General features: G+C 37.3%; 9 protein-coding genes and 1 long non-coding RNA gene across 17 annotated transcripts; 6 read left to right on the top strand and 4 right to left on the bottom strand.

Moving 5' to 3' along the window:
• Positions 1-260: 260 nt before the first annotated feature.
• Positions 261-1894, top strand: LOC127796899 (putative mannan endo-1,4-beta-mannosidase 9). The gene is made up of 5 exons (XM_052329306.1): positions 261-566; positions 672-866; positions 962-1084; positions 1231-1433; positions 1534-1894. The coding sequence occupies exons 1-5, from the start codon at positions 261-263 to the stop codon at positions 1892-1894; spliced, it is 1188 nt and encodes a 395-aa protein (XP_052185266.1).
• Positions 1895-7168: 5274 nt separating this feature from the next.
• On the top strand, positions 7169-9222 carry LOC127797848 (putative mannan endo-1,4-beta-mannosidase 9). The gene is made up of 5 exons (XM_052331010.1): positions 7169-7533; positions 7684-7878; positions 8109-8231; positions 8361-8563; positions 8681-9222. The coding sequence occupies exons 1-5, from the start codon at positions 7246-7248 to the stop codon at positions 9036-9038; spliced, it is 1167 nt and encodes a 388-aa protein (XP_052186970.1). The 5' UTR covers positions 7169-7245; the 3' UTR covers positions 9039-9222.
• LOC127797849 (uncharacterized) lies at positions 8932-11312 on the bottom strand. Of its 2 annotated transcripts, XR_008022294.1 has the most exons (5): positions 10361-11312; positions 10122-10216; positions 9708-9868; positions 9499-9612; positions 8932-9070 (listed from the first exon to the last, which is right to left on the bottom strand). It is a non-coding gene; the product is annotated as an uncharacterized LOC127797849 (long non-coding RNA). The 2 variants fall into 2 exon arrangements; XR_008022293.1 differs by having other exon boundaries at positions 9708-10216.
• Positions 11313-12734: 1422 nt separating this feature from the next.
• On the bottom strand, positions 12735-19368 carry LOC127797144 (T-complex protein 1 subunit eta). Of its 2 annotated transcripts, none has more exons than XM_052329737.1 (14): positions 19166-19368; positions 18659-18916; positions 17267-17392; positions 16974-17177; positions 16256-16425; positions 16039-16174; positions 15479-15595; positions 15206-15325; positions 15011-15109; positions 14829-14918; positions 14168-14255; positions 13500-13588; positions 13344-13418; positions 12735-13156 (listed from the first exon to the last, which is right to left on the bottom strand). In XM_052329737.1, the coding sequence occupies exons 1-14, from the start codon at positions 19178-19180 to the stop codon at positions 13058-13060; spliced, it is 1686 nt and encodes a 561-aa protein (XP_052185697.1). In that variant the 5' UTR covers positions 19181-19368; the 3' UTR covers positions 12735-13057. The 2 variants fall into 2 exon arrangements, with proteins under 2 accessions (XP_052185697.1, XP_052185696.1); XM_052329736.1 differs by having other exon boundaries at positions 18659-18919; positions 19166-19367.
• Positions 19369-20548: 1180 nt separating this feature from the next.
• Positions 20549-26779, top strand: LOC127797145 (mitochondrial outer membrane import complex protein METAXIN). Of its 2 annotated transcripts, none has more exons than XM_052329739.1 (6): positions 20549-20820; positions 23382-23716; positions 23913-23989; positions 24112-24172; positions 24829-24973; positions 26376-26779. In XM_052329739.1, the coding sequence occupies exons 1-6, from the start codon at positions 20658-20660 to the stop codon at positions 26429-26431; spliced, it is 837 nt and encodes a 278-aa protein (XP_052185699.1). In that variant the 5' UTR covers positions 20549-20657; the 3' UTR covers positions 26432-26779. The 2 variants fall into 2 exon arrangements, with proteins under 2 accessions (XP_052185699.1, XP_052185698.1); XM_052329738.1 differs by having other exon boundaries at positions 20555-20820; positions 26244-26779.
• Positions 26780-34158: 7379 nt separating this feature from the next.
• LOC127796690 (probable apyrase 6) lies at positions 34159-91624 on the top strand. 2 transcript variants are annotated; one of them, XM_052328977.1, is made up of 8 exons: positions 34159-34892; positions 45672-45784; positions 57578-57685; positions 70861-70915; positions 87606-87764; positions 88285-88382; positions 89858-90054; positions 91256-91624. In XM_052328977.1, exons 1-8 carry the CDS (start codon positions 34313-34315, stop codon positions 91527-91529), a joined length of 1584 nt encoding a protein of 527 aa, XP_052184937.1. In that variant the 5' UTR covers positions 34159-34312; the 3' UTR covers positions 91530-91624. The 2 variants fall into 2 exon arrangements, with proteins under 2 accessions (XP_052184937.1, XP_052184939.1); XM_052328979.1 differs by lacking the exon at positions 87606-87764.
• On the bottom strand, positions 62600-65673 carry LOC127796689 (uncharacterized). Its single transcript, XM_052328976.1, has 4 exons — positions 65124-65673; positions 64234-65040; positions 64012-64130; positions 62600-63918 (listed from the first exon to the last, which is right to left on the bottom strand). Exons 1-4 carry the CDS (start codon positions 65668-65670, stop codon positions 63454-63456), a joined length of 1938 nt encoding a protein of 645 aa, XP_052184936.1. The 5' UTR covers positions 65671-65673; the 3' UTR covers positions 62600-63453.
• A 4484-nt stretch (positions 91625-96108) lies between the features above and the next one.
• Positions 96109-97527, top strand: LOC127796898 (uncharacterized). Its single transcript, XM_052329305.1, has 2 exons — positions 96109-96573; positions 96787-97527. Exons 1-2 carry the CDS (start codon positions 96109-96111, stop codon positions 97450-97452), a joined length of 1131 nt encoding a protein of 376 aa, XP_052185265.1. The 3' UTR covers positions 97453-97527.
• A 4727-nt stretch (positions 97528-102254) lies between these two features.
• Positions 102255-103024, bottom strand: LOC127796376 (non-specific lipid transfer protein GPI-anchored 11-like). The gene is made up of 2 exons (XM_052328474.1): positions 102661-103024; positions 102255-102574 (listed from the first exon to the last, which is right to left on the bottom strand). The coding sequence occupies exons 1-2, from the start codon at positions 103022-103024 to the stop codon at positions 102384-102386; spliced, it is 555 nt and encodes a 184-aa protein (XP_052184434.1). The 3' UTR covers positions 102255-102383.
• A 653-nt stretch (positions 103025-103677) lies between these two features.
• LOC127798473 ((+)-neomenthol dehydrogenase-like) lies at positions 103678-113493 on the top strand. 4 transcript variants are annotated; one of them, XM_052332055.1, is made up of 7 exons: positions 103678-103886; positions 110461-110556; positions 110653-110896; positions 111564-111641; positions 111722-111907; positions 112700-113084; positions 113175-113493. In XM_052332055.1, the coding sequence occupies exons 1-6, from the start codon at positions 103720-103722 to the stop codon at positions 113075-113077; spliced, it is 1149 nt and encodes a 382-aa protein (XP_052188015.1). In that variant the 5' UTR covers positions 103678-103719; the 3' UTR covers positions 113078-113084; positions 113175-113493. The 4 variants fall into 4 exon arrangements, with proteins under 4 accessions (XP_052188015.1, XP_052188018.1, XP_052188017.1 ...); XM_052332057.1 differs by having other exon boundaries at positions 103740-103886; positions 110430-110527; XM_052332056.1 differs by having other exon boundaries at positions 103746-103886; positions 110430-110556.
• Positions 113494-117451: the final 3958 nt, after the last annotated feature.

The following is a 117451-nucleotide window of genomic DNA, read 5'->3' as shown; positions in this document are numbered from 1 at the left end:
TATCCCAATTTGGGAATTAAAAAGCTGATCATATATACGTGTATACGTACGCTGAGGGAGAAGGCGGCTAGCTAGGCCAAGAATATAACTCTGATCGCCCATAATCTGTCATCTATATAAACCCATGAGATCTACAGCCATCTCCCACACCACTCCAACCCCCAGCACTATTTATCTAGCTAGCTATATATCCATCTCTTCCACCTTATAACATATATATTTCACATCTCATTCACTCATTCATTCATTAGCTAGCTAGGATGTCGACGGGGAAGACTGCTACTCCAGAGATCTGCAACTCTGCCGCCGCAAACCGAGGCGGCTTTGTGAAGACAAGTGGAGCACACTTTGTGCTGAATGGGAGGAAATTCTACTTCAATGGGTTCAATGCCTACTGGATGATGTCCATGGCTTCCGATGCCGGCAACAAGGACAAGGTCACCACTGCTTTCCAACAAGCTTCCAACCTTGGCTTGAATGCCGTTCGAACCTGGGCTTTCAGTGATGGCTCTCGCTATAAGGCCCTCCAGCCCTCTCCCGGCTACTACGACGAGGAAGTTTTCAGGGTATATCTATATATATATATATAATTACCCTAAACCCATAATAATTTAATTAATTGTGTCAATTATATATCTTAATTAACCATATCCATATATATATATATGCAGGCATTGGACTTTGTGGTGTCGGAAGCCGGCAAGCACGGGATTTATCTGATTCTGAGCTTGGTGAACAACTGGGATGACTACGGCGGCAAGAAACAGTATGTGCAGTGGGCCAAAGACAAAGGCCATTACTTGAACAACGACGATGATTTCTTTTCTGATCCTTTAGTCAAAGGATTCTACAAGGATCATATCAAGGCATGATGTTTAATATACACTAATTAGTACCTCACTGTTACTTCTACCATTGATTTTCGAAATTCTTTTAATAAATTAAATTAAATTTTGAGCAGGCTGTACTGACGAGAGTGAACTCCATTACTGGAGTGGCATATAAGAACGATCCCACCATTTTTGCATGGGAGCTCATGAACGAACCTCGCTGCCAAAGCGACCTATCTGGGAGACCTTTCCAGGTTAATTGATCTCTCTCTCTCTCTCTCTAATTAATTCTGGCCGGGCAAGAACAAGAATTGAGCTATATATACGAACTTAATTAAGAAGTTCTCTTCTGATGAATTAATCTCTCTCTCTCTCTCTCTCTCTCTATATATATATATAGTATTGGGTTGAAGAAATGGCAGGCTATGTGAAGTCTATCGACGAAAACCATCTTGTTGAAATTGGACAAGAAGGATTCTACGGCGAATCAGCGCCGGAAAGGAAAGAGTTCAACCCCGGCTACGAGGTCGGCACCGACTTCATCGCCAACAACCGGGTTCCGGCTGTCGACTTCGGCACCATTCATCTCTATCCTGAACAATGGTTCGTGTGTGTGGATATATATATATATATATCCTCCTTTTATTTAATTTAATTATCATTACCAGTACGTAAAACCGACGACCTGTTGATCAAAATGCAGGGTATACGGATCGAGTGAAGAAGCTCAAGATAAATTTGCGGAAAGATGGATAGAATCCCACATCCAAGACTCGGACAGTGCGATCAGGAAGCCATTGCTGGTGACTGAATTTGGCAAATCTTCGAGGGTAACGCCATACTACAATGACAGCAAGAGGGACGCCTACTTCCAGATCATATTCGACACCGTGTACGGCAGCGCTCGGAGCGGCGGGTCTTGCGGCGGCGAGCTGTTTTGGCAGCTCATGGTGTCCGGAATGGACGGCTGGCATGATGGGTACGAAGTTGTGCTGGAAGATAGCCCCTCCACGGCGTCCCTCATTTCTCAAGAGTCTCAGAAACTTTCGGGCCTCGACTGGTGATGAGAAAGATAATTCAGCTTCTTGAAGAGAGAGATTACTAATGGTTCAAGCAAGCAAGCAAGCAAGAAATAAATAAATTAATTAGCGTTAGTGCATGCATCTAGCCATCTATGCTGCAAAATGCACTTAATAAGAATAATTAATAATGGCAATGGCGATGATAATTATAAATTATTAATGTATTCCTTTATAAACTGGCCTGTTATAATAGGTCTTGTCTTGTCTTTGTTGTTTACTAATAAAATTATCGCAAATTATTGCCAATAAGAAATTTGATTGGTGTTTTTATTTCAATTAATCTATGTGATGATGATGTTTAATTGGCTCCTTTGAAATGAAATATTATGTTCATTCAATGACTATTGCAATAACAGTCTTTGCGTGATCTCCGTCGTTTGTGTTTTTTATTTTGACAAATAAAATAAATCATAAGTGTGAAACTTTATTTTACTGCGTAAGACGAGAATCAAACTCATGATCCACCAATACGAATATTAGATATTGCTTGACTGACCGCTTGACCTATGCCCTCGTCTAGTGACTCTAAAATATATCTTCAAGTATGCATATATGGTATATATCATCACATCACTGTTGTAGCTATAACAAATTAATAATATATATTATATATAATTATATTAAGATCCTATATATCACCCAAGATTAAAAATGATTTAACTCTTTTAATCTTCCTTTTTTTGTTTTTGGATTTGTGGGTTTTGTACTTGATCCACAGTACTGTTGATTGTGTCTTCACTTGAAATCTTAACTCTTTTGTTCCATGGCCCAATTAGTGAGTTCCATATATAATAATGTTTGAGGGACTTGATTTACAGAGTATTGATAAATTTGTGAAAATGAGAGGCCAATTATGGTTTGTTTTTAAGTAATAATTCATTGAAAAAATCTTTAAGCATCTATAGTTTTAGGTAGATTGTATCTCGAGCACCATAAAAAAAAAATGAAATCAAAGTAAAACATTTAGATCTAAACTATCAATTTGAGAAGATATATTCCTCACAAAATAATGAATATATATAAGACATAATAGCGAAAATCTTCAATAAAGCCGCACTTGCAATCTTGATATCACGATCTACACTTTTTTCTCATCTCTTTTAGCATTATTATTCTTTTGATACAAATGTCAATATTTTATGATGAAGACTCACGTTTACTCTCCTAAAAAAAATGTTTTGAAAGCACAACAACCACATTTTGATCTTGTTTACTTTTTTCTTTTCACCTTTCCAAGCATTATTTAGTTTTTAACGTGAATATTATCATTTTTTTACAAAGACATTTAGTTACTCTCCAAATAATTATTTAGAGTGAATAAGTATACTCATATTTCAAACTAGTGTTTTATTTGAAAATTGACATTTTATTATGCTAACTCTCAATTACTAAATATTAATATTCAAAACAGATGATTAGTAAGCAGGGGCGGATCTAGAAATCTATGTAAGGGGAGGCTAAAAATTTTTTTTGAAATATAAAATTACACATCACAAATTTTGGGGTGGGCTAGAATTTTTTTTGACTGAATTATTAGTAAAATTTATTATTTTTTATATTAAAAAATATATTTTTAATTGTGAGCTCACACATGCATCCACCCTGTCTGTAAGCCACCAATAATGCTGCAAGGCCAAGATCTACAAAGACTGAGGGAAAGATAAGGTAAATAATCATGTCTAGACATCATAATACTAAATCAGATGTTCCAATGGGGATACAAAACGTTCTTGATTATGAAAGCATAGATTATTTTGCTCCTCCCATATGAACAGTGGCGGAGCCACGTTTTGGCCAGCTGAGACCTTGGTCTCAGTTGATTTTTTTATTTTTTATATATTACTATAAATAATTATAATTTTTATAATTTAGACAAAATTAAAATTATTATTTGGGTCGGACTCAAATTCTTTCTTGCTCCGCCGCCGGTGCATATGAAGTACATTATTATCACCTGTAAAACTAGTTGATTAGCCACCTGCCAAGGATTTTTCCATGCCACATAATACTTGTCTCTTATTTACCCTAAACCCATCCAAATTTCTTAAAACAATGAAAAAATAATGGCACCTGACTAGAATATGAATACTGAAAAAAATAGAAAACTATGGCGCTTCTCTACCTCCTTGCAAATACATCTATTTGAAAAAGGAAAATAAAATTATGGTTTATGGTTTAAACTTCAATATAACAATAAAATGGTCAATTTAATTAAGCGATTAAAATTGGTAAACGAATCATCACCGGCCCCAATTTAATATGATAAGATAATCAGGCCCAGCTAAAGGCATAGGCCATAGCCTGTGGCCTAGGGCCCCTAAGGAGAAGGGGCTTCAAGATTAATAATTAATTATGTTTTTTTATGTTTTGAATAGTAAAATTACTAATTTTATTTTATGATAATTTTTTTTAATTTATACTCTATTTATTTTGTTATTTTATTTGAACAAGTACGCTCCTTAACTCTCCAAATCTATGAATTATTTTATAATATTAGACAATATATAGTGAGATATTATTTAGATGAGGAGGCCCTCAACTGTCTAAATTTATATATCATTTTTCAATATTAGATACTAAATAATGTGATGTAACTAGTACCGCAATAAAAAAAAAAAAAGACAAGAATTGGTATTATTTTGGGAAGATAATTTGTTAAAATAATTCTTTGAATAATAAAAATTTCGTCTAGAGAATCCGCATCGATCTGGGCATTAAAGAAAAAAAAAAGTAGATTAATGAATTTTTAATTTGCGTAAATTCTTCACATTTTTTGCTTATTTAATTTTTATATTATTTTCTTTTGTCTATATTATTAATTAAAAAATATTTACTTTCTAAACTAGAATACAAAATTTTAATTAATGATTTTACATCTCAAAAAATAAGAAAAATAAAATTTCAAAACAAAATATTATTTTTAAAAGACCGTTAACTAATTATCGCTTGAGGTCCCATCAAGTTTCGAGCCGGCCCTCAAGAAGAGTAAAAGACTTAAGAGAAGAAGTTATATCGTAATTGAAATTTTTATGTTTGGACAGAATAATTATTTTATCTCATGGAATTCGATCTCTAATCATTTATCATTATTCTTTATATAAAATGGTAATTGAATTTTCGTCCTAATTCAGGTAACATACCAAATTTATTTACCCCTTTGGTTCAGGCCTCAACCCACCAATAGATCCATGAAATTGAGATCAAAAGCCATTTTCCTATTTCATTGAGATCAATAAAGAGATTCTTTGGTAACAGTAACACTTTGCATTCAAAATGAGCTTTAGAGTAACTTGTAATATTATATTCTTGTTTTATTATGATTTAGACGTCGTAACTTTTATTTAACAAAAAAACAAAAAACAAATAGAAAATATAGAATCTATTCTTACTGCATATGCTATATATAATCATAAATATTATACCCACAAATAATTTTCACAAATTCACGCTATATATATAAAATTCATAATAATTTTACTCAAAATTAATAATAATTAATTAATTTTAGATAAGAGTATTATAAAATATTATTAATTTTGGATATAACTATTATATATAATTTAAAATATATAACCGTGGACGTGTTTAGTAAACCATTCACCCAATTTAAATTCTGAAAAAAGTGAGATATTTATTTATTTATTTATTTTATTACGCTCCATTATTGACGTCCTCAACCATCCCACCCCTAGAATTACATTAAGGAGGTAAATCAAAAGATATGCCTGAATGAGCAGGATAGTAGACCTTGCACTACTAAAATGGGGTATTTATTTATATATATATATATATATAGAAGGTTAGCCAACGTTCTTTAAAATTGCAACCGGTAAAATAAGGCCTTGTTTGGACCAGCTGCTTTTTCCGTTGGGAAAGGTGTCTTGATTGATTCTATATTTGGATGAGAAAAGGAGCGGCAAGAAAAGCTGTGCCTGATGATCCTATTTATCGGTTTTGTTTGTATTTTGCGGCTCAGCTTCGGAAGACTGAATGAAAATGGCTGCTTGTATTTGGTTGAGGCTGTTGTATGAATCTAGTTGTTTACCACATAGGATTATGGACTTACAAATAAAATTATGAGTTAACCCTAATTAGTATAATGTTTAACTAAAAGTTAATTCTTGTTGATTTTTCATCTTCTTTTTAAAAAAAAAATGTCACATGTATTAATTTTATTCATAAATTCATAATCTTGTGGGAAGTTTGGCCTTTAAAAGGGTGGTAGTTGGGGGTAGACATGGCCACGGTTCATGAATCGTCGGTTCCGGTTCATGAACCGTCGGTTCCGGTTCAAGAAATCTTTGAACCTAAACCGAATCGCCCAAGGGCGGTTTGGGACGGTTCGGTTCCGGTTCCGGTTCGTGCCGGTTCGGTCAACGGTTTGGACCGGTTCGGTCAACGGTTTGAGCCGGTTCGGTCAACGGTTCCGGTTCCGGTTCAAACCGAATTTTTTTAATTTTTTTTAAATATTGTTGTATTCAATTTTGGATATGGTAACAAGTAATAAATAATTAACAATATAATTGAATAAATTGATAAATAACAAAATGAGAAGATTGAAGAAATTGAAATTGAAATATTAAATGAGAGACAAAATTGAGAAAATAATAGCTTGAGACTTGAGAGAGAGAGAGAGAGAGAGAGTGTGTGAAAAATGAGTGGGGGAGGGAGGGGTATATATAGATAGGAATTATAAAATTAAAAAAAATAATAATAAAATTGGAATTGGACCGTTGGGGGGGGTGCTGCAGGGGGGAGGGGGGTTGTTCCGGTTCCGCGGAACCGGAACCGGCGGTTCCGGTTCCCCGAAACCTTGAACCGGAATCGGACCGAATTTCGCCGATTCAGTCCGATTCCAGTTCCGGTTTCAATTCAATTTTGGCCTGTCTAGTTGGGGGTAGGTTATGTATGGGCAGGGACATTGAGGAGGTTATTAAAGTTAAAGGGTGATGTCAAATCAAAATAGGCATTTGAACCAACTTTATCATCATCCAACCGTTATGTGATGACTGATGACATAATAAAGCCTTCTTCCATCTCAACAGCTTCTTTCTCTTTCTTTCTCAGCTCTTTGTTTGTTTCTATTCTCTGTTCCTTCACGTAGCTAGGTTTTGTGAATTAAGAAGCTTATCCCATCTTGGGAAAAGCTGACGCATTTATTTATGGGTAACTTGAATGCTCATTCTTCCCAATTTTCTCATCTATATATACATAATAAACCCCCATGATATCAACAGCCAGCCATCTCCACCCCAACCCTTCCAAAGCTCTCTCTCTCTCCCTCGCTTGTACCTTACTAATAATTTTACATATTTTGAGATTAGCTAGGCAGGATGTCGACAGGAAAGAGTCTCTTCTGCTATGCTGGAAGGCAAGGCTTTGTTAGGACAAGAGGTGCCCACTTTGTGAAGCATGGGAGGAGACTCTACTTCAATGGCTTCAATGCTTACTGGTTGATGTACATGGCATCTGATGATAGCACAAAGGACAAGGTCACAACGACATTCCAACAAGCTTCCAAGCTTGGCATGAATGCTGCAAGAACTTGGGCTTTCAGTGATGGCGCTCTCTATAAGGCCCTGCAGCCCTCTCCTGGCTGCTACGACGAGCAAGTTTTCAAGGTACGTATATATTTCTTATTACTGTCGACTGATCTCAATCTCATGTTTCTTATAGCTTTGAATTGGAAATATATATATATATTTCAATCGTATTTTGTGTATATATAATTAATTAATTTGGCTATTAATTGTTTCTTCCCGCATGTGCAGGGACTGGACTTTGTGGTGTCGGAAGCCGGCAAGTACGGGATTTATCTTATTCTGAGCTTGGTGAACAACTGGACTGACTATGGCGGCAAGAGACAGTACGTGCAGTGGGCCAAAGACCAAGGCCATTACTTGAACAACGACGATGATTTCTTTTCCGATCCTGTCGTCAAAGGATTCTACAAGAATCATATCAAGGCACGGACACAGCTCTGCCCTTGATCTCTTTCTCTGATGAACTTAAAAACTCCTCTTGTATCTATCTAACTCAGTTTCAGTTCACACATCTTCACTAAGAACAACCAAACTACTTAATTATATATTAAATGCCTTTCTGCGATGACATTTGGATATGTTTTAATCTGAAAAAATGTTAATTTATAAAAAAACATTAATTCATTGGCCATGCATCTTAAAAATCTGTGCAGGCTGTACTGACAAGAGTGAACTCCATAACTGGGGTGGCTTATAAAGATGATCCCACCATCTTTGCATGGGAACTCATGAACGAGCCTCGCTGCGAAAGCGACTTATCTGGGAAGCCTGTTCAGGTTAATTATCTCTTTTCTAATTTACACCTCTCTGCATATATAATTCTCTGAATACAGACTAATAATTTTAGGCAAGAACAAATTGAGCTGATCAACTTAATTAAGAAGTTCTTGGATTAATTTATACAGGATTGGGTTGAAGAAATGGCAGCCTACGTCAAGTCCATTGACGCAAACCATCTGCTTGAAGTTGGACTTGAAGGATACTATGGTGAATCGATGCCGGACAAGAAACAGTTCAATCCTGGTTACCAAGTCGGCACCGATTTCATAGCCAATACCCGAGTTCCTGGAATAGATTTCGGCACAATTCATATCTATCCTGAACAATGGTATCTCTGCCTTTTAATTAATTTCTTACCAATGATACACACACACACATACATATATATATATATAATAAACATTGAAAAACTGACTTGTTAATTTGAATTAATATACATATATAGGTTATCGGGTTCCAGTGAAGAAGTTCAAGCTGAATTTGTAGGGAGATGGATAGAATCCCACATCCAAGACTCCAACACAGTGCTTGTGAAACCATTGCTGGTGACTGAATTTGGCAAGTCTTCCAGGGTGACACCAGACTACAGTGAAAGCAAGAGGGATGCCTACTTTCAGAGCGTCTTCAACACCGTCAATGGCAGCGCTAAGAGCGGCGGGTCTTGTGGAGGCGAGCTGTTTTGGCAAGTCATGGCCTCTGGAATGGAGGGTTGGCATGATGGGTATGAAGTTGTGCTGGAAGAATGCCCTTCCACTGCCTCTGTGATTGCTCAAGAATCTCAGAAGCTTTCAACTCTCTACTGAGAGAAGGTCCCTCCTCTTGACGAGATTAGACCCTATATCAAGAATAATATATAAGTGTCGTTATTGGTACAAATGCACTTAATAAGAATTAGTGATGATGATAATAATGTACCCACAAGCTGGCCTTCCTGCAGTTTGACTACTTATCATGGGCATGTCTTCTCCTTTGTTGTCTAATAAAATGAAAATCAATACAATAATAAAAATGATTTGACACTTTTTTTATTTAAATACATGCAGTTCGACCCATTATATATTTTACTGAGTATATGGACCTGTTTCTGGATTACTATTGCTCATAGGATCTTAATTTATGTAGGCTACGGACATTGGATAACAAGCTGCAAAGGGTCAAGCTTTCTAGAGAAACTAGCCCTATATCTCAATCACCTACTATTTGCATTTGAATGACAAGTAGTTATCTATTTATGGAAGACTTTCATAACTAGAACTAACTCACATAAGTTGGTCAGTTTTTCTGATATGATTCCCCATAGTATCCTTCCAGTCCAATCTCGAACAGATGGTTTTCGTCAATGGACTTCACATGGGCTGCCATTTCCTCAACCCAATCCTATTAGAGAAATTAGTTCAATTACTTCTTTAAGTTTACATATATAGCTCAACCAGTTCTTGCCCAAAAATTAAATATTATTTAGAGAATTATACCTACAGGTCCAGTCTGAATTATTAAAGAGGAAACCTGAATAGATATCCCAGATAGGTCACTTTGGCAACCAGGCTCATTCATTAGCTCCCATGCAAGGATGGTGGGATCATCTTTATAAGCAGCCACCCCAATTATGGGGGTTCACTCCTGTCAATATAGCCTGCTCAAAATTTAATTAATTAATTTCTTCATGATTCTAAAATGTAATTAATTAATGTTGTAAAAATAAATTCTTTTCCAAAATTAATCAAAAATCCAAAAATCATTGCAAAAATGCCACTGATATTTATATTTATCATGCCATGCATACATAATGTGATTCTTGAAGAATCCTTTGATGGCAGGATTGGTAATTAAAGAAATCATCATCATTGTTCAAGTAATGGCCTAGGTCTCTTGCCCATTGCACATACTGTCTCTTGCCGCCATAGTCGTCCCAGTTGTTCACTAAGCTCAAAATCAGATAAATTCCATATTTGTCGGCTCCTGAGACCACAAAGTCCAAAGCCTGCCCAAATATATATTGATACAATGTATAAAGAACCACACATGCTGATGCTGGAAGAAATCATAACCAAATTAATATTTATTTTGTGACACGTTATAAATTGTCTCTAAATGTACAATTAGAGTTTGCGGGCCATATGATTACCTCTAAAAGACAATTTTCTTGTAGGGTACCTTGAAAACGTCCTCCTCGTAGGAGCCGGAAAAGGGCTGTGCGTAGGGCCTTGTAAATAGCACAATCACTGAAAGCCCAAGTTCTTGCAGCATTCATGCGAAGCTTGGAAGCTTGTTGGAATGTAGTTGTGACCTGACCTTGTCCTTTGTGCTAGCATCAGATGCCATGGACTTCAACCAGTAGGCATTGAATTAGCCATTGAAGTAGAGCTTTCCCCTATTCAACACAAAAGTCTGCTCCACTTGTCTTTGGCTTTCGTGGCTTTGTGTTTGTTGGAAGGGAACTAGAAAGTCTATCAAAATGTCCTGCAAGCTGAGAAGCCTCCTCCCCTTCATCCTGGCTAGCTAACCCTAGTCTCACAAACAAGTTCCTCTGTTTTTTCTTTCCTCTTCCTTTTTTTTTTTTTTTTTTTTGGCTGGATTGGTTCACCAAGCTATTCAAGAACGATTATTCATGATGTGGAATGTTAAAGAGAGAGAGCTTTGGAAGTGTTGGGGTGGAGTGGAGATGCCCATTCTTGAGTGCTTACAAGCTGCCCATAAATGATATAATTGGAGTTATAATTTCTGATATGTGGTAGCACTAGTGAGCTTGATATCTCAAGCTTGAGTCTCGTGAATCTCATTTGTTCTCCCACTAAATTTTGATTGCTCTCCAAGCCTTGGTAAATGTGATTCCAAGTTCTCATAATGCTTTCTTTTTTTTTGTTGAAAAACTCGATTTACATATTCAAAACAGTTCTCTTGTAAAGCAAACAGAAAAGTGATTGAGGATGCCCCTAAAAATACAGCTGGTTTGACGACAATATTTCCAAGTAAAATAAGCTCCTAAATTAAGTTTGCCTAAAACGGAGAAAAATAACCAAACAGTACTAATCAAACAGGATTCTTTAAAGTTGAACAAAGACATTAAAGGTGATATACTTTTAAGAGTTACATGTGTGTCAAAGATTCTTGAGATGGAAGAAGGCTTCATGTCATCACATAAAGCAGCCGGCCGGATGATAAGTTGGTTTAATTCTATGCATATTTTGAGATATCATTAATGGCATAAAACTGTTAGATCTAATAACCTCCTCTCCACATGTAACATGCCGCCCATCCCAGTCTTCAACCGCGTTTACAGATAATTTAGAATTATATATAGTAGTCTAGATAGTCATTACGTACAAAAAACTGACCTCAAAAATGATTATCCTAGACACAGTAGAGGACATAGAGTTTGGGCGAGGTTCTTCCCTGTTACTGCACGCGTGTCCTTTAACTCTGATTTATCCCATTTTGTAGAGGAAAAAGAAGAAAAAAAAAAAAAAAATCCCTTGTTGGTAGCTATCTTTTCCAATTCAGATGATATAGTCAAATTATGTGCATATCCGCAATACTAGGTGACGATACTTGTAGGAAATAAAATCACGCACCATGTCACTTGTATATCAAGAGTTATAAGTTGAACTATACAAGTGTGCAAATGACTAAAATACCTTTGGCGTCTCACCATCTTAGATGAGGGATATTTTTATTATTTTACCTACATTGTATAATTCAAAAAGTATAAATAACATTTTTCGTGCATCACCTTTAGACATGAACTAGCATGCTCTGTAGAATCCCTGTCGCCGCAAGGAACCACCCATACATCAAGGCTGGCGTTCCCTCCATGCACAAAATCCCTTCCTTCACATCACAGTTGATTTCCTAATCCATTAATGTCACTAGGGCTAATTAGCAGCCACTAACTTCGTTAAAATCACCTGGAATTAATGCACCATTGGCTTTGATTAATGTCAATCATTGGATGCCACCCCCAAATCCAGAACTAGCTCAAGTTAGTTCGTGCCCTGTGTTTTTTGCTATGTCCCTCGCAAATTATTTTACAGGCTTAGCTTTTGCTCTTGAGAAAGCCTGGTGACCTGGTCCCCAATTTTTATACAAATAACAAAAAAGAAGAAAGAAAAACCCACCATTATTCAGGAATAATATTGCGGCAACCATGATGCCTCTGACATGATTGGCTTGGCTTATCTCTCATTGCTCCGTTCGCCAAAGGGGGGTAGAACAATCTCGAAGTAGCACACTTACTAATTAATCAATCCACATTGCCCACTGGCAGAAATAACCCAGGACTGTCAACCTAGCAATTCAAAATCAACGTACAACATTAATGACTTCATCCAAGAGTTACAACCATGCCCAGAATATTCTTTGTTCAACCTATTGGAGTACTAGTTTCCATGCTTCTTATATAGATTCTCCAATAAGATGTGGCCACAATCCAAGAAATTCTAAGCTTCAATAAATGCGGGCGGGAGGGAAAGAGAGAGAGAGTTGCAAGAGACGGACTAAAGTTACTGCAAACTTCCTGTCAATGCCAAAAATCAGAATTCATACAAGAGCCAAAGATTACCAAACACTTCGAGACACAAAAATAACGTGGGCAGCGGCAGCCACATTCCCCAAACAAACCAGATATAACAGTAAAATTGTCACATCGGCCTGAGGTTCCATTAGTCAAACAATGATTGGCTATTGAAGGAGGAGATGAAATACAACTTAACCCTCACAACATGAGCTTAAGTTGGTTAACAAAGTAGGTTTTGAAGCCCAGTCTCACTGATACTTTTACTACCAGAACCAATGATTCTTCACCGTATTAAGATGGGGAAGGCCACTACCGCCTCCTCATTCCACGTCCACGGCCACGGAAAGCAGCTCCACCTCGACCCCTACCCATGGCACTTGCAGCAGCCTCTCCCTGTGCACTCTCAGACTGCATATCAACAAAACACAGAACCATAGAAACGGCTCAAGTTCAGTGCGCATTTGAAAATTCACAATCAAAGTACCTTCACAATTAAATCAACATATAACAATACCCAGCAACAGCCCGAGTAAAAAAGCTGAGAGAGCCGTGGCTTACAGCATGATATAAAACAAAATTGCCCAGTACATGTTACCTTTGGGTTTTTCACAGTCTCATCCACACTTAAGATGAGGCAAGCTGCCTCAGTAGCAGCATTTATGGCATTGATCTGCAAAAAAGTTCATCGTAGTTGTAAATATTCAAAACAAGATATTAGATTCCTTCAAGCAAGTAAATATGGAGAGATAACCTTGACAACTGCTGGCTCCCAAACAAAGTTAGCAAACGAATCAGCAATTCCACCAGTGTTAATATCTACCCCATACAGTGCACCCTCACCTGTTCATTATATTTTCAGCATCAGCTACAATATACTTCTACTACATGGACAAAGATAAACTACTTGATTTTTTGTAGCACCTACAAAATTTTCTGTTCACTAAAGGAACAAATTCTGAATCCAACCACTTATTTTACTACTTTTCATGCAATTTCCAACATTACTATTAATATTATAAATAATTTCTGCATTTATTTCAAAAGTTTCAAATTGCTCAACCAATTATGGATAGAGACTTGACATTTTTATGCTTTTGATAGATCACTCATCCTACCACACAAAGACAAATTTTTAAATTGCTAGCAATGTTTTCCCCAGTAGCAAGTTAATTCGATACCAAATTACCCTCAACCAAGAATCATGTAATTCAATACTAAATTACATGATTCAAGAAACCTACTAGACATAACCTACAAGTGATTCTATCCAAGTAAAACGTACCACTCCAAGACATTGATGAAAATAATAGAAACAGAATTTTTCAATATGCTGCAGTGACTGGATAAATAGCAACAATGCAGCAAGTGCACAAGTATGTGTTTGTCTGTATATATTTAGAGATAGAGCAAGAGATAGACCAGATTGTAGTGCATGCTTTTGTCTCAACTTGTTCAGTACATCGGTCGCATCAAAGCCAGCATTATCGCAAAGCTGTCGAGGGATAATCTGCAACACAAACAGTTGATGCATGATGAGATATCAACGAATGAAGCTTTTAAATATTCCTCAAACTTCGCTTCAGGGTATGGAAAACATTAAACTACTATACTAGAAACTCATTCTTCATTAGATAGGATAAAACCAAGTTGACAAATATTCCTAAAACTTCCTGAGCCAAAAACAATATTCCTAAAACTTCTTTTGGGGAAAAGTCCAAACTAAATGACTTACTAGAAACATAGTGTAGAAAATGAAAAGTGTGCATCATCCCAGATAATCAATAAGCAAATAAAATTTTGAATACATACCATGAGAAACAGTGAAAAATCCACCAGATATTCAAAAAGGTAAACACATTTCCAGGTACCAGAAGTTAGAAATGTAAGTTCTAAAGGAATGCAGGTGAAACACCTAAATGTTGATTCAAATCAATCCAGTAAAAGCTTGCTCCAGTAATTGAGTTAATGCTTCCTTAGTGGCATTAGCTAGGCTCACGTAGGGAGAAAAAGCTGAAACTACAGTAACTAAGTTTCAGCAAACCATCTCAATCAAAATTAAACATGGATGCTTTGTGGCTACCTCTAGAGCTTTGGCATAGGAGTTAATAAAAAGCTGAGATTTGCCAGCAATTGTCCGTGCATGCTGCCTCAAGTATCTGCTTATCTCCATCTGAAGCCAAGAATACCAATTTCAATCATTACAATACTATATGTAAAAAAATTTACAAGACCGTTTATCTCTCAGGTAGCAATTACTCATACATCTATTGCACCACCACCAGCAACAACAGTAGAATTTTTTAGAGCTCTTCTAACAATCATGATTGCATCATGTAAACTCCTTTCAGCTTCTTCAATGAACTGCAATCATTCAGGACAAAACATAACGTCTAAGGTATTACAAAAATGCACATGCACACTTCATCTATGAAAAAGGACATGAAGATAACGAAAAACCTGATCAGCTCCACCACGTAGAATAATGGTAGCTGTCAGAGCAGATGGGCACCCACTAAATATATTAAAGCGTTCATTTCCAACTTGCCTTTCCTCAAACAGATCACAAGACCCAAGAACCTTTACACAAATTAAAGCTCAAAAAATTCAGTTGGACTAAAGAGAAAAGGACATGCTGTCACAAATATATGGAAAAATTCTTAGCAGATAAAGCATCTACAATAGTGTCTTCATTTTGAGACAAAGAAAAAAGGAAATAATAAAGTTATAAACCTCATCAATAATGTTATTAACAGACGTCTGCACAGTTCCACCTGTGGCAGCTGCAACTCGCTGAAGATCCTCTTCTGTCACACGACCAGCACAAAATATATCCCGATCTGCAAAATACTGATCAAAACAAAATCATTAAGGAACCCAGTAACAATACTCATCAACTTACTGAAATAACCAAATCTACTTTCTACATTCAGAAGTCAGAACTACATAATAATAAATTAATAATTCAGATTGACCAGCATGAAAATTGTTAATGCAAAAGAAAATATGCAAACTGACAGCACTATGAACTTTGAATTCTTTTTTACACTCCACTAAATGTGTTCACTTTATATATACTAGCAGTATCATGGTTAAAACTGTACTTCCAAAATATTGCCACACGTTTCCAACACAATAACTTTTAAGTCATGTTTAAGAGCAAAACACCTATTGTAGAATTCTAAACAACAAAATGGGGAAGGAATAAATAATACAAGTGATATAATACTGACAGAGTTCAAGAAAAATGAGAATCAAGTTCTAGAGGCATTTAGAAAAGTAAAGCCGCAAACCTGTGTGGCTAGATCACCAATAGCTAGCCGTGATAGAACAATTTTGGCCCCACTCTTCACACATTTATCCAATTTGTCATAAATGATATTCCATTCCGCATCAACAATTGACTGATACTGTGAAGGATCGGAAAGTCTAACAGAAAAAGAAACCCAATCAGGTCTGCTCAGTAATCCACGAGAAATCAATGCCAAAAGCCAATTAGAGTAATCCTACCTTATCTCAGCATTTTCTTTCTCTGATTTCAATTCCAATTCAACGTTTAATAAGAGAATCTTGGGGTTTATGAACTTCTTTGGTTGCTGTTCAAACCCAGCATATGAGAATGTCTTCTTGAAGGCAACACCATTTACAAGAAAGGAATCCCGCATGGTACCTCCTGGAACCTACAAATCACACCAATTACCCCATTGCATTAGTATCGGCACTTCCACTAGGCAACTTCAAGTCTTCAAGCTTTCAGCCCAGTGACACATGCTCAAGGATAACATAGAAATACTAACTTAAAGCACAACTTAGAAACTTTTGGCAACATGGTTAAACATTTAATACCATCCAATCAAAAAATATGACATATCAGTACAGTGACTATTAGATTTTCAATTAGCCAATTGGAAAAGATAATCAACTACGAATAATTTCGTCCTAGATCAGATTTATCAGGTTTCTTACCTTCTTAATCACCTGCTGCACAACCAATACTTGAAACAGATATAAGCATATATTTCAAAATTAGCTCAAAGAAAGGGAGAAAAAATAGCTACGATTTTCCCAAAGCAACACATAGCAATTGGGTACGTGCAAATTTTCATGTTAAGAGTAAAATATAGCACATATTTCAAAAAAAGTTCATGCCTGTACAACTAGATCAAAGTTGAAAATGACACGTAGATCACTAGATCCAAATATATAATGCCCAATATAAATATAATACCTTCTTAATACCAATCAAATTTAGCCTGTCACCATGGCCAATTGCAAGGACAGCATCCACAACCATTGATGCAAAAAACTCCTTTTCTCCACCAATGAGCTTTGAAGAAAGAGTTGTAGCAGCACATTTTGCCAGTAAAGTTTTCTTTTCTTCTAGACTTTTTCCTTCTATACCAACAGCCACTTCTTTTATCTTCTCGAGTGCCTATTGTACAAAACATAACATGAAATATGCATAAAAACAAGGCCCTGCAACATATTACAAAAAGGAAAAGAACATCAAGAAACCAATACCAAATAGGAAGCAGTGCGGTAACTCCGGATCAGATTTTGAGGGTGGACTCCATCCTCGATAAATGGCTTTGCCTCCTTCAGAAACTCAGCTGCAAGTAGAACTACAGTAGTGGTTCCATCACCAACCTGCAGCACATCCAAGGGATGTGCTAAACTATGTGAAGTGTATAACAAATATGTTGATATTGCAATTTTGTAATACAAAATCAACCATGATGTGTCATACTAACAGAACTGGAGACCTTGTACTCCCAAACAGGGCAAAGACAACAAATCATGCCCATGAAAAGGTTTTAGATCATCCAGGGGCAAATACTCAGCACAACAGGATATAGGACTACTTCAAGCTGACTTAATCCAGACAGTTAGTCATGCTTATAGAACCATTTAAACAAGTAAATCCAAATAAGACATCAAAATTAGATTTAAAAAATCTCTTCCACATTTAAATTATCTTTCCAGTCATTTCTTCTTGTACACTTAATTTCAAGCACTATAGATTGGTAGTAAATTGTAAAATTAAGGAATACCAACATAATTATATACAAGGCGTGACATAGTCAACTTGGCTGCAGCCCAAATTTGTGGGATACAAATTATGAACCCTTCATTTTCACATAGGAAGAGCTGTAAATCTCAATTTAGGAGTTACAGGAACAAGCCTCCATCACCATGTGCCACCTTTTTTTTCTCCGTTTCCTTGTCTTATAAGGGAGTGCAATCAACTCTTTCTCCTATGACAATACTTGTTTGATTCTTTTTCATTTGCAAATATTTTAATTTTTCAGAAGAAAGACATAATCCAGTGAACAACAATGATTGATGGAGTCCAATTGTAGCAATAAGATCAATTTCTAGTCTTAAAATTCAAAAAGAAAGCGGGAAAATTCTGGAACCATAAGATTTTCATGAGCTAATTTAGTAAATCATTTCAAAAAATACATGCCATTTGCAAAATATCTTTGAAAGCCAACTCTACATTTTAAAAGAATTTTTAATATGTGAAAGTAACAATAAAGGTAAAAGATCATGAAATCATGTTAAATCTTGCAATTAATTAAAATATAATAAAATAAAATGTTCAATAAAAACTGTCCCAAATTAGAGAGGAATTGATTCTCACTCTTATCATTTCATCTTCAGTAAAACGAGTTTCAAATCCTATGTACAAAACATGGAATCAGCAATAACATAAAGATGAAGGATAACGGATATTAACCTATTAATTGTCATACTTGGCGACATTTATATATCTTAAAGAGAAATAAACACCATCTTCTTTGGTATGACCGGAGGTCTCCTAAACCCAGTGTGGGCATGTATAACCTGTGGTTAATTACTTAAAGTAACAGCAACAGCAGCAGCAAATAGAAGCAGTGAAGAGAGCATTACCTCAGAGTCCTGTGACTTGGCAATGTCAACAAGGATCTTGGCAGCTGGGTGAACGATGTCTAGAAGTTTCATGATGGTGGCACCATCGTTCGAAATGGTGGTGTTGCCTTTCTCGTCGTGGATCAGCTTGTCCATTCCCCTTGGGCCAAGCGTTGTGCGAACCACATCAGCCACGGCCATGCACGCATTTATGTTGCTGACCAGTTGTGCCTTCCCTTGGGACGTGTCCGTCCCCTCCTTCAGCAATATAATCTGCGGCTGCTGTTGTTTCCATCGAAAAACAAACAAGATGAGCAAACTCCAGAAATCAAGTTAATTCTTTCACAAATTCCTCTCCTGCAGTGCTGATAAAAACAGGGGAAATTTAAGAAAATGATATTTGAAAACATAGTTTTGAACCATGAAATTTTCTTACAAACCAACCGCATCATTCATCTAGGAGCATCAAAGTACATAAAGAGCTCTGCTTAGAGACGTATGCAGTAATACGGATAACAAAGATAGTACCAGCATGGCTGCCATTGGGAAAGGCGAGAGTTAGAAATGGAATGTAGGGAAGATTCCGGCAGCAATGGAACGACGGCTGCGTAGATCGGCTGCAGCGGCGTAGGGGCTAGGGTTTTGGTCTCGCTCGCGATTTTGCCTTTGCTGCTTCCAGTTGTTGTGATGGTGTCTGGTGTTTACTTGCCCTATTCTCGGCTTTTCTGGCCGCTTCTAGCCCTTCGATGCTTCTATTATTATTATTATTATATTATTATTATTATTAGGGGCGCTGCCTGCTGCGTGCAAAATAAATAGCATTTCTGTGTTAAATTTTTAAACGGCATGTTTAGTCCCTTTCCTGTCTAATGTTTGTTAATTAACGTATAGATTAAATAAAATAAAATATAAAAATTATTTTTTAAAAAAATATTTTATTTATTAAATTTATTTAACAATTCTTAAAAAATAAGTGATGTCACTTCTTGTATAAAATTTTTTAAATAAATTTATTTTAAAACTTATGTATAAGAAAAAATAATATATACATTTTTCAATACATTTCAACAAATTTAATAAACAGTTTGATTAAAATTTTATAATACTTCTCAATTTTATCTAAATCATTTCATATTTTGATTTAAAAAGTATTTTAATTTTATTCTGATACAATTTTATTTTACTTATTTTAACAAATGATACTTTACTAAAATGATCTATAGTCAAATTTTATCTATTAAAGTTTTGATTATCTAATTTATATATTTTTAAATATTAAAATAAATTTTATTATTTTTAATTTTAAAAAAATAATAATCACGACACTCTTGAGATGATCATAGGGTCTCAGCGCTTAGTCTCTTGAATTTATTAAAAGAGATAAATTATAAAATGTATCTTAAAGAGGTTAGGATTCAAACATGTAACCCACTAAAAATATATTAACATATCACAATCCACCTTTTACCATTCGAACTAATTATATTTCAGGAGACAATCATGACACTCTTTCTATTGTTAATGATATTAAATAAATTAATCACACATTTCTTAAACTTTGAGTATTGCCTCACACTCTCTAATTTTTTATTTTTTTTTGCCCAATTAATGGCCTACATTGATTTAACAAAAAAATAATAATTCGAACATTTTCAAAAAGCTAGTTAACAACTTAACGTAATGGAATTTAATAATTATGGTGTTAGTTGTGAGAGGGAGAAAGATAGAAAGAGAAAGACGGGTTCAGTATTGCTATTGCTAATAGCCTAATAGGAAATTAGAAAGAAGATCAGAGAGTTCAAAAATAAGAAATACAAAAGCTATTTTTGTAACTTTAACACCGTTAACACCGTAACTTTCATTACTATTTTTGTAACTTTAACACCGTCAACTCGCCGTGACAACTTCTCAGCGATAACGTCAAAACCCTAGGGTTTGCAAGGCATTTTAATTCTTCAGTTGAATCGTCGTCGCCGCTGGTTCTCAGAAGACCTCGTTCCCTGGTCGTTAATTCACTCATATGGATGAAGAAGTGAAGCAGAAAGAAGAAGTGACTCTAGTGGCTAGGAAAGCAAGTTTTGGTCTCCCCACAGCTTGCCCTTCATGCTTGCCCGTTTACATTTACCTAAAGTTTGGTCAAATCCCCTTCAATTTGGTCTTCAATCTAATTCACCCTGATTCAGGTCACTTACATCCCAATGTTTAAGCTTTTGTTCTCGTTTGTACAATTCGTGTAAGCTGAAATGATCGGAAATTCTATGAAAAGCAGGTTTGAAATGGACGTGTGCGCGTGGTCTGTGTTTCCATCGTGTTCTAATTAATTTTGGCAAATTATTTGCTAATATCTGTCATATTATTTCTAGTTTACGCTAATACTCTGTATTTTTGTATTTTTGTAACTGGGTTCAGTTCGATAGCAAATTGTTGCATGCTTTGGCAGCATATTATTGGCTCGGACTTGAATACAGTTTACCAAGAGACAGCTAGTGTTCACCTATTTCATTTACGCGTTTAGCATTCCAACATCGGTTTGCAAAGAAGCTGGGAAGGATGCAGAGAGATGTATTGTAGAGTGATACGGAATACGGGGATGAACTTAAGTATCATTTAATACAGCGATACAATTTTTACGGCATTAAGGTGATATGGGTTGGGAGTTGGAAATTGGAGGCATGCAAGTAGTCAAAATATGATTGTTATTTGAATTGTTGTGGATCCTTGGAGGTACGTTCTCTTACGGTGCCAAGTTATATTAAATTTGATACCAACAAATTGGTGGAACTTTACGAAGTCCTTTTGGTATGAGGTAGAGGATGGAAGGAAGGTTAGTTTCTGGAATCATCTATAGGACGCTGGTATGAGGTTGAAGAGGCTACTGGTGCCCTGGAATTGGAAGGCTAAGGCTGGTGAGATCTCAAGGTTGAAGGTTACCTAGTGGTTTGGGGCATTACCTTCAGGATGCAAGCGAGCAATTGGGAGTGTAAGAGGAGTTCTTCAAGTTGACTGGAGTTTTATATTACTCAAGCTCTGATTAGGTGCAGAAAATCTGGGATTTGTTTTAGGAGATTAAACTTATTGTGATGCATTAGCATGGTAGGAATTCATTCAACATGAAATAAGTTTGGGTGCCAAATCCCCTATCCAAATCGTCTTCTCTAGGATAGTGATGCATGGAAAGGTGTTGACCATTGAGAAATTGTTTAGGAGAAGATAACTTCAACTGGGGTCTTGTGTAGAATGTAGATTAGGTAGAGCGTTTGTTCCTCATCTATTCTGGTGAATTATGCTGTTGGTGGTTAGAGACAAAAATGAAAACAAAATAAAATTTTGAAAACACATCTTTCTTGTTTTCAAAAATTTCTGAAAATGAAAACAAATAACCAAATGTCATTTTCTGTTCTCATTCAAATTAAGAAAAATAAAAGCCCTGGCAAACAGACCCTAAGAAAGTGGACATTTTGGATGTTGTGTGCTCCTCACCCAAGTTAAGGGTCTGCAATGGCCTTTGTATGCAGAGGTCAATTTGCAGAATTGTGGAGCCACTGGTGTCTAGAGACTTCGTGGAGACTTATTTATTTTTGCATTTCAATTCTGTGTACTTCTCCTGAAGTTTGTTTAAAAAAAAAAGAAAACCTTTTCCCTTTTTTCCTATCTTGGTTCTTGGTTGTTTAGCTTCATTTTTCCATAGCAGCAGAGAATTTATGAATTCAATTCATTCACAAAGACCTACTAACTTAAAATCTTAGTGACTTTCCACTGCCACTTTCTCTCATTGCTGACTGCCCAGCTTTCTCCCTTCTCAATTTTCTCATTTCCAAACTTCCATAGTCCCAAACTTTGCTTTTCACCTATTGTGATCCCTAGAAGCAGTAGTTTTCACTAGCACACTTCTGACCACTCACATTATGCTCAATCTGGGAAGAACAACACATGCTGAGCACATCTCCTAGAACTTAGTTTATATCACATCTTCCCAGGCTTCCTCTTAAGTGCCTTACAAAAGATAAGGCCCTAGGTAGAAATGATCGACAAGCTAGAATTGATGTAGTTGACCCCATATACTAGGATTAAGGCTTGATATGTTGTTGTTCCCAGGCTTCCACTAGCCTCACTTATGCAAGGACCCTCAAGCAATAGGTATATCTTTCTATGTGCCTAGATTCACATACATCTGATAAATATATTTTAGAAATAGAATTTACTATAAAATTGAATATGAAAGTCTCATTATGGATGAAAAGCTTTACATTAGCTGTAAATATTTTTTTATACTGATAAACATCATGACCATCATCGCAAGGATTAATCCCCCTCTAGGCACCAGCTACAATCAGTTTGTCCTAAATAAAGAAAAATATTAAGAAATATGGAATTTATCTGTCTCCTAGAGTCATTTAGCATGAAAACCAGATGAATCTGACATAAACAATATATACCACCAATACCTGTAACCAAATCAATGTACTTGTAGGCCATAGGGAATGATGCTTGTTTGTGCATAACTATGTTGTTTGGTGTCATCAATATTGTGAGTGAGTTGTTCTTGAACAAGTATCATTGTAAGTGGGTGGTCAGAATTGTTTTAATTGTTAATGAGTTTGAAGACAGTAAAGATGTTTATTTATTTCCATTGCTTTTTGTAGATCTCATCTCATAATTTTTTTGCTGACTTCTAATAAGTAAAGAGTTAGAAACACTATTGCTGCAGTTATCATAATGTGATATTTGACTTCTATTTTTCTAGATGAAATCCCTTATGTTGAGTCTGGTACTTATGTTGCCTATAACAATGAGAAGGGTGGGGTTATTGAGAGCTTAAAAGAAGACGAAATTATTGATTTGGACTGTGAAGTTCATTCTATCCCTGAATGGGTATCCACCAAGGCAATGGTTGATTCATGGCTTGCAGATGCCCTAATGTATGAACTCTGGGTGGGGTCTGATGGAAGTTCTGCACACAAGATATATTATTCTGATCTGCCCTGGCCAATTGGAAAGATTCTGCATTTCAAGCAAATTCACGTTGTAAAGCAACTACTTGGAATAAAGAAGGACAATGCAGAGCAAAGAGAAGATGAGGTATCCCCTCTCTCTCTCTCTCTCTCACACACGCACACGTGCACACACACACTCTTCCTTCCAGTTAAAACAGCAGAGGGTTGTGGGCTGGTCTTCTCTTTGTTTCTTCTCTATTTTCTTTATATTTACTTATGAAACTGTGCATAGATAGACACATTTCTTAGCCTATGCTTGTTGATAATTTTTGGTTGGACAGATCTACAGGAAAGCAACAGCTGCTTATGGAGCCCTGTCAATTAGGTTGGGGGATCAGACTTTTTTCTTTGAGAACAGGTGATTGCAAAATATGTATGCTTGCAATACTTCCTTGAAGCAACTTTAGATGACATGTTTTAGAGAGATCAAAATGAAACTGGTGCACCAACATTTACCCACCTCATTGATTGGTAATGCAGGCCAACAAGTTTGGATGCAGTTTTCCTTGGGCATGCACTTTTTGCACTTCAAGCATTGCCTGTGAGTACCTCTATTGCTGTGCCATAGTTGTGATTTGTGATAAAGGTGAATCTGTTCCTCTAGTACATACTCATGTTAAATAAATGAGCGATAGTGATTGACAACTACCTCTCTGTTGATTCTGGTTAACCATTTTTGGTCGCCAAAAATGTTGCTTATTTAGAAAGTGGAATGGTAATTCTGTCTGAAGATATTTATGTTTGGTAAGAGGTAAAGGGGAGTGCAGAAGAATAAAACTTTTATCTGAGCATTATTTTTCCCCAACATTAATCTTAATTGAATGGAGAAGATATGTGTATTAATTATTTGGTAAGAGTTAACAGCTGTTAGGAAAAAAAATGTCGATCTTGGAGTATGCCTGCTTTGTGTTTTATCTAATGCTTCGTTGCTGTCTGTTGCTGTTAAGCTGAATTGACTAAATATAACTGTGATTGCATGCATGTTTGAAGACTTAACTCTGTAGTAATCATTTCCTTATGTGTCTTTTATTCCAACTCTGCAGAAATCATTTTCTTACATTTTAAAAATGATGTTCATTCAAGCATTCTAATTTTCACCAAACTTTTAATGCCTTCAAAGTTCTTTTACCTGGATAAAAGTTTTGAAGCATGTTTCTGTTCAAGCTCAAACTTATTTTACTTACTGTCCAATAACAGGAAACATCAGTACTACGGAGCAAGCTCTTGGAGCATTCTAATCTTGTACAATATGCTGATAAACTTAAGATGGAGTTCATAGAAGCAAGTCCATCCTCTTCAATTCCACCTTCCCATGCAGGCCCATCTTTTCCAAGGCAAAAAGGTACTTGAAGTTGGTATTTTAAAGGGATTTTACGATTGCATAAAAGGTGTTTAAAAGGAATTTCTTAAAATTTTATTGTTTTGTAGTAGATTATTTAAGTTTAAAAGGAGAAATTTTGGTATTCCATGATTGTTAGTGTGTGTTTATGTGGGTAACTGGTGCTTTTGCCTTTTTATTATGCTTCTTCCCTTACTTTTTCCTATTCTTTTCTTCAACCTGCTCCGCTGGCCTCCTGGGGGGGCGGTGGGGGGTGGCGTCACGGGAAGTTAGTGTTGGCTGTCTGCTATAGACATCCATGGTTAGTTTAATGTACCCGAGTGCAATTTTCCAATCCATAAAGCAGTTACCTCTCTGACAGGCAGATTTTGTTTGAATCTGGAGTGTGGAGCCGGTGGTCAATTCTTTCGTGCTTGATTGCAGAACTGTTGCAAGGTGTTCAGTTGTGGAAAACAGCCCTGTTTTTTGGGAAAATAAATTTCTTAGAACACAGAAAATTGGAAAATGTGTTCAAACGATAAAATTTTCTATTTAGAAAGCCGAAAACTCAAATTTCTAATTTTCTTAATTTACACTATTAACTTATAACCACTAAAAAGATGTTTACTGTAATTTTCTTCACTAAATTTAACCATGTTTTCCATTTCTTTTATCACCAAACCCACCTTGGAAAACAAAGTTCTCGTTCTTTTATTACTGAATAAGCCCCTCACTCAAAAAGCCATTTCCTTCAAACTAATTTCTCTCTCCCTGCTACCATTCCCTCTCCTGGTTAGGCCCTCATCTCCTACGCCCAGCTCCCTTCCCTTTCATCTCACTCTATCACCTCCCTGCTCCTCATCGTCATTTCAGCAATGGAGATCTGCTTTTTGTCTCCTTTTACTGTGTTGTAGATCTAATTCAAAACATATCTCAGTTCACAATGCTTCAGATCTCCTCATCATGTATGATCTGCTTTTGTCACACAGGAGCCTCTAATGGTTTTCTTCTCACATAACCTAATGGTCATAATTGTGTCACACGCATCTTATCTCAATAGGAGCCTCTCCAAGTTTATTTCTATTAATTCCATTTATAATTTTATCTTGTCTTACACGAGTGTATGTGTGTATGTGATTTTGGACCATTGATTCTCTCCAATTTCTGGTCATAGAATCCTGGTTCCAAGCATATGCCTTCTTCTGATGCTTTTTTTTTTTTTTTTTTTTTTTTTTGGGGGGGGGGGGGTCCCTTTGTGCATAACTGGAGAGAGTAACTTAGCTTCATGGTGTAGGATCCAAAGCCAGGAGCAAACCTAAGAAGGAAAAGACAGAGGAAGAGAAAAAATTTAGAAAAAGGGCCAAGTATTTCTTGGCTACACAGCTTGTAGCAGTTCTAATTTTCCTGTCCCTCCTTGGTGGATCAGATGATTCTGAGATAGAGCTTGATGACGACGATGAGGGTTTGGATTTCCATGACTAAAGAAAAACACTTTCAGTCGCGGTTTAGGTCCGGGTCTTACATGCTACTGGATCTGATGACGCTTGAGTTCCGGTGACCAAACAAGAATTACCACCACACAGAATTCATTCACTTCACTTCACTTCAGTTTCATTTCTGTATTCCATTTTCTCATATCCTGCAGAAATTTTGGAACGTAGGTACAGTTGAATTGATGTGTTTTGCCATATGGATGATGCTACATTTTAGGAATAAAACTAGTTTTTTATTTTTTTATATATTGGAAGCAGATGCTTTTAGATAGTTCGGTTCTGTAATTTGTCCCTTGGAGGCTGTCAAGAATAATAAATTGTTGAAGTTTTTGAGTTTTGAGGCTTTTGTCTTCTATAGCCTTCTCAATTATGATTTGTTATTTACCATCCATGTGAATCTTATTTTGCCTATGTTAGTATAGTATTCTTCATACAAAAAAAAAACTATAAATTTGCACTTAAGACATTGAAATGGATGAGAAATTACATTATTTTTTATGTTGGTTATATAAAGCAAACCAAAATGTACAACTAGTTCCATTTTGAGAGATGGAAAAGAATTGGAAAACAAGGAGGATTTTGATTCAAACCTATTTGACTAAGAGTAAGGGGTTGTTTATTTATGGAGAATATTTTTGTTCTTCATCTTTAGTTTTTATCTTTATTTTCATGTTTGTTTTCATAAAAAAAATTAGAAAAAAATAAAATGCATGTTCATTTTTATTAAATATAAAACTAATTTTAAGATGATCGTCCTTGTACGACTCTTGTCGCTCGTACCCTCGACTTTGACAAATAAGTGAAGACTTTATTTTATTGTGCAGGGCAAATAATCGAACTCACGACCTATTGATGCGAATATTAACAAATTATGATTCAAGCACTTAATTTATGTCCTAGGAACAAATGTGAAATTAGTTTTAGACTTTGAAACATGAGAGAATGTTTAAAATTATGCAGAAGAAAGATGTAAAAATTGGCAAAAATTTAATTAGAACGACACAATGAGAGGAAAATGGTGACAAGGAAAAGTGCGTTGGTGTTGGTGGTACTTATCGTCGCAGTGGCAAGGACAACAGAAAAAAAAAAAAAAAAAGAGAGGAAAGTGTAGTGAATGGCTGAGTGAATGCAAATGAAACACTCAGAAAAAGATATACAAAAGAGAAAAAATTGTTTATGATAGGATTTCACGTGGGGCTCAAATTAAAAAAAAAAAAAACGTGTTAAAGATGTTTTATAAAGTTTAATATAGTTTTAAAAAACTAAATTTTGTTTTATATTCTCCAATTTAGGAAAAAAAAACATTTTGAACATAGTTTTCAACTTTTTTATCTTTGTAGAGATATTTTTTAAAAAACTACTCTTATTTTACACAAGTAAATAGCTCTTAAGCTTTGCAAAGCTATTTCCCATTGAATTTCTTGTGTTGTGTGTAGAAATTATTGGAACTTAAAACAATATTCATGGACCATAATTATATCCAAATATAATGTCTTAAACATGGTTTTTGATTACTTTCTTGGTTTAAAGAGAAGAAGAAGAATGAAGATAGCGAAAATGTACCTGAATTTATTATTGTGATTGTTCGAAAGAATTATGATTTTCTAATTAATACGTAATTCTTGATAATTCTTTTTCAATGTTGATGGAAATGCAGAGAGATATGAAAAATTCTCGTTCAATTAAGAATCATGACCCATTACGTATAATTGAATCAAACAGTTAACTTTTTTTAGTATTTTTAAATTAACCCCTCATCAATTTAAAAATATAAATTCTGTCTCTACACATTAATTCTATGACAATTTAATACCCAATAGTCCAAAATTAAATTGTATATATCACTTTAATCGATTAAACTTTAAGATAACATTGCACATTTAAAATATATTCGTATTCTTGTGCAATTAATATATTTGTTATTAATTTTTAGTAATATATAATATCACAAACCTTTTTAAAATAAGTTTCCAAATATAAATAGTATCTTGATGATTTGAAATATTGCACATGAGATCTATGGTATCACGAAACACTCATTTGATTTTTCTACCATTTTCATGCTTACAAATTTGTTGAGGTTAGTTTAGTTGTGGGAAATAATTTTTCATAATTTTTTAGTTTTCATTTTTATTAAAACTTGAAAAACGTGTTCTCATGTTAAAAAAGAAAAAGCTAATTTTTAATTTAAAAAATTAAAACATTTGTTAAAAAACCAAATGCGATATTCTTTAATTTTTTTAATGTGATTTGAGTTAAAAAATGATATGGAGATGATTTGTAAAATTTGTTGAAAAATCGCGTTTTGCAAATCTTCAATTCATTTAAGTAATTTTCAAGGTTTACCTTAAATTTGGAAAATTGCATTTCCAAATCTCTAATTTTCATTTGAAAATATTTTGTATTTGGACTATTTTTTGTTGAGCAATTTTTTAGAAAATTGAAACAATTTTTCACAACTAGATATATCTCCAAGTATCTATATTTGGAAATTAAAAAAATATCATGAGTTTGTGGAGATCGTACAAAAAAGAAAGAGAAGACAAATAGAAAGAAAGAGAAAAACAAATTAGACATTATAAAATCTATTTTCAATAACTAACTGTAATTATAAAAATTAAGTTTAATTTCTAACACCCCTTTTAAACTTGATTTATTTGAATCACTCTCAGTGGACTTCAAAATTTGAAAAACATATTATATTTGAGAGGCTTTGTGAACATATTAGTAATTTGATCAAGTGTTATTGTACAACTAAGTTTCACCTGCACTTAGTAATGTATTCACGAATAAAATGATATATTGTGAGGGGTAAATCACACCAAGGATCACTAAATTTTGGTCACTAAACTTTAATTATTTACAATGTAATCAAATAAGTTTAACAAATTTTACAATGTGGTCGTATATAAGATTTTCTAGCCACTCTATAGCCGAAGTGGCGCTCACATAGCGCTAATATGGCAAACAATAAAAATATGGTGCAATAACAACTAATTAGAACATGCCACGTGGCGCTGATGGGTTTGACACGTGGCACATTCTGATTGGTTGTCATTGCACAATAATTTTTATTATTTACAACATTAGCGCCACGTCACCTACTCCGCCTGTAGAGTAACCAGAAAATCTTATATGTGATCACATTATAAAATTTTTTAAATTTCTATGATCACATTGCAAAGAATTAAAGTTTAGTGATGAAAATAAAAAACACACTAAAATTTAGTGATCTATAGTGTGATTTACCCATATCTTGTGTCTATGTAATTACTGCAATCATAAAAAATTGGACTCTTTGCAAGGAGCGTGAACAAAATTGTTGTCAATGAAAATATTTGTAGCTTTTTCTTGTGGTAGATGAATTTCTTTCAACAATCTTTGAAGTCAAATAACATGACAGGCACTAGATGTTGCAACAACGTACTATGACTCACAACTTGAGAGTGTTACCCACAAAGAAAATAAAGCCATTAGTACTCTTCCTATCATCAGTATTTTCAGCAAAATTGCTATTACAATAACCAAATAGCTTAAATATCTTGGATGATGAATATAACAACCCAAAATTAAGTATACCTATGAGAGATAATGCATTTTTTTTTAATTGCCTTTATGTGAGTAAAACAGGGGTTTTCCATGTAACAGCTCACAACCCAATAACAAAGAAAGAGTATATCTAAAATTGTACAAGTTAAATACATTAGGCTTCCACAAGACTTCTAAAAAGTGTTGGATCAACTCTCTTACTTTCTTCAAATTTCAGTAGTTTTATTCCAAGATTCATAGGTGTGTTGATAGGTTTGCACCCAAACTATTATATTTCTTCACTACCTCGCTTGTATAGCTTTTTGGGAAACAAAAAATCCCTCTTTCAATTGATTCACCTCAAGGGCCAGATAGTAGGACACAAGCCCTATATCAATCATTTCAAATTCTCTTACCATAGCACTTCTGAATTCTTCAAATGTACTTGGATTGTTGCTTGTAAATGTGAGACCATCCACATACAGACAAACAAACCAAATATTATTTTTATAGACTTTAACATAGGGAACGTATATATGAGTACACCTAGTAAACCCATGATGTTGAAAATAATTTTCAGTTTTGCTATTTCATGCCCTTGGGGCTTGTTTCAAGCTATACAATGTTTTCTTTAGCTTTAAAACCTTATCTTATTTGCTTTTGATTTCATATACTGGGGTTGCTCGACATAAATCTCATCTTCAAGAAACCCATTGAGGAAGGCAGATTAGAAACCCATTGAGGAAGGCAAATTTGACATCCAACTGAGGAATTTTCCATCCTCTTTGAGCAACAATATAAATCAATAATATGATTGTTTCCATATGAGCAAATGGAGTAAATACTTTTTCATAATCAATTCCATGTTTTTGAATGTAGCATTTTGTGACAAGCCTTACCTTGCATTTTTTAACTTTCCTTTCCCATTAGCATTATTCTTTATCCTATAAATCCACTTGACTCCAACTAGTTTTTGATCTTTGGGTCAAGTGGACAATTCCCATGTCTCATTATTTTCTATGGCATTGATTTTTTTGTTCATAGCTTGTCTTTATTTTTCTTCTTTTGCAGCCTTTTAAGGGTCAACGATTCAATATCTGCAAAGAAACAGAAAAAACAAAAAAATTATTATTCTCTAAATAATAATCCTTATATTTTTTCTCACATTCTTTGTTCTTTAGTTGATCTTCTTAGTATTAGAGTCGCAAGCTTCTCTTGTTCTCTAATTCCTTCTTAAATAATAGGCATTACTAGTGGGTTGGTGCACTTAGGTAAAATCTCATAATTGTCCTATTCATCATGGAAGTAAGGAAAGATGCCACAAGAGTCTTCCTTTTCACTTTCCCAATTCCAAGTCACTTCTTCATCGAACTCTACATCTCTACTAATATATATTTTTCCATTATTTGGGTCGTACAACTTTTAACTTTTGGAGTTTGTTTCATAGCCAATAAAAACATACTATTGGCTCCTATTATCAAGCTTTGATGTCTCTTATTCGAGTACATGAGCATAAGCAAGACTTCCAAAAACATGCAAGTGAAAAACATTTGGCTTCTTACCCCTCAAAGCTTATTGGGGTGTCATATTTTTCAATCTTTTAGTGAAAAAACAACTATATACAACACATGAAACTGCTTTTACCCAAAATTCCTTAAGCATTCATTTCATTCTCAACATGTTCTAGAACATGTTAAGAATTGTCTTGTTTTTTCTTTCAACTACACCATTCTGTTATGATAACTTAGGTACTGTCAAAGATCATGTTTCTCACAAAAAATATTAAATTCAGTTAAAATAAATTCTCTCTCACTATCAATTATTAAAGCTTTAATCTCATATTCGGACACTTTCTCAACAAGAACTTTAAGATTTTTAAGCACCCCATAAGTTTTAGATTTTATTTTTAGAAAATACTCTCAAGACTTCTTACTAAAGTCATCACAAAAAGCAATAAATAACTGCTTTTACCAAGTGAAGGTGAATTGATGTGCCCACAAATATTAGCATGCACAAGTTAGAGTGGTTCGATTGATCTTGAAAACAATTTCTAGGGAAAACTCTTTTTAGCTTGTTTGCCAACAAGACATGCTTCACCTAGTTACTCTAGATGATTAGTGAAGGGTAGACCTATTAGTGTATTCTTGTCTCTCAATTCTTCAAGTCTTCCAAAATTTAGATGGCCAAATCTCATGCACCAAAGCCAATATGAAATTTTCACAAAAATATTGAAACATCTTAGTGAATCAATCTAGTGTGTCAATAGGAACATTATATTTCTTGTCATATTCACCTTAGCAAACAAATTAGCATTATGATCTATTACCTAAAGGTTATGATTTTTTTGTGTGGATTTTATTGTCTTTTTCTATGAATTATCCCAAACTAAAAATATCATTATTTAATTTTGACAAATAATAGACATCAAGAATAAGTTTATGATCGCCATTTCTCAAGTGAACTAGTATGGTACCTTTACCTTTAATTTGCATTTTGAAAGAATCTCTAAAAAGTATATCTCCTCCTGCATATTCATAAAGTATCACAAATATTTCTCTTTTCTCTACACATGTGATTGCTAGCTCTATTGTTCAAGTACTAGGTGTTGTTGTCTTCTTTCTTGAGTAATAATAATAAGGTAGACTCAACTGTCTCTTCCTTTTTCTTTATTATAACATTCCATTTGCGACGTGCCTTTTTTTTTAGGGTAGCCTCTTTCCCTTCCACGTCCATGGACTTCAAAAAAACTTTGGCCATTTTCTTCATTTTTGTATAGATCACTGCCTCTACGTGGTCCTTATGGCTTTTCTACGACCTCATCCACAACTTCTATGAACTCCTACTTTTATTGTGCTTCTTCCTTGTGTTTAAGATAGAATTTTGCTTGCAATACATGCTCCATAAACTCTTGTTTCCCATTATTTAATCTTCATTCATGGGCTTGTAAAGATCTACTTGTTCAATAGTCATAGTGTCAAAATCTTTGTACTATTCAATTATCACGACAACATGCTTAAACTTAGGATCTAGAGAGTGAAGAATTTTCTCCACGATTTGTATCTTTGACACTTATTCACCATTTCTTTTTATCTAGTTGACTATGACTTGTACTTTTGAAAAATAATCAGAAATGGATTCCAACTCTTTCAACTGAAGTGCTTCAAATTCACCGAAGTGTTTAAAGGTGAAATTTATTCATTCTATCCATTCCTTTATAAGACTTTTGAAGAATTTCCCATGCTTCATTTGAGATTGTGGCATTAGCCATCTTCTCAAACATAAAATCATCCAAACATTGATGGATGATAAAAAAAACACGTTGGTTCTTTTTCCTATTCTTCTTCAACTCATCATTTTGAGTTTGCTTCAACATTAATCGTCTCATCTTCAATCTCATTTATCTTCTATCAACAATCTCCCAAGTACTTTGAGATCTAAGAATTGTCTTCATTCGAATAGACCAATTATCAAAATTATCCTTATTAGAATAGGATATTGAAATGGAACATAATTTTTCATTGAAGCCATCAAACCTACTTTGATAACACAATGTTAGAGATCGTACAACAAAGAATAAGAAAAAATAAATAGAGAAAACAAAAAATTTGATGAAACAATTGAGAACAAGTTTTACAATGTAAATAAATATTTTTCTCTTTTCATCCATTAACATAAGAGATACATCTTCTATATATATATATATATAGGCCTTCCTATATAACAATAACAAAAAAATTGACATAACTTTTCCATAACTTTATATAATTATAAAATTGATCGTATGTATAAAAATTAAGTTTAATTATAACATGTCTAATGTAATTTGATCCACTGCTCAAGCATTATTTTACACAATGTAACTTAACCCATCCATGTTGAGATGGATGAGTGAAGAAGGGAAGGGTCAATGATGTTATTGAAAAAATTTGATGAGATATTCTTAAATTTATAGGATGACATTCTTAAAACTCAAACTCAAATTATAGAAACCTAATTGCAAATTTTAAATATTGGATTTGAATAATAATAATAATAATAATAAATGGTTGAAATGTAATAAATGAATATTTTTTTCAATAATGTGTATTTTAGTGTATTTATAAATTTTAAAATAAATTTATTAATTAATAATAAAATGTACTTATTATTACGATTAGCATTACGCATAATAAAAGTACATAACCGAAACTTGTTTTGTTTGCGCCCCATCCCTTCCGGGTTCCGGCGAATCCGATCAGAGCCTTGTCGCTCCAAACACAGTGCGACAATGGCGGCCGATCGTCTCTCCGCCTGCTCATAGCTTTCATTTTTAACACAAAGCTTCGCAATAATCAATATAGCCATGGACCTATCCAACCTCCAATCTAGGGTTCCGCCCCACCCTCGTTCACTCCACCATCATCTCCTGCCCAAACCCTCGTCCTCCACCTACCACCGCGACAAGCGCCTCATCGTCGCTGCCTCCCTCCTCGCCATTCCCTTCCTCTTCTACCTCCTCTCCACCGCCTTCGGACTCTTCCGCTCCCCCAGATTCGTTCGACACCAACCCAAACCCAACCTCTTCGGAATCGTCATCGATGCTGCGTCCTCCGGCTCCCGAGTCCACGTCTACGAGTTCCTCAACGATGGCGCGGTTATTGGCCTCGATGGAACTGGCTCCAGCTCTCTCAAGGTCGAGCCAGGATTGCACCGGTTCGCCGACGATCCCGAGGCCGCCGGACGGTCGGTTTCGAAGTTGGTTCAGTTTGCTAAGAGTCGGGTTCCGAGGAGCGAGTGGAGGAATACCAAGGTGCAGTTGATGTGTACGACGGAGGTGGAAAGGTTGGAATTGAGGTCGAGGGAGGCTATATTGGAGAGCTGCAGACGGGTTTTGAGGTCGTCCGGGTTTCTGTTCAAGGACCAATGGGCTGCGATAATGGAAGGTTAGCTTTTTGGTTGTAGTTGACTATTTTTGTGTTTTAGGTCATGATTTTGCAAGTCAAATGACCTGTACGTATCGTATTCTAATGCTGGTTTTAACTTATGGTGGGTGAGGATTTATGACCTCATTTATATATTTAATTGTTCGCAAAATATGCCATCACGTTCTTACTGATCTTGCCTTTCGCTTTTGGATATGGTAGTCAAGAAAGCATACATAGGATAGGATTAACTTGTTTTGTCATTGACTTGGGAGCAGTAAGGCATAGCGGAGGAAGGAACTCACTCAGAAAGCGCAGAAGCAATCCAAGTTTTAGGATAATTCCCCTATATTTTACGAGTGATTGAAGATTAGTAGCTAGCGAGGCTGATTGCAATTTAGAACTGCATGGCATTTATCTCTTCTAAAATTTTGAAGTATCAGACAGTACTACATTTCAAATTCCTCTTTCTGCTGCCAAATGTTGAAATATAATTAGGTTTAAGCTAACTGGCTGCTGTTAATTACGAGTGAATGGTTGGCTAACAAACTGCTTAAAAGTGTGAGATCTGGAGAAGAAAGCCAGGTTGCAGAAGATTTGTCAGAAGGTGAGGGAACGTACGTCTCCCGAGTGATGGTAATGAGTAAAACAGAAATCAACATTAATATTTTATCTGTCTTTGTGAACATGATTAACGGTCTCTATGGCTGTGGGTGCCATGGTATAAAGGTATATTATGATGCATAACCCAAACCAAAAGAAACAAGAGTAATCCTCATTTCTCAAAGCTAAGCAATATTCAATGTTATTAATCAAAATCTGTCATTCAATACTTTATGAAGGATTATTTATAGACAATTAATAGATATTCTAACGAGAATTCCTTTATGACTAGGATTCCTTGGTAATTAAGCTAATAAAGGTAATCCTAATCTAATTAGGATTCTAGGACAAAAGAAATTAAAGGGAACTAGAAAACAAATTAAAACAAGGAAATGAATAAAACAATATTAATTTCTACTTTTTCTCCTAAATTATTGTTTCTTGAAATATTTGTCTCTATGATATTCATCATTCTCCCTCAGTTGAAAAGAACTCGGTTTCAACGAGTTGGATTGTAAATACCACTACAAGAGCTTAGGATATAGGACTTGAAAATCCTCTTCGGTAATCCAAGTGTTATCGAAATCTGGTCGATCTTTCCATTTGACAAGAAAACAACGATAACCACCACCACGAGAAGAAGCCACAATCTCATTGTCAAGCACAACATGAATCACATCCTTTTGCTGTTGTATGCGTGGGGTACAAGGAACTTGGTGACCTGTAGGATCACTAGAAGGCAAGAGCGAAGACTCAAATGTGCCTTTGTTGAGGAGTTATATCTTCCACATTGAAAACATGACTAATATTCATATTAGTAGGTAAGTTGAGTAAATAAGCATTAGGTCCAAGTTTTCGAATGATAGGAAAGGGGCCACTAGCTCAAGCATGTAGTTTCTTGAAGGAATATTTAGGGAAACGCTTAGGGTGAATATGAATCATGACATAGTAACCTTACTCATTGCAATTTTCCTACAATGTACATCAGCATCAAGTTTATAGTCAACATTACTCATTGCAATTTTCCTTCTAATCTCAACATGTAAGTCATGGATGTGTTGGGTAAAATTTTCAACATGCTTAGAAATTTTGGCATCTGGGGGTAAGAGTACAAGATCAATAGGGGTGCAAAGGGAGTAACTGCGAACAATCTCAAAGCATTTTTTTCTAGTGGACTTATTAATAGAGTTGTTATAGGCAAACTTAGCAGTTGGGAAAACCAAAGCCCAATTACCAGGCTTCTCACCTTCAAGGCACCTAAGCAAGTCTCCTAAACCACGATTCACAACTTCGATTTGTCTATCAATTTGGGGATAGAAGGCATAAGTGAATTTCAAACTTGTCCCAAATAGTTTTCATAGTGTCTTTCAAAAATAACTAACAAATTTGACATCTCTATCAAATACAATGGAGAAGGTAAACCATGCAATTTAACAACTTCTCTAAAGATCAATTTAGCAACATGGGACGCATCTGTTACCTTACTACAAGGAAGAAAATGTGCCATTTTAAAATTCCTATCCACTACTACAAGAATTAAGTCATGTCCCCTACCAGTCTTGGGTAGACCTAAAATGAAATCCATACTCACATATTGTCACGGGATATGTGGGATAGGAAGAGGAGTGTAGAACCCATGTTCATGTGCGACACTGTGAAACAATCCTAGAGATATACCTTTTCAAAGATGGTCAATAAAATCTATCCTCAACTAGTGCAATAGTCTTCTCTCTTTCAAAATGACCAGTTAATCCCCCTGCATGCATTTTGTTGAAGACACTAAGGCAGTCGATCAGTTGTAGTTGTCTTGATATTGTTTGTCACTCTATATGTTGTGTTTGTAATTGGTTGAGTGTATTATTAGGATGTGGTTTCGGTTGTAGAGGATTGCTAGCTTGATATGTTTATAGTTGCGGTAATCAAGGCTATATATAAGGTAGCCTTTCTATTGTAATTGTATTGAGATTTATTCTGATTTTCTCAATCAAAGATTGGACAAGGTTCTAGTTTTCTCTCTTGAGTTTTTCTCTCCCTCAATCTTCCATTTACGTTCTGTTACATGGTATCAGAGCCATCGTGACTTGCGTCCATGGCTTCTCGTGATTCAACCTCATCTGCTTCCTCCTTGTCATCGACCGCTTTATCGGATTTTGCTTCTATTGCTAAGGTTTTTAGTTTCATTCCCGCGAAACTAGATTCGAATAATTACCTATATTGGAAGGCGCAGATCCTAGCCACAGTTAGGGCTTTTGATTTGCAACCGTTCCTGAACAAGACATATCTGCCTTCGAAATATGTTCAATCGGAAGGAAATGAGCTGATTGTCAATCCTGAGTTTCTGAATTGGATGCAATGAGATCATCTTTTGCTAGGGTGGCTATTTTCGACTATAGACAAGGAGGTAATTGGTCAAGTTATACATTGTGAGTTTGCAGCAGAGGTATGGTCTACGCTTGATAGCTTGTTTCTCGTCAAATAGTTGCTTGTTCATTTCAATTAAAATAGCAACTTAGATCTATTAAGAAATGTGATATGACTGTGAATGACTATGTTTTACAAGTCAAAACAATTAATCACGCACTGACAGCTATAGGAGAGCCATTAAATGATTAAGATCTATTAATGACGATTCTGCATGGATTAGATGAGGACTATGTCATAGTTGTTGGTTTAATTACATATCAAATGGATGAAATTGATCTTGAAAAAGTCCAGTATCTTTTAATGATGCATGAGCAACGCTTAGCTACAAAGAATATGAATTTGTCTAATACAGTGCATAAGTTTGATTATGTTGCTATGAATGTTAGCTATGCTCCACAACAAGGTCGAAATACCACTATGAATAATGGTAGAGGCAGTTCTCAAAATAGAGGTGGTCGAGGAAATGGTTTTAGAGGAGGAAGAGGTAGAGGTCGTTCTTATGGCAAGAGGTTTTATTGTCAATTATGTGGAAAACCAGGACATCTAGCTGATATATGTTATCATCGGTTTGATAGCAACTTTCAGCGACCTTCTTTTGGGAGAGGTGGTAATGAATCTAATTCTCAGGCGTTTGTGGCGTCTAATGAGACTAATGGAGCTTTCTTGATAGATCTAGGGTTTGCTCCTGAGGCTCATCATGGTGTGTCCTCCCAGTTTGTGACTGACCAATATCAACCTTCTTCATCCTCCTCCTATCAGTTCGGAGATACCTTTTGGTGTGTAGACTCTGGTGCTACAAACCATATCACTTCTAGCATTAATAACCTTTCTCTTCATACTCCTTATAGTGGCAGCGACAAAGTAGTAGTAGGAAATGGTAAGACTCTTCCTATTACTAATGTTGGATCTAGTCACTTGCTTACTCAAACTATTCCTCCATCAGTTCTTTCTTTGTCTCAAATTCTTCATGTTCCATGTATGAAAAAGAATTTAATGAGTGTTTCTCATCTTACAAATGATCATAATGTCATTGCTGAATTTCATTATCATTTTTGTTTAATTAAGGACAAAGTTTCGGGCAAGGTGCTACTTCGAGGAACTCTTAAAAATGGCCTCTATTAGCTGGATCCAACAGTTGTTCCTGTTGAATCACCTGCTGTTTCATTTTCTTCTACTGCAGTTTCTTCTGCAAAGTTGTCAAGGCCTTCTATTTCACCTGTTTTCTGTTTAGAAGGTTGTAATTCTCATCATGAAAATTGTAATAAGTCTTGCATGCAAGTCTCTTGTTCTGATAAAATTTGTCAGCAGTGGCATTCTTGTTTGGGTTGTCCCTCATTTTCTGTATTGAAACAAATTCTAAATAAAATCAGTATTCCTTGTTCTTCTACTGGTTTGTCATTTTTGTGATTCTTGCAAATTAGGTAAATTGCATCAATTACCTTTTGCACAATGTCCAATTACAGCAACTCATCCCTTGGAGTTAATCTATTCAGATCTCTGGGGGCTTGCTCCTATGTTGTCTGTTGAGGGTTATAGGTATTATATTGTCTTTGTTGATGCCTATACTCGTTATACATGATTGTATCCAATGAAACTCAAGTCTGAAGCGTTATCCATTTTCAAAACTTTTCATAAGTTTGCTGAATTACAATATTAGTTTAAACTCAAAACCCTTCAAACTAATAATGGTGGAGAGTTTAAAGCCTTTTTACCCTATCTTCATACCTATGGTATTCAATCTTGTTTTTCTTGTCCCTACACATATCAACAAAATGGTGTGGCTGAAAGAAAACATAGGCACATTGCTGAAATAGGTCTTACTTTGTTAGCCCATGCTAATATGCCTTTGAAATATTGGGTAGAAGCTTTTCAAACTGCTGTCTACCTTATCAATTTACTTCCAGCCTCATCACTTCGATTCCTTACTCCATTTGAGAAATTATATCACAAGCAGCCTAAGTACATGTATTTACAGCCATTTGGTTGTGCTTGTTTTGCTTATCTTCGGCCTTATAAGAAGCACAAGTTTAATTTTCATTCCTCCAAGTGTGTTTTTCTTGGTTATAGTCATGTTCAAGTTGGATATAAGTGTATACACTCTTCTGGTCGAGTTTATATTTCCAGACATGTAATCTTTCATCTTGAGGAGTTTCCATTTCAAAATTTGTTTCCTTCTTCCTCCCTTACTCCTCAGTCGGTATCCAGTCCAGGCTTGTCTACTGCCATTTTGCATTCCTGTTCTTCTTTCCCTTCTGGTCATTCTCCTCTGGTAGCACCGCAACCTGATTCCTCTGGTTTCTTAATTTCTAGTCCTGTCACTACTGCTGATTCTGCTGCTCCTGATCAGTCTTCTTCTTCTCTTGTTTCACCTGCTGTTCCATTATCTAAAAAGGCTTCAAATCTTCCTACTCATCCTATGATTACCCGTGCAAAAGCCAAACAACTTTCTCTCACTTCTCCTTATGCCTTGGTGAGTTCTCTAGAGCCCCATTATGTTCAAGAAGCTCTCTTAGACCCCAATTGGACTAAGGCCATGGAGGAAGAATATTCAGCTTTGCTAAGAAATTAGACTTGGGATCTTGTTCCGTTCTCCTCTAATATGAACATCATAGGCTGTAAATGGGTTTTTCGTATTAAATACAATCCTGATGGCTCTCTTCTCAAGTACAAAGCTAGACTTGTTGCTAAAGGGTTTCTCCAAACACCTGGTATTGATTTTGCTGAAACCTTTAGTCCAGTTGTCAAGGCACCGACTATTAGGGTTTTATTTTCATTAGCTGTTACATATGGTTGGGATATTCAGCAAGTTGATGTGAATAATGCATTTTTAAATAGAGATCTTAATGAGGCAGTGTTCATGGAACAACCTGAGGGTTTTCTTGATCAGTCTCGTCCTTCCTATGTTTGTCACTTGAAGAAATCGCTCTATGGTCTTAAGCAAGCTCCAAGAGCTTGGTATACTAAGCTTCGAACTGCTCTTCAAAGCTAGGGTTTTGTGCGATCAGTCTCAGATGCATCTCTCTTTATTAAGAGGACATCCAAGTTTGTTTTGTTTGTGCTTGTTTATGTTGATGATATCTTGATAATTGGGTCAAACTCTACTGCCTTGCATGCTTTTATTGGTGATTTAGATAAACATTTTGCCTTGAAGACACTTGGTTCATTCAACTATTTTCTTGGATTTGAGGCTTACTGAGATTCCACTGGTCTTTATCTCACACAGTCCAAATATACTCTCGATTTACTCAAAAAGGCTGCTATGGTTGATTGTAAATCGTGTGCTATTCTTTTAAGTTCTGCCACCTCGTTGATTGATGAAGGGGATTTGTTTTTTGATCTTACTCTTTATAGAACCATTTTAGGCTCTCTTCAATATCTTACATATACCAGGCCAAATGTTGCCTTTGTGGTAAACAAGTTGAGTCAGTTCTTAAGCTGTCCTAAGGATCAACATTGGCAAGTTTGTAAGAGATTACTTCGATATCTTAAAGGGACAGTAGGCCTTGGTTTGGTGTTTACTCCATCCTTTCTTGATTTGCCTCTTAGTGTTTATACAGATGCTGATCATGCTGGTTGCAAGATCACCAGGCGATCTACTAGTGGCTGGTGTGTTTTTCTTGGGAATAATCTTCTGGTTTGGGGTTCTAAGAAGCAAACCGTGGTTGCAAGATCGATTGGAGAAGCTGAATACCGGGCTGTTGCCCAAGGGGTTACTGAAATACTCTGGTTGAAATCTCTTTTTCATGAACTTGGTTTTTCATGTTCCGCTCCTCCTATACTGTGGTGTGATAATTTGGCAGCCAAGTCTATCTCTGAAAATCCAGTTTTTCATTCCAGAACTAAACACATCGAGATTGATATTCATTTTGTTTGGGAAAAGGTTGAATGTGGTGCTGTTGAAATCCGTTATGTTCCCACAATGTATCAAGTTGCTGATATTTTTACTAAAGCTCTACCAAAAGATAGGTTTCTGTTCTTGTGTGGTAAGATTGGTCTTAAAATGACTCCTGTGTATCAGCATTTATCTACTGCAGATGCAGTGGCAGGATACTTTCAGGAGGTCTAAATTGAAGGGGCATGTTGAAGACACTAAAAGCAGCACTGATGCTGTTACAGAAGCAGCACTGCAGGATACTTTCAGGAGGTCTAAATTGAAGGGGAATGTTGAAGACACTAAGGCAGTCGATCAGTTGTAGTTGTCTTGATATTGTTTATCACTCTATATGTTGTGTTTGTAATTGGTTGAGTGTATTATTAGGATGTGGTTTCGGTTGTAGAGGATTGCTAGCTTGATATGTTTATAGTTGCAGTAATCAAGGCTATATATAAAGTAACCTTTCTATTGTAATTGTATTGAGATTTATTCTGATTTTCTCAATCAAAGATTGGACGAGGTTCTAGTTTTCTCTCTTGAGTTTTTCTCTCCCTCAATCTTCCATTTACGTTCTGTTACACATTTCTCATATGAGAAAGTCTTTAAATGAAGTCCACGGAATGCACAACTTAGTTTCTTTAAAAAAGTAACCATCATGAATGACAAAATCAACAAGGGGGCAGTGATTATCTTGACTAACCTCAAGGTAAATAGAGTCAAAATCTAGATAATTAGGGTAAGTGCCCTTCACCTTATCAAAACTAATAACCTCTGTATTCATCACTTGAAGAAACTAACTACCTGGCTAAGGGCATCAACTACTTTGTTATCAACCTTGAAACAATGCTTAAGGACAAAGGTGTACTCGCTAAGGAATTCTACGTACTTAGCATGCCTAGAATTCAACTTCTTTTGAGATTGCAAGTATTTTAATGCTTGGTGATCATAATATAGAACAAATTATTGTGGTAATAGATGGTACCTCCAATAGGGAAGAGACTAGACAACAACATATAACTCTTTATCATAAGTGGAATATTTTTGTTTAGCTCCATTGAGTTTCTCGCTAAAGAATGCTATTGGGTGACCCTCTTGGCTATGAACACCTCTAATACTAATGCTAGATGCATCATAGGCAACCTCAAAAACATTGTCACGTTCCTAGGGTAGTAATTGTAATTTTCTTTCCTTTTCTGTTACAGATATTCGTCCTTACCGTTTGTACTGCACATGGGTGCATGTGGGAGGCTGTTAGGCTATATATAAGCCACAATTAGAGGATGCGAAGGCATGTTGTTGAATGAATTGAATTCTAATTTCCCCCCTCAAATTTTCTCTAATTTCCCTCCCAATTCTCTGTTTCCCCTCTCGATCTCCTCTGTTCTCCTTCTATTCTTGTTGTCTCCCTCCATTTCTGTCTAATTCTTCCCCATACTCTTCTCAATTTTCCATCCAAACCCTAGGAAAACCCTAGGTTTTGACAACTTCTGAGATGATACTTTAAAAAAATGAAGGCTACTTAGTATTTTTTTTTAAGCTGAAATTGCTTTGACCTGTTATTGAAAACTGGATTTAAGATTCTTTATATTCAAACTAATGCTAACTCAAGCTACAATTGGATACCCAAATGGCCTGTTTGTTACATGGATTAACAGGAGATATTACCTCCTAGCATGGTAATCCCATGTTTGGGGTATTGGATACCATGTTAGGTAGGAAGAGAAGTGGAAAAATGAAAGAACCTAAGTAGGAACACCTTAGTGATAATTGGAAATTAACAAATGAACTGCTTTCTCAATTTGTATTGAATATAGATGGGGTATTGTCATGACCCTTGGGATATTACTGGGGCAAAACTGTAATTAGTTACATTGTTGGTTAGGAAATGCTATTAGTTCTGTTATAGTGCACATGGGTGCCGTTCTTAGACTCTACTTCTAGTTGAACAACCTATAAATAGGTCTTGGTATGTAGAGAAATGTATGCTGAAATAATATAGTGAATTCATATTTTCCCTCCTTACTTTCTCCCTATTATTCTTCCTAATTCTCTCTCATTTCTCTTGATTTCTGCTGTATATCTCCCTCCAATCCTTCTTCGTTTCCCTCCCGAATCCTTCCCAATTCCGTCCTAGACCCTAGCTAAATCCTAGGGTCGTGACAGGTATTTATACATGAGCAGGCCTCGGTTTGATCTTAGAATACAGGAATTCAAAATACAAATAGGATACAACAGATGAGATAGGAGATAAGATAGGATTTAAACTTAAGAACCTATGTTTATGGAGCTACTTTATCTCTAACTTATTATCCCTTTTTTATTGGCTTAGCTTGCTTTAATTTCAAATCTTTCAAACCTCTTCTTATCATCCTATCTTCGGTACAAACAACAAGTATTTTCATATCTCCGTTCTTCAACAAGAAGTATTGGCAAGTTGGACCGTCTTATCCCAGATATAAAAGCCCAATGCTTCTTTTCTTCTCTCCCATCTACCCAGCCGATGACCAGCGACAACATGGGTGTCGTCAGTGACACGTATAGTTGCCAAGGACTCATGATCTGGGAGTTGGAGCTCCCAGATTTGCGAGCTTCAACCATGGCGGACTATCATCTACCATGGGAGCTTCAACTTAAGCTTTCATCAGAACCCAAATCTGGAAGCTTTGCCACCACCATCATCTCCCCCACCATCATTGTGTCGATCTCGATTTCCAGATTATCTCTGCCATAGCTTATCTCTCTCTCTCTCTCACTTGATTGCTCACTCTCGGTTTGCCAGAGCACAGGGATGGTGTTCCAAGCTCTGTCCACATTGGCCGGAGCTTATTTATTTATTGTTATTTTAATATAATTATAAAATAATAATATATATGAAAATATTATTACATATATAGTTATATGAACATATACTTATTTACATATGAAAATATAATTATTGGGAAAACAGTAGTTTGGTCGTTTGCCTTTTGATACCAAGTAATACCTCATTTGCACTTTCACACTCCAAACATGGTATAGTAATAACATCAGGTAATGCCTCCTTTTACCAAACATGGGATGGTATTGTTTAATCCTGTCACTAACTAAGCTAGATACCAAATGCCCCATAAGACATTCTAAATGGAAGCTTAAGTTCTTCTAGTGTTGAAATAATTGCCATTGTAGTAAGTTGGAGGATACTTATCTTCCAACATCTGTTCCATTAATTCAAAACTTAATCTGTTTCCTTGGCTGAATGTCTACATTAGGTTAGACTTCCTGCCAAATATAATCATACATGGATAAATGAGGAGAAGAAAGGTAGAACTTTCATGGATAGAGAAAGTTATGCAAGAAGTCGCATGTTCAATTGCAATAATTGATGAAAAGCCTTATGTCCAGCCATGCATAGATAGACAAATATGTAATTGGGAAACAAAATAATATTGTAAGAAACTAAAACTCATAATTCCTCTTTACATATATGACTACAACATCAACAACGACAATCACAAGCCTTGGTCCCACTAGGTGGATTGACTACATGCATTTGGGCCTACAACCATTTCTATCTATGTTTATATTCTTTGTAAGGCCATCATATTGTATGCCAAGTTAAAGGGTATCTCACCAAATTTACTTTGGTCTTCCTCTCATTTTTTTGTTACAAACTTTCTCCATTTCATCATTCACTTCATAGGTGTACTTACCGGTTTTTTTTATCACATGTCCAAATCATCTAGTTTGTAATTAAACTAATTTCTGTTTGATTTCCTTGGTTTCTTTCTACTTTGTTATATTGCCTTTCTAAGTTTGTTTGGATCCTTGAATTGCTCGAAATAGCTACCAGAATATGAGCTAAGCACCACTTATCTGCTGAACCAATGATCTGAGTGAAAATCTGCATGATCCTATTGCAGGTGAAGAAGAAGCTCTTTATGCTTGGGTGGCTGCAAACTATGCTCTTGGAACCCTTGGAGGAGAACCTCAGGAAACCACTGGAATTGTTAAACTTGGTGGGGCTTCTATGCAGGTTCTTTTCATTCGCATAATATCTTTGCCTATAATTTGTGATCTTACATTGGCTGGTGTATATTTTCTTGTATTCACTGGGTGTGTATGTTTACATGCACACATAGATATACAGTAATGAACTTCTATTCATTGGCTCAATTACAAACATGATTTTACTTGTCCAAGAAGAAGAAAAGTAGCAACAAATGTGATTTGCAAGATAAAAGGAGGATTGCTCGTGCTATGCACTTTGAGTGAGTAGATTATCTTTATACTTCCTAACAACAGATATGCAATATCTATCTATATAGGCTGGAATTTGCAATGATATTTGGTAGGATGTAAAATGGGGTTTGAGAGACATCTGACAAGTATCTGATATGAGACTTAGGCCAATTTTAGAATTATAAGAACTGAGAGAGAAACATAATTTGGAGGGAGAATTTGAAAGGAGGAGGGAGAATTCAGAGAGAGAAAGAGAAGGAAAGAAGTTTTAGAGGGAAAGAATTTGTATATTTTCACACACAACTCCCATCCTCTTACACATAGCCCCTTTTATAGGCTCCTCCTTACGGTTGTAACCTCCTAAGTTCCTAACCGAAAGGGTACAAGTAACCTAAGCCTTAACCGCTTAGTACAACAACTTATTCAAGACAAGAGGAAATCAATTACATCTATACCCCTCATACGCCTAGAATTGTGACAATCCCCTTCTCTTGAAAGTTTTCTTGTTGACAACCATCTATTCCAACTCTTGGGCTTGGCGAAACACATGCATCTTAGGTAGGCCTTGAGACATTGGTTGACCCTTTTAGTTTGCCCATCAGTCTTGAGGTGGTAGGCTATGGACATGTGCAGCCCAATCCCTAGGCTTTTAAACAGCTCTTGCCAAAAATGACTTGTAAAGATCTTGTCTCGATCAGATATTATCGATTTAGGGACTCCATGGATTTTAACCATTGAATCCAAGAATTGTTTGGCTATCTCCTGAGCCGTGTAGGGATGAGTTAAGCTTATAAAGTGGGCAAATTTGGTCAGCCGGTCCACCATCACTAGGATGTCACGACCCTAGGATTTAGCTAGGGTCTAGGAAGGATTTGGGAAGGATTCGGGAGGGAAACGGAGAAGAATTAGAGGGAGATATACAGCAGAAAACAAAAGAAATGAGAGAGAATTAGAAAGAATGAGAGGGAGAAAGTAAGGAGAGAAAATATGAATTCACTATGTTATTTCAGCATGCCTTTCCCTACATATTAGAGCCTATTTATAGATTATTCAACAGTAAATGAAATCTGGAAAATAGCACCCATGTGCTCCTAACAACTCACAAAATACCTCCTACTAACTATTACAACCTTATTATAATAATACCCTTCTAACTACCATTGAGTTGTGACATTCCCCTCCCCTTGAAAGGTTTCTTGTCCCCAAGAAACTTATTACAACCAAGCTATCATTTCTTTATCCAATGCCCATCTTCACCCATGGGTTTCTTCTTCGTTTTTCCTTCTTCTTATTTTGTTTTTCCCTTTTCTTTTGCTTTCTCTTTTATTTCTCCTCAGCAGCAACAACATTATGTCTTGCTACCACACCAATAGAAACATGAAGAAGCAAAACAAGAAGAGTCTTGGTCCCTTCAACAAGGAATCCCTTCCCTTTCTTCCTTTCATCTTGTTTCGCTTTATCCTTCTACTTCCTCCATAGCTCCAAATCAGAAACATATTGCTGGAAGGTTTTAGTGTAATCAATATCATGCAAGCATCCTCCCTTAACCTCTAACCAATCTTGAAGTGCCCTCCATTGGTTATCCACTTCGATTAAGGCACAAGTTTCCTCCCAATCGACTGATTTCTCAGTTGGAGTTACCTGATCCATAGTAAGTAATTTAACAACTCCTTCCATTCCAATTCTTTCAAGAGAAATAGATTTAAGATCTCCACAATCTAAGGCTGTTGTGGTCGTTTCCATTCCAAGATCTTTTTGGCTCCCGGATTGCTAGTGAACATCTCGACTTCATCCTCAACAGTTACCTCCTCCAATGGTGTCATATTGAGGGTTTTAGCATTTGGATTCTCAGTACTAGTGGGAGTGCTTGAGATGCTGCCAATCGTTGGACTGCCATCCCCCAATTCTTCAATCCCTTCTTCCACTTCCTTTTCTTCCTCATCAGCTTCTTGTATCTCCATATTAACAGCCTTAGAAGCTCCATTGATAATATAGGTTTTGGTCCTTTCTCCAAACCGGTTACACAAGTCAATTACAAACTGCAGCTAGCTCAATTCCACCCTTCCCCAACTCCAATTATGGAACCAAACATATGGAATTCCACTCAGATTAGTTGCAACCATTTTTACCTTCTCTTTTTTAGTTACTCGGTGTTGGTAGAACACCCGTTCACATTGCCGAATCCACCATTTTGGCCTATCCCTGTCAAATACCGGAATAGCCAATGGAGCAAGAGTGGGCAAATCGGCACTTGGAACTGAAGTCGACAAAGTCTGATTAGCAGTTTGAAATTTATGTGAACGCATGATCAACATATCGTCCAGCTGCCTACGGAGGTCCTTAATTTCCTTTGTTGCAGCAATTAGTCCTTCAGCCATCTTCTCAGTTCATTTCCCTGAAATTACACCCTGCAACAACCTCTTGATTAGTTTCCAAAGACCCTTCGGAAACTTATTTCGGTACTCCAAACTCATCGGAATTCAGTCACTGAAATTTCTTTGATAAATCACCAAGACCTACTAATAATCAATCGCTGCAACTTAGCAGTTTCAAGTTCAGCCAATCTAAATTCACTGGAACCTGAATTCAACAACCTATTTTGCCTCGATCGTTGCTTCGCCTCGATTGCAACTAATCACTGCTAATATTGCTTTGGGAGTTGCCTGACTCACAATTGACAAACTATCGATTCTATTGCAGTACTTCAAAATCGGCTCCAGATCTCAAACGAAAATCACCGCTGGAAATTAATAACAGAGAAGTATCATTCCACTCGTAATTCCTCTAGATTGCCGAAATTCACCCCTGTACCGTTTCTGATCGCACCTTCTTTCCCGACTCAATCACATGTAGTGACCTAGACCTGAATTTGCGCTCCTGACTACGCCTGCCTTCTCGCCTCAACCACATGCTGCGAGTGTGCTGGAATCAAAGTGATTCAAGGATCGCCCAGTCTCACCCAATCACCGACATCTACTTGAAATTCTCCTGAATTCTTGAATCACCCATGGCTTTGCTTCAATCGCACCTCAGCTTCGCCTTTCAAATCCAATTCACTTCCGATCGATGTTTGCTTTGCTTGGCTTCTCCATTCAAATTCGAGTTCAGTTTCGCCTTGCAACTAGTTGCTTTCTACCCCATCGACGCGAATCAAATTCCCCCAGCAAAGTTGCCACCCAATCACCGTCCACTGTCTCGCTTCCAAAGCAACTTCCGCTGCCTAACTTCTCTTCCTACCTGATTTGAGTTGGTCACTGAAAGCAGTTGCAATTGCTGTCGGCTTCGATCAACTTCTCTTCGATGCCTTAATTTCCGTTTAAATCGCTACTCGATCAATGGCCACAAGTCGCTGACACTCTGGTCATATTGATCCATTTCCACGCAAGTGGTGGCTTCTGATTCGCCTCTGCTCACCTCGATCAATACTTGCAGCAGTCTCCAGAGAATCGATTCTTTTTGTGGACTTGCTGAATTAACTTCACAGAATTGCTACTCTGATGCGCCTCAGTATTAGCCAATAATTTCCTTGCTCCACTTCAGTTCGCCCTTCCGATAATCACCGTCGGGATTCTGGCCGAGGTTAGCCTAGCTCTGCTCGGTTTCAATCTGCTTTCAAGTCCTTCAAACTCCGATTGGAACAAATGCTCGTAATTTCCAGTCACAGCCTAGAATCAACCGGCTCTGTTTCGCTTCTCAATTTCGAACCAAGTTGATATGAATTACTGAAATCACAGCCGAGGAAGGGCTGGCTCTGATACCATTTGTCACGACTCTAGGATTTAGCTAGGGTCTAGGAAGGAATTGGGAAGGATTCGGGAGGGAAACGGAGAAGAATTGGAGGGAGATATACAGTAGAAAACAAAAGAAATGAGAGAAAATTAGAAAGAATGAGAGGGAGAAAGTAAGGAGGGAAAATATGAATTCACTATGTTATTTCAGCATGTCTTTCCTTACATACTAGAGCCTATTTATAGGCTATTCAACAGTAAATGGAATCTGGAAAATAGAACCCATGTGCTCCTAACAACTCACAAAATACCTCCTACTAACTATTACAACCTTATTACAATAATACCCTTCTAACTACCATTGAGTTGTGACATTGGATCACATCCTTACCCTCTGATTTTGGAAGTCTCACAATGAAATCCATTGAAACTCCCTCCCAAGCTTGCTCCGAAATAGCAAGGGGTTGGATTAAGCCCAGAAGTGCCACTTGTTTGTGCTTGCAACGTTGACAAGTGGTACATGACAGCACAAATTCTACCACATCTTTCTTCAAACTCGGCCAAAAGAATAACTGTCATACCCTATAATAGGTGGCCTTGATTCCTGAATGTCCTCTTAATGGAGAGTCATGGAGAGATTGCAAAATTTTGTTCCTTAACAACCTGTCATCCCCCACTACCAACTTGCCTTTGAATCAGATTAACCCATTTGAAAGTGTGCAGCTCTGATTCCTTGCTAGTCGGACAGCTAGTTGGGTTTGTAACTCCTTGAGCCAATCGTTCTTCTCATAGCTCTCAATTATCTCCTTCACCCAATCTGGTATTATAGTTGTAATGGCATGACATGATCCTCCTTCTTCTCTCCTAGAAAGGGTACCAGCTACCATATTTTATTTTCCTTGTCGATATTGGATGGTGTAATCTAAACCCAACAACTTTGAGGCCCCCTTTCTTTGTAGCTGGGTGTGTAACCTTTGTTGCAACAAGAATCTTAAACTTTCATGGTCGGTCTTAATAATTGTCTTAATAATAAAGTGACTGCTCTTTAGGTAGTGCCTCCATTTATCTACTACTATCAACACTGCGAGTAGCTCCTTGTCATATACACTCAACCCAGATGTTTTGGGTAAGGGCTTGGCTAATGTATGCCAAGGGCCTACCGCTCCCACTCCACTATCACACGCATTAGTTTCCACCACAAATGTTTTTGAGAAATCAAGTAGTGCTAAGACTGGGGCTTGTGCCATGGCCTTCTTTAGTGTTACAAATGCAACCTTTGCCACGGGGTTCCATTGAAAGCTATCCTTCTTAAGTAGCTCTGTCAGGGGTTTGCTTATTATTCCATAATGTTGGATGAATCTTCAATAATACCCTGTTAACCCCAAGAATCCCTTTAGTTCCTTAATTGTAGTAGGTCTCGGCCACTCAATCATAGCTGATATCTTCTTTGGGTTTGTGCTAACCCCTTCCCCTAAAATCACATGCCCTAAGTACTCCACTTCCCTTTTTGCAGAGGTACACTTTGACAACTTAACGAACAATTGATTGGATTTAAGGATCTCGAAAGTTGTCTTTAGGTGTTTGAGGTGTTGATCAAAGTTTGTGCTGTAAATAAGAATGCCATCAAAGAAAACAAGTATAAATTTTCTCAAATAGGGTGCAAAGAGGTGGTTCATCAAAGCTTGAAAGGTGGTTGGAGCATGTGAGCCCAAATGGCATGACAAGAAATTCATGTAGGCCTTGGTGAGTGCGGAATGTCGGCAGGGGTCATTCTAATGTGGTGGTACCCTGATCGAAGGTCGAGTTTGGAGAAAATGGTGGCTCTGGTGAGTTCATCCATTAAATCTTCTATAATAGGAATAGAGAATTTGTTTTTGATGGTAATAGTGTTTAGTTGGCGATAGCCTACGCAAAACCATCACGTACCATCTTTTTTCTTTACAAGTAGAACTGGTGAGGCGAAAGGGCTTTGGCTAGGTTGTATAATTGAAGTGGCAAACATTTGCTTGACTCGTCTTTCGATCTCGGTCTTTTGTATCGGAGGATATCAATAAGATCTAATGTTAACCGGTTTCGAATTTGGTTTGAGATGAACGGAGTGGTCTAAGGCTTGGGTAGGGGGTAGGGTTGTGGGTTCAACAAAGAGATCCTTAAATTCTATCAAAAGTGACAAAGCGTTAGTGTGATACCTCAGTGAAGGGCTACAAGGAGAGAGAATTCTCCTCCTTGTTGTGCTCCATTTCTGTGATCTTTTCCTCCTCCAATTTTGAGGTTTGAATGGAAAACATCTGGGATATTTGTCCCTTCTTCTTTTGCAATAACTTTTGTAATTTCTTCCGTGATATGTTCTTGCATTCCCCTATTTTTCGAGGCTGCCCACCAATGTCAATTTCTTGCCCGCAATATCCATCATATCTTCCAGCTTATTGAAACCAAATGTCAGGAGGCTAACTGTCCTCATCTAGTCTGCTCCTAGGATGATATCACATCATCCTAACTCCAATATGTTATGGTAGCTAGCTAAGTAGTCGTTGTAATTAGGCTACCATTGCTTATAATACTTAGACCTTGTTTGGTATAGTTGGAGGAATGTTCCAACATGCTGTTAGACAGTTATAAGTGCATGTGGGCAAGTTGAGGCAATCGTTTTGGCGCCTAAACTCAGCCCAGATCAGTATAAACAATTCTGATCCGCGCTAAGCTGCATATGTTGAATGAAATTGGAAATTAGTTTCCCTCATAATTCTCTCTCAATTCTCTTCCCCCTTTGCCTTTGTTATCTCTCTCCCTATTTCTCAATTCTTTTCCCCCCTATAATTCTCAAACCATTGAGAATTCCCTTGTCAGATCGATAATCTAACAAATTGGTATCAGAGCAAGGTTCTGTCCGGAATTCGCGAAGTGACCAAGCAATGGCTGATGGTACCAGGATGAGATAGATGGAGGTGCAATTGCAGCAAGTTTCGGCGTCGGTAGCTGAGATGCAGGGCAAAGTGGATACGATAGAAGAGAGGGTCAGATCAACTTTGGGGAGATATGCGTCTCCAAATCAGGGAGGAAATGTAGGAAGTAAGGAATCAAGGGACCTGTTGTGCGATCAACTGCAACAGTTCATGATGATATTTGCGGGTCATCCACAGGTAAGGATCTCCCCTGATTTTCCACCTGGAGAACGATCGGAACCGATTCTATTGGGAATTGGCGCTAATAACTATAATGTAGAATTGTTGGTATCGGAGGGAGAACCTGTGACGGTGGAAGAGTTGGTGTTGAAGAGGAGGCAAGAGATGCCAAGTCGCTTGCATTATCCCAAATTTCTAGTATCGAAGCTGGAATTGCCGGTGTTCGAGGGTGTAAAACCCTAGTGGTCGTTAAGGCGATGCGAGAAATTGTTCGAGATTCATTATGTAATAGAGAACCAGAGGCTGGCCCTAGCTGCGGCGTACCTCCATGATGTAGGGGACATATGGTTCCAAGGATGGTCCAGGGTGAGGGAGAGCTATAGTTGGGAGGACTTAGCACAAGGGTTGCATGAGAGGTTTGGGGAGTGAGGTAGATGGGATGTAGTGCAAGAATTGAACCACCTAAGGCAGGAAGGGATAGCGTTGGAGTACCAAGTGAAGTTCAAGGAGCTTAAATTTATGATGTTGAACAGGAACCCCTACCTGATCAAAGAATACTTTGTGTTTAGTTTCATAGGGGGATTAAATGATGAGTTGAGGTCAGCAGTACAAGTACCCTGGCCAAAGACGGTGCAAGAGGTAGTAGAGGGGGCCTCCTTATAGGAGATGACGTTTGAAGCATTGCTGAAGAAGCAGAACGGACATAACAGGGGAGTATAGGTCGGAGCTATTCAATATGGGGGCAAACCTATGGGGAAGGAACTTGTAAGAATTGGTGCTAGCGTCAGGTATCCAACATTTCCCCTAGCTTCCCAAAATATGCAGAACAAGGATAAGTTGATAGAATAGAGGAGGCTAGCTAGATTATGTTTTAAGTGTGGGGAGAAATACACATCGGGGCACCAATGTAGGAAGCAACTCTTGTTGCTAGAGGGAGGAGAAGAAGAAGAAGAAGAAGAAGAAGAGGAAGAAATGGTTGTGATAGGAGAGAAGGAGAAGGAAGGCAATGGAGCCATATCCTTGCATGCCATCAAGGGGGTAGCCAATAGCAAGATCATAAAGGTTGAAGGGAAGGTACAAGACAATTTCCTCATAGTCTTGATAGATAGTGGGAGCACCCATAGTTTTATTGATGAGGTGACAACCAAAAAGATGAGATGCCCAATGGCTAGTACTCAGCCTTTGTCTGTGACAATAGCCAATGGGGACAAAGTAATCAACAAATGAGCTTGCCTCGGATTTTGTTGGGAGATGCAAGGGGAGGAATTCCAGGCTGATCTAAGGCTGCTCAAATTGGGGGGATGCCATATCATCCTGGGGGTGGATTGGATGCTAGAGGTAAGTCCTATTAGTTTTGATTTCAATAATATGGAAGTGACATTTGAGAAGGAGGGAAGAAGGGTGATGCTGTAGGGAAATATGGAGGTGGGAACTTGTAAAATGATGAAGGGGAAGAAGTTGCAACAATTATTCAGGAAGAAATTGGCACAAGTGGTCAATTATTCTCAATCGAAACTACTGAGCAGCAGGAGGAAGAATTAGGAAGAAGAGGCTTCGAACCCACCTAGCAAGTGGAGTACCGAGGCACATCATTTTAGGGGTTGGAGTGGGGACAGACCCCAAGAATATATAGGCAATTGTATCATGGCCTAAACTCGCAAACATCAGGGCTTTAAGGGGATTCCCAGGGCTTACCAGTTACTACCATAAATTTGTGAAGAATTATGGAACAATTAGCAAGCCTTTGACTGAGTTGCTAAAGAAAGAAGGTTTTAAATGGAACCCAAGGCAGGAGAGGTTTTTGAGCAGTTGAAGAGAGCACTGATTGATTTTTCCACACTTGGCTTACCTGACTTTAGTAAGCCATTCGCACTAGAGACATACACTAGCAATGTTGGAATAGGTGCAGTATTATCTCAAGAGGGTCGGCCCCTGGCGTTTCTCAGTCAAGCCCTAGCACCTAGACACCAAGGCCTTAGCATTTATGAAAAGGAGCTTATGATAATGCTAATGGTGGTGGAGAAGTGGTGTCATTACTTGGAAGGGGGAAGGCTTGTGATCAAGACAAACCACGAAAGTTTGAAATTATTGCTACAACAAAGACTGCACACTCAATTGCAAAAGAAGGGTATGGCAAAACTTATGGGGTTGGACTATGTGATTCATTTGAGGAAAGGTAAGGAAAACGTGGCAACAGACGCTTTGTCTTGCTGCCATGAAGAAGGAATGATTGCAACTATTTCTACTGTGGTACTGGATTAGCTCCAAGAGGTCACTAATAGCTACCAAAAGGGGGAATGGACCAAGGAATTATTGGATCGACTAAGTGTAATGCTGGTAGCAGACTAGGCTACCATTGGCCAACGGAGTAATAAGGTACAAGGGTCAGATGGTTATTGGAGACTGCGAGGAGCTGAAGGACATAATAGTGCATGCTCTGCATGGATCACTAGTAGGGGGGCACTTAGGCATCCACAATACCTACCACAAGGTTAAACAAGTATTCTTTTGGCCCCAATTAAGAAAATATGTATGGGATTATATCTTGAAATGTGATGTGTGTAGAAGGTGCAAACACGAAACCGTAGCTCACCCTAGGCTCCTACAACCCTTGGACATTCCAAATCGTGCATGGGCCAACGTGACAATGGACTTTTTGGAGGGCTTACCAAAATCTGAATGAAAGGATTGCATTCTAGTGGTAGTAGACAGATTCACTAAATTCAGCCATTTCATAGGATTGTTCCACCCGTTTATGGTAATAGGAAGTGGCTAGAGCCTACTTGGAAAATATGGTAAAGTTGCATGGGATCCCACAGTCCATTGTATTAGACCGGGACAAGGTATTTACGAGTCTCTTTTGGAAGAAACTCGTGAGAACATTAGGCACCAAGCCCCTAATGTCTACTGCCTACCACCTTGAAATGGATAGACAAATGGAGCGAGTTAATCAATGTTTGGAAAGATACCTAAGGTGCTTGAGCTTCTTACAACCTAGAGGATGGCACAAGTGGCTAGCAGTAGCGCAATGGTGGTACAATTCGAGCTACCATAGCTCTATTAAGATGACACCCTTCGAGGCTCTCTATGGTTACAAACCAGACTTACTGCTCACCTTGGGAGGACACACTATAGTCGCAGTAGTGGAGACTTATTTAAAACAAAGACAAGATGTGATGAGAATGGTTAAAGCGGAGTTGGCCAAGGCCAAGAACAGAATGAAGCAACTGGTAGACTGGAAGAGGAGTGAACACGAATTCTCGGTGGATGAAGAAGTATATTTGAAGCTCAGCCAGTAGCACCTCAAGGCACTGACCAAACAACCCATATCCAAACTAAACCCCAAGTACTATGGCCCTTTTTTGATTCTAGAGAAAATAAGTGTAGTGGCCTACCAACTACTTCTTCTCGAAGATGTAAGGATACACCCCGTATTTCACGTCTCTCTTCTCAAGATTTGACTGCAATTTTCTGCACAAGCTAGGGTTCAATGTTTTGCTTGGATGTGTTCTTTAGGAAGAAAGGTTTCTTGTAATGCACTTTCCTTTCCTTTATTCTGCTAGCATGACTCCTTGAACAGGATGATGTTACTTTAATTCTGTAAATGGTTGTCATCCATGCAAGTATCTGTCCTTTAATTCTGTAAATGGTTGTCATCCATGCAAGTATCTGTCCGTAGCTTGTCATTCTTTTGTTATACTTTATTGTACTTGTAATGAGCTAGGGAATTATTGTAGCTTTCAAATGCGCATTTTTCTGTTGAAGTGAAGAAATTTCTTACATTAGTTTGTTTTACTTTGTTGTACTGCTTGGCTTGCTGTTTGCCTAACTGAGTTGGCAAGCTTTATATGAGGCTCTTTTGCCTTCAGGTGTAAATCTAGTTTAGCAAGGCACGAGTCATGACTGCTTAAAAAAAATGTTTGCTTCTATTCACTTTCAAGTACATTGTCTCCCATGCTTTGGAGATTTTAGTTCTTCACCATCTCCCAGATTGCATTATTGCTACCCTCTCTCTAGGCTGTCTCGACCTTCAAGTGGGAGACATGTTTTCATTCAGTGATAGTATGCCTTCCTTAAAAGCCTAACTCTCACCTGTACTTATTGGAAAGCTCATCTAACTATCTCATTCATCTTGACAGTGGACACATTAGAGAAAATAAAATAGACAACAAACATAAAAATTTTATGATCATGAATCATGTGATCAAAATTTGGCAATTCGGATTAATATTTAGGTATGGATATTACCTCCTTTTTTTTTTCCCCCCTCCTTTTTTTTTCCCTCCTTTCAAACAAATTGAAATGATTGAAGTTTTTCTATTTGAAATTGTGTTAGGTAAATATTAATGACTGACATATTTCTTCACGCCTGTCTTTAATTGTCAAACTTTTTTCTTGTTACTGTTATATTTTTATCACTGTCTTTATTTTCAGGGTCCTTTACTTTGACAACTATCACTAATGATATTTCAGCAGTATGTTGTCAACATATTGATCAGATGAATAACCTGTCCTGCCCATTTATATTTAGCTATTTGATGATGCATGTGACATTGTGTTTCTGGTTCTGTCCTAGCTCTTATTTGTTGTTGAAAATGCCAATGGATATGTTGTTTCATTAAAGTGATGATTGCTGGCTAATTATGTCTAACATCAATGCTACATTACTTCAATGTAGTGATAATTTGGAAGATCTAGATATTTTTCTCCCCTGAACTAGTGAATGTATGGATGCAGGTTGCAATTTCTCCTAGAGATCCACGAGTGATTCAACTTTCTAGGATGATCAAACTGGCTGGAGTTAAATACAATATATATGTAAAAAGCATGCCATACTTTGGCCAGGTATCTCCTCATGGATTATTGTTTTCATGCTATAAAATTTTATAGTTAGAGTTGAATCTCTTGTTCTGTTGGCTTGACACTAAAAGTTTTAGTGTACTACAGTAAGTCAATTTTAATGCATGGGCACTTGCTTAATATTTTATCTTGGTGTTTTTCATCTCATTGTTTAACTGGAAATGCTAGGGTATTATCATCTTTTAGTAGTTCTGTATTATCATTTCTGGTTAGATTGTTAAATGGAATTTGTATTGAGCAACAATTTCCTTGTGACTTGTCAAAGTAAAAAGAGCAATAATTTTCTTGTGAGCATGTATACATAGGATATGTGTGCTTACCTAATGCACATAATTTTTGTGCTGTTATGCATGCCTGATGAATTTTCCATTGCACCTCTAAAGGGTAGTAACTGCAGGTTCGGACTATAATATATACACACACACACATAATATATACATACATTCGTTTCTGTAATCATATTTTTGGTAAGGCTATTTATTTTTATGCACCCAGACAATAGGTTATTATCTTTTGATGTATCATTTATTTCCTTATGATCTATATTTTTTTATAAGTAAAAGCATATATAAAAAAGAAACACCTAAAGGGGTTGAATCCTGTATAAAACAAACCTGGAAGCTTCCTTAAGGGAGAGGTCATATCCAAAAAGAAGTGAAGACCTGGAGAGAAGTGGAGGTCCTCTTCACCGATAGAAAAGGGGAAACAGGGAATAGTTCCCTTAAGACAAAAATCTGCCTCTTTCCACTCTTAGAAAGTCTACATTTCCTCTACTTCCAAATATGCCACGAAACATAAAATGGAACGGTCCTCCAAATGCAATGTATTAATGTAATCTCTTACCCATGTATGCATGTCCCAATGAGTTCAACCCCCCAATTTGAAGTCACCTAATATACACCAAATATAAGGAAGGAAATGTTCTAGATATTCTGAGACATAGGGCAGTGGAAATAAAGATGATCCTGTCAACGATAAGTAATAGATCTTGTCCTCGTTCTTGGGCAAGATATATCACTTGATTGTTTTACCTTTCTAAATATGTATTGTATATCTTCTAGAAGGTAGATGACTGATTTTATTCTAAATTAGTTGTTTCCTAAATTGTATAGGTTTCCAATTCTGGATTTGGAAACTTCTATTCTGATTTGGAAACTTCCTAGTTTGAAGGGCAGCTTTGTACATAAATTTGGTTATCCCTTCAAGGGAAATAAGATTGAATTCTCTTTCTCCCATCATTCTTGACAGATCCATCAATTCACCTCCGTTCTTACCCCGATAACGTTAGTCACTACTTATCCCTGCTTTCACTGATTGTCACGTGTTGGAATGAACCAAACTCTAGCTGCTCAAACAAATAAAAAAAAGCCACTTTGGGAGTGACTTTCTACTTCCGCAATATTTTCCAGTCTTTGTTACTACTGTCATAAAATACCTTATAGAAGGATCGAACTGGAAGTCTCCTTTGTTGGATATTAGACCCATTTGACCTTGCCTTTTCCTATCCTCAGTTAGTTTCAAACATGTCAATAAAAGCTATCATGAAACCAAACTCCTCTTTCCTGAATTGAAGGTAACTCCTTAACTGTGGAGACTAGACAACAGTATGAGCAGACATGAAAAGCTGAGCTGTCATTCTTCAGTCTAAAGAAGTACGTAAATTGCTCATGGAAATGCCTATAACCACGCCAAGTATCAAGCCAAAAGCTAACAGGAGGAGGCCTGAAGAAGTCATCCCAAACTCTCATGCTCCCTCTGCTTAAGCCCATAGTTGTTAGTATCGTACTATATGGGATACATATTGTATGGCATGATATAATACACATACTTAATGATTCAAATCAAAGAGTGTATCGCGACACGTATTGTGCATATTGTACAATAGGATACAATTTGTGTGCATCACACAATATAGGCAATACAAAAAAATGAGTTATTGTTGAAGAAATAAAGACCCGGCCGGGCCATGAAGATTTCAAGAGACTCATCCATTATCATCTTTCTATTTATTTTGTTATTTTGCTTTGTATTATCTTTTAGTGTTGTAATTTAGTCCTAGATAATAGGGTTGTAATCTATTCCTAAATCTTAGGAGAATTCTTAGGAAACTTCTTGCATAAATATTTCTGATTCATATCAATAAAGTGTGTGGAAATACTACTTCCATTTCTCCCTTTCTACATGGTATCAAAGCCTTGTTAATAGGTTGGTACAGTAAACCCTAGTGCCTTCATTGCATTATCGCTTCAATATGTTCAAGTGCCTTCATTGCACCACTACTGTTGAAGTCGGAACACCACTGTCCGGCCACTGCCACCACCATTGGGTTCGCCGTCATCAGAATGGCCGACCATCGGGGACCCACCATCGCCAAAGTCCTCACGCGTCATCGCCAGTTTGCCTCTAACCCCACGCGTCGGCGTGTGAAGGCACGTTCGTTGACCTTTCACCTCCATCTGCTCTAGATCGACCCTCAGACGTCTGTTTAGCCCACCCTCGGTGTTGAAATCCTTCATGTTCGATTCTTAGCCTGTCCTTTCTGCTTACCCTTTGGCCTTAATTACCATCATTCATGAACACTGGTGAAAGAACACCTGAAGATCAGGTAACCGGTGTGATTGCCAGTGTAACTGCTGGTGCGAATACTAGCATTGGAGTAGTAGGAAGCAAGCTATCGGGGATACTACTTTCCTACTGATTGGACGGTAGGAACTATTTTCAATGGACACAGCTAGTCCATACCTTTCTCAAAGGACGAGGAAAGCTTAGCCACCTTACTTCCTTCCACCGGCAACAACATATCCTACTTTTCAGGTATGGGATGTAGAAGATTCCCTCATTATGTTATGACTATGGAATGCCATGCAACCTGAGGTAAGTAGGAATTATATGTTTTTAAGTTCAGCTAAGAAGATTTGGGAGGTAGTTAAACAAACCTATTCTAAAGTGCAAGATGCATCGGTTATATATGAAGTAAAAACCAAACTAAGTAGTACTAAACAAGGGGGGATGACAGTCACCAAATACTACAATTGTATGAATGGTTTATGGCTGGAATTGGATCAATATCAAAAGATTAAGATGGTGTGCAGTGCTGATGCTGCAACTTTTAATCAGATTATGGAAAGGGATAGAATTGTTGAATTTTTGGCTGGCCTTAACTCTATTTTTGATCAAATAAGGGTGCAGATTCTCAGCCAAGAGTGATTACCATCATTAAATGAGGTATTTTCCATGATATGTAGTGAAGAAAATAAACAAGCAGTGATGCTTCAGGGTTCTTACACTGATGGATCTGCCATGATATCAAATAAAGGGGAAGTATCTTGCTCAAAATCTGGAAAAACAGGTGCTCAAGGACGGTTGAATAACATAGAAGGGCTTTGGTGTACATATTGCAAGAAACCTCGGCACACCCGAGAAACTTGCTTTAAGCTTCATGGGAAACATGCAGTCCTCAGCAAAATTGGAGAATGTCCAAGTACAACCACTAGGCCTCGCACTCAATCATATTTATCTCAGAAGGGACAAGAAGAGGACAGAAATCTGACGGAATAAAAAAAATAATTCAGTCCAGACCTCAACATTGAAGAGATCACCAAACTGAAATCCTTCTTGAAGACCATACAAGATGATGGTGGTTGTTCCTTGGCACATCAAGAACCTTCTAGTAAGACCTCTGGTAATGACTCCCATTCTGTATTTTTTTTAGCCTTAAACACTGCTAGGAATGATACTTGGATCTTAGATTCCGGAGCTACTAACCACATGACACCTAACTCCGATGTGTTTACCACCTATCAACCCCTGAAGACCTCTAAACAAAGCCAAATTGCCAATGGTACATCAGTTCCCATAATTGGATATGGGAGTGTTTATCTAGGCCCTAACATCATCGTTAACCATGTTCTCCATGTTCCCTTACTATCGGCCAACCTTTTGTCCATCTATCAGCTCACCAAAAAACTACACTGCCATGTAATTTTTTCTACTAATCTGTGTGAGTTTCAGGCAATGAGGACTGGGAAAAGGATTGGGGTTGCTAGAGAAACAAATGGGTTGTATTGATTCATAAGGAAGGCTCCTAAAAACCAGTTGTCAATGGCATGCTCTTCTCAGGTGACTGCCAATCATCACCAAATCTGGTTGCATCACTATCGATTGGGACACCCTCCATTTACCTTGTTAAAAACCATGTTTCCTACTTTATTTCATTCTCTGGACCCTAGTATTTTTCATTGCGATGTATGTGTTATTTCTAAACAACAAGTGTCTTACCCAATTAGTAATAAACTCCATCCTATTCCATTTGCATTAATTCATTATGATGTGTGGGGCCCTTGCAAAGTTCCTAACTATTTTGGAGCTTGTTGGTCTATAACCTTTATTGATGATTGTACACGCATGACATGGGTTTTTTCTGTTAAAAGATAAGGCAGCCATCCAAACAGCCCTATCCAACTTTTGTAGAATGATAACTACTCAATTTGGAACCCCCATAAAGAAATTTCGTACTGATAATGTCTGGGATTATTTCAATACTCATTTGCTTCAATTCTTCCAACAAGAAGGAATTATCCATGAATCTTTATGTGTTGACACTCCACAACAAAATAGAGTGGCTGAATGGAAGATGAGACATCTCTTCAATGTGGCTCGAGCCCTACTTCATCATCATAGGGTCCCTAAAACTTTTTGGTGGGAGGTTGTCCTCACAGCGGCTTTTCTCATAAACCGCATGCCTACTAAAATTCTAAACCAACAAAGCCCTCTAAATTGCCTCACCACTCACTATCTCAAATCTAACTTCCACACCTCTCTTCCTCTTAGAGTATTTGGGTGTGTTTCCTTTGTTCATATTTCCAAACTCTCTCGAGATAAGCTTGATCTAAGGGCTGTTAAGTGTGTCTTCCTGGGGTATTCTCCCACACAAAAGGGATATAAATGCTATAATCCTCTAACCCACAAACTCCATGTTTCTAAAGATGTTACTTTCATTGAAAACACACCCTTCTTTGGCTCATCTCCAATTGGTCACCAGGGGGAGACTTCTTATGGTGACCAGCCACCCAATCAGCCCAGCGATGACACCTTCCTTCCTTCCTTCCTTTACCTTACCACCAGCCTCATTGGGACTCTAATCCTACCAATCAGTCCAGCCCCCTTTCCCCTCAAACAGCAAGTGAACCAGCTATTGAGCCTCCACCCAGTGTTATTAAAGGCCCAAGGCGCACTAAGGCGCAAAGGGTCTTGGAGCCTGAGGCGCAAGGCGCAAGGCGAGGCGCGCGCCTGGCAGGTGCAAGGCGCATGCTAACTAAGAAGAAAGAAAAATATACTTCTTAATTGAATAATAAGTCATAAAATAGATCCTAATCACATATCAACATTTATGTTATCAAAAAATTCAAGAATTCAACATATATTAAATAAATCACAACATAAACATAATTCATGACATACCTGTAAATTTCAGCAAATTAAATCTCACCATATTTCAACAAATCAGAAAAAGGAATCAACATTTAAACACCACAAATAAAAAACAAAATTAGTATTTGACATATATAATTAAAATCCAACAAAATAGTATTAAAAATGTCATTAAACTTAAGCAAAACCCACCAAAAAATGTTAGTTTTAAGACTTTAAGTCAACAATCAACTTAAAAGGAAAAGTTAAATGATCAACCTTAAACCATTAATAGGTCCTAAATGGCTAAATTTTAATTAGGATTAACTAGATATACATAATAACTAGAAATCATCCTCATCATCAAGATCAAATGTATCCATATTTTCATCATCAGAACTATCATCTCCAATATCTTCTTCTACATCATCTCCCTCTCCATCTTCTTCTTCCTCGTCAAGATCCATTGGAGCATTTGAAGTTGATGCCCTTGTCCCCCTGCCCCTTGTCAAATTTGAAGTTGAAGTCGCTTTTGATCTAGTTGAGTGATTAGCTTCTTCAACACCAGATGCCATAGCAACATCAGCCCATGTCAAATCATGATCTTCATGTACCAGCTCATCATCTGACTCTCCAAATTTATCAATTGCCCCAAGCAACCACTCATTACTTTCATCAACTTCATCTAAAGAAATTGGATCAATTGATTTACGCAAACTAAAACGACGTCTCAAAGCTCTATTATACTTGACAAATACCAAATCATTGAGACGTTGTTGCTCCAATCGATTTCTCTTTTTGTTATGAAGCTGTCACAATTAAATTAGAATCAGTAAGTTAAAGAAATAAGAAATTATACACCTTTAGTGGTGAATATTAAGAATAAGAAAAAACACCCTTACATGCTCAAAGACACTCCAATTCCTTTCACAACCTGAAGAGCTACAAGTGAGGCTACATATCTTGATGGCAAACTTTTGCAAATTAGGGGTTGCAGTACCAAATTGAGACCACCATTCAACTAGGAAAAAATATACCATAATGACATAATCAGTAATTGAAAATTGCTAGTTGTAGACTAATGATTAAACTTACTTAGATTATTAATTAAAAAACCATATTACCTGGTGCCAATTGATTCCTTCCTCTTATGCATATTTGTTTTCCAAATATCCCTTCAGCATTTTTATACAAGCTTAGCTCTTTAGAAATTTTGTCTTGCACCTCTGCAGTGGGAACCAACCTCTCTATGGTTTGATACAACCCATCAATAATCTCTTGATCTTCTCCAATGCTTGCATTTGAATAAAAAAATTCTGGATTCAAGTAATATCCGGTTGCATGTAGAGGACGATGCAATTGAATATTCCACCTCCCATCAATGATTTCAAATATTTGCTTGTATTTCCTTTCATCATCAAAAGATTTTGCAATGGCTTCTTTTGCCCTATCGATAGCCTCATAAATATAAGGCATAGCAGGCTTATCCTCATTGTCTACCACTCTAAGCACCTTGACAAGTGGCCCTGACACCTTGAGAGCATAAAGAACATTTTTCCAAAATGAATCTTGTAACACTGTTTGAGATGCAAGCTTACCCCGTGCTTCTCTTGCAAATTTAGAGTTAGTCCACTCTTCTGAAGTGAACGTCTTCCTCAAGTTGGTTTTTTGTTTATAAAGTCTTGAAAGGGTGAGGAAAGCCGTGGCAAATCTTGTTTTCCCAGGTCTTAACATCTCTCTCTTTTTTGTGAATATTCTCATCATATTCAACACTTGTGTAGAGCTATACAAAAATCCATTTACTGCACATGCTTTTTGAAAAGTCTTCTTCAATATAGGAAGTTTAAAAATATCTTCTAACATTAGGTCTAAGCAATGGGCAGCACATGGTGTCCAATATAAGTGCTTTCGCTTAGCCATTAAGAACTCTCCTATAAGACAAGTTAAAAATCTGTCATTAAACTAACAACATCAACATCATTCAAAGGCAAAAGTTAAAAAATAGCAAACTTACCAGCTAAAACATTAGCCGAGGCATTATCAGTCACAACTTGAACCACATTTGCTTCACCTACTTCCTCTACAAACTGGTCAAGTAATTTAAATATTTTAATAGCATCCTTGGCATATGAGGAAGTATCAATGGATCTAATGAACATGCTTCCCTTTGGACAATTTACCAAAAAGTTAAGCAAAGATCTCTCTCTCTTATCCTTCCAACCATCACACATAAGGGAACATCCATATTTAGGCCAATCCTCCTTATGACTCTTCATAATTTCATTTGTGCGTACCAACTCCTTCTTAAGATAAGGAACTCTCACCTCATGATAACTAGGAGGTTTCATGCTTGGACCAGCTCGACCAATAGCCTCAATCATTGGCTTAAAACTTGGATACTTGACTGCATTGAAAGACAAGCCAGCTTCATACATCCATCTAGAAAACCAAACGCAAGCATTCTCCCTCAGTTCTTTATTGACATGGGTCTCCATTGTTGTTTGCTTCCCAGTGCTCACTTTAAGTTTAGGAGGCAAAAGCAAATCCAAAGGCCCTTTCATCCTTTGCTTTTTTTGTTGCATTGTTAAACCTTGACTTGAACTTGAAGACATAGGCCTTTTATCACCTCTTTCAAAAACCACTTCATCATCATCATCATCTCCAAGGGTATCAATGTCGTCAAAATCTGGTATAACATCACTATTGTTCTTCTCTTCTAGCTTTTTTGACATATACTCTCTAATTTCTTCTTTAACATGTGAAGGACATTTTGGACAAACTTTGGCATTCCTATACCCTCCAACAAGGTGTTGTTTAGCTCGGTAAACCCCTCCTTTCGTTATTTTTCCACAAAAATTACATTTTAAACAGTTTATGTCCTTTGGATCTGGCAGTGTGTTATATTTCCATGCTGGATCTTTTCTACCACTGCTAGAGGAGCCACTAGGAGCATTTGAATCAGATGCCATCAGGATTAGGATATCTGCCATAATCATCATAAGCAAGGAGTCATAAATTTGAAAAAACATTGTAAAAAAATTCTGAAAAGAAGCATGGATCAATAAGTGGCTGAATTTCAACCAAGGAAGGGAGGAATTGAAAAGAATTTTAATTAGCGGTGGGATTTTCTGGAATGGAGAACTGATGCAGCCATGCAAGACAACAAGAAGTATTGCAAAAGATTGGAGGAGAAGAGAAAAATTTTCAGGGAGGGGAAAGAAGAAATCCAGGGAAGTAGTAGAGATCAAACTTCTATTCTATTTCTAATCAAGCATAGGATCCGATTAAGGATTAAAACTTCTATTCTATTTCTAAATGCTGCAGTTGCAGCAGTTTTATAAGAGTATACCTGAAAATTTGTAAAGACTAAGGCTAAATTATGCCAAAAAATGTTAAAAGAAAAACGAATTAAGAAGCAGCAGTAGGCATCAACAAATAAAAATTAAACAAAAAAATAACTGAAGAAGAAGAAGAAGAAGTAGCAGCAGCAGCGTAAAAAAGAAGAAGAAGAAGCAGAAGAAGAAGAAGAAGAAGAAGAAGAAGTAGCAGCAGCAGCGTAAAAAAGAAGAAGAAGAAGCAGAAGAAGAAGAAGCAGGCTAGCAATAGCAGCAGCGTAAGAAGAAGATGAAGAAGAAGTAGTAGCAGCGTAAGAAAGAAGAAGAAGAAGATAAAGAAGCAGGCTAGCAATAGCAGCAACGTAAGAAGAAGAAGAAGAAGGAGGATAGCAGGAGAAGAAGGAGCAGGAGGAATGATAGCAGCAACGTAAGAAGCAGCCGTGTAAGAAGAAGAAGAAGAAGAAGAAGAAGAAGAAGAAGAAGGATAGCAGCAAAGCAACGTAAGATTAAGAAGCAGCCGCGTAATAAGAAGAAGAAGAAGAAGAAGAAGAAGAAGCAACAAGGATTGCCGAAGAAGAAGCAGGCTAGCAACTACCAGCAGCGGAGAAGAAGAAGAAGAAGAAGAAGAAGAAGGAGAAGGGATTGTCGATATGTTACCTTGGCCTGGAGAAGCAGAAGCAGCTCAATCGGAAATGGAGAAGAACTTGAGGAGTTGCAGTTGCTGTGTTGCGGAGAGAGAATAATGCTGCGTAAGAGAGTGTTTGGAGCCTTGGAGATGTAGTCTCTTGGCCTTCTAGAAATCAGATGAGCTGGAACATCATATTTTTGAGTTTTGTTGACTTTTTAATATTATATTTTATTATTTTCTCTCTTTAAGTTTTAACAGAAATGTTTAGAAAATAAAACAAGATTTTTCAGCTAGGCATGTGCGCCTGAGGGAGGCACGCCTGAAGGGCCTAGGCGCACCTGGCTGGATCTCGCCTCGCCTGGACATGGCAAGGCGAGATGGCTGTGCCTTGAGGGGCCTTGCGCCTAGGCGCGCGCCTAGGCGCGCTTGTAACAACACTGCCTCCACCAAACGGCCACAATCACGGGAATGATTCGGCCCCACCTGATGAGCAAGTAGTCTCCCAAAGGAATGTAACTCCAGTGAGATACAAGGGGTCTCCTTATGTGTACAAATGAAAACAGCCTATCCTAGAGCATGCTCCATCCTCAACCCCTACTCAAAGTTTGGATCATATGCAGTCCATGCCTTCAGCATCTGTTAATCCCATTGTTGATGATACAAACCTACCTATTGCCCTTCAAAAAGGTGTGAGAAGTTGTACTCAACACCCAATAACCAATTATCTATCCTATCATTGCCTTTCCCAAATCCACAAAAGCTTCCTAACTTCTCTAGATTCAATTATCATTCCAAAGTTAGTAATTGAGGCTCTAAGGAATTAGAATTGGAAACAAGCTATGTTGGAGGAAATGAGGGCTTTACATAAGAATCATACATGGGATCTTGTGGACATGACTACAGAAGTTAATCCAGTTGGGTGTAGGTGGATTTTTAATGTCAAATACTAGGCTGATGGGACACTCGAGAGGTATAAAACAAGACTAGTAGCTAAAGGATACACCCAAACATATGAGATCGATTATTTGGAGACATTTGCTCCAGTAGCAAAAATGACCGCAATTCGAATTCTCCTAGCATTGGCAGCTTCTTTTGGTTGGCATCTTCAACAATTAGATGTAAAAAATACATTTCTCCATGGGGACTTACAGGAGGAGATCTTCATGGAATTACCACTAGGGTTTCAAGAAGGACATGAGGGGAAGGTTTGTCGGCTGAATAAGGCCCTAAATAGGCTCAAACAATCTCCAAGGGCTTGGTTTGGGAGGTTACCAAAGCCATGTACACTATAGCTTACAACCAAAGTAGGGGAGACCATACTTTGTTTATTAAACATTCAAAAGAAGGAAAATTGATAGTATTGTTGGTATATGTGGATGATATGATAGTGATTGACAATGATGAGGGAGAATAGAAAAGACTAAAAGAGAGGCTAGCTAAAGAGTTTGAGATCAAAGACTTGAGAACACTCAAGTATTTTTTGGGAATTGAAGTGGCATATGCCAAAGCAGATATTTTTCTATCCCAACGAAAATATATACTTGATTTATTGTATGAAACATGATTGATTAGAGGGAAAGGGTCAAAAATCCCCATTGAACCGAATAGCAAGCTATGGAACAATCCTAACAGCAAATTAATAAACAAAGGAAGATATCAGCGGCTGGTTGGAAGACTCATATACTTATCACATACCAAGCTAGACATTGCCTTTGCTATCAGCTTGGTGAGTCAGTTCATGCACAACCCTACTGAGGAATATATGCTAGTTGTCAGAAAAATTTTATGTTATCTAAAAGCTACTCTAGGTGAGGGAATTCTATTTAAGGTAGGAAATAAATTGAACATCAAAGGCTTCTCATATGCAAATTATGCAGGGAGTGTAACTGATAGAAGATCTACAAGTGGCTATTGTGTGTTCCTAGGAGGAAATCTTGTGTCTTGGAAAAGTAAGAAGTAAAGTGTCGTGGCGAGATCGAGTGCAGAGACAGAGTTTAGGGCTATGGCTATTAGCCTATGCGAAATCTTATGGCTGAAAATTATCCTCGAGGATCTAAGGGTTCCAATCCAAGGCACAATTGAGTTATGGTGTGATAACCAATCTGCAATCAGTTTAGCCCATAATCCAATTCAACATGACCGAACCAAGCATATTGAGATAGACGGACACTTCATAAAGGAAAAGTTGGAAGCAGGCCTCATTCATCTACCATATGTTCCCTTTGAAGAACAAATTGCAGACATATTGACCAAGGGATTGCTAGTAAGAAGATTTGAAGATCTAGTAGGCAAGCTAGGAATGTGGGGCATACATTCTCCAGCTTGAGGGGGAGTGTTGAAGAAATAAAGATCGAGCCGGGCCTTGAAGATTCCAAGAGACTCATCCATTATCATCTTTCTATTTATTTTGTTATTTTGCTTTGTATTATCTTGTATTGTTTCTTAGATTATCTTTGTATTATCTTTTAGTGTTGTAATCTAGTCCTAGATAATAGGGTCGTAATCTAATCCTAAATCTTAGAAGAATTCTTAGGAAACTTCTTGTATAAATATTTCTTATTCATATCAATAAAGTGTGTGGGAATACTACTTTCCTTTCTCCCTTTCTACAGTTATAACTGAAACTTTTGCAGCCCGGTGAGTGCAAACAGTCGTCAAAAATGCTGCTGGGTCTAAAAACCAAATCAGTTTAATATTCAAACAGTCATGCAAGATTGCAAACACAGTCAGTCATATGGGAATCCAAATAGTTATGTACAGATTCCAGAGCAAATTATTGCTAACTACTGAGTTCAAAAATATACATCAATAACCAGGTTAAGAAAAAAAGCTTATGATAATCATATGAACAGTCTCTAAAAGATTGTTGCTCTTCAAAAGTTTCCTTCTGGTCTCTGCTGAATGGTCTCTGCCCAGCATATGAACAGTCTACCTACTCTCTCCGCCCTTTCCTATTTGAAGACTTATGATTAATTTTGGATTCTTGGTAGCTTTTGTTGTGCTATACACAATATCAATATTGTTAAACTTGGGTTAAAATTATTGTTGAGTATTTTCTTCATGTTATAGGCATAAACATCTTTGATATTATATTTTTTAAGCTATTTATCAACTTGTTACTGTATTGTACGATACAGAAATTAGGCCTTCTAATTCACAATATGTATCTCGATTTGACAACTATGTTACCCCGTAAGATGACCTACTCAGCCATGTAGACCACCCACCCTGCTGTGAGCCGTACTTGGCCTTAATGACTCCCCCGTAAAATTTAACCCACTTGATGTGGATGTCCACAATAACTTACCGAGGATGGCCTTTTTGGATGCCCTCAAGTTCCTAATTTCCAATCGTCCCTCTTCCAAGGGAGACAAGACTTTCTCCTGACTGACTAAATGGTTCTTAAACTCATTCCCGTAGCCCCCAAATAAATTCTTCCTGCAGCTTCTCCAACCTATCCACCACTGCAACTTTTATTTTTTCTGAACTATAAATTTTTTAGGAATAAAGGAAAAATTTGTTCCCATCTTATCTGTCAAATACTTTGAAGTATTTTCTATGAATTTATTGATACTTAGATACAGATGTCAATAGGAAGAGAGAGAAAGGAACACAAAAAATGGTAAATTTTGGAAACTTATAAGATCATGTTTCCAAATAGAAACAGTGGCTGTACAATCTCTCCCAGTGTCTCTCTCATTTAATATTTCCAGGGTATTGATTATTTTAAATTTATGCAAGGCAATTGATGGTCTGGGGGAAGATTCTTAACCTTTGTCTGTCTACAGGATGCAATGTGGGACTCTCTGTCTGAGCTACACAAGTCAAAAGACTTGTTATCTTGTAAGTTATAGCTTGAGTATTTTCTTTTATGTTTTTATGGAATAAAAACTTTTTAAAGCTTTATCAAGTATATACTTTTATGGTTATATGACATAAAATAATAATAGTTTATCTACTTGCGACATATGGTTTTTATCTATGTACAAACATGCTTTCATTACTTAAGAAGATAAAGCTTTTTCTGCTTTATCTTGATTATATTCTTGTATGGTTACACGACATACAGTAATCATATTTTGCGCTTATCTACCAGCAACAAATGGTTTTTACAGATATACAATTGCCATTAGTTGTAAAAGAAATAATATAGTTGTTAGATACAGGTGCTTCACTTCTAATTGGCCATGTAAACATCTTCATTTCTTTTCTTGTGTGCTTTCAGAACTGTATTTTGATATGTTTTAACTTTCCATGTTTGGCACAAAAATTTGATATGACTTGTGTGTACAGCAAATGTAGCTTTACCTACAAAACATGCACTTTCTTTTTGTTGTATTTATTGTCAGGATTGACAGCCTGGAATAAGAAAGAAAGAGAGATAGATATGAGAAGAATTAGGGAGAAAACAGAGAGAAAAACGGGAAAATAGAGAATGGTTAGAGAGAAAATAAGAAAACTTGAAATCAATTCATTCATAATGTCTTCGTACAAGGTAGTATAGCCTTATATATGACCATTCTTAGCAGTTAATTGATCACATTTGTAACTGATTCTACTAACAGTTTATGGCAGTTGCAGTGGTTTGTTACCAGTTACTGTAGCTGTAATGATTTCAGTTGAGACAATTTCAAATGCTTGTCACATGCCAAGGGTAGCCATTGTAAAATTGTCACATGGCCAAGGGTAGCTATGCAATTGTGCCCCTCTATTCTGTTAGGATATTTTCTTTTTTGTCTTGTAGCTTAGACAGTTAGAGTGCCTTGTTTGGTAGCCAGAGTGAGGCTATATATATATTGCCTTAGCTGTAGGAAGGAGGCATGATTGGAATGAATTGAATATTCTGTTTCTCTCCTAACATTTCTCTCTCTTGGTTATCATCTCTCCCTTATCTCATCTGATTTCTTCCCCAAATTTCTCTCTTAATCTTCCAAATCTCCTTTCACACCCTAGTTCAGCCCTAAGGGTGTGGCAGCTTTTTGCTATCTTATATCTATAGCTACTCCCTATACAATTTTTTCAGTTATAACAAGAATAACTGCTAACTGTTATTTGCTTGAGAATTAATCTGCTACAACCACTACTCTCTTGTAAGTATACACCCAAGGTCTTGACACTTATGTATAATGTTAACCTTAGGACTCTTAGATTACAACCTTAGGCGAGAAAACCTTCTCATAAACCCTCTTAAACACTCTCGGATGCAATGTAAACGTAAGAACATAAAACTGAACAACAGAAAAGAAAATAACTGAATTTAAAAGATCAAACCAAACAGTATTAGGCGCAGATTTATCCTGGTTCGGAATGCCTTTGGCAATCCTACATCCAGCCTTCAAACACCCTTGAAGCAGTCTTTATTTCCAAACAGAAGATCAGTACAAAACCCAAGCTCTCTCTCAATGCTATCGCTCAAGTACAACCCTTGTTCACTCCAAGAAAATTCAAGAACACAATACACATGCCTCACTTTCTCTAGAACAAAGAATACTCACAATAGAAACAGAGAACTTGACAAGAGAGAGAAGTTATTAGACTGCTGCCTTGCCCTTTTATTTATAGAGGAGGCAGACACACTTAGGCAACTAACTAATTTAGGGAAATTACATATTAACCCCAACAAAATGTACTAATTACACTTAACCCCTAGCTGCCTAATTTCTTCAGCCAAAACTACTCTTTTATACTCCTTCCGGTTCTGCTATCTTCTAGGACAAAACTCGAGGCAAACTTCAACATATAAATTTCCAATTTGGAAATAGGTATTTATTTCCCAAGTTAACTAAATGCTTGTATTTATTGCCCATACTTCTCCAAGACCTTTATCCAAAGATGGAAGACACTTCTTGGGTTATTGAGGTCTTGCAGGTACAATAACCCAAGAATTGATATGGAGGTTATATTAAGTGATTTAACATGGAAATATAAGTGCTGCCAATCTAGAAGGGTTAGATAAGGACACAACAAGAAGGCAATATGTCATGTACCTAGGTTTAACCTAGGGTTTTAGGATGGAATTTGGTAGATATTGGCAGGGAAGAGTAGCAAGAGAGGGGGAAATCAGAAGAATAAAGGGGGATATTCAGAGAAATGGGGGAAGATATTCAAACAGAACAATGAAGGAGGGAGAGATTAGAGAGAAATGAGAGGAAAATCGAGAGAGAATTTCTAGAGGGAAATGACTGAATTCAATTATCAATTCAAACATAACATTCTCTAAGTGCTATAGCATATTTATAAGTTGTTCCAACATATCTAATTGAAAGGTACAACTATTCTTAGCAACCTAGAGTACAATATAGTAAATGCATGTGAACCAACTACTATTATAATGACAATTATAGCCTTGGAGATCCTTGGGATCGTGACAATTTCCCCCTCCTTGAGAAAGTTCTTGGCCCCAAGAACTTACAGCAACTGGTCACTGCGTGCTTCTTTCAATTCCCATTTTCTCTATTTTTTTTATCCTTCTTCTCTTTTTCCTTTCTTTCCTTCTCCTTCCCAACTCTTTCCTTCTTTCTCTTATGTTGTTCTTTTTTTGCTTGTCTTGCAAATATAAAATGTAGACCTTATCAATCTCCATGTCAACGCTATAAATTCCAGTATGTTCCCTAACCTTTGCTAAGACTAAGTCAATTGCCAATACATCGCCAATCATACCATTTACAGTAATAGGAAGTGTAGAATTTTCAGCCTTAATCTTCTCCATTTAGACAATGTTCAGTTAAGAATGTAAAGTTAGGCAATCTTTTTGTTTCCTTTTCTGTTGATCAATGATTTATAGGAGATTGATTGAAGATTTATCGGAGATTCAAATCAGTTAGGGATTCCTTTCTTGTATATATGTATCTTCAATGTACAAAAGTAAGTGAGTGAGAAAAGTTATCATCTTTTTCTTCATGGTATCAGAGCAGGTTTAGGGTTCTTGTTCATTTACCTTTCTCGACTCTCATCCTCTTCTGTCTCTGGTAACCCTTTTGTCGGTCAAAGATTGTTTCCTAGTTCACTACTCATCTCTGGTGTCGTCCACCATCGTCGTTTCTGTGCATTCGAGTTTCTGTTTGACATTGTTGCAGCCTCCTCTGTTGTAACCAGTCTTCGAAACTCCTCTGAAAGCCTATCGTCTGGCAGCAATATGGTCACCGAGAAGGGCTCTTTATCGTCGAATATCGTCCCGAGTCACATGGGAGCTGCTGGCAACTCATCACTCATCATCACCAGCCATAAGCTAAATAGGCAAAACTACCTTCAATGGTCCCAATTGGTCTTGATTTTTATTTTCGGCAAGGAGAGAGATGATTACCTCACCGATGAAGCCAAGCAGCCCATGAAGGAAGAACCGAAGTATCAGCCATGGAAGACAAAAAACAACCAGGTTATGTCATGCCTCCTCAATTCCATGACAAACAAGATTGGAGAGAATTTTTTCCTTTACAAAGCAACTGCAAAGATTTGGGAAGTTGTAAGATAGGCTTACTCGCACATGGAGAACACATCTGAGTTGTTTGAAATCGAATGTGTTCATGATCAGTGGAAAGAAGACCTCAATGTCACTCAATACTTCAATATTCTCAATCGACACTAGCAGCAATTGGATAAGTTCGAGGAGCACAAATGGAAGTGCCTGGAAGATGGATCGTACTTTAAGAAAATTGTCAAGTAAAAGCGTTTATACAAGTTCTTAATTGGTCTCAATAAGAACTTGGATGATGTTCGTGGAAGGATCTTGTCTACAAGAGCAACTTCGAGCCTTACAAGTTTGTCAAGGTGAGACAGGGAGAAGTAGGAAGAAAGTTTATGTTGGGGACCCAAAGTAGTGATTGCCCTTGCTGCTCAACTGCCAAAACCGCATTACGGCAAACAAAAGAAGGATCAACCAAAATGTGAGCATTGTCATAAGCTTGGCCACACAAAGGATAAGTGCTGGGATTTGCATGGAAAATCGGAGGATATGAAGCCAACCAATCACAGAGAGAGCAAGGGGAACATGGTGAATTCGGCTGGAAAAGCCAAAATATCTCTCTTCAACAAAGAACAAATAGAGCTACTTCAGAAGCTCTTTGGCGAGCCATAAAGTAGTCCCTCCTCCTTTGTCATTGCAACAAGAACTATGGATTATAAAGGTATTCATGCCCTACATGTTAAAAGAAGTCATTCAAATGTGTGGATTGTAGATTCCGAAGTGTCAGATCACATGACCGGAGACTCTAGATTTTTCACTGCAATCGGCCCATGTTGTGAGAAGTGGACTGTTTGGATTGCTGATGGAACACAACCTCAAGTGGCCGGAATAGGAACAATGAAGCTAACTGAGAATTTCACCCTTCACTTGGTGTTGTTTGTTCCCAGTTTAGATTGCAATATGTTATCTATCAGCAAACTTACTCTGGATTATAATTGTCTCTAAATTTTCCAAGAATTTGTGTGAATTTTAGGATTTGGATTTGAGAAGGATGATTGGTAGTGCTAGGCACTGTTCGGGGTTGTACCTATTGATAAGTAATAACTCTCCTAGTGGACAAGCTCTATTAGTTGGTAATCTAGATCTTCAGAGTTCCTCTTTTCATGCTTCCCTTCCTAGTTCAAATAATCGAGCCATGCTATGGCATTTTCGTTTAGGGCATCCAAATTTTGCATATCTTGAAAAATTGTTTCATGTGTTGTTCAAGAATAAAAATTCCAATTTGTTTCAATGTGTGGTGTGTCAATTGTTAAAGCATACTCGCAGTTCGTTTCCAAATCAATTATACAAACTGTCTTTTCCATTTGCCGTGATTCACAGTGATATGTGGGGTCCCTCTCACATAAAATATATTTTGGGATGTTGATGGTTTGTGTTGTTCATTGATGACCACACTAGATTAACATGGGTATTCCTTTTGAATGAAAAATTTGAGGTTGGTCAAGTCTTTAAGAATTTCAACATCATGATTGAAACTCAGTTTCATACGAAAATCCAAATTCTGAGGATAGACAATGCAAAGGAGTACTACAACTTTGTCCTGGGTGATTATTTTTTGAACCAAGGAATCATCCATCATAGCTCGTGTTGACACCCCTCAATAGAATGGTATTGTTGAGCAAAAAAACGATACCTCCTTGAAGTTGCTCGATCTCTCATGATTTCTACCAATGTTTCGAAACATTTTTGGGGGGATGCTATTCTCACGGCCACCTACTTGATTAATCGAATGCCTTCTCGAGTCCTTAAATTCCAAACTCCTCTTTAAGCTCTCCTTTCTGTATACCCCCATTCTCGATTTGTGTCCACCATTCCACTCAAGGTCTTCGGTTGTTCAGCTTTCGTCCACATCTGTCCTCATCATCATGGGAAGTTGAACCCTTCCAGCCCTCAAGTGTCTTTTTCTAGGATACTCTCCAAACCAAAAATGGTATAAGTGTTTCTCACCTTCCACTCGAAGATACTACCATTCAATGGATGTTACTTTCTTTGAAAGTCAACCATTTTATCCCAATCCTACCAATCAGGGGCAGAGTGTGATGACAAATGAATGTCAGTCTTGGGATGTTACTGAACTTTCACTCATACCTCCACCTCTTACATTCGTGTCTCTCAACTCCAATGTTATTGAACCTCTCACTGACCCAAATCTTCCTAAGCCTAACCTTGTTGCAATAGACTTACCAATAGGTATAAAGCTTCGTGTCTACTCCAGGAGAACAAATGCTCAAGATCAGGGAGAGCAACAATCACTGACTGATCATAACCAAGAGCCTAACTCGGATTCAGTGAATGAAGGTAACACATTTTCTAAGGAAGGAGTGGGATCATGCTAGCAACATCCTCTTCATAATTATATCTCTTTCAAGAGTCTCTCACCACATTTCCATGGATTTGTTAGCAATCTAGATGCTATTTAGGTTCCCACAAACATCCAAGAGGCTCTCGAAGATTCCTCGTGGAAGTCAGTAATCTTGGATGAGATGCGTGCCTTAGAGAAGAATCTGACTTGGGAGATCACTAACCTACCTTCAGGGAAAAACCTAGTAAGCAAGTTGATTTTTAGAGTCAAGTATAAGGAAGACGGGAGTGCTGACAAGTATAAAGCTCTCCTTGTTGCAAAAGGGTTGACATAGTCATATGGTATTGACTACCAAGAGACCTTTGCTCTTGTCGCTAAACTCATTACTATTCGGGTTCTCTTATCCCTAGCAACAAACCTAGACTGACCACTATTTCAACTTGATGTGAAGAATGTATTCCTAAATGGTGACTTAGAAGAAGTGTTTATGAGGGTTCCCCCAGGTTTTGAGAGACAGGCTACAAAGAATCAAATGTGCAAGTTGAAATGATTGTTATATGGTCTCAAGTAGTCACCAAGAGCGTGGTTTGAGAGGTTCACAAGAGTGGCGAAGCTTTGCGGCTACTCCCAAGGTCAAACTGACCATACACTGTTTGTAAAGAGGTCTCCTGAAGGTAAACTATCTATCTTAATTGTATATGTTGATGATATCATTCTTCCTGGTGATTTCACAAAAGAAATGGTTGGTCTAAAGAAAATGTTTGCCAAGGAGTTTGAGATCAAAGACTTAGGAAAACTCATGTATTTGGTAAACTTATATTTCTTTCTCACACTAAACCTGACAGTGTGTTTTTAGTTAGTGTTATGAGCCAATTCATGAACGATCCAAGGGAAGAACATATGGAGGCAATTTATAGAATCCTGAGATACTTGAATCTCATTGCTAATAAAGGTCTCTTCTTTGGGAAAGGTTCCAACCAAGAAGTAGAAATCTATAGTGATGCGGATTGGGCTGGCTCTATCACTGATCGAAGGTCTACATCTAGGTATTGCACTTATGTCTGGGGGAACCTTATCACTTGGAGAAGCAATAAACAATCAGTAGTCTCCAGGAGAATTGTTGAAGCAGAGTTTCGGATGCCATGGCACATGGTGGTATGTGGGAAGGGATCTAGATAAAAAAATTACTGGAAGAACTTGAAGTTGAGATCAAAGGCTCTATGAAACTTTTTTGTGACAACTAATCAACCATCAATATTGCCAAGAACCTTGTACATCATGACAGGTCTAAACATGTGAAAATTGTTCATCACTTGATCAAAGAGAAATTTGAAGAGAATGTCATCAAGCTAGTCTACACACGAACAAGCTTTCAGGTTGCAGATATCCTAGCTAAGGCCTTGCCATGTAAATGTTTTGAAGATCTAAGTTCCAAGCTTGGGATGAACAATATCTTCACCCCAGCTTGAGGGGGAGCGTAGATTTATAGATAATTTCAGCTTTAATCTTCTCCTTTTAGACAATGTTCAGTTAGGAATGTATAGTTAGGCAATCTTTTTGTTTCTTTTTCTCTTGATCAATGATTTGTAGGAGATTGATTGAAGATTTATAGGAGATTCAAATTAGTTAGGCACTTCTTTCTTGTACATATGTATCTCCGATGTACAACATTAAGTGAGTGAGAAAAGTTATCATCTTTTTGTTCAAGGAGGGACTCAAACTTCGCTGCCAGTCAAGATTTGATTTGATAGTGCAGCTAACCAACTAGAATTTGAACACACAAAACAACAAAAAACTCTTCAACAATCTTCCTAAACTCGTCACGTTTCTTCCATTCATCTTGCTTCAATTGTGTCCTCTGTTCCTCTTGATCTGTTTCCTGTTTGCTTTCGTTCACCAACAATTCTTCTTCAACAAGTTTTTCCTCTATTGGTGTCGTAGTTACTTTTCCTAATGAATCAATATCTTCCAGTCCTATTCCTTGAACAAAATTAAGGTCTTCAAAATCTAAAGTTGCAGTGATAGTTTTCGTTCCTAACTTCACACATCTTTGGCTTCATGATTGCTGGCATACATCACAGGTTCATCTTCAATAGTTGTCGCCTCCACTGGTGTCACGTTGATTTCTTTGGCGTATCCATTCCTTCCTTGGTATCCTGAATTGCCTGGTTCACTTCAGTTGATTTATCAACTTCTTGTTGCAAACTAGAGGTAACCGGTAGGACTCCAGCTTCCGCTAGAATCGATTCTGGAGTGGATTTTAAAACACAGTTTGCTGGTATTCAGATGTGAAATCCCTTTGAAATTAGAATCAGAAGTTCATCCAACTTGTGGTTGAGGTTATCGACTTTCTCTTGTAATTCGTTCCTGTCTTAGCAATTCAAATTTGTCTATCAAATTGATCAACTCTGCTACTCTGAATCGCTAGAAATCACAGCCTAAACAACCTGTAGGTATTGCCTAAATCACCATATAGTGGCTGAACAATTGTGAGAAAACTTGGTATATATTTCTCTAATCTTCACAAGGAATGGTTACGGTATAAATAGGATAAAGAAATCAATCAAATTCCTATAACTAAAGAAAAAAATTAATACTAATTACATCAATCAATCAATCCTAACAATTAAAGTTGATTATAATCAATCCCATAAATTGTGGGATCTGATTTTCCAACACTTCCCCTCAAACTAGTAAATAGATGTCAATCATTCCCAGCTTGCCTATGCAAGACTCAAAGCTTGGTTTAGATAGAGTTTGGTAAGAACATCAGCTTCTTGAAAAGTTGTGGGAACATAGGACAAGAATATAGTTCTATTATCTGTTTTAGACTTGATGAAATGTCTGTCGATTCTAACGTGCTTCATCCTGTCATGCTGAACTGGGTTGTGTACTACACTTATAACTGATTTACTGTCACTGTAAAGTTTTATGAGATTGGTGATAGGCATGTTTAAATCTGCCATAAGTCTTTGGATCCAAATGAGCTCATAAGTTCCTTGAGCCAATGCACGAAACTCGGCTTCTGTACTGTTTCTTGCAACAACAGTTTGTTTTTTACTTCTCCAAGTGACTAGATTTCCCCAAACTTTAGTGCAATACCCAGTTGTAGATTTACTGTCATCTACTGCTCCTGCCCAATCTGCATCTAAGTACCCCACTACATCCCTAGTACTCGTCTTCCTGAACAATAATCCTTTTACAAGATATCTTTTTAAGTATCTCAGGATCTGAATTGTTACATCCATATGCCTCTTCGTGGGAGCATACATGAATTGACTGATCAAGCTCACACTGAAAACAATGTCTGGCCTAGTTAAGGATAGATAGATCAATTTTCCAACTAAGTGTTGATAGGTCTCCCTGTCCACTGGAGGATCATCATATGTAATCTTCTATTTCAAATTCCTCTCTAGAGGTGTCGATGCAAGTCTACATCCTAGTTTTCTAGTTTCCTTCAACAGATCCAGAACATATTTTATTTGTGAGATGAAAATTCCTTGTTTACTCCTAGCAAACTCCATTCCCAAGAAATACTTTAGAGTTCCGAGGTCTTTCACTTTCAATTCTGACTGGAGTTCTTTCTTTAAATTCACAATCTTTGTTGTGTCATCGCCTGCAATAACCATATCATTTACATAGACAATTAGAACTGCCTGCTTCCCATTATCACTTCTTTTGACAAATAAAGTGTGATATGTCTGTTCTTGTTTATACCCAAGTTTCTTCATAACAGAGCTAAATCTAGTAAACCATGCTTTTGGAGACTGTTTTAGACCATAAAGGGATTTTTTTAGTTTACATACCTTCCCTGATCTAGCATGCATCTCAAATCTTGGAGGAGCTCTTATGTAAACTTCCTCACCCAAACTGCCATTCAAAAAAGCATTCTTGATGTCCATCATGTGTAGTTCCCAATCCAAGTTTGCGGCTAGTGACGGCAATACTTGAACTGTATTTAGTTTTGCCACCGGAGCAAAGGTCTCTTCATAGTCAACTCTATTGGTTTGGGTGTACTCTTGAACCGCCAATCAAGTCTTGTATCTTTCTACGGTGCCATCTGATCTGTACTTCGCTGTAAACACCCACTTGCTTCCAATAGTCTTTTTTTCTTCGGGCAACTTCACCATGTCCCATGTTCCATTTTCTTTTAGAGCTTTCATTTCTTCCATTACCGTCATTTTCCACTATGGATCTTGTAATGCTTCAAGAATAGTGCAGGGCACTTGAATCTCATCTATTTTGGAAATAAAGGCCCTGTAACTTTATGATAATTGAGAATATGTGAGATAGTTAGAAATTGGGTGCTTTGTTCAAGCTCTTACCCCTTTTCTAAAATCAATTGGGAGATCTAAGTCATCTTCTTCTTTTACATCTTCTTCAACCACACTTGGTTCCTTTTTCACAGGAGGATCTACCATTGGTTCAGACTCATGGTTCTATTCAAGAGTGTGTAGCTTGCGAGAGTAAACATGTTTTAATGGTGGTCCAAGATTGTGGGACACTCCCCTTGGATTTGACACTAGTTCAGTTTGAGTGTTTGGAGAGGGAGAGCTGGGAAAATCAAGGGCAGGTAAGGTTACTGGATGCAAAGGAAAAGCTTGTTGCTCAGGGTTTGGTCTAACAAGTTCTCCTATGACTATTGGATCCCAACGATGATCTCCTGATGAAGTCTCCCCTTAGAGAGTAACTTCGGGATAGAAGAATTGGTGTTCCACAAAGGATACATCACAGGAAATCAAAAATCTTTTAGAGGGAGAATGATAACACCTGTACCCTTTCTAAGAAGTAGAGTAGCTTAGGAAAATACACTTTGTAGGTTTTGGGGTCAGGCTTATTGGGATTGGGTTGATTATTGTGAACAAAGGCAAGACACCCAAAAACCCGAAGTGGAAGACAGTTATGAATGTGAGATCAAGGAAAGACAGAGTAAAGCACTAAGTGGAGTGCTAAACTTGAGAACTTTGGATGGAAACTGGTTGATAAGGTAGGCTGAAGTCAAAAGAGCCTCTCCCCAAAGAGAATGAGGGACATGACTAGCGATTATGAGGGACCGGGCAACTTCCAACAAGTGAGGATTTTTGTGCTCGACTACCCCATTTTGCTGAGGAGTATAAGAGCAAGAATTTTGGTGGAAGATACCCTAGTCTTGAAGGTAGTGATTAAAGGCATGACAAAAGTATTCTTTACTATTGATAGTGCGGAGGATTTGTATAGAAGACTGGAAAACATTTTTGATAAGCTGGTGAAACTGTTTAAAGATCATGGGAACATTAGACTTATCTTTCGTCAAGTAGACCTAGCAAACCTGAGTAAAATTATCAATAAATGTGACAAACCACCATTTGCCAGTGATGGTAGAAACTCAAGATGGACCCTAGACATCACTTTGCACAAGGTGGAATGGGTATGATGGTGAGGGATGGGGAGAATGCGAATGTTTTGTTAGTACACAATGATCACAATAAAAGGAACTGGGGGTATAAAAACTGTAAATATGAAAAATTAGGATACCCTAATCGTTGGTGCCAAAGGACATCGGATTCAGAGATAGTGTGAAAACCCATAGGAATAGAAGGACTGAATAGACCACTATTGAACGGATAGTATGGACCATTGTGCTCTCTAGCATTGCCAATCGTCTTTGTCAATGGTAAATCCTGAAATTGACAGTGGGAAGGAAAAGTTATAAAGCAATGTAAATCAGTTCCCAATTTATAAACATAGATTAAATTGCACTGTAATTTGGACACATAAAGAACAGACTTAATGGCAACCCAAACACTATGAGATCACCCCGGCCCGCGGCCTTACACAAGGATCCATCTGCCATGGTAATACCAATGTCCTCTGTACGAGGGTGAAAATTAAGGAGTCCAGTTGAAGAGTCACACATATGGTCAGTTGCTCCAGAATTTACAATCCAAACGTCTTAGGGACCTTTGTAGGATAAAAGAGAAGCAGAAAAACTAATTTTACCTTTGTGAGCCATAAGTGCAGTGGAACTAAAATCAGGTTCCTTAGTAGGATGGAGGAGTTTTTTTTTTTTAACACCGCCAGTTGTTTGATTGTGAAAGGTAAGACACTAGAGGAGGGAGAGGCAGGTGGGGCATAAGCAACATCAGCTGCTTTTGTGTGTCTTTGACTTCTGGGTTTCCAGTCGGCATGCTTCCCATGAAGGTCTTAGCAAGTCCTCTTGGTGTGATATGGTTTGTTGCAATGCTCACACCATAAATGATCTTTCTAAGGCCCGAGAGATTGCTGCCTAGAAGTTTCTTTGGATTTTTCAAGACAATAAGCTACTAATGCGGAGCCTTGGGCAGTAGAATCCATGCCGGGATCTTTGAAATGAGACATCATAAAACATTTGCGATTTTCTTCGTGGCAGATAATTGCAAAGGCCTCATTGATAGTCGGTAGAGGTTTGGTACCTCATCTAAATTAGCATTGAGCCCCTGTAAAAAATTAAAGACGCGGTCTTTCTCCTGCATGGCTAGAAACAGTTGATCATCTTTGGTACAATGCCAAGTACGGTGTGATATAGATCAAGCTCCTGCCACAACTCATAAATGATATTAAGATATTTTGTGACCGACATACTTCCCTGTTTTGTGGAGTGTAAGGCAATGCAGACTTCAAACAATTGAGAGATGTTCTCTAAGTTGGAGTACATTTGTGTCACATCCCTGGGTTAGTTAGGATTGTGATAGGAATTGGGGAAGAAATCAGAATTGAAGGAGGGGGAAGAAATCAGTAGAAAGAGGGAGAGAAATTAGAGAAGAAATAGGGATAGAGAAATTGGAAAGAAAGGAAATTTAGTTTCATTTCACATTTATCATATCCAACCTCTTACAAGTAGTCTTTATATAGGCCTTAGCTAGCTGTTAACTAATTTATCTTGTCCCCAAGAACTGATTTATCTATTCCTAGGGTCATGACAATTCTCCCCTCCTTGAGAGAGTTCTTATCCCCAAGAACTTGCAACAAGTAGCCATTGCTTCATCCAATTCCCGCCTTCTCTATCTGATTTTTCTCTCTTTCTTTCTTTCTCCTTCTAGGCCTCTTCTTCTTCCTTGTTCTTAAGCGTCCAAGATCAATCCTAGTCGTAATTTGGCCTAGAACTTCAATAGGAGCAACTTGATAGAGTTCAAGTTCAATACACAATAGCTGTCCAATCAAGATTGGTCTCCACTTTAAGAACACAATCAGCCATTGGTTCATCCCACCCTACAGTAGACAACAACTTGGATTTTTCGGTAGGAGTAAAAACCAACACAACAATGAGAATTTTGTTTCCTTTGGCAATACCTTTGACTTCTTCAGCTATTCCCCTTAGCTTTCCTCCAACTAGGGCTATCTTCACCTTCTTGTTGCCTATTTTAACCCAAGTCAAGGGTGACTCAACTTGCTTCTGAACCATAGTTCCATTGAAAGAATGCATTTTCTCAACCTCTAGCTTCTTCCTTAATGTTGGTCCAAGTTCATCAACCTTAGAATCAGTTTCCGTATAGCCATTATAAGATTGTTCAAGTCCTAATTGTTGAATTAGACATTCTTCAACTGCATGTGGACCTTCACAAGGATAGATGTTACAAGTATTGCCATTCTCAACTCCAGTCTGTTTAATAATCAGCTTATCTAATGGATGCATGTTTTGTTCCAAATTTGATTGTTCCTTAGATTTGGATAAGTTCAAAATCTGAGAAAAGGCTCCAACACTATCATCCGCATCGATGGATGGTCCTTTAGTCAGATTTGTCTGATCCTATGCTGTTCCATTAGCATCTCTCTCTTTTTTCCCTCTCCAGTGCTTCCAACATTAATTCATGGAGCTTGGCACTATCAGCAGCATGCTTGAGAGCCCTAGGTTGAAGCGCCGTCACCTTTGGCCTCAACTCTTCGTTCAAGCCAATTATGAAGGTTGTAACGAAATAGGCCTCTGTCAAATAGGGGTTATGATTGAGCATCAAGGCCATCAATTCTTCAAACCTCAATTGGTACTCTCTCACTAACCCTACCTGCCTAATTTTGTTAAACTCTTCCACCACATTAGATAAGCCCTAATCTCCAAACCTCTCCTTAGGCTACCCCATTTTAAGGGACTCCTCTTGGTTAGAACTTCCGTGATAATCATCTAAAAGATTTCTTCTCGGTTTATCGAAGAATTTGGCAGGAAAGCTGTAGTGATACTTCTTACTTAGATCATCGCAAACTCCTGCAATTGCTCATGTAACATACAACTAAATTCCTTGCTTGTATCATATACCACACTTATTGTTTCCTTGTCTAAGTGGTTGATCTCATTCTCAAACTTCTTTTCCCATGCATGAGGCTTCTGACCAAACTCCTTATAATGTATACCTCCAACTGAAAATGCAACATTCTTTTGCTACAATTGCGACCTCATATGTTTCATGTATGCACTGCTCCCCATAGCCAAAATCTCCTGAATAGTACACTTCGAAGACCAAGGGGTAGAAGTCTTGTGCATTGAATCCCTCATCTCCCTTCGATATCTGCTTCACAGTAAGCACCTAGGATAAACAATTGCCTCTCAACACTCAATAGCCTTCAATTTCTAAGCAAGATGAGCCACCTGCCTTCTAATTCGACTTAGACTCAATGTTGAGGTCGCTTATGCCAGCAGTCACCGAAGAAACTGTTGTAAACTCACCCATGTCGACCTCAAATTCAGCAGAATTTGTCACAGTTGTAATTGAGGAATCAGTAGCCTAAAGGTCGCCACTAACTCAGTTCCTCGAATCGCCTCCTATGACTTGATCAGCTCTGGAAATTTCTTGTTCTACTTCGCTCTCAAAGACTCCGCTATTTTGCACAGTTATAATGTCAAATTAGAATTACTATATCACCAAAGTCACCTGGCCTTGCTTTGCTGCCTAGATCACCAAGAGTTGTCTGCCTCTGTTTGCCGCCACGATCATCGGAATTTCTTGCAACTCCCTAAATCTACTTCGACTTCAATTTTCAATCAACCTGAACCACTCTAGGAGTCGTTGGAAGCTCCGTCTGAATCGCCTGGCCCAATCGCCTTCAAATTCCTAACATAAATGACAGCCAATAATTGACTGGAATTCATTGGGGAATCGTCGAGGCTGCTTGCCTTCCTTGCTCGGTCAACACTTCTCGGATTTCTCAAGCCAAAAGCCAATCTTCCTACTTCACATTCGAAATTTGCACAACACAGCCGAGATTCAACCTGTAGTGACTGTGGATTAGTGTCGAAAATTACAAAGCACTAAGAGGACCATCGCTAGGAATTCATTTAGATCTGTCCTTGGATTCCGTCGCTAGGATATTCGGAATTTGCACAAATGAAAAAGATCGAAGGTTAGGGATGTTCAACGGAATTTGCTAGAATTGCTTCGCCTTCCAATTGTCGAACAAGACTTACCGATCTCACTGTTCAATCACTTCACTGGAAACACTGTCAGAATTGTTGCTGAGTGCTACACGACTTTACAACAATCGCAGCTAAGAATTGATTGTTCTTCTTTGACTCCGTCTTGATTACTTCAAAATTGGACTGAACAACTATTGAATTTCCAAACTCACAGCTGAGGAACAATCGCTCTGATACCATTTGTCACATCCCTAGGGTGGGTTAGGGTTGTGATAGGAATTGGGGAAAAAATCAGAATTGAAGAATTAAAGGAGGGGGAAGAAATCAGTAGAAAGAGGGAGAGGAATTAGAGAAGAAACGAGAGAGGGATAGAGAAATTAGAAGGAAAGGATATTCAGTTTCATTTCACATTTGTCATATCCAACCTTTTACAAGTAGCCTTAGCTAGCTGTTAATTGATTCCTATCAGCACCTATGTGCTCCTAACAACTTATAAAATATCTCCTAACAACTATTATAAGCTTATTACCATATTACTCTTTTATTGCTTTTAGGGTCATGACAATTTGGTGGACAACAGTCCACACTTTTTGGGTAGTGTTGTAGAACAAATAACGCCTTTCAATTTTGGGTTCCATGGATTGGATGAGTTAGGCCATCACTAGAGAATTTTCCGCTACCCATGTGTTGTATTTGGGAGATTGAGGGCTTGGGGCTGGTGGAACACCAGTAAGATAGCCCATTTTCCCTTTACCAGTCATCACGAGCTTCACAGACTGGTACCATTCCTGAAAATTGGTGTCATTGAGATGATGAACAATCAAAGGGATGGGGTGTTAGTCAAGGTGGGACGTCTACACACTGGCAACGTAGGGATTGAGGGAAGGAGTCATCGGGACAGTGTTTTGTTCGGTGTGGGAGTCGAGGATTGAAAACAGGGAGGGTTCTGTCGATGGAGAGCTAGTCAGTGAAGCCATGGTGATCGCTGGATCAGTCGACACCACCGTCATTGCTGGGGCAAGGGTTCGTTGTTTGAATCGGTGGGTACCGCAGGCCGGAGGATACTTCACGGCTCTGATAGCATGAACAATTGTGAGAAAACTTGGTATATATCTCTCTAATTTTCATTAGGAATAGTTATAATATATATAGGAGAAAGAAATCAATCAAATCCCTATAATTATGTATACCAAACAGCTTGACACTTAAGCAAAGGCACAACCTGCTTATAAAAAGATAAAATAAAATAACCTGTGGGACACAAAAAATAAATAAAATAAAATAACTGTCAGACACAACTAGCACATATAGATACTTCCAAAGATTGTTATTTTTAATGATTGAGTTGTAATTCCGTGTTATAGAGCCATTACGGACTTCTAAAATGACCTTTGTCCCAATTTTGCAGCTTTTAGTTCCACAGAGAGTATTGTAAGAAATCCTTGCATTCGTGGTGCATATGAATCTGCATCAAATGAAAGCGATGCAAAACTTTTGAGATCTTATACAGTGGGAAACTTTTCTGCATGCAAATCCGAGGTCGCAGCGCTGTTGAAGAAGAGGCCCGGTAAGCTGCATGTCAAGTCATACTGGCAGTTACTAGGATTCCATTCTTTTTATTTATTGCTGTATAAAGAATATAAATAATAATTCTATAAATACATGTGTAGCACACAAGGGGGTTGCCTTAAATAAGTGATGAATTTTGTGAAAAAGTTAAAATGAAGAGGATAAGGCTGTATATATAACACAGCATATTTCTGTTTGTGTGGTCAAAGTTCGGCTGAATTGGGAGCAGTGGACATTCATATCTAAAGTGCTGTCATAGTAGCGTTAGAAGGGTAACAGATTAAGAGCAAATGTTTTAGTTCTGTGCTTTACAAGAATTCTCAATCCTAGTTAGCTGCGGCTCACCACCTGTCCCCCTCTCCCCAACCCCACATACACACCCCAGAATGCATGCGCATTAACTTACATTATTTTGATCTTTCCTACACCCCCCTTCTTGGAGGATGCGTTTTTGGTTCTAGAGTTTTCTTCATTATTCACTGATATTATTCTGATTGTTTATTTCATCTCAAGTGCAGATAAATGCTTGCATGAACCTTGTGAAATAACATCATCAAACCTGCTTGAGTTGCAGGGCAAGCCTGTTCCTCCAGATAAATTCTACTTTATTTCTGAGGTTTGTTGTCAGTAGCATATACTAAAATATTTAGTAGTAATTATCAGTTATAAGATGATTTGTGCTTATTTATACCATCTTCATCATCACAAGACTTAATCCCACTAGGTGGAGTTGGCTACCTGAATTCTAACCCTCCAATCACTGCTGTCCATAGTCATATGTTTTTTAAGGTCTTTATATCTGATGTTATGTCTCAACAGTTTTCCACCAATTGTTTTAGGTCTTTCTCTACCCTTTCTGCTACAAACTTTTTCAATCCACTTGCCTCTCAGGTGTCTATTGATCTTCTTCTCATGTGTCTAAATCATCTTAATTACATGTTGCATGACTTATCTTCAATAGACCTCAGTCCAACCTTATTATGGATGGGTTTGTTTTCATTGTCCTTGTTTATATGGTTGCATATCATTATAATATACTTATCTTAGTTGCGCTTATATTTTGCTCATGGGAATACTTAACGACTAAATGTTTTGTGCTATACAACAAACAGTCTTATAGTAATCCAATAAAATTTTCTTTTTAGCTTTGAAGAGATTTTATGATCACATAAAATACTGAATGCACTTCTCTATCTTCACTATTTTGTCTTGATTCTACGAGTAGCATCCTCAATAACCTCTACTTTTTGGACAGTTGATTCTATATGGCTAAACTGATGTTACTGATCTCTTCTAAAAATAATTTAATCTTCAAGTTTATCATGGCATCATCTACACTTCAACTTACTGTCCATATATTCAATTTTTTACCTGCTCAACTTGAACCTTTTGGATTCTAGGTGTCCCTTCATAATTCAAATTTAGTATTCATATATCTTTTTTCTTGTCTTACTTTTATCCATCAAGACAATCTCTTAATAGCATATACCAAGGCACCTCTTCTTGGATAGGCCTTGACTTCATCCATCACAAGACCAAAAAAGTAAGAACTCAGTATAGATCCTTGATGTAGTCCAATTATAATTAAAAGTGTCAATATCTACTCCACCTGTGAAATAGACAGACACCCTGCCTTATTTGGCCTGTGAAGTTGATATGAGGTCCTTCCCCACAAAAATTTCAAAGTTGCTAAGAACTGAGAAAAGGATTACTTGAATTTGGTAATTGGAACCACAAGGGTTTGGAAGTCAAAAGGGATGGGAATCAAAACCGTCATTCTTAAACTGATTTCCTGAAAAAAGGAAGTGAAGCATTTATACTAACATTTGCAATAGAGTCATTAAGGGAATATTTTGTTGGCAAATGAGTAGCAGGGGCATTAGGGAACATAAAACCCTCCTACCAGAATAAATTGAGTCAAATTGGAGAAGTTGAAACAGCATATCACAAGAAAACCATATAACAAGATGCACCATGTGTAATTTTATGAGTCATTGCCAAAATTTTAATTCCATCTTCCTACACATTAATTTTGCTCCTTTTCTTATCCCTCTGCTTCACTGTTTGCTAATTTCTTTTCATTTTGGCTAGTTTTTTGGGCTGGTTCCAAGGGCTTCGTTGTCAGAGTTGGAAGTTGCTGGGCATCATTACTGCGAAGATGATTGGAATAAATTAAAAAACCAGTATCACAATGTTGATGATCTCAATTTGTCAAGATATTGTTTTTCTTCTGCATATGTGGTGGTGCTGTTGCATGACAGTTTTGGTATCCCTATGACTGATAAGAGGTACAGTTGTCTTTGCATCTTAGTATAATATTCATTTTCTTGCCTCATGTCTTATTCTAATGCATATTTGAACTTTTCAATAGTTAAAAAAAGGATAATTACAAAAAGCTAATGTTTTTCAAAATATTCACTTTTTATTAAACTTTACTGTAACATTTTAGAAACCTACTTTGACTATTTTTAACTTAACAAAGACCTACTTAAGGTGTAAACATCATTCTTCCTCACTGCTAACAATTTTTACAATGGCATTTGGAGTATTTGGCTATTTTTATAGATTTTTCCAACATATTTTTTCCAAGTCTTTCAAACTACATTTTGGTTTTTAATGACTTTTCCCCAAAAGGTTTTAAAACTATCCCTCATAGTTGACTTTCTATTTCTAAAACTCCTCAAATGATTTTCGTGGGACCCAGCAATTTTACCAACACTTTTATTTACCCTTAGGAAGTGTTGATTATTTTTGTGGAATTTTCCTCCATGAAGATTGAGATCTTAGGTAGCTTTTTGTTAGGTTAAAAATGGTTCAAGTAGGTTTCAGTAAGCTTACACAATAAGTTCAATGGAAAGTGAATATTTTAACAAACTTTAAGTAGGTTTCTATAATTATTCTTAGGTTATTTTTGGGATCAATATCCTTAAGATAGCTCGTTGTACCTTTTGGAACCAAGGGGAGGGTTTGCCTTTTCTTTTTCATTTTATTTTTCTCCCCCTCTTTTTTTTTTATGTACTTATTTTCCTTATAACTTACCCCTTTTTAACATATATAAATTATTTCACTGTTACCATTCTCAATGGTGACTTGATGCAAACCCATGTTTTGAATCTTTGCCACATTTTGCTCTTCTCTTCCTCCCACTTACCTGTATTTTTTGTTTGTTGTCTCCTCTGTTTTTAGATGCAAGTAATCTAACTTCATCGTATGCAGTGTTTGTTCGCGCTTTCACAGAAAATGAATGAGAAATTTTATGTTTAAATAAACCTGAAAGCCATCAAGACTTTTCAACTCCATAGGAATGCAAACATCTTGAGCAGAGAGAGTTTTAGGGTTTATAGCATGATGAGGTGACATTCTAGTTGCATGTCTGGTTAGTTAGTATTGGTTTGTGTCTTTGTGATATGTCGTCAAGTTCAAAATCTACGAGAACAACTGCTACAAGAATTTTGATTGTGATGGCATACGGAATTTTGTTGAATGAAGGATTGGATTTGCAAATGACACCAATGCCGATCCAGCTCCCGACTGGACTCTTGGAGCTTTCATCCTGGAAGCAATGCAGGATCCCCTTGAAGTGGCGACAGAAAATTTGGGGGAGATTGTTGGTAGCGATGCTGTTGCTTATTTCTCATTTTTTGCTGTGCTTTTAATTGCTGTGCTTGGTTCATTCTTTTTACTGAGATGCCAAAAACCACAGGTGAAGACAATATATGACTTAGAAAAGGGGCACTATATTGTCACCCGTGTGCCCAGATAATTAATTATTATTTGCCTTTTCTCCCTTCCTCTTCATGTTTTTTTTTTTTTTTTTTAACCTTCAGAAATAGTAAATATTGCTGATTTAGATGTCTATTAGTAAGTGTGTATGATTTGCATGCATAATGTACTGTTTTGCTTGAACTTGCCTAGATGGTGAAATGAAGCTTGTGATAATAATAGGACAAGGATAATGCTAGATGGCCAATTTGGGTGATAATTTGGGTGATAATTTGGTTGACAACTCAGTTGAAATTACATATCTACTCTCATCCTATATCTACTATCATCCTAAATTACAAATCTATCCTTAATTTTTTTAGCTCAAATTGAGTATCTTATCCCGCCCAAAAGCTTCCTTTCTCACCTACTCTCTCTCTCTTCCTCACCTTATGTTGCCTCCACCTCTAGTCGCCCAGCTTCATCCTCTTTTTCTCTCTCTTTCCTTCACACTCTCATCTATTACACTCTTTCTAGTCATCGTTCGCCATCATTGCATCTGTCTTCAATGTAGTCGTAACCATTAAAGTTGTTGCCATCAACATTTTTGGTTGTCGTTCACCTCTATTGCCTCTATCGTCATTTGCCTCCGCCATTCCCATCGGCGTTGACACCTTTCTCTCTTTCTTCTTATTCTCATTTGCAGCTTTTCCTCTCCTATGACCATTCACCGTTCCTTGTTGTTCGTCATCATTGAGCAATCGTTGACACCTTAATCACCATTTGTCTTTCCTTACCATTCTAGTGCTGCATCGCCATCAAATAACATATATACATATAGTTTGATTTTTATTTTATAATTTAAAAAATAAAATAAAATTATAAAATAATTTTTTAAAAATAACAAGTAAAATTATGCTCTTAAAAGTTTGAAGCCCAAATTTTTAGAAGTTGCAAAATGGGTTTAATTTGGTCAAGATGATTTTGTATAATATGTTTTTAATTTTTAGTTGTATTTAAAAAATATATTTGTATATATTTATATATATGTAATTTTTTGTGTAATATATATACTTAATTTGTATATATTTATATTTAGATAGAATATATTTAGTTTATATTTTTATTTAGAAAATATAGAAAAAAAAATAAGAACAAGTTGAGTAAAATTAACATATACTCATTGAACTTTAAAAATATAATTACTTGCGCACTAAATTTTGAATTGTTACTATGTATTCACTAAATTTTGTTAAATATCAATCATCCACCATTCATTATATTCGAAAAATTTTAACAAACACTCAGTAAATTTTAAAAATATAATTACTTACTTATTGAATTTTGTATTGTTACTATTTGTTCATTAAACTTTGTTTAACGTTAATCATTCATCATTAATTATATCACCATCTAATTTTACAAATGAAAAATGCCTATGTGGTTAACGAAATCCGAAGTAATCCAATCAAATTCTTATTTTCGGCTAACTCAACTTCAGCAACAGCGATTGTCGCTGACCCTTTCGTCGCCCCCACCTCTTCTCGTCGCTTTACTACCTGGTGCCTCGTCGTCTCATCTCTCGCACTCCAATCGTCGTCGTTGGTGTAGAGGAATGGGAGAGAGAGAAAGAGATGACCCTCTCACCACGACCTGGTGCCTCACTACCGTCTCGCCTATCGCGTGCAAATCGCAGCTACTGGAGTAAAGGAATGAGAGAGAAAGATAGAGATGCTACTGAGTTGGCCGAAAATAAGGATTTAATTGGGCCACTTTGAATTTCGTTAACCATATAGATATTTTTGCTTGTAAGATCAGACGGTGATGTAGTGGATAATAGATGGTTGACGTTAAATAAAGTTCAATAAGTAGGTAGTAATAATTCAAAGTTTAGTGAGTAATTAATTATATTTTTAAAATTAAGTGAATATTTGCTAAATTTTTCTGTATTTCGTTAGTCATGTGGGCATTTTTCGTTTGCAAGATGTAATGGGTGATTGATTGTTACATTAAGCAAAGTTCAATGAACAGACAATAACAATTCAAAGTTCAGTAAATAAATAACTACATTTTTTAAATTTGATGACTATGCGTTAAATTTATCCAGAACAAGTTCAATGATATTAAATAATAAATTTGTATAATATGTATAATGTCAGTGTTTTAATGACTTTATAACATTAAGTAACAAATTTGTATCCATATACACTCACTGAATTTTGTAATTGTTACAATAAATAATATTTTTATATTGTTTAAGTCTCTTTTTAACTAATAGAATAATCAAATTCATCAATAAAGTGAGTGATTAAGAAGAGAGAAGAAGAGCCAGATGATGCAGTCAAATGGCCATATACATATCCAAAAAAACTAAGATGTCTCCCATAACAAATAAGCATGAATATATTTTTAATTTTGATAGAAATTTTGTTTATGACTTATAATAAACTCATGATTAAAAAAAAAAAAGGATTCAAAGTAACCCATCTTTCACTATCATCATCATCAACAATAGTAGCACAAAAAAACCCAAATCAACCCATTGAAGAACAACTCAAAGTGGGTCGATCTGAGTTGGTGAGAGAATGAGAGACAAAAAGTAGGCGAAAAGTGGGTGTAGGAGATGCTGATAGTAGCAAAGGTGGAAGAGATGTCGACAATAGCAAAGGTGGAGGAGATGTCGGTGACAGCGACATGGAATGAGACGATGGTGGCAGTAAAGAGAGGAGGAGACAACAGCGATAGCAAAAAAAAAAAAAGAGATGCTGGCGATAGCAAAAGGGGGAGACGCCGAACATGCCTGGTCTAGATCTGACATCTCCGACATCTATTGCCGTTCTCTGTGTGTCTCCTACATCAGCAGTGAGGCCAATCTTTGAAAAAGAGAGAATGGGAAAGTTGCGTCTTCAACCTTGAATCAACGACGCCATCTTTGAAAGAAAGAGAAAGGAATAGGGGGAGAAAGAAAAGATTTTAAAGTGTATTTAAAATTTTGGATTTCCAATTTATCGTGATATATCAATGTAAAAATATCACGATATAATTGTTCGTCTAACATTGTCCATAAGACAAATATGAAATAACTCCACATTGCCTTTCTAACCATTTTTGGCCCCAAACACTCTTGAGAAGCAAGCATCCAAATCCAAATTTAGAAAACCATCTTCCAAAAACCAAATAAATTAACTCTCCTTCACATGTATTGTATATTAATCATGTATGTAGACAATCGGATATGTTAATTATATGGAGGATTAAATGTTTTTGAGTAATTAGATTTGGTTTAGAAGTTAAAGCCCATGAGGGGTCCCTAAAGGTCTAGTTACAATCCGCATGAGAATGAGTATTAATATGAACAAGCAAAGATTTTAAGTTCAATTCCTCTTGTGGGCGATCTCTTTTAATTTTTGTGGTCGGTTTAGTAGTCTATTATGAGGATAATCCATTGTTTAGTCTCATAAATGGTACTCAAGTGCAATTAAGAGAAGATTTAAGAGGCATTATTAGTTTCATGGATGACACTTTGCGTCAGGCCATAGAAGGTTATTAGCTTGCTATTTTTTTTACATAAAATAAGTAACTTAGAATTAAGATGTATCTCTTTATTTAAAAAAAAAAAAGAAATCAATGATTTGGGGTTGGGTGTGACATCATCTGAGTGGTAAAATAGGTTGACGGATCATAATTGTATCATGTGAAGATAGAAACACATATATAACACGATTATGACAAACACGAACATAACACGATTAACTAATCGTGTTAAAACCCTCGACTCTAACACAGACATATTTATTAAATGAGTTATATGACACGACATGCGTAACCCGTTTAACAATTTATACATTAGATATATATATATATATATATATCATTTTATAATTTTTATAATCTTGAGATCCAAAAACTTAAAAATTTATATATTATATCTACTAATTATATATATTAAATTATAATCATAAAATTTTTGAATACATAATAGCTTTTTTGATATTATAATTATTTTTAATTTGTTTTTGTAAATTGATCTTAAATGTGTCATTTCGTGTATAATCGTGTTAACGTATTCAGATCAACCCACTAAACATTTTAATTAAACGTGTCATTTCGTATATAATCATGTTAATGTGTTCGAATCAACTCGTTAACCCATTTAATTAAATGGGTCATTACGTATCTAAACGGGTTAGATGGGTTGATCCGTCTAAAACACGAAAATAATCATAACCCATTCATAACCCGAACCCAATTAGTCCCAACTCTAACCCGCTTTAACTCCGTATATTACCGTATAATCTGGTGGTGTGTTAAAAATTATCAGCCCCAGATCTATGTAATCGTAAAATTTAGGTTTATTATTTGAATACAATTTGCCCTTTTTTTTTTCTTTTTCTTTTTTTGTTGTCTAATTCAGATCGGCTTATTTCATCAATCTGAATTATTATGTTTTAAAATGTTATGAATACGTGTAACTTTTTTTTTCTTTGGTTGCCTTCGGTTAAAAGTTATCAGTAAAAAAAGATCCTATTTTTGCTCCGTAGTTATCTCCTTCAAAAAACTCAATTCCCTTCCACCACCTTCAAACGTATACTCCACCAAAATCCATTCCCTCCCCACCACCACCCCCACCACCCATTTCCATGGAAACGGAGGCCACCCCCGAGACAACCGCCACCGCCTCTGAACCCATCGTCGCCCCTGTTGTTGCCTCCACCACCTCGTCCACAACCCACGAAGACCTCGAGTCCATCCGAAAAGCCCAGACCGCCATTGACGGACTCTCCGCCATCCTGTCCTCCATCCCAGCCTCCATCTCCTCCTCCAAGAACCCGGCCTTCTCCCTCCTCCACGATCCCGAGGTCGCCGCCCAGCTCTCCTCCCTCCTAAGGCAACCCTCTTCCGGCGCCGGAGACAACCACCTCTGCCGCTGGCTCTACGACACCTTCCAGTCCTCCGACCCCAGCCTCCAGCTCGTTGTCCTCCGCTTCATTCCCACCATCGCAGGCGTCTACCTCTCCCGCGTCGCTCTCCGTAAACCCCTCGCCGGCTTCGAAGCCGTCTTGCTCGCTCTTTACGCTCACGAAACCAGCTCCCGTAACGGCCAGGTATTTGCAAATCACATATGAATATGAATACGAATACGAATACGAATATTTGGTCATTATTCATACAAGTATTATTCATATAAATATGGGCCGAATTTTATTCTTGATAATAACTATTAATTAAAACTAACGTAATGGCCACCCATATCATCATCATCATCATCATCATCATCATCGTCAAAGAAATAACATTGTAACAGAATCTTATACCAGGCCATTACTGTAAGCATCCCGGATCTCTCCCACTCCAGCATTTACCATGAAACCTCCAAAGCAACTTCCAAAAACAGCGCCACGGAGCTAAACTTGGCTGTCATTTCTCCAAGCTTAGAGCCCCACGGAACCGTGAGATCAACCAGACGAGCGCGAATCGTCGGAGTCGCATTGGAGCTGTATTACACCAAGATCTCCCACATGCCCGCCAGTTCAAAGAAAGATTTCTGCGAGTTCTGCGCCATCTGGGCAGGCCAAGACGGCGACATGTACAAAGACGGCCCAGACGCCGCCGACGATCAAGACCCTGAGCTCGAATCCCAATTGTCCCAGCAGATCGAAGAAGGAAACGACGAAGCCGCCATTACCGAGAGACCTGAAAGAGAGAAAAAAGAGGGAAGAATTCCTCTTCCATGGGAGCTGCTGCAGCCAGTTTTGAGGATTTTGGGACATTGCTTGATGATTCCGACCAAGGACCAGGAGCTGCATGAGGCTGCCTGTGCTGCATGCAGGAGTTTGTACGCAAGGGCCATGCATGATGTGAATCCCAAAGCCATTTTGGCCACTGCCAGCCTTCTGAGGCTGGCCAAGATGGAGTTGGAATCATCTGTCGATGATTTTGATCCTACTGAGATACCCAAGGATGGTGATGTCATTAACATCTAATTAAATGTCCTTGATCTCATCCACTGCTTCCTTATTCTTTTCCCTACGTACCCTAATTGATATATTCTGATGATCTTCTTGTTCCCGGATTAATTTGTTATTAAGAGAATCCCCAGATTCACCACTCTTGAAGGTGTGTTCATATATATCCTGCAACTGGATGATACAGAGATGTACGTAGAACTAATTAATATTATATATAGTGGCGGATTTCTATCCACCTAAGCAATACTAACTTGTCCTGTAAAACTGAAAGAAAAAAGGGGGAATAGTATAATTTCTATAAACTGCAGGGACTTATGTATGAATTTAAAATATCGAAGGGGAGAGCAACTGAAACGAGATGAAAGTAGCGAGCACGAGGAGAAAACCAGAAGAAACCAGAAACAAGAAGAGAAAACCATGAAGATTCTGAGCAGCATCGGGAATTGGAACAGATTAGGACCTCTCAGTGACGAGTTTTCCAGATCGAATACGCCACCATTTCATTCTGATTAACCTGTTGTTGTATTTGGATTTCTTCCCAGGAGTGTTTATCGGCACAGAATGCAAGCATGGCAGATTGTCACGGTGAATCTTCTCTTGAAATGAATTGATATATATATATATATATATATATGTACTCTGTTGGGGCATATACAGCGTGTTTGTAGGTGCAGGGTGTGGAGACGTTTATTGCATCGAAGAATTCACTCCGTTCATATCGTCACTCTGGAATGGTATATATCCGTTTGTTTCCCTAGAATATAAAAGAGAAATTGGATGGTACTCTGGCACACAGTTTTTATTTATTTATTTATTTTGTTTCTTGCCCCAATACAATTCAAATGCTTAAAACTTCTAAGGTAGGCTGGCTGGATGCTCCTGAGTGTTTGAATTATATTGTTCTTGTCGTAATCAAGGAGATATCCTTCCAAAGCCGGTTGAATTGTCATTAATTGATTAGGCAAGTGAACTGCTCAAGGTTTGGTCCTTTTGGATATGCGTCAGTAGGGAAGTAAGGCAGAGGGTAAACCCCTTAGTATGACTTAGTTTTTTTTTTTTTTTTTTAATTGTCAAATTTTAATAACTTAGATTTATCATTCCAGGAAAGAAGTCATTTGTTTATGGCTAGGAACAGTGTGGATGTCCTGCATTTTTGTATGAAGTTAGGGATATGACAAGCTTCATTAGGCAAAGCAACAATCCAATTTTGGATTATGAAAGGTTTTCCAACAAGTTGTTTCTTAGGCAGCTGACCGTTATTTGAACAGAACAAGATACTGGACGCCAGCTATTTAGCAGGGCCATAAATACTATCCTTATTTCCTATTTTAGTGTTAAATACTTAGAAAGGGTCTTGCTGATTTTTTTCACTAAGCCTTAGCTTTAAGCCTATATGATCCACATGAAATTTTGTACTGAGTCTACTGACTCGTGTTGAATAGTTTTAATTGGAAGGTGCAAACAGATTGATTTAGTTAGCTTGAAATAGATGCCGCTTTTTGAGAGATTTTCTGCAGTGATAAAAGTTAATTTGGTGTTACATTGATCTTCAATCTTTCAATTTTAATTTGTTAGTTACTGTAATTATGAGAATTTCATTTATAAAGGTTTCAGTTGAACGTTATTCCGTATATGGCAGGATGCACCATCTGGCTAATGATTTCAATAGTCCTCATTTTCTATAATCTGCTGTATATTTGTTTATGTGATTGTTAAATGTTAATTGACTGAGCAGCTCTTCATTGTCCGTCAATGTAGTTTTGAGACCTTCCCTCCCAGTATCCCCTGATTGCATTTAACAAGAAATGTACAATAATGGCAGGTGGTTTGATTAGCTGTTGATGGGAGGCAAATTGTTACATGAGCAAAGTCTGAAACAACATATTATGAAGGTTTTGCTGGATGATCATCTTATCCTTAGGGAATGCTCTACATTAGCAATCTTTTACACTATCTTCTTGAAACCTTGATGCCTCCAAAATTTAGTCTCGGATTTGTATTAAACCTTTAGACACGGTCAAAGTTGGTTTTGTTTGTTGAAGTTTGTAATTAAAGGACAGAGTTACTGCTGCTCCATTATTGTCTGTGTGGCTTAGTGTTGTCTCTTTATCTTACTCCTTTCCAGATTAAGCATTAAGCCTATTAGGGAATACTCTATGTTAATGCTCTCTCTATTTTAGTTGTATTTAGATTGTGAGTAGCGATCAAAGTTATAATTTGTGTTTTCAAGGTTTAATAGGTTAAATCTTAATCAAGTCTCCATTTTTATGGAGCTGAATTAGTACAGCTTAAGTTGCCTGTCTGATATAATTAACTGAGTGGGATTGTGAATAAAAGATATTATATATTCCTCTGTTTGCCCTTCTTCTTTATCTCTTCTGCATTGGAGTCAAGTATAGGTCTCTCCACAGCCAGCCCTACCACACAGTCTTTGTTTCATCCCAATTTTCTGTTATGCAAAGACCTAACAATCCCTAATTCTTTCTATTTATCAAAAAAAAAAAAAAATCCTTATTTCTTTCCCCCAAAGCCTTCTATTTAATTCCCTAACAAGACCAACAAGTTTCCTATCTTTTAGGGCCCTTAGCCTACAAGTTTCTGTTGACTAAGGAAGAAGCTATACAGATACAAGCAGAAAAAATGGATAAAGATAGGATGATTAATTTAGAAATACCTGGATACCTCCATTTTAGCCCCAATAAGTCTCTAGCAGGTATCCACAGTCGACTTTCCTTCAACAGTCTAATAGTGTGCCATTCTATGGGATCACAAATGACCCCCAGTTGACTGTCCTGCACAGTTTCTGCTGGTCAAGCCTACAGTTGACGATCCATGCCTCTGCTTGTCATCTTCATAATACAACATGCATCATTACAATTTGGACACGTGATATACGTATAAACAGCCTTCTCACTTTACAACATGCTTGAAGATTATTCCACGGGGTGTTCATTTCTACAACATGTTCAACATCGTGATAGCTAGCATGCTTGATACATCACATTTAAAATAATATAGTAGTCTTCACTTGTACCCGAGTCACCTAGCCCCTTGAGGTCGCCATCCCATCCACTTGCATGGTCTGAAATGAGGTAATATGCACATGCATGAATATAACACTCAATTAAGGCATGCCATGGCAATGCAGTACACATAATGTCTAGCACACTTGTATCGCGTAGGCAGCAACTTGGTTCTCAAAATCACATTCTTCAAGTGCACCCCTAGGTTCAAGCCCTACTTCCACTCTTGGTTGCCATGCCCCATCATCCGAGTGAGGCCTCTCACTAGAAATTATCACATTAGGCACTGGAGGAGTCTCACACGTGGCATTGGACCCACACACACATCAAAACATGCTTGACTCAACATGCACTTCCAACATAAATAATGCACCCACAATGCTTGGAATTTCATACAATTATACTCGATCTGTTGTCATTTACATTTTCATGCAAGATAACAAAAATGTAGACCATAGCAAGGCACTTACCCAACTAGAATCTCTGCTTTCTATCCTTTCTAATAGGACTTCCTTCCAAATTTTCCCTTTCCTTCAGCAATTTCCTCCTTTTCTCACTCTACCTTGGAGAGCCCCGTGTTGGTTATCATCCTTGCACATGGACATTCAATGTCCAAGTCAACTGTGGCCTCTACTTAACTCTTCCTTCCTTCCCTCCTAGGGCCTCAAAACAAGACACCGGGTGTCACAAGTGATGGTACAAAAACAATCTATCAAAAAAGAAGAAACGAGTAATGGTATACAAACAGAAATTGCATACAAAAAATCCATCTAGAATTTGCGTTGCGCAATGAATCTTTCTTTTCTTTTCTTTTCTTTTCTTTTCTTTTTTTTGTTAATGCTGGACTACAATGAGCCTTATCAAATATCTGTTTCGATAACATTAGCCTCTAGAGAACAGCTGCAGCACATAGACATATTAACAAATTAAGTAGGTAGATTGAGATACACTGCTTCTGAAGCTATATCATCATGATAGGTAGGTTACATATCTCTAGCAACAGATTTCATCGTGCTATGATTCCATTTTTTATTACATTGTACAAACAGAGAAATCTAGAAGTCAAAGCTTTCTGAAATGATCTGCAGGGAAAGGGTTATCGAAATGGGAACTGTTTACTTAGGATGCTGAGTGTAAAGTATTTCTAAAAGCAAATAATGGCACTTTCGGCAGATGCCAGATTTGAGTGCAGTAGCATTTTGATCTCTCTAGAACTTAAAGAAGAAGTAATACTCGCATAGCTGTATAGTTTTAAGATGAAAAGTTGTATACTGTCATTTGCCTTCCGCAGCATCTATAAGGGTTCGCGATGAGACTAAAGAGTCATTGTTTAGTTCGATGAGCATCAAAACATATGATGGGTATTTCATCTGTTGTTCACATCATCAAAGACAACCCACATTCCTATAAAGACCAATTATCTCTTGGAGAACTTTTGTTTACTAGTATATTTGTATGTTGAATAGGTGTTCTAAATTTTAATTACATTCTCAGGTACCTAATTCTGAAGAGCATTGGAAATTATGGGTGCTGATCGATGAAGCATTCCCTTGTTTTAATTAACATCATTGTCAATCCCATAATTCTGAAGAGCATTGGAAATGATGGGTGCTGATCGATGAAGCATTCCCTTGTTTTAATTAGCATCATCGTCAATCGCAACAACAATAAGCCTTAATCCTACTAGGTGGGACACCTACATGAATTCTGACTCAGTCATTCATCTCTATTTAAGACCATAAGAGGTCTAATTTTTTGCAACAGAATGTTATTGACACAAAGAGATCAAAGTGGTGAGACGAATGTCGCATCTTATTAATGTAACTGGCGAGTGGTATCCATGAACAATCTATTACATATTGGATCAATGGAAAAACTGGGAGGAACAGAAATCGAACCCCATGAATTCCGATCAGAAAATTCTCAAAGAAATGCAACTGCTAAACCAACAAGGACAAGGCGCCATGGCTGGAATACAGCAATGCTTGAAACTCCACTGACGGACTCAGTGTCCGCCGACACGGCCGCTGACGGATTTACCGCCGGCGCCGGTCCTTCCGGTGACATACCCGGTGCTTCGCTCGGCGTAGTAGCTCCAATTACATACCCAGCAGCTGCCAAACACAAAGCCGGAAATCAAAATTTAGCAAAATTATCGTCCTAAAATTGTATGAATATCGATGGAGAGTAAGAGCTCAACCGGAGCAGAAGGCATCGGGCGGGGGAGCGGTGACGGCGCAAACAGAGGTGAGATTTAGGGCCTTGGCGAGGCTGATCTGGACGCCGAAGCTGCCGGCTTTGGACAGCAGCTGGCAGAGGCAAATGGGCCGGGTGGCCACCAGCGCCGCCAGCTCCCCGCAGCACCCTTTCTCCGGCTGGGTGGTATTGCTGTCGGCCTCCACGTAGCTCAGGCAATCCGATATGTTGAGCAGATGCCCGGTACAATCCGCCGGTGTTGGACCCGGTGCGGGTGGCGGCCCGGCCGCCTCCGCCACCAGTGCTGTAGCTACTAGCAAGGCTGCGGCGGCTGCCACGACCGCCGTTGTTGGCCGGATGGTCGCCATTTTCGCCCGGAGGGGGGGGGGGGGAAGCGGAACAGTGTGTGGAGGTTTACTGTACTTTGGGATGTGGAAGGAGGACTAAGGAGTGAATTGGTTTGGGGTTTGCAGCAGCACATGGTTCATGATATGGCATGGGGCCAGAATCTTGGACCGAAAGCCGGAATCATGAAAGTGACTTTTGTTTCAATAATTTGATTTGATTTCCTATTTTTTTTTTAAAATAGTACACGTGGATCATTTTTGTACATCTTAGACTATATAAGAGGTATTATGATCAAAATATCCTACGTCTCTTCATGCGCCTCATGCGCCTTATGAAAGATATTTTTATCATTGATACACCTTTGTGTAGTTTAAGATATACACAAAAATATATCAATAATATTATTCAATTTTTTATCCATCTGTCCGTCTGGTAATAGTGGGATGTTCTGATCACATAAATATAATAATAATATTCATTCCGTATTCACTCTGTGTAACTCTGACTTACATAATAACTATATCTGAATTATTTTTAAATTAACAGAAACCGGAGACCCCCTACATCTATATGTCATTTAAATTTTTATGATAAATAGTAATTAAATGACATGTGAAAATAATTAATTTAATAATAATTTCTCCCGACAGAAGGACTACATCTACATCACTATTTCAGAACTGAGATCTCATCGGCATGGGATCCTAGAAAGGGAATGGCCGCCTCAGCCTCCGCATGGGTTGCTCTGTCCCAAGTCAATCCTCCCCTTCGCCATCCCGCAAGGTTTAGCTCCGCCGCTAGACCCATCTCCATTCTCTCTTTTCACTCTCTTCTCCTCGTTGCACCCCGCCGCCATCTCTCTGCGATTTCCACCTTCTTCAGGTACCCCCATCTCTCTCTCTCTCTCTCGATGTCGTTACAAGCATACATATTTCGCAAATTTCTGCATATGGTCAGGAGCAATGGTTCAATCAATGAGATGCGGTACTTTTCAAACCAAAGTTCTAGAATGATCTGTCTGGTTTTGAAGTAGATTTTACAGGAGTGATATCAATCCATCAATCTTTTCCAGTTTGGGCGAAGAAACCCACCAGATTATAAGAAGTCTGTTTTATCGGCACGACAAAACTGGTTCGAAGCACTCTTGTTCTTCGTGTATTGTAACTTGTAAGCCTCCACAACAAGCTTCAGAGGGGGTATGTGAAGGAGCCAGGGAGGGATTAGACTCTTCTTTGGTGTGGAATAAGGAAAAATATATATAGCAAGGGAAAATGACTTGGAAACTGTATAAACCAATCAAGAAATCTAGCGTCCCTTTCAGAAAATATTTTTTGGTTTTTTATTTTAATTTTATAATCAAATATGTCTGAATATCTTATGTTTCAAATAACCATAACATTCATGTTAAAAAAAAAATTTGAAAAACATCAAAGTTAAAGGTAAAAAAACAGATAATGTTTCTACAGCTGAACGAGTCCTAATACTTTCAACGGGATCTTCCCTTATATTGATTTTTATGGGTAGAGTGTTTTGTACTTCCTGCTTGAAGTATTATGTTTTACGGGTTGTATCTCCAACCACCCTTTTACTTCAATGGCATTTCTGTTTTCTTGCACTTGACCAATTGATTACAATTTGCTCAAGCTATTCTTTGGAAAATGGTGGTTTTGTCGAAATGGTAACTTGGGGTACATCCATCCATGTAAACCTGAGAAACTCAAGACGCGTTCTTACGGGAGAAGAAGAAAAAATATATAAAGAAAAAGGAACGGAAGCTTGTTGATAAACATCCAGGAATGGGGTCTGATACAGTCCATGATATTCACCTTTGAAGCTAAGAAGAAATCCTATAGTCTTAAAACTCTTAATCTTGAAACTGCCAGACTGAACTCATTTTGGGTTTTACTAGACTAAAAGTTAACTTGCTGATAGCATAATTTTGTATTCTGCATTCTGTTTTCTTCCTCCAAAAACCTTGTAAAAAGGCTAGATTTTCAGCACTTCTTAGGCCTTACTGTTAGGTTTCTATAGGATTATCTATTTGTAACAATGCTATCTTCCCTTGTTTTGTCCTCCCATTTCTCTGAGTCTTAAGTGGTAATTTAATGCAATTTATTTCTTGTGGCTGTTCAAAGATATTCCTTTTTATTCTTTTGCATCTCCAAGTTCAACCCAATGGAGCATTACCCAACTTGATCTCCTTACTTCAACCTTAAACTGCGGCAAAGCCACTGAAAACCATTTTTAAATTCCAGATCTCACTTTTAAAACCTTATACATGGTAATTTGAGCCATGACTTGTTCATATGTCATGTATATAAAATATAGTGATGATGGTTTTTGGGACCGACCACCACGTGCCACCTCTGCAAATGGACCTCGGTGATAGAACCTGCAAGACAACGGAGTGACGGGGCTAGGGTCTCCCGGGGTAGACTCCAACGCTCAAATCAGTAGAATAAATGCAAGTCGTCCTAAATGTAAGAGCTGGAGAGCCTTTTTATACCTGATGAGGACCTCTATTTTTTATAGGCGGGCCCGCTTTGAGGCACCCGAGATAAAACTCGATATAGGTGGGCACAACTCCCGAGGACCCCGGTCAAGATGGAACAGGTCTCACGGTCCGGCCCGGATCTTTCAAACTCCGCACCAGATTATTGACTTGCCACATGTTAGTCTCTCGAGCAATTCACGTGGCGAGCGAGGCCACTAGCGCGTAGAGATATTCTTGTAATTTTAGGTAGTGCCACATCACTTGCCCCCCACTCCTTGAGCTGAGCTGAGAATTACACTAGGTTGAGGAGTAGCTTAATTTCTGAGGTTATTTGACTGTAGATTTTTCCTAAGATGCATAAGAGTATTTTTAAACGTGAGACAAATGATGATGATGATCTGTGAGACTGGACACCACGCGTCGCCTCGACAAATAGACCTCGGTAGTGGAAGCTTTGGACTTGGGTATTCCTAGTCTCGGATCTGTAGCCTGCACTTCGAACTTGGTTATGCCTGGCACTGTTTGTGGGGATGTAGCTTGTAAGATAATGGAGCAACAGCACTGGTCAGGTTGGGATTCCCTGGTCAGGTTGGTCTGGCTGAGATCCTCTCGTTAGGCTAAGATTCCTTAGCCTGGCTAGGCAAGTTGGGATTCCTTGGTCTGGCTGGTCAGGATGGGATATCCTCTGGTCAAGCTGGGATTTCCTCTGGTCAGGCTAGGATTTCCTCTGGTCAGATTGGGATTTCCCTTAGTCAGGCTGTGATCCCTTGGTCTGGCTGATCAGGCTGGAATATCCTCTGATCAGGTTGGGATTTCCCTTGGTTAGGCTGGGATCCCTTGGTCTAGTTGATCAGGCTGGGATATTCTATAGTCAGATTGGGATTTTCTCTTATTAGGTTGGGATTTCCCCTTATTAGGTTGGGATTTCCCTTGGTCAGGCTGGGATCCTTTGGTCTAGCTGATCAGGTTGGGATATCCTCTGGTTAGTTTGGGATTTTCCTTGGCTAGGGTTGGGATCCTTTGGTCTGGCTGGTCAGACTGGGATTTTCCCTGATCAAGCTGGGATCCCTTTGTCTGGCTAGTCAGGCTGGGATTTCCCTTGGTCTAGCTGATCAGGCTGGGACATCCTCTAGTCAGACTAGGATTTCCTCTGGTCAGGTTAGGATTTCCCCTGGTCAGGTTGGGATTTCCCTTGGTCAGGCTGGGATCCCTTGGTCTGGCTGATCAGGCTGGGATATCCTTTGGTTAGGTTGGGGAGCCTGATCTCCTTTGGTTAGATCCCTTGGTCTGGCTGGGATTTCCCCTGGTTTGGCTGATCAGGATGGGATCCCTTGGATTTCAGTCACTCCCACGCAGAAGAGGGTGTTTGGCTCTGAATTTTTTCCAACCATTAGTCCACCTTTGGCTTGTGGATGGCCTAGGGCACTCGACCCTTGGATTTTTGCTACTCCCACGCGAAGAAGGGTGTTGGGCTCTGAATTTTTTCCTTGGCCATTAGTCCACCTTTGGGGATGGTCTAGGGCTCATGACCCTTAGATTTTAGCCACTCTCTCGCGGAGGAGGGTGTTGGGCTAGAATTTTTCCTTAGACATTAGTCCACATTTGGCTTATAGACAGCCTAGGGCATTTGACCCTTGGATTTTTGCCACTCCCACGCGAATGAGGGTGTTGAGTTTCTTCTGGCCATGAGTCCACCTTCGTCTTGGGGACGGCTTAGGGCTCTTTGACTCTTGGATTTTAGCGACTCCCTCGTGGAGGAGGTTGTTGAGTTTCTTCTTGTCATTAGTCCACCTTCGTCTTGGGGACGGCCTAGGACTCTTGACCCTTGGATTTTAGTCGCTCCCTCACGGAAGAAGAAGGTGTTGAGTTTCTCCTGGCCATTAGTCCACTTTCGTTTCGTCTTGGGGACGGCCCAAGACTCTTGACCCTTGGATTTTAGTGACTCCCTCGCGGAGGAGGTTGTTGAGTTTCTTTTTGCCATTAGTCCACCTTCACCTTGGGGATGGCCTAGGGCTCTTGACTCTTGGATTTTAGTCGCTTCCTCGGGAAGGAAGGTGTTGAGTTTCTCTTAGCCATTAGTCCACCTTCGTCTTGGGGACATGTTAGGGCTCTTGACCCTTGGATTTTAGTCAATCCCTCGTGGAGGAGGGTGTTGAGTTTCTCCTAGTCATTAGTTCATCTTCGACTTATGGACGGTTTAGGGCACTTGACCCTTGATTATTGTCACTCCCACACGAATGAGGGTGTTGGGCTTTGAATTTTTTCCGGCCATTAGTCCACCTTCGGCTTGTGGACAGTCTAGGGCACTTGACCCTTGGATTTTTGCCACTCCCACGTGAAGGAAGGTGTTGAGTTTCTTCTAGCCATTAGTCCACCTTCGTCTTAGGGACGGCCTAGGGCTCTTTACCCTTGAATTTTAGCCACTCCCTCGCAGAGGAGGGTGTTGAGTTTTTTCCGACCATTAGTCCATCTTCGGCTTGTGGACGACCTAGGGCACTTGATTCTTGGATTTTCGCCACTCCCTCGCCGATAAGGGTGTTGAGTTTTTTCCGGCCATTAGTCCATCTTTGGCTTGTGGACGGCCTAGGGCACTTAACCCTTTTTGTCTGGCTACTCAACCCATTTGACCTTCATTATTTCTTCAGCGTTGATGCATTTATTAGCCCAGGCAAGGGCTTCTGTGAAAGTACGAGATGGAGTTTTAGCCAATGACTGAGCAAATGGCCCAGCCCTCAAGCCATTCTGAAGGGCCACCATTGCAATCCGCTGATCAAACTCGTCGATGCTCCACGCCTCCTTATTGAACCTAGCCACAAAATCCCTTAGGGATTCACCCTGGTTTTGCTTGACGTTTACCAGAGCCATAGAAGACTTCCGGTGGCGCTTCAAGGGAGCATAATGGGCTAGGAAACAGGTTTTCAGCTCTCCCCAGCTGTGGATGGAACGATGGGGAAGGCAAAAGTACCAAGTCCGGGCATGACCTCCCAAAGTAGCCGAAGCCGAAAAGGCCTGGCACCACATTGCGTCTGACCCCGATTGCACCAGCATGTGAGAGGAGAAAAGCTCTACATGATCATAGGGGTCTGTGCTTCCGTCATAGAGCTTGATGGATAGGATACGAAACCTCTCCGAAGGAACTTCTACCATGATGCTCCTACTCAGGGGTTGGTTAGAGCCGAGGTGAGGCAGGTCTTCCATTCCCTTCTTGGGCTCCTAGACTTGCCTCTCCAGAAAACGCAACCGCCTCTCCTGCGAGGTCCCTCCTTCTCGCGAGGGGGAAGAAGTAGATCCTGCCGCCTTAGAGGGATGGATTTCCTGGCCCGACTAGCGGAATTGACGAGGCTCCCGCGTAGGAGGAGGTGACTGGTGCTCCTCTCGCTAAGCGGGCATATGCAGACAACGCTATTCATTCTGGTAGATAGTCAGTCAACAACTCAGTTAACTATTGGACCTGATTTTCTAGCCTGGTGAGTCAGTCATCTGGCATTGGATTGGCCGGAGACGGTGGATTCTCCCCTTGCGGCGAGGCCTCTAGATTGGCACTAGCCTGGCTACAAGTCACGTCTCTTCGGGGAGCCATGTAGTTAGTTATGGTAAGAAGCGAAAGTCGTTGACACTTATGGAAAGACCGAGGTCCGACGTGAGGAGTGGAAGTCCGAAGCGCGAGACAGGGAAAGAAGAGGCTGGCGAGTATGGACATCGGCCCCACGGCGGGCGCCAAATGATGATGGTTTTTGGGACCGACCACCACGTGTCACCTCTGCAAATGGACCTCGGTGATAGAACCTGCAAGACAACGGAGTGACAAGGCTAGGGTCCCCTGGGGTAGACTCCGACACTCAAATCAGTAGAATAAATGCAAGTCGTCCTAAATGTAAGAGCTGGAGAGCCTTTTTATACCTGATGAGGACCTCTGTTTTTTATAGGCGGGCCCGCTTTGAGGTACCCGAGATAGGTGGGCACGACTCCTGAGGACCCCGGTCAAGATGGAACGGGTGTTGCAATCCGGCCCTAATCTTTCGAACTCCGCACCAGATTATTGACTTGTCACATGTCAGTCTCTCAGACAATTCACGTGGCGAGCGAGGCCACTAGCACGTAGGGTATTCTTGTAATTTTAGGTAGTGCCACATCATATAGTTTGAATGATATGGTGTTTCACTATTTAGATGTCATTTGGGTTAATGGGTTCTCCTGATAATTATTGTTTTACAAATACGATCCTCACAAAGTTGGGAGCCTGATGCATTGAGAATGCGCTTTTATGGCGGTTGTGTGCTTCATAATCTGCATCTTATTGACACATACTTACCATTGGAAAAGCAATCAGTTTTAACCCAAATGCAGTATAATCATATGCATGCTGATTGTTCTTAATGTTGTCTCATTGAAATTAATCATCAATCTAAGTTACATATGATCAAGTCAAGATTAATGAATACGCTCAAGTCACCTTTATTGTGCGGTTGGGTATTACTGAAAGCAAAGTCAATCAATGTTGAATATCCTTAGATACATGAAATGTTTTGTTTACCTGCTGGCTCCCTTGCATGGCAATGCTACCCCCAACTTTATAGATTGCTGTTGCTGCATCTGCACTTTCTTTCTATATTCTCTCTATAGCTGTTTCCATTTCTTGTTTGTGTCATACTATTATGGCATGCTTCAGTCCATGAATTTGCTGAGCCTAACAAAGAAATTCTCAAGTATATTTTTCCAAATGTTAAAGACAAGGCTAAGTTCTTCCGTGGAATTTAATTGAACTCAACAACCAATAGCTAAGGATATAAAAAGCAAATAGAAACTTGAGAATTGGGTTCAAGTGTCATTTTATGTTACCAAAACCTTGATTAGTATTTAGAATACATAAGTATTAATGAGACCATTCATAAATCTGCTATTTAAAGATGCTTTGTCTACTGAGATTTCAGGCTACATTATTGAAGTTACTTGGCTCAACAGGTTTAGGATAAAAGCAAAACCGGTTCAAGAAAGAGACTCACCGTGTATTCAAGGTGCTGCAGATATGGTAATAAGTGCAAGTAAAGAATTGCGGAGGTGAAATAATGTTTGAATTCCTCTGTGTGTGTGTGTGTGTATTTTCCGTAATAGGTGTACTGTGATTCATTTGATTTCTGACTCAAGTGATTGTAGGTATGCTGTAGTTACTGGATCGAACAAGGGTATTGGCCTTGAGACCGTTCGGCAGCTTGCAATGTCAGGAGTGATGGTTGTGTTAACAGCCAGGGATGAGAAGAGGGGTGTGGAGTCTGTAGCCTCGCTCAATGAATTGGGTTTGTCTAGTGTCATTTTCCATCTACTGGATGTTCTGAACCCAGATAGCATTGCATCCTTGTCTGAGTTCATAGAAAAGCAATTTGGAAGGCTTGATATTTTGGTAAGATAAATATTTGATTTTTCTTTTTCTTTTTTCTCATTGATGGGTATTCGCAAAGTTGATGGCCCATGAAACACATCAGGCACACACGGTAAAGTCCCTTGCACCTGGCTGTTTTTTATTCAAAGTTCAAATTTGGGCTACTCTCTTACATACCACTGTCCTAAATCTCCTGCTTTGTTTTCCTATCTAAACCATAATCATCAATCAGTATAGACCCTTAAAATTTTGGTGACAAATTCTCAGATGAATCAGGAGACAATCAACTATCATTCATCTAGCCAGCTTTTTAGCAATTAATATTCAAATTACACTCCAATCTGTTGTATGCATGTGTAATATTGCAAGTGAGTTCATCCATATACAAGATTCAATGTATAAGATAATGAATCTGTACATGAGACATGTCTATCCTTGGCATACTCCATAGATGCATTGGTAGGTATGGAGATATACATGCATCCCTGTTGGGACCTGTGTAACAAAGCATCCTAACATTACTCTTCCCGTACACCTTCAATCTGAATATTTATCATCAGATGCATTCATACTTCCAAATGCAGTTGGATGACTTGGAAGCTGCAAAGCAAAATTGTAGATTAGATTCCTTAATTCCACAACGCATTCATTCTATAGCAGAGCAAGTAATGTATGCTATGGTCTGTAGGTAAACAATGCTGGAGCTTCTGGAGTGATAGTTGATGAGGATCGCTTAATTGCCCTTAATATAGATCCTGAAACTTGGGTAAGCTTTAGCTGAGGATCTGTTGTTATGTTTCTACTGAATAACAGCAAGACAGAAAAAATTCTTACCACAGTCCACAGCTCTCAGGCAAAGCAACCAACTTGGTTCAAGATGTGATAAAAACGACCACTGAGAAGGCAGAAGAATGCTTGAATACCAATTATTATGGCTGCAAGGGAGTGACGGAAGCTCTTCTTCCACTGCTTAAGCTTTCCGCAACAGGAGCAAATATAGTGAATGTCTCTTCCCTCCGGGGTGAGTTAAGGGTAAGCAGAGCATCTTCATATTGATCATCAAATTCATTTTCCTGTAAGCAATTACAGGGTTCACATTTAGTTAGATGAGTTCATGAGAATGAGATGCAAGGCTATGTGCATGTCATGACCTAGGAAGGATTAAGGTGGCTCTTCAGTCCTGTCCCTGTCCCTGTCCCTGTCCCTATCCAACATGCGGCGAATGCCAATATGTGGAACATGCTCTAGCACGTGTTGCAAAATCTTCCGAACGCGTCTTTAATTATTGTCTCCATTCAACTTTTCAAAAGTCAAGCATGGCATATACAGATGACTCTTCCGACAATATGACTTCAAATCCTGAACACTAGGCGACTTTGTTGTGATGTTTTGGTGAATATAGAGTTTTCTCAAATGATGACTTATGGACTTTGTCTTCTACTCCAAGATACAGTCATGGGAAGTAAAGTGTTGTTATCTTTCATATAATAAATGAAACTTTTAATTGTTTTAAAAAAAAAATTAGATATTTGATTCTGTTTCATAGATATATGTAAACCTTGCATCTTAAACCGTAAGATGTTTTTACTTTCAACACCGTTCTTGTGTGTGACTAAACTGTATAATGGTTTTTGCTTTGTTTCGTTCCTGTGCTGGAACATCCATAACCTTCATATGGATATTGGAAATGTGATTTCTACTTCAACAATATATTACTTAATTAAGCAAATTGTGTATGGCTGCAACATTATATCATATTCCCATTGTAATGCGACTAGTGGAAATTGTATTCGGATTTTCTGATGAATTCTCCTTGCTGTGCAGCGGGTTCCCAATGAGCAGATTAGAAATATACTTGCAGACATAGACACACTGACAGAGGACAAAATTGATAAAATAGTAGAAAAATTTTTGCATGATCTGAAAGAAGATGCAGTCGAAGCTAATGGGTGGCAGAAAATGCTTCCTGCTTACAGCGTATCCAAGGTCGCATTAAACGCCTATACTAGAGTTCTTGCCAAGAAGTACCCTGAAATGAGAATAAACTGTGTCCATCCCGGGTACGTTAATACAGACATCAATTGGCATACAGGGCCGCTGACAGTGGAAGAGGGAGCAGAAGGTTCGGTCATGCTGGCACTTCTGCAAGCAGGAGGTCCAACCGGTTGCTATTTTGATCGCACTAGAGTGGCCGAGTTTTGACTGCAAGGTTCGATTGCGTTTGCTCTTCTGCTTGCTTAAAGTCCTACTGACTGCCATTCTGATCACACTAGAGTAACCATCTTGTTTCCACTTGTAGCCAAGGCCTCTTTGCGATTCTAGCCCTCTTGGATGTCGCCTGTTCAACATCTTTTGCCGTGCCGGACGTATGATGTCTGTTGGTGGACATTTTTAGGTCTGACTCTGTCTTAACAAAGTTTGGAACAAGAATTATCCAGTTAGGATTCCATGAAATAAATGTTCTTATTGTTTGACAACGAAGACATAAATCTCTTCAAATCCTTTGGACGCTGTTCTCTCCTCCCACTTTTAAATGTCTCTGAATGGAATATGTTTTTCTTTCTTTCTTTTAGCTCATTATTATTATATATATAGATCTATGGTTTTGTTTTTTTGTACGGTTGGAAGATTAGATTACTTGCTCGGTATTTCAGTCTTTTTATTATTATTGTTGTAATAATCAATCTTATGAGAATCGAACCAAATTGGCCTACCAAACTAATTAAACCAATAATTGGTTGAAAAGAAAACCGATTAGACAATTCATTTCATGAGAAAAATTAATTATGTGAAAAATAAATTATTTTTTGCAAGAAATGTGATTGAATAATTGAACATGCAATCTTAATTTTATTTATTTATTATATCAAATATTAGAAAATATAATAATAATTTTGAGATATTTAAAAAAAGTTTATGTATACTATTTGAGTACCATTTATCATTTTGCTAATATATGGATAATTTTGTTTATTTTTATTTATAATTTAAATATTTTATTTTACTTTCATTACAAATATATGATGTATCATCTGATAAATTTTATAATCATCATTTTTATTACTATATGTTTATTTATTTCATAAAAAATATCTCCCAAATTAACCTAATATAACTATTAAAATGTGATTTTTTTTCTCTCATTGATTTGACATTTTGAGCTAATTTTTTACTTCAAGTAAGTGATAAATTCTTTTACAAAATAGAGCTAAAAAAAGTTTTTATTTATCAGTTTTGAAAACCTTAAATTTTTTCTTATTATTAATAAGTGGTCCGTACTAATTTTATTGGGCTCAGCTCGACGAGTATTGATCTTGATTCAACGCCAACTCAATAACGTCATCATCCCATCAACGTTAGCTTAACAACATCCCTTATCTCATCAACACCATACCAAGATCTCTGCACCCACAACAAGCTTCGACTATCTCGAGATTCTCGACTCTTTATCCTTCCACAATGGTTGGTGACATGCAAGGGACTCTCTCTTATATAAGTTAGTCGGCCACCAATCAAAGTATGTCATTTTGAGTTTTACAGAAACTCTATCACCTTGAACTCTTACTTATTTGAGTATCGGAATACTTGCAGGTGTCACCCTCCCTCTTTATCATGGAGATCGTCATTGTCTAAAACTATTCGTTCGATCATCTTTTTGGGCCTGAAGAAACAAGTAAAACGAGATGATACAAATTTTGTTTTTCTTGAATATTGAATTCCATTAATTGGACTTTAGTACATAAAATTGTCAAACTTGTATAAATCCATTAACATATATATATATATAACATAATATAACACAATATCTATATATATATATTATAACAAAACAGTCATCAAATTTTTCCCACCCATTTCCAATTACTATTTTGATATTTTATTATGTTTTTTTAATTTTTTTTACTTACCTGAAATGAAATTTTTATAGGTTATTAATTAAGTCTATATTTGTGAAAAACATGTAGTTCTTGAAACATGTAAATGATTTTTTTCATGGTTAAATAGTATTTGGAGAATGTGTAAGGTATATGAAAAGCCAAGATAAATATTATTAATTTATCCATATTATTAATTTTAATTAAAATAAATTACAGAAAAATGAGATTTTTTTAAATCGGGAGAAATCTTGAGATATTAGGTAATACTGTCGAATACCGACTGTTAAGTAAATTTTTTATTTTTTTATTTATTTATAGTTTAATTAATTTAAATTTATTTTTTTATAATTTTAAATGTTATAATTTTATATATAACTTAAATGTTATAATTTTATTTTTTAACTTTTTTTTTTTTTTGTTTTTTTAAAATTGTAACTTGTCTTAAATGTGATAATTGATTGCTAAGAGGAATATGTAAAGTCATGTATGGATAATCAATTTTAAATTTTTTATTATTATTATTTATATAATTAATTATTTATTTAAATTGTCTTTATTTTATATATAGTTTAATTATTTTAAATTTATTTTTTTATAATTTAATTTTTATAATTTTATATATAACTTAAATGTTATAATTTTATTTTTTAACTTTATTTTTGTTTGTTGCTTTCTTAAAAATGTGACATGTCTTAAATGTGGTAATTGATTATCAGGAGAAATATGTAAAATCATGTACGTATAATTAATTTTGAAAATTTGATTATTATCATTTATATAATTAATTAATTATTTAAATTATCTTTATGTTATATAGTTTAATTAATTTAAATCTATTTTTTTATAATTTTAAATGTTATAATTTTATATATAACTTAAATGTTATAATTTTATTTTTTAACTTTATTTTATTTTTGTTGCTTTCTTAAAAATTTGATATGTCTTAAATATACTAATTGATTGTCAAAAGAAATATGTAAAGTCATATAATCAATTTTGAAAATTTGATTATTATCATTTATATAATTAATTAATTATTTAAATTATTCTTATTTTATATATAGTTTAATTAATTTATTTTTTTTATATTTTTAAATGTTATAATTTTATATATAATTTAAATATTATAATTTTATTTTTTAACTTTTTTTTTGTTACTTTCTTAAAAATTTGACATATCTTAAATGTGGTAATTGATTGTCAAGAGAAATATGTAAAGTCAAGGATAATTAATTTTGAAAATTTGATTATTATCATTTATATAATTAATTGATTATTTAAATTATCTTTATTTTATATATAGTTTAATTAATTTAAATTAATTTTCTTATAATTTTAAATATTATAATTTTATATATAACTTAAATGTTATAATTTTATTTTTTAACTTTATTTTTTTTGTTGCTTTCTTAAAAATTTGATCTGTCTTAAATATAGTAATTGATTGTCAGAAGAAATATATAAATTTATGTATGGATAATCAATTTTGAAAATTTGATTATTATCATTTATATAATTAATTAATTATTTAAATTATTCTTATTTTATATATAGTTTAATTAATTTAATTTTTTATATATATTTTTAAATGTTATAATTTAAATATTATAATTTTATTTTTTAACTTTTTTTTTGTTACTTTTTAAAAAATTTGACCTGTCTTAAATGTGATAATTAATTGTCAGGAAAAATATATAAAGTCGTGGATAATCAATTTTGAAAATTTGATTATTATCATTTATATAATTAATTGATTATTTAAATTATCTTTATTTTATATATAATTTAATTAATTTAAATTAATTTTCTTATAATTTTAAATATTATAATTTTATATATAACTTAAATGTTATAATTTTATTTTTTCATTTCCTTAAAAATTTAACCTGTCTTAAATGTGGTAATTAATTGTTAGAAGAAATATGTAAAGTCATGTATAGATAATCAATTTTGAAAATTTGATTATTATTATTTATATAATTAATTGATTATTTAAATTATATTTATTTTACATACAATTTAACTAATTTAAATTTATTTTTTATAATTTTAAATGTCATAATTTTATTTTTCAACTTAATTGATTATTGTCATTTATTTAATTCTCATTTTTGCCATTAGTCTACTCTAAAGATGTGTTATATGTTGGACTTGGAGAAATTAAATGCAAATTAAATTTGTGTTTTGAAAGTTATGTTAAGTGAGTAAGATTCAAATTGTGTGGCAAAGCTTGGGAAAAAAGAAAAACTAATGATGGCATGTGATTTGATACATTGAGAGAAATAAGAGAATTTGAAGGAAGAGAAATTAATAAAAGAAAGTAAATATCTCTCTTTTTTCTTCCTCTCCATTCTCGTTCAACCCTTTCATTTCCTCTCTTATCTTTTCTCGATTATTCTTCTCAAATTTTCTCTTATTCTTTACTTTTATTTAGTAAATTTTAACCGTATTTTTTTACCCAGTTTGATTTTCTAGTGTAACATAGCACCACTATTATGTTAAGTGAATGATATGAATGCAACTAAGAAAAATTAGTCCTTGAGGATTCATGTAGTATGCACATATGAGACAAATACACGTGAAAATCCAAAAAAAAAAAACGTCTATCCTTGAATGCATATTTCAGAATAAAGAGGTTGGTTATCGTTTATTTTTTTTCTTGTTATTGTGTAATTTTTGTATTTTTTACGCATTGCTT

This window comes from Diospyros lotus, chromosome 3 (assembly GCF_014633365.1).
Source record: "Diospyros lotus cultivar Yz01 chromosome 3, ASM1463336v1, whole genome shotgun sequence".
Classification (NCBI taxonomy): domain Eukaryota; kingdom Viridiplantae; phylum Streptophyta; class Magnoliopsida; order Ericales; family Ebenaceae; genus Diospyros; species Diospyros lotus.
The sequence above is the reverse complement of the archived record's forward strand: the minus strand, read 5'-3'. Positions and strand labels throughout refer to the sequence as shown.

Bases quoted from the DNA above. Each gene is read 5' to 3' on its own strand.
- LOC127798473 (XM_052332055.1), top strand. From the start codon at position 103,720: ATGGCCGCCTCAGCCTCCGCATGGGTTGCTCTGTCCCAAGTCAATCCT. The intron at 110,557-110,652 runs GTGAAATAATGT...AAGTGATTGTAG, and splicing joins GCAAGTAAAGAATTGCGGAG to GTATGCTGTAGTTACTGGAT. The intron at 110,897-111,563 runs GTAAGATAAATA...TATGGTCTGTAG, and splicing joins TTGGAAGGCTTGATATTTTG to GTAAACAATGCTGGAGCTTC.
- LOC127796690 (XM_052328977.1), top strand. From the start codon at position 34,313: ATGGACCTATCCAACCTCCAATCTAGGGTTCCGCCCCACCCTCGTTCA. The intron at 70,916-87,605 runs GTAAGTTATAGC...CCAATTTTGCAG, and splicing joins GTCAAAAGACTTGTTATCTT to CTTTTAGTTCCACAGAGAGT. The intron at 90,055-91,255 runs GTACAGTTGTCT...TGTTGAATGAAG, and splicing joins ATCCCTATGACTGATAAGAG to GATTGGATTTGCAAATGACA.
- LOC127797848 (XM_052331010.1), top strand. From the start codon at position 7,246: ATGTCGACAGGAAAGAGTCTCTTCTGCTATGCTGGAAGGCAAGGCTTT. The intron at 7,879-8,108 runs GCACGGACACAG...AAATCTGTGCAG, and splicing joins TCTACAAGAATCATATCAAG to GCTGTACTGACAAGAGTGAA. The intron at 8,564-8,680 runs GTATCTCTGCCT...ATACATATATAG, and splicing joins CATATCTATCCTGAACAATG to GTTATCGGGTTCCAGTGAAG.
- LOC127797145 (XM_052329738.1), top strand. From the start codon at position 20,658: ATGGATGAAGAAGTGAAGCAGAAAGAAGAAGTGACTCTAGTGGCTAGG. The intron at 20,821-23,381 runs GTCACTTACATC...CTATTTTTCTAG, and splicing joins TCTAATTCACCCTGATTCAG to ATGAAATCCCTTATGTTGAG. The intron at 23,990-24,111 runs GTGATTGCAAAA...TTGGTAATGCAG, and splicing joins ACTTTTTTCTTTGAGAACAG to GCCAACAAGTTTGGATGCAG.
- LOC127796899 (XM_052329306.1), top strand. From the start codon at position 261: ATGTCGACGGGGAAGACTGCTACTCCAGAGATCTGCAACTCTGCCGCC. The intron at 867-961 runs GCATGATGTTTA...AATTTTGAGCAG, and splicing joins TCTACAAGGATCATATCAAG to GCTGTACTGACGAGAGTGAA. The intron at 1,434-1,533 runs GTTCGTGTGTGT...ATCAAAATGCAG, and splicing joins CATCTCTATCCTGAACAATG to GGTATACGGATCGAGTGAAG.
- LOC127796376 (XM_052328474.1), bottom strand. From the start codon at position 103,024: ATGGCGACCATCCGGCCAACAACGGCGGTCGTGGCAGCCGCCGCAGCC. The intron at 102,575-102,660 runs GTTGAGCTCTTA...TGTGTTTGGCAG, and splicing joins GCCCGATGCCTTCTGCTCCG to CTGCTGGGTATGTAATTGGA.
- LOC127796898 (XM_052329305.1), top strand. From the start codon at position 96,109: ATGGAAACGGAGGCCACCCCCGAGACAACCGCCACCGCCTCTGAACCC. The intron at 96,574-96,786 runs GTATTTGCAAAT...ATCTTATACCAG, and splicing joins CCAGCTCCCGTAACGGCCAG to GCCATTACTGTAAGCATCCC.
- LOC127797144 (XM_052329736.1), bottom strand. The intron at 15,110-15,205 runs GTTTTTCGTTAT...GAATGATTGCAG, and splicing joins TACGTGGTGGAGCTGATCAG to TTCATTGAAGAAGCTGAAAG. The intron at 13,419-13,499 runs GTTATCTCTCCA...ACTTTTTTGCAG, and splicing joins GGGAGCCAGCAGTTGTCAAG to ATCAATGCCATAAATGCTGC.
- LOC127796689 (XM_052328976.1), bottom strand. From the start codon at position 65,670: ATGAAAGGGCCTTTGGATTTGCTTTTGCCTCCTAAACTTAAAGTGAGC. The intron at 65,041-65,123 runs GTAAGTTTGCTA...CTTGTCTTATAG, and splicing joins CTCGGCTAATGTTTTAGCTG to GAGAGTTCTTAATGGCTAAG. The intron at 64,131-64,233 runs GTAATATGGTTT...ATTTTTTCCTAG, and splicing joins AAGGAATCAATTGGCACCAG to TTGAATGGTGGTCTCAATTT.